The sequence below is a fragment of the Rhipicephalus sanguineus genome, chromosome 7 (genome assembly GCF_013339695.2).
Source record: "Rhipicephalus sanguineus isolate Rsan-2018 chromosome 7, BIME_Rsan_1.4, whole genome shotgun sequence".
NCBI lineage: Eukaryota > Metazoa > Arthropoda > Arachnida > Ixodida > Ixodidae > Rhipicephalus > Rhipicephalus sanguineus.
In genome coordinates this window covers 144387008-144498752 of record NC_051182.1, presented here as the reverse complement: position 1 = coordinate 144498752, position 111745 = coordinate 144387008, and the positions used below count along the sequence as shown (strand labels likewise).

The window sequence follows — 111745 nt, the reverse complement described above, 5'->3', positions numbered from 1 at the left end:
GTTTTATATTGTTCTGTCACAGTCATGATTGGTGTTCGTCTATTGTAAACCTTTTTTTATTCACATACACACATATATGTTTCGACTATAGCAACGGTTTTCTATGTACCGTGACAACGGACGGTGAGAGCCGACGACTAAGTTAGGTTCTAAGGTCCATAATGTGTACGTTGAAGTCGCCGACTAGTATAAAGGGTTTGTGCTTGTAGGTGTTTTTTATTGTTCTCTCACAATTATGATTGATATTCGTCTATTGTTAAACCTGATTTTTCGATTTTACACGGTGCTGTGCCGTGAGCACGGACAACGAACAACGGACAAGCCTCGACCCTAAGGTGCTTCGTCCCTACTCATTTAAGATCTGGATGGCCGACAACGCCGAGTGCAGCGACTGTGCCGTTGATGAAACTACTGAGCACCTTTGTGTTACTGCCCGACAGGCACGTAGCCAGGATTTTTTTTCGGGGGGGGCCCAAGGAGTAATTGTTCGAAAGACAGTCTTTCAATGGCAAAAACAAAAAAATGTTGCCTGGAAATATAGAGGGCTGGAAAAATTTCGGGGGGGGGGGGGGGGGCGGGCCCCCCGGGCCCCCCCTTGCCTACGTGCCTGCTGCCCGACATATATGCAAACGAGAGGCTTCACCTCAGCACTGCACTAAATCAACTGGACGGAAGCGCCTTCACTGTCGAGAAGATATTGGGACCATGGAGCTGCCCATCACAGTTCCGAAAGGCAACGAAAGCGCTGTTGCGTTCTCTCAATGATACCGGACTGATTCGCCGTTTGTGATGTCAAACGCGGAACTGTTACGTCGGCTGAAAGGGTGACTTTTCTCTCCTCCTCTCTATCTTTCCTTCCCCCTCCCCTCTTTCCCAGGGCAGGGTAGACTACCGGGCTCAGCCCTGGTTAACCTCCCCGCCTTTCTTTTATTCTTATTCTCTCTCTCTTTGATCGCGAACGAAATGAGATTTCCTTGATCGGTACTGTACATATGCTGCTGTGATTCGACGTAGTAATTAGGCAATTATAATCATAAAGATGAGGTTACCTTATTAACCAAACGAGTAAAATAACCGAGTCTTATGGAAGCCCATTATGCAAGTCTTATGTCATTAGGCGAATCTTACGGAAGCCCATCCTACGAATAGAAGTACACATTATCCGCTTCCAGATTTGCGAATGACGGTACGCTGCTGTTTTGTGGGACGCAGTGAAAACCAGATAATTTGACATGGAGAACCGATATTGAAATCTCGTGCAGGCTGAAGTTGTCACGCTTGTGGCCTGAATGTCCAAAGAGACGGAATGTCCAATAGTGGACATTCAGGCTCGTTGGGCATTCCGTCTCCTTGGGCCTTCAGCCTCGGTTGAACATTTCGTCTAGTTGGACATTCCGTCTCGTTGGACATTCAGTCTCGCCGGTCACGTGACCCATTGGACATTCCGTCTCGTTGGACAGTCCGTCTCATTGGATATTCAGGCTCTAAATCAAGCTGTCACGCTCTTAAAATACACTCCCATGGGTGACATGACTGCTGCAGCAGAAGAGGGAGGAATAAAAGCTAGGAACGTGCGTCGTGTAGCGGTAGAGAAGCTTATAGTTGTAGCAGTTGCGTTGTGTTTTGGCTACATTTGCTCTTATGGGGCAAAGGATGGCAGGCGAATATTTTGGGGTGCTGCCACCCCCACCGATCGCCTAGCGCCGCCCCAGACGCGTCCTAGGGCTGTTGTGCAGACACGGACATACAATGACAAACACAATGCGCTGTGCCTTTCTTTCGCGTGGTTCATATACCTGCGTGCACAGTGGGACAGATCACTCAAACCGCAGCCATAACGCGCAGCTCGTGCATACAAGAAAATTAAGTACTTTCTAGCGAACAGGCTTTCTCTTTTTTTTTTTTTTTGCGGGCACTGGTGCTCTTTTATTGGGATATTCATTTTGGCACGTAGTCGAAGGCGTCCACTTTCTCGCTGAGCGGCTTGGTGACAGTGATCTCGCCGGCGCCCTTGCGGGCGTCCAGGCCACCACCCAGGGTCGGGCAGGTGGCTCCACGGACGCACTTGTAGTGGCACTGATACAGGTCGCAGAGTCGCAGCGAACACCTGCAACAACATGAGGCAGTATTCGTCTAAGCATTAGAGTCTGTAGAACAGCAGTGTGTCTCTGTCCGCCCAATAACACGCCTCCTTCAAACAGCGAAACTGTTTAAGCTATCGGCGATTTGTGCTCCGTCGTGCAAAAAGGGGGGTATACGCCACCGGAATTGGGCAAGCCCCACTACCGAGTACAGCAGATGCGAGCGTTAAACGAAAACTCTGCTCGGCGAAGTGGAGCTCGTGAAACAGGTGAAAGAGAGAGAGAGAGAGAAAGAGAGAAAGAAAGAAAGATATAGAAAGAGAGAAATAGAAAATAGAGAGAGAAAGAAAATAAGAGAGAAAGCAGAGAGCAAGAAGCCGATAGAAAGAAAGAGAAAGAGAGAAATGGAGAAGAATAAAGGGAATGAAGGCATAAAATGTCTTCGCATAACGTGTCATGATGACGTCATCGCATGATATCGTCGCTTGGTCAAAGGTGGGCCGATCGCGGAGTCACTGCGGAATCATGTGAGATGCAGAAAGCGTACAACGCCTGCGATCTCGGAAGCAGTGCAAAACCACGTTAGGTGCAGAAAGCTTTCACGGGAAGGGGAGGATCAACACAATCGACTGAGAAGACAAAGAAGAAGAAGAAGATGGCTTTCGCCTTCGTTTCGGGGAATGCACAAGGGAACGCGTGACTTGCAAATTGGCCTAATTAACGGCGCTACGTACCTGTACGTGCAAGGGTGCGGATAGGGGTATCGGACCGGGTACTGGGGCTGCTGCTGCCACCCGGTACCAAGCGCAGGGTAGGTTCCGCGGGGTTCGGGCTCTTCGGCTACAACTGCCGCGCACAGCACGGCTGACACCAGGAAGAACACGCCGGCAGATGCCATCTTCACCTGGGGCACGAACAGTGTTCGGAAATGACGTACAGCACAGCATGAAACCGTAGCTGTCAATCTTATTCTGTGAGGCCTTTAGTTGACCTGCGTGGCTACTACTACTACTACTACGACTACTACCACTACGACGGCACAGCGTAGAATAAGACAGTTTCGCCGTAAAAAGCATTCTGATTCTAGCTTTTTACACATGACAGTTTTGCCGAAAGACGCAGGCCTACAGCTTGGATGATCATCAGATGTAATAGTAATTGATGGGGTTTAACGTCCCAAAACCACGATATGATTATGAGGGAAGCCGTAGTGGGGGGCTCCGGAAATCTCGACCACCTGGGGTTCTTTTAACGCGCACCTAAATCTAAATGCACCTAAATCTAAATACAGGAAGATGGCGAGGCGCGAAGTCTGCCCATACCTTCATTCAGTCCGGACGTGTTCCGTCATTGCTTAAAGAGCAGTGTTATGGCCGAAGTCACACCGCAGTCCGAAACAAGCTTCGCAATGGATGCAAGACTTACTTTGTACTGATCTGAGAATTCAACATTGATATCTTTGTTTATGCAACTGTTACAACTGCTGTTTTTTTCTATTCCCTGCTGTGCTAGGATTTCCTAGTTATTTAATTATCGGACCTTCAATTAGCCTTTGGCTACCGGTCCGACAAGCGTTTATCATCTGCATAAATAATATGGAATGAACATTTGATGTTGATGTCTAAAAAAGAAAAAAAGAATGAAAGTGAAGCGATGACACGATGACGTGCTTCTCAAAACGACCTGCCTTCGGTCCCCGGCTTCCCAGGAGTAACGGCACGTGGGACGTAGGCAGTTCATAGAATGCCTTTATTATCCCATTATCGTCAAAAACCTGCATGGCCATGATATAGCGCCTCCTCTATTTGAGGCGTTGGCCATAACTGTGCACAGTAAACAATGACGGTCAAGTCCGATGGAGTAGAGGTATTGCGCAGACTTGGCGCCCCCATCAGATGATTAGTGGGGGCGGCCGCCCCCTCCTGCCCCACCTGTGCGCACATAGGCGCGCGCAGCGTTCTCCATTAGGGATGGGGGGCGCAACTTTCACCACAGCCCCCCCCTCTCCTCCCCCCCTCCCCTCCTCCCTGCGCTGTTGGTCAAGTCCAAAAGTAAGCGAGCTCCGAAATGGAAATAAAAGTGAAACGATGACGTGCTTCTCGCAAAGTCCTGCCATTGGTCCCCCGGCTTTCCGGGCATAAAGGTGGGAGGTAAACAGTTTTCAACAGCGTAATGCGCGGCCTGTCAGAACACTATGATCATCATCGACGGGCATGTGCCACAGAATTTGGGCAAATCCCACTACTCACCGCTCCGGCGTGGCCTGCAGTAATCCTGATGGATGAGAGAACGAGTACAGTGGGAGAGAAAGAAAAAAGAAAGAAGGAAAGAAAAAAACGGAGAGACAGACAGAAAGAAGGATATAAAGAAAGAAGAAGTCCTTGCCAAAAAAATTCTTCACGAGGCGGGATTCGAACCCGCGTACCCTCATCATCATGTGATCGGTTGCGCTGACACGTTCCTCAGTTATCCGAATTCAAACTTTGTGACATGGACCCTGCATCACGTCGGCGCGCGCTCGTCTGTAAGAACTCACCGCTGTTCGAAGTCCGTGGATTCCTTGAAAGACAGTGCCCCGGTGTGAAAGGAGTGCCCGACCGGCAGCTGCCGGCGAGCGTTCTTATATAGGCGGTTTCCATCGCCTTATCGGACGGCAGCCCAGTGGATGGTTTGTCCACCAGACGACGCGCCATCCGCAAACCTGCTCTTCCGGGTTCCCCGGCCGCGACTCGGAACGAAGCAACTTGCTGCAGGTTGTCCGCGTCGTTGTGAAGTTTTTTTTGGGCACGTGGATGCCTGCGGTCAATGGCTGCTGCGTTATACAGCCTTTCGCGAGATACTGCGAAGACGAGAAAGAGTGGCGTTGGTTTGAGCGAGAGCCCGTCACAAGACCGGTATACGACCAAGCCCCCGATTTATGGGCATCGAGTTCGAATGCAGAGGCAGAGAACGCTGGTGCGGTCGTAAACGAATAAGCTGTTAGGCATTTATTCGCAAGAAAGAAAAAAAAATGAAAAGAGGGGGACTGCCCGGACATTAGAAAAATTTCCGCCACTAATTAAAATTGAGCTTTAGCTAGCAAGGTGCAAATGCTTGAAATGTATACGCGTGGACGTGGCGGGTTTGGCTGGTTTAGTTGGCTTGGTTGATTTGACATTACTAGCAATGCTAATTAAAAAACGAACTGACCACACAAAGAGGGAAACTAGCGTAGTGATACCTGGAAAATCAGCGCGAACACGGAGGAAACACAAGAAGGACACAGCTGAAATCGAGAATTGGACGAAATCTCGTCTGGTCGGGATGTAATGGCATTGTAGAAAGAAAAGACAGGACGCCGACCAAGAACGTGTCAAAAATATAATAAACTGACATTCAGGCTTCCACACGGAAGCCTTGTTCACACCTGAATGTCAGTTTATTATATTTTTGACACGTTCTTGGTCGGCGTCCTGTCTTTTCTTTCTACAATGCCAAGGTGTGGGAATTCAGGCGTCCGCGCCAGTGGCTCGACGCCATCTTCCCTTGGAGAATTCTCGTGTCCCTCTCCTCTCGACCGGACGGGCGGCAGCTAAATCGCCGTCACTTTGCTGCCACCCCGCCCTCAAAGGTTAAACACGGTGTCCCATTGGCCCAATTTTGGCGGGATTTGGGCCTTGCTCGCGCTCGCCTAGACGCGGGGGCGCGCGCCGAGGTTGGAGAGACCACTTGGGGACCTCGAAGGGTGCGTACGCGTTTTGGCCGCTCCGGCCGGCGGCGATCCTTTGTCCTTTGTTCTTCGCCGCCGGCCGGCGGTTACGTCGTTTTGTCGGGGCTCCGGCCTCGGCGGGCGCGCGCTACCCTCCGCGGTCTCGAAGTCCCGAGGCAGCGCCTCGCGATCGTGCACCTTATGTTCCTTTTAAGTGTTTCTTTGTCTGTTCTGTTTCTTCTGCTCTGGGGTGCGCGATCGCGGGAGCGCTGGCCGAAGGGTAGGTCGGCTCTCCAAACCTGGTTCTTTCATTGTTCGTTTTGTGGGTGTGCCATTCGCGGCCACATTTGGTAACAATTGTATTAGCTAATTGGTGACCTGTGTAATTATGTTACGTACGATTGGCTGTGTCGAATTATTGATCTCTTTGTAATCCCAGTAATAAATCGCTAATTTGGAGAGTGTCGCCTAGGGTCTCCCTCGCTGCGCGCGATGGCTCGCCGTCCCTTCGCGGTGACGGGCCGAGTTCTCGCGCGCAGCAGTTCGAACGGTACACGGGCGCGGGACGAACGAGGACGCGGCAACCTGCATGAAGCTCCCAGTGCTCGAACCCGCGGTGGTTCTTGACGACGACACCACAAAGGACACAGCTGTATAACAACTGAAGTTCATTGAAGCAAGACTGAACACACGAAAAACGAACACCATGCGTGCGCGGTAATTTTAGGTTACGTGAAAGACATTGCTAAGCGTGCGTACTTCGCAATCTAGCAAACAAACAGAAGGTTCGGATATGCAATCATCACCCATCATTTCGATGAAGAATGCTTCTGCGAGTTCCATGAGCCCTTTTATCCTTGCGCTTCAACTGACTGTGTTATTGAAGAAAGGGTTACACCCACATGACCTGCAATGAGATGTGACGTCGGCGTTCCCTTCAAGGTATTTTTGTGCTGGCGAAGTCGTTCATTAATGCATATACCTGATTGGCCTATGTACGCCCTTCCGCAGGAGAGGAGAATTCTATAGACAACCCCTCAGGGGCAGGAAACGACGGCATTGCGATGCTCTCCCGAGCAGCCTGCAACCGCTGTTCCTCTAGCCTTCTTCTGAATTACAGTACAAGCTGTTTCCTATACTCTTAGGTTTGAGGAAAAAAGAACGTCGACGTTGAAACTTTTTGCTATCTTCTTAAACCGATGGGACAGTCGATGTATACGTAAGGCACGGCGTCATATTTTTTTAGTCTTATTATCTATAGGTTGGCCTTTTTAACCGGACAAAATTTGCACTTCTTGAGAAGTCTCTCAGACGCCGAAACAAGCACGTGCGCTGGGTACCCAGCGTTTTTTAGCCGAACAACCTGCTGCTCAAAACTATCATGACATTTATGTATGCGAGACTTAAAAGTAGAAAAACCTTGTGCTGCACTTGAGAAGAAGGCTGGAGGAACATCGGTTGTAGGTTGCTCGGTGAAGCATCACCAGCAGTTGCACTAATGGACGACTTCGCCAGCCCAAGAATACCTTAACGGAACGCCAACGTCACATCTTTCAGCTCATTGCAGGTCATGTGGGTGTAACCCTTTCTTCAATAACACAGTCATTATATAATGTTGAATCACAGGAAAGATAAAAGAGCTGGTGCACTCGCGGAAGCGTCCTTCATCGAAATGATGGGTGACGATTGCGTATCTGAACCTTCTGTTTGCTTGCTATAGATTGCAAGGTCCGCACGCTTAGCAAAGTCTTTCACGTGACCTAAAATTACTGTGCACGCATGGTGTTGGTTTTTCATGCGTTCAGATTTGTTTAAATAAACTTCAGTTGCTATAGAGTATTATTGCGGGCTGATTGGTACATACTCAGCTTCTGAAAACAGTGCTACGACGGGACAAGAAGGAAGCGACAAGACCAAGCGCTGATTAAACAACATCTTTATTTCGCCGTAGCGGAACACATACCCTCGGAAAAACGAGAACAATTAAAATGACACGAAGACATGCAAGCACTCCTCTTACGGCACATATGCGCGAAGATTACTACGAGTTGTCACAATATTAATGAGAACTAACAGACAATAATGCCAAGGAAAGTATAGGGGATGTTTTTAGTAATAAATGTAAGGTAATTGTGAAGAAAGAAAAGTGGACGAAAAGATAGCTTGCCGCGGGCAGGGACCGAACCTGCGACCTTCGAATAACGCGCCCGATGCTCTACCAACTGAGCTACCGCGGCGGCCATCCCCCCGTCCACTTTATAGGGTATATGTGTGCATTTAAACGTGGGAGTGTCAGTCAGCGCCGCCAGTAGTCATGACGGCGAGTGTGGAACACTCTTTTTCTGCCTGTTTGGCGTCACGTAGCACGTGAACTTATTACGAGCTGGCAGCTGACCAATAATCCCTCGCATACTACCTGAAAGCATCAAGTCTGCCAGAACGAGACCCTCGCTATGAATGAAGGAAAGAAGTGTTAATTTCAAGGGCTCGTTTTCTTTGTTATACACAATATTAATGAGAACTAACAGACAGTAATGCCAAGGAAAGTATAGGGGATGTTTTTAGTAATAAATGTAAGGTAATACCTTAGTTCTCATTAATATTGTGTATAACAAAGAAAACGAGCCCTTGAAATTAACACGAGTTGTCAAGATATTCATGCTCTTTTTTTTTTCAGCAAGTCTACGGAAGCCATGCTTACGGATGAGTCATTGCGCGTGCCTGACGTTCTACTAGAAAATGCATTATTAATAGATATGACAGGAGCTAACGGTAACGTTGACAAAAATTGCTAACGCATTACCAACGAATGCAGAGTAGAGTAGTGTAGAGTAGTTCCTTGAAACTGTGGCACACAACCCACACTGGGGGATTGGCCAAGAACCGGGTATAGTTTTAAAAGACAATTCCTAATGTAGTCAGCGCTCGGTCTTTTCGCTTCTTTCTTGTCCCGAGCGCTGTTTTCAGAAGTTCAGTTGTTAGACAACTGATTTTCCAAGTGTGCATCGTTTCCAATTCACCCACCTCTCTACCTTACTAGCATAGGGGTGCGCACGGGGGGGGGGGGGGGGGGGAGGCAGTGGGGCCCCCTGACGCCTCCCCCTGATTATATAAAGGGGGGCTCCACCTTTAGGATTGGTACCCTACCCCTAATCATCTAAGGGAGTGGGGGGCAATTCTGCCCCATACGTTTAGCCCTCGGAACTTTGACGTCATTTTTAATTTTTAATGCGCAGGGTTATGACCAGTACGCATGTTATTTGAAGATAATGGCGACGAGGGGCCCCTGATGTCGCATTCAAAGAACTGTTCATTCTTCCCGCCTTTAGTCCGGAAAGCCGGGGACCAATCAAAGGCCTTCGTGAGAGGCACGTCATCGCTTCGTTTTTATTTATTTCTGCTGCTAGTCGGCTTAGGAAACTCGGCGACCGCACGAAGTTTGTCCGGGTCTGGAAGAATTCCATACTTTGAGACAACATGACCAAGTATAGTGAGTTGGCGAGCCCCGAAGCGGTACTTCTTCAGATTAAGCTGAAGGTTTGCCTTGGTAAGGCACTGAAGAATCGTGCGCAAACGGTCGACGTGTGTAGGAAAATCTGGGGAGAACACAACATCGTCGAGGTAACGTAAACATATCTGCCACTTTAGACCGCGTAAAATGCTGTCCATCATGCGCTCAAACGTTGCAGGCGCATTACACAGACCGAATGGCATTACTGTGAATTCGTACAGGCCGTCTGGGGTAACGAACGCTGTTTTAGGACGGTTACATTCTGCCATCGGGACCTGCCAATAACCTGAACGTAAGTCCAATGACGGAAAAGTATTCGGCGCCTTGTAGGCAATCGATGGCGTCATCGATGCGAGGAAGAGGGAGATCTTCCCGCGTAATTTTGTTGAGACGTCGGTAATCCACACAAAATCAAATCGAACCATCTTTTTTCCTCACGAGCACTAGAGGTGAAGACCAGGGACTAGAGGAAGGCTCGATGACACCGTGCTGAAGCATGTCATTCACTTGCTCCGCGATGATATTCCGTTCCGTTGGTGACCCCCCCCCCCCCCGAAACTTTTCAGTTTTGCAAGTGCATATACACGCACGCACGCATACACGCATGCATACAAGCGCACTCACGGACATACATATGGTTGAACCCCTCTACCCCCCTTCGAAAACATTTCTGGCTACGCTAATGCAGTGGATACCTTACAAATTAACTTACAAAAACCAAAGCCGCATGCACACCACATTTTCTTTTCCTTTTTTTTTTGCTCTTCACTCATATTTCCTCTGACGGCTCTCCACGGTCTCGCATTAGAGAACCGCGCACGCCATGTTTCTGCGGCGGCGAATGCGCGTGTCCCACTTCACGGCTTCTCAGTTGTTTCCGGGAGTTGGTTGAACTAGAGGACTACGTTGAACGCCGTAGTTACGAACAGTCAATGTTTCGCTTTAACATGAATAACGGTGCGTCTCTCATAATCATATCGTGGTTTTGGGACGTTAAACCCCAGATATTATTATAACATGAATAACGGTCTCAAACTGCTCCCGGGAGCGAAATTTAAGGCTAAATAGTGTTAATATAAGTGCCAGTTTAGAAAATAGGCATTTATAGGCATTTGTAAGCATTTAGGCAAAAATGCCAAAAATAGGCATTTATAGGCACAATAAAAACACTATAATAGCCCTTCCTAACCTCTAATTCATGCTCATATATCAAAGTGGCACGATCAGAGCGCAAGGAACAAAATAGGCATTTGCCTAAAATCCGGTCTCTACTGATGAGGCGGCAGAATGGCAAATGGCAGCGATGTACTGTGGCGGCGACTGAAAACGTCAGATGGAGTGAACACAACGGTAGTGCCAGAAAATTCAGCGCAGTGGACAGGAACTATGACGGCACTGAGAGGAGGAACGTCAGTGTCAGCGGCAACAACAAGTTTGCCGACATGGGGTCGTTCTCTGTCGGTAGATGGGGCCTCAGAAAACACAGAAAGTTCCACCTGTGCGCGAGCGCAGTCAATAACGGCGTGGTGGCGTGACAAAAATTCCCATCCGAGTATTACATCATGCGAACACGTGGCCAACACGAGAAACTCTACGTGGTACAAAACATCCCGAATGACGATTCTGGCCGTGCATGCTCCAACCGGTTGAATTTGTTGCGCACTCGCTGTACTGAGTGAAAACCCGGAAGGCGGCGTCGTTACCTTTCTTACAGAGCGACAAAGTTTTCGGCTCATCACAGATATGGCAGCACCAGTACCAACAAGCGCGAGAGTTCGGAAACCTTCAACGAACTTCCATAACCTTGGTGGGGGACAGGCGAGGACTTACAGTGTGACGACGACGCAGCTCGTGCCTCCGGAGCTGCGGCAGTCAGTTTTCCGTCTCCAGCTGGTTCGGTCGGCGACGCAGGGGTGGCGCCGCGGTGAGGGTGAGCGACGGGAAGCGAACGGTCGGTACTCGGAAGCACGTTGGCGATCGCGTTCGGCTGGCAGCGGGTCACGTTCAGCTGGTAGTCGATCACGTTGAGGTGGCGGTTCTCCTTGTGCGTCGTACGGGGCGCGGAAAGAGTAGTCGGGGTACCTCGGTGAAGCCGAGATCGCTGCGAAGCGCCGACGACAAAAGCGCGCGACATGGCCTGGATACCCGCAAGCGTAGCAAATGGGACGGCTGTCAGCTGTGCGTCAGGGGTTTCCGTAGCACTGCTGTGCAGGGGCGTAGCCAGAAATTTTTTTTTTTGGGGGGGGGGGGGTGTTCACCCATACTTTATGTATGTTCGTGCGTGCGTTTGTATGTGTGCGTGCCTATATACGCAAGCAAAACTGAAAAATTTCGGGGGGGGGGGGGGTTGAACCCCCCCCCCCCCTTGGCTACGCCCCTGCTGCTGTGTACTGGGCGTCGTTGGTACTCGCACAAGTTGAGGAGTCGACAAAGGTAGAGGTCGCGGTGGATTAGCAGTAACGGCAGCATAAGTCAGCGGCGCGGCGACAGGTGTTGGCTGGGAGGCGGATGGCAGTGCCTCGGAGACCTGCTCCTGTATCACCTGTCGGATGGCCGGCGCGAGACGCTCAGTAGTGTGTACCGTCGTCGGTAAATACGACAGGCACGACAGTTGTCGAGCCACTTCCTCGCGCACATATCGTTTGATTCCTGACAGCAGCGGGTTGTGCTCACCACCGAGAGTCAACGCCGCGAGAGTGTCGTCTGTAGCCGCTGGCCGCCGTGTCAAGAGCCGTTGTTTCCACAGTTCCTCGAAGCTCTGGCACAGAGTGGCGAGTTCAGACACGGTCCGCGGGTCCTTGGCCAGCAGCATCTGAAAGGCGTCGTCGTCTATCCCCTTCAAGATGTGTTTAATCTTGTCTCCTTCACTCATCGAAGGGTTAAGGCACTTGCACAAGTCGAGTACGTCTTCGATGTAACTTGTGAAGCCTTCTCCTTGCAACTGTGCACGCCCCCGTAGGCGCTGTTCAGCATGGAGCTTGCGTCCCTCGGGGCGACCGAACACATCGGCAATACGTTGCTTAAAATCACTCCAGGTGGTGAATTCTGCCTGGTGGTTGTTAAACCAGAGGCTTGCGACCTCTTTCAGGTAGAAGGAAACATATTGAAGCTTGGAAGGGTCGTCCCACTTGTTGCTTGCGCCCACCTTTTCAAATGTCGACAGCTAGTCTTTGACGTCTTGCTCATCGGTGCCGTTGAAGAAAGGTGGATCGCGCAGGCGTAGCGCAGTGAGCACGATGACCATCGGAGGTTGGGTCGTGCCTTGCTGGGCGGTTTCGTCGGCCATATCTGGGGGAACAGGTAGTCTCCTGTTTCGGAGTTCCAGGTTGAGTACCCCGCACCTCCACCACTCTGATACGGGTTTTATTGACACAAGTAGCACTTGAGCAGGATGCCTATGGACGCTGAAAGCGGGCGGCGACAACCAACACAAGAATCGCAGCGCTGGCGCCAACAGCTCGCGCTTGGCTCTTCCAGCTAAGGTAGTGTCCCACTGCGGCATGTTGTTCTTCTTCCTCCTTACACTGCATTCATTGTGGAGATCGTTCGCTGCGCACATCTACGGATGCTAGGGTGCCATACGTGGACGTCGGCGGGATTTTGTCTTGGGTGGTGGCGGGATGCAAACCCGTGTTGCATCGCGGTGGGAAGATCATGGTGTGGCCAGGGAGGGGAAGGGACGGGGGCAGGGGCCAAGTGCCGTTTTTGCACCTCCCGGCAGAGGCCCTTGCCGCCATACACTTCAATTAGTTCGACTAAGCATGAGTTGAATTTCGTTGCAGTACGTGTACATACAGGAAACGTATTGTTCTGTATTCGGCATGTAGCATGTCGTCGAATTCCGTTAATCAGGGCTCGCAGTACGATGGAATTCGACGCCGTCAGTAATATGTGCAACAAAGACACCAACAGTGAAGATCGTCCAATGTTTTGCTCTTCTCTGCCCTTTCTGCTTCCGTTCAATTTCTAACACTCGACATCGTGTCTGCACGTTTTATTTCGGCTAGTCTGCGTCTCGTATTCGCACTGTTTGTTGTAGTACGTCTTCGCATCAGCAAGCCCGGCTGACCGCCATATTTAAATTCTGACATTCACGTAGCGTCGAGGATCAGAAAAAAAATCCACGCATCTCCACGAAGTGAAGCTCTGGGTATTGTATGGGTGAGCAACCGTACGTTACCCGAGCGTTGTCCCATATAATGTAAATTGAGTGACATAAAGTGACACAAAGAGTCGACGACAAAGCTAGATCCTAAGGTCCATAATGTCACGTGGTCGTGACGTCGACGAAGACAGCAGTCGGCGTTTTCAAGATGAAACTGTTTATTTGGCCGAACTTGTGGCCGCGAAACGGAAAGTTAATTTACAGCAGTACACACGGTATGCACTGATATCGGCGAACAGAGCGTCAACCGTCGATCAACTGACAAGCGGTCAAGCGCGTCGGCTTTTATACAGGCGCTATCGAACTTTCCAGCAATATCGCTGATGTCGGCGTTATCTCTCGACAAAGCTGGAACACTCGCGTGCGGTGCGCAATCTTAACAAAACGATCTACTACAATCGCGAAGTTTCTCGAACGCTGCTTCGCGGACAGCGTCGAGCGTTGATAACCGTCCTTGCTGGTCAAACCCGAATACTACATCAAAAGTGATAATAAGAAACGCACGTGGCAATAATGTCTACGTTGAAGTCGCCGACTAGTATAAAAGGTTTGTGCTCAATTGTAGGTGCTTTATATTGTTCTGTCAAAATCATCATTGATGTTCGTCTATCGTAAACCTTTCTTCATCCACACACACACATATATGTTTCGACTATAGCAAAGGTTTTCTATATACCGTGACAGCGGACCGTGACAGCCGACGACTATATAAGCTATAGGTCCTAAGGTCCATAATGTGTACGTTGAAGTCGCCGACTAGTATAAAGAGTTTGTGCTTGTAGGTGTTTTTTATTGTTTCGTCACAATTATGATTGATATTAGTCCATTGTTAAAGCTGATGTTTCGATGTTACACGGTGCTGTGCCGTGAGCACGGACAACGAACAACGGACAAGCCTCGACCCTAAGGTGCTTCGTCCCCCCTCATCGAGTGCAGCGACTGCGCCGTTGATGAAACTACTGAGCACCTTTTGTGTTACTGCCCGACGTATACGCAAACGAGAGGCTTCACCTCAGCACTGCACTAAATCAACTGGACGGAAGCGCCTTCACTGTCGAGAAGATATTGGGACCATGGAGCTGCCCATCACAGTTCCGAAAGGCAACGAAAGCGCTGTTGCGTTCTCTCAATGATACCGGACTGATTCGTCGTTTGTGATGTCAAATGCGGAACTGTTACGTCAGCTGAAAGGGTGACTTTTCTCTCCTCCTCTCTATCTTTCCTTCCCCCTCCCCTCTTTCCCAGGGCAGGGTAGACTACCGGGCTCAGCCCTGGTTAACCTCCCCGCCTTTCTTTTATTCTTATTCTCTCTCTCTTTGATCGTGAACGAAATGAGATTTTCTTGATCGGTATACTGTACATATGCTGCTGTGATTCGAGGTAGTAATTAGGCAATTATAATCATAAAGATGAGGTTACCTTATTAACCAAACGAGGGAAATAACCGAGTCTTATGGAAGCCCATTATGCAAGTCTTATGTCATTATGCGAGTCTTATGGAAGCCCATCCTACGAATAAATGTACACGTTAACCGCTTCCAGATTTGCGAATGACGGTACGCTGCTGTTTTCTGGGAAGCAGTGAATACCAGATAATTCGTCATGGAGAACCGATATTGAAATCCCGTGCAGGCTAAAGTTGTCACGCTTGTGGCCGGAATGTCCAACGAGACGGAATGTCCAGCGAGACAGAATGTCTAATAGTGGACATTCTGTCTCGTTGGGCATTCAGCCTAGGTTGAACATTTCGTCTAGTTGGACATTCCGTCTCGGTCTGAAAATTAAAAGGAGTCGCCAGTCGGAGGAAACGGAATTGTACGTAATAGATTACATGTAACCCGGCAATGTAGCCACAATATTGTAGGCAGCGAGTTTGCATACTTTACTGCAGCAGCCTTCTGTTGAGCGCTCTATTCAAGCATTTATTTAGTGCCACCCTTTCCGTCAATGGGATCCAAACCCACAACTTTCAAATTACGCGTCTGATGCGCTAAAAATTGAGCTACGACGGAGGGCGCTCCCTCGTCCACACTGTTGGGTCTTTATGTGAGTTTGATCCCTCGGAGTGTTAGCCAGCGCAACTCGTAGCCGTATTTGTAATTGCGGGTTTGAATCCCACTGGCGGAATGGGTGCTGTTTCGTCCATTTTATTGCTTTCAATTTGGGTTATAATATCGTTACACGGGAGTTACAAACAGCAAATAATGTTCCTCTGCTTTCTTTGGCTTAATTGGCTGTTGTTTTTTTTTTTAACAAAGAAAGGAACCCATCGAACGATTCCCCTTATTTCGCACTTTCAAATCTCTTTTGGGCTTCGTTCCGGCAGATGCGATGCAGCATGTGAGGTATTGGTCAGCTGCCGCCTCTTGTATAGATCACGTGCCTCGTGACACCCTCTATGAAAACGTGTTCCATACACGGTTGGACATTCCGTCTCGGTTAGACATTCCGTCTTGTTGGACATTCAGTCTCCTTGGACATTCCGTCTCGTTGGACATTCCGTCTCGTTGGACATTCAGTCTCATTGGACATTCACTCTCGTTGGACATGCCGTCTCAGTTGGACAGTCCGTCTCGTTGGACATTCAGTCTCGTTAGACATGCCGTCTCAGTCGGACATTCCGTATCGTTGGACAGTCCGTCTCATTGGATATTCAGGCTCTAAATCAAGCTGTCACGCTCTTAAAATACACTCCCATGGGTGACATGACTGCTGCAGCAGGAGAGGGAGGAATGAAAGCTAGGAGGGTGCGTCATGCAGCGGTAGAGGAGTATATAGTCGTAGCAGTCGCGTTGTGTTTTGACTACGTACGTTTGCTCTTTTGGGGCAAAGGGGGGCAGGCGAACATTTTGGGGTGCTGCCACCCCCACCGATCCCCTAGCGCCGCCCCAGACGCGTCCTAGGGATGTAGTGTAGACACGGACGTACAATGACACACACAATTGCGCTGTACCTTTCTTTCGCCTGGTTCATACCTGCGTGCACAGTGGGACAGATCACTCAAACCGCAGCCGTAGTGCGCTGCTCGTGTATACAAGAAAATTGAGTACTTTCTAGCGAACAAGCTTTCTCTTTCTTTGAGGGCACTGGTGCTCTTTTATTGGGACGTTCCCTTTGGCTCGTAGTCGAAGGCGTCCACCTTCTCGCTGAGCGGCTTGGTGACGGTGATCTCGCCGGCGCCCTTGTGGCCGTCCTGGCCACTACCCAGGGTCGGGCAGTTGGCTCCACGGACGCACTTGTAGTGACACTGGTACACGTCGCAGTGTTGCAGCGTACACCTGCAACAACATGAGGCAGTATTCGTCTAAGCATTAGAGTCTGTAGAACAGCAGTGAGTCTCTGTCCGCCCAGTAACACGCCTCTTTTAAACAGCGAAACTGTTTACACGAATTGTGCTCCGTCGTGCAAAAACTCCACGGGTGGATATGCGCCGCACATATTGGGCAAGCCCCACTACCGAGTACGGCAGGTGCGAGCGTTAAAGGGACACTAAAGGCAAATATTAGGTCGGTGTTGATTGTTGAAATAGCGGTTCGGAAACCTCGTGGTGCTACTTTTGTGCCAAGGAAGCGCTTATTTTGAAATAAAATCACGTTTTAGTGGTCCGCATCCCGTTAGCGCACTTCAAATCACCCGCCTGAAAGCGGTATTTCGCACGTCACTGCTGCCGTGCCCAACGTTGCCCGCCTTTACTGCGAGGCGGCGTGCACTGGCGGCGTGAACCATTCGGGCATCCGGCAACATTACATGCATGCGGCATTTTGTCGAGCTTTCTGTCAGAGCGACTTTCACGAGCGCGCAAAACACACGCGGCAATACGCGATACCGAAACTGCCAGTGCTGAGACGCGACCGCGTGAGCGAAGCAGGGCGCCGGGCGAAGCGCAGCCACTGCGCTTCGCCCGGCGCCTAGAAATTAAGCTTAATGTATCTAGAATCACTGGAAAATTTCAGAGTACCGCAAAGGTAGGCTGCACGCGGGCAACATTGGGCGGCGGCGGCCATTTCCCTTCCCGACCGTCCGGCGCTTTGGTAGCGTGTATTGAGAAGTGACCGATCTTTTTCGCCTCGATGCCGTGTTACGCTCGGCGTAACTTCAATATGTGTGTGTGTGTGTTTCTTCAAAAGGATATCAGAAGTGATTTCGAGTAATCGACAGTCATAAATCGACTGCGCGGTAAGCGGTGTAGCTAATGAAACGTGCGACGAATGTTGCCATGTGCTCGCGAACTTCGTGGCTTCATCGGTCTCTTTTCGTTTCACGGCCGGATGTGTTCGCAAGGTCCAGAGCTGTATAGTTGCATTAGCGTAATGACCGTGCGAGATGCCATTTACTTCGACACTTGGTTAATGTTGACTGTTTGCGCTAGCTTTGCAGTCGGTGTTCAGGTTCACTTCATAGCGCATTCGAGAACATTATCGAACATCGCGAACATTCAGCATTGCGTCCTTCGACTGATCGCTTACGCATACCTTACTTGCGCACCATGCTTGCTGTTCAGCTGGGTGTTATCTGTAATAGAAGTGGTGTGTGTACGGTAAGTGGAAGTTGTGCGTGAAGTATTTGTCTCGGTTCGGAACGCCAGCAGCCGAACGCACGGGCGAATCGGCGTGCGGTAGGTAAAGTGCGTCTTATTTTGTGAATACGTTGTCATTTCCTAACAGATAGGTAGAAAATAGGCCATCGAAAATGATTGACGTCACTACTCAGTTGTTTCATTTCCTATTTTTTGTCTCCTAAATATTCCCGACGTTGCAGTGCATTTGCAAACATTTTGCTGTGTTCCGACAAAGTTCTTTTTTTTTTTTTTTTGCGTTGCCAGCGCGTAAACAGCTGGGTTCGGTTTCTGCGCCGCTTTTAATTTCAACTTTTCTTTTTTTTTTTCGTAATGCACTCTTGTTAAAACTTCCTTGGCGCAGTGCTTTATGGTATTTTGATCAGAAATAGCACATCAAGAAACTTTTTAACGCGCATGCTACTGCAACACAGTATGTATATAGATCTGGGCCTCGCATGAAATCGATTCCCTCAGTGCGTGGGAGGATGAGCCGATTTTTTTTTATTTTGCTGTGACCATTTCTCACCCACTAAACAGTATTGTAAGGGTACGCACGGCCCAGTGCAGCATTAGCAACATTTTTTAAAAATAAAATACGCTTAATGACATTGCCTTGTACCACGTTTATCAACAGAGTTCCACGCTTCAGTTTTGCGCATTGGCAAATGATCATGCGACAATTGCCTTCAAGGTATACAGTAAACAGTTATTATTTTAATAAGTCTTCCATTTCGCTCTCGTGCGCGACACGCTTATAACTCGAAATGCATGCACAACCTGTTCAACAGATCGTGATATAAACAGCCGAGCAAATAGAAAGGTATGTAGTATATGTAGTTTTCAATATCGCTGAACATATCGAACAGAAAAGGTGAAGTATTCTGTTGCATGAGAGCTTTTCCAGCAAAGTTTGTGCAGTTCACTACAGAAAGGAGTGTTCTCCGAGGGGGGCGAATTCATTCCGCGGCCAACTATGCAGCCGCGTACAACAACGCTCTTTGACGTTAATGTTTCCCACACGGAATACAAAAATATACGAAATTCCCGCAGTAGCTCACCAGCAACGTTCGGTTACTGGTCAGCTACTCTCTGGTATCTGCATGAGGCGTTTAAAAAAAGCGACGAAGTGCTTCTAGGGACCGTGGTACTGTTAATGTCCGGCCGCGCTCTGCATTCAACGCGCCTGCACCCAAAGCGCTTGGAAGGGATATGGCGGCGAGAGGTCACGTGATGCGAGTAAGCCAATCGCGTCGGCGACGGCGCGCGGAAAACAGATGCGATACTCTGAAGTTTTTTTCTAGTGACTCTAAATGTATCACACGATGAGCGCCACGAGCGGCACATTTTGGAAATGATCCCGATGACGTGAGAGAGTTCGATTACAATTAGTCACTCGTAATCAATCTAGCTGCAATAAAAGAAAGAACCTTCCGTGCATCAAGAGACGTAATAAAAGGCTGCTTGTTCGTTTCTGTTTCATTCATGGAAAAAAGAACCTCTGTGGTGTTGCCATTGGGAACGGCGCGCGTGGGTCAAAGGTTCCGTTTTCGCCGAACTGCGCTGCGCCCGGCGCCCTTCTTCGCTCACGCGGTCGTGTCTCAGTGGAAGTTTCGGTATCGCGTACTGCCGCGTGTGTTTTGCGCGCTCGTGAAAGTCGCTCTGACAGAAAGTTCGACAAAATGCCGCATGCATGTGATGTTGCCAGATGCCCGAATGGCGCACGCCGCGAGTGTACGCCGCCGCGCAGTAAAGGCGGGCAACGTTGGGCACGGTAGCAGTGACGTGAGAAACACCGCTTTCAGGCGGGTGATTTGAAGTGCGCTAACACGATGCGGACCAATAAAACGTGATTTTATTTCAAAATAAGTACTTCCTTGGCACAAAATTAGCACTACGAGGTTTCTGGACCGCTATTTCAACAATCAACGCCGACTTAATATTTGCCTTTAGTGTCCCTTTAAGCATAAGCAGCGAGAAAGGAGAAGCGCTATACGGTAATACAGTGCCGTAATTCCGTGCAGTATTTCCGTAACTTGCTAAAAGGCTAATCTCAAGACGTTGGTCCAAACGGTCACTGGTAGTACGTCGACTGCCGTGAAAAGTCCTATACATGTATTAAGGGGAAAGCGTTAGATGCCCGAATCAAACGCGAAAAGCGAGCGTCGTCGTCAACAAGAGTGCTGCAGAAAAACCATCATCGTGTGATGACATCACAGATCGCCAAAATACGTGACGTCACCATGACGTCATTATGTCTTCGCATGACGTGTCATGATAGCGTCATCGCATGATATGGTCGCTTGGTCAAAGGTGGGGCCGATCCCGGAGGCAGTGCGGAATCACGTAAGATGCGGAAAGCGTACAATGCCTGCGATCTCGGAAGCAGTGCAAAACCACGTTAGGTGCAGAAAGATTTCATGGGAAGGGGGATGATCAACACGATCGACTGAGAAGACAAAGAAGAAGATGGCTTTCGCCTTCGTTAGGGGAATGCACAAGGAAGCGTAACTTGACTTGCAAATCGGCCTAACAGCGTTACGTACCTGTACGTGCAAGGGTGCGGATAGGGATACGGGACCGGGTACTGGGGCTGCTGCTGCCGCCCGGTACCAAGCACAGGGTTGCTTCCGCTGGGTTCGGGCTCTTCGGCTACAACTGCCGCGCACAGCATGGCTGACACCAGGAAGAACACGCCTGCAGATGCCATCTTCACCTGCGGCACGAAGATGTGTTCGGAAATGACGTATAGCACAACCTGAAACCGTAGCTGTGTCGATCTTATTGGACAGATTTAGTTGAGCGTCCGCAGCAGCTCTGGGGACGCCCAACTAAATCTGTCAATTCTGTGAGGGCCTTTAGGCAAGTTCAACCTGCGTGTCGCAGCTTTTCGCCAGGATGAAGCAAAAAAGAAAAAAATGTTTTAGGGGAAAAAAGGAACAAAAGGAACTGCAGCCAGTTTCACGCCGTGAATACCTTCGGACAGCGAAGTTGTAAACACGCGTGTGCATGTGATCGATGATAATAATAATAATAATAATAATAATAATAATAATAATAATAATAATAATAATAATAATAATAATAATAATAATAATAATAATAATAATAATAATAATATTATTATTATTATTATTATTATTATTTATTTATTTATTTTGTAGTAAAAAATAATGTCCAGCGCTGCAGCCACATCGCCAGCCTTGCGCGAGGCACTAGCTGGAGCTGCCTAGCCCGTGGTTTGCTGCAACGCTGCCCGCGCCCGTCCAGTTCTTGCTGCTACAGTTACGACGCAACCACCGCTTGTAACCCAGTGTTTTCATCATAATTTATTTATTTGTTTATTCACTTCCCCCTTTGGCTACTTGACAATGCATGACCACTACTACTGCGATGACGACAGCACAGGGTTGACAGCTTCGCCGTGAAGAAACATTCTGATTCTTCTGGTTCCAGCTGTTTAAGCCCGACATAGTTTTGCCGAAAGGCGCGAGCCTACAAGCTTGAATGATCATCAGATGTAATAATAATTGACGGGGTTTAACGTCCCATAACAACGATATGATTATGAGGGATGCCATATAGTGGAGGGCCCCGGAGATCTCGACCACCTACGCGTTCTCTGGACCAGAATAAAGTTAATTCAACAACAACAACAACAACAACAACCTGGGGGTTCTTTAACGCGCGCATAAATTTAAGTACACGGGCCTCAAGCATTCTTGCCGACATCGAAAATGCGGCCGCCGCGATCGGGACTCGATCCCGCGACCTTCGGGTCAGAAGTATATAGAGCGCCATAATCACTAGACCACCGTGGCGGGTGATCATCAGATGTCGAAGAATCAAACGTCGCTGTAGCAAAACGTTTACACATGGGGACAGGACATTGTCGTCGTCGGGGCAGCAGTCGGAAGACAAGTCCCCCACGACGCTGCTGACATGGCGAAGGCAAACCCCGTTGTAGAAGCGAAGGCTCCAGCAACAGTCATATAAGCGTGGACACGGGAGTTGGGAGGGGAGATGGGAGACGCCAAGTCTGCCCATACCTTCATTCAATCGGACGTGTTCCGTCATTGCTTAAAGAGCAGTGTTATGGCCGAAGTCACACCGCAGTCAGAAACAAGCTTGGCAATGGATGCAAGACTTACTTTGTATTGATATGAGAATTCAACGTTGATATCTTTGTTTATGCGACTATTACGACTGCTGTTTTTTTTCTATTCCCTGTTGTGCTAGGATTTGTTAGGTATTTATTTATCGGACCTTCAACTAGCCTTTGGCTACCGGTCCGACAAGTGCTTGTTATCTGCGTAAATAATATGACATGAAAATTTGGTCTTGATGTCTAAAAAAAACATGGCAAGCTTCACCGCAGTCCCCCCCCCCCCCCCCTCCCTCCCCGGCGCCTTTGGTCCGCTATGGAAATGATAATGAAAGGATGACGTGCTCCTCGCCAAGACCTGTCATTGGTCCCCGGCTTTCCGGGGGTAAAGGTGGGAGTAAACAGTTTTTAACATCGAAACTGTTTAAGCTAGCCGTAATGCGCGGCCTATCTGAACACTATCACCATCATGAACGGGTACGTGTCACAGAATTTGGGCAAATCCCGCTACTCACCGCTCCGGCGTGGCCTGTAATAACCCTGATAAGTGAGAGAACGACTACACAGAGAGAGAGAGAGAGAGACAAAGAGGGGAAGGAAGAAAGAGACAGAGGGACAGACAGAAAGAAAGATATAAAGAAAGAGAAAAATTCTTGCCATAAAGAAGTTCTTCATGAGGCGGGATTCGAACCCGCCTACCCTCGATCCGAAGGCGAGCGTCCTAACAACTCGGCTATCCAGGCACGCTAGCAGAGCATATGGCATAGTACCGCGAGGAAACAGCGCGAAAACCGGGACTAAGTCGAAGGAACAAACAACACAAGCGCCTGTGTTGTTTGTTCCTTCGACTTAGTGCCGTTTTTCGCGCTGTGACCTCGCAGTATCACGTATCAACTGGCCCTTCAAGACACCCTTCTTCCTTGTATAGTATAGCGTTGCAAGGGGGTGGGAAAGGGAAGTGAACGTGAGGAGGAGAGATGTGATGGTGAGGAGGAGGGCGAGGAGGATGAAATCCCACTACTCACCACTGGTTCACCTCTGAGTAAAGGAATAGGACAGAGTTCGCGCAACCCCCCCCCCCCTTATCCTGTGCGCATGCACACGCCTGTTCTCATCATCATGTAATCGGGTGCTCAGTTAACCGAATTCAAACTTTGTGACATGGACCCTGCATCACGTCGGCGCGCGCTCGTCCGTAAGAACTCACCACTGTTCGAAGTCCGTGGATTCCTTGAAAGACAGTGTCCCGGTGTGAAAGGATTGTCCGATCGGCAGCTGACGGCGAGCGTTCTTATATACGCGGTTTCCGTCGCCTTATCGGACGGCAGCCCAGCGGATGGTTTGTCCACCAGACGACGCGCCATCCGCAAACCTGCTCTTCAAGGTTCCCCAGCCGCGACTCTGAACGAAGCAACTTGCTGCGGGTTGCCCGCGTCGTTGTGAAGTTTTCTTTGGGCACGTGGATGCCTGCGGTCAATGGCTGCTGCGTTATACCGCCTTTCGCGAGATACTGCGAAGACGAGAAAGAGTGTCGTTGGTTTGAGCGAGAGCTCGCCACAAGACCGGTATACGACCAAGCCCCCAGATTTATCTGCATCGAGTTCGAATGCAAATGCAGAGAACGCTGGTACGGTCGTAAACAAATAAGCCGCTATAGGCATTTATTCGCAAGAAAGAAAAAAAATGAAAAGAGAGGGACTGCCCGGGCATTAGAAAAATTTCCGCCACTAATTAAAATTGAGCTTTAGCTAGCAAGGTGCGAATGCTTGAAATATATACGCGTGGACGTGGCGGGTTTGGCTGGTTTAGTTGGCTTGGTTGATGTGACATTAATAGCAATGCTATAAATAAAAAAACGAACTAACCACACAAAGAGGGAAACTAGCGTATATACTTGGAAAATCAGCGCGAACACGACGGAAACACAAGAAGAGAAGGACACAGCTGTCTAACAACTGAAGTTCATTGAAGCATCACTGAACACACGAAAAACCAACACCGCGCGTGCGCAGTAATTTTAGATCAGATTGCTAAGCGTGCGTACTTCACAATCTAGCAAACAACCAGAAGGTTCAGATATGCAATCATCACCATCATTTCGATGAAGGACGCTTCCGCGAGTGCACCAGCTCTTCCGCGAGTGCACCAAGAATTGAGAGACAAAACGGCGTTGGTAAATGCATGTCAGAAAAGTCTCAGTCCTTTATGCATTCGCCTAGGACAACTCGAAGGCGACAGCGATCTTATTTTTCTGCTTAGTCGGTTGTATTGATTCTCTCTCGCTCTCTCTTTCTCTCCCCCCTCTTCCCGTGAAAGCTTTCTGCACCTAACGTTGTTTCGCTCTAGCTCCGGGATCGGAGGCGTTGCAACCTTTCTGCACTGGACGTGGTTTTGCAGCGCCTCCGGGATCGGCCCACCTTTCACTAAGCGACGATGTCATGTGATGGCCTTGATCGTATGACGTCACGTTATGACGCCATAGTGACGTGACAAATTTTGGCGGCCTGGGATGCCATGATCATAGAGTTTCCTACAATACTTAGTGGAGGGAACTCTGGCGCTAGTGTCTATGGGAGCTGCAACGCATGGCGCTTCAGCCAGCATAGGAATCATGGGTAGTACACGGATTTGTCTAATTTGGCTACACGTCGCCTGCCTCCGCTTTGTAGCAAGACGAAGTTCAGCAAAGGTAATCAGTTCCACTTCACCGCTTTAACCTTTTTAGGCTCACCAATTCACATCTGGTCACGAAGTTCACAACGATCTATTCTTTTATCCGAAAGAAAACCAAAACCCAGCAATAAACAAAGCCATAAGTGCGTTTGAAGCCCGCAAGTACGAAGACTAGGCAAATCCGTGTACTACCCATCGTTCCCATGGTGGCTGAACGATCGCAGCGCCAGAGTCCCCTCTAGTTAATTTTAGGAAACTCTAAGGCCATGATGACGACATCACATGATGATCATTTCTGCATCACTTCGTCTTGACGCGGAGGGTCACTTAGTTTTCGCGTTTGATGAGACACTCTAAGGCTTAGACTCCATGTTTTGGAGGACAACATACTATAGAGGCAGCATACGCAAGAGCGGTATGCTGCTTCTCATGAAGGTCACCAACCGAAGAAGAAGAAGAAGAAGAAACATTTATTTATGTCATGCCTTGGAGTGGTTAGGGTGGGTGGTGCCCCTCTTCCAGGGCCCCACTGGCTACAGCGGCTCGCCGGGCCTGGTCAAGGGTCGCCAGTTGGCTTCCCATTTCCAGTTCCGCGAGCCGCGCCTCCCACGACCAATTCAGGGAATCGTTACACAGAGGCAAGATGGCAGCCTCCGGACGTTGTGTACACTGATATGTTATGTGTTCCAATGTCGGTGTTGCACCGCACACGGACATTTGTTGCTGTATCTGTGAGGGTACATTCTGTGTAATCTGTGTAATATGTGTAAATGTGGGTACGTGTTTGTCTGGAGGCGACGCCAGTCCCGTGCTTGTCTCCTGTTTAGGTTAGGATGAGGTGGAGCTTTAGTTCGCCTACCTAGTCTTTGAAATTCGAGGATTTCTCTTGGCGCGCCAGGTGTCGAAGTGTCCTCCCGGGTGATGTGGTCCGCGGCTCGGCCTGTCATGCCTCGAGCCAAACGGTCCACCCGTTCGTTCCCCTCAACTCCTGAGTGCTCCGGGCATCAAGTCACACCATAATCCATTGTGAGAGTCGTCCCCAGTATGCGTAATACGCAGTCCAGTAAGACCCCGCCAAGGAAAAGACGGCAGGCGTCCTGAGAGTCCGTCAGAACAAATGCCGATTCGCCCCTGGCCTCCGCTGCGCGTATGGCCAAAGCTATGGCCGCGGCTTCGGCCGTTGCAATTGATCTCGTGCGAGTGGACACTGCAGTGGTTGTTCGCCCTTGGTTAGTCACAACTGCAGCGAAAGCAGGGACCATATTTGCGCTTCGATGGTAGGGACTCGCGTCTGTAAAGTACGTATTAGGATCGTCCCGCCGCTTTTGTAAGGTGACCGCCTGGGCGCGTCTCCGTGTAGCGTGATGGATTGGGTGCATGTGACGGGGGATCGGGGCCACATGGATCCTCTCTCGGAGTTCAGATGGCAGTAGCGTGGTTTCATCACCGCAGAACTGTGGCGAGAGTGGGTAGTGTAATTTATGTAAGACCGAACGGCCCTGAGGAGTCCTGTTAAGTCGTTCACGCTGAGCCATTAGCGTGGCCGCTGCATATTCCTCGTACGTATTTGCCATGCCCAATTCATGCAATCGGGCCGTGCTTGTGTTCTCAGGCAGGTCGAGTGCCGCTTTACAGGCGATCCTGATTAGTTTGTCTACTTGTTCGATTTCGTGACGCCGCGTAGTTTGGAAAGGCAGGGCATATGTAATGCGACTAATAACAAATGCGTATACTAATTGCATAGTGTCTGCTTCAGTCATACCCTCTCGGCTACGGGCAACTCTGCGAATAAGCCCCGTTACGCTCCGGACCGTGCGTCTGAGATTAGAGAGCGCTATGCTTACGCTGCCTGTTTCTTGTATGAGCATTCCAAGTACGCGCAGGTGGGATACCCGCTTGATCGGCTCTGCCTCCAAGGTGAGCTGCTGCTCAGGAGACCTGGTTGCGCGGGTATGCCTTGGTCTTATGTGGATGTACGCCGATTTGGCTGGAGCGCACTTCATGCCAGCACGGCTCATGTAAGTTTCAATGGTGTTGATGGCCCGTTGAAGTGTATCTTCTCGGTTGCCGTATGAGCCTTTGGATGCCCAGAGCGTAATATCATCCGCATAGATGGCGCAGCCAAGGTCTTGGTCTTTCTGCAAGTCTAGGGCCATTTTGCGTAGTCCGATGTTGAAGAGCATTGGTGACAATATAGATCCTTGAGGTGTGCCTTTATCCGGTAGGCGATACGGTGCAGAGCGTGCTGAGCCGAGTCCTATTTGCGCCGTGCGGTTGGTGAAAGACCCTCTCCCCACAACCAACGTCGCGTTATCCCTCTAGTATTGTCGTGTGGGAGATGTTATCAAATGCCTTTTGGACGTCGAGTGCAAGTACGATTCTATCCAAAGTGCCTGGTGGAGGGTCGAGAACCTCATCTCTCAGCAGAAGGAATACGTCCTGTGCAGAGATTCCCCTGCGGAAGCCGAACATATATAGTCAGGAAGACGGTTGTTTTCTTCTAAGTAAGCTTCAAGACGGGTTAGAATAACGCGCTCGAATAGCTTGCCCATGCACGACGTGAGCGATATGGGTCTCAGATGATTGAGCTCACGCGTCTTTCCTGGTTTTGGTATGAGCACAATATTCGCCGCCTTCCATTCAGATGGTAGTTTCCCACCAGCTTTCCATACCGTATCATTGAAAAAGTCGACTAACTGTTTCAGGGCTGCGTCACTGAGGTTGCGTAGCATAGCGTTCGTGACTTGGTCCGGTCCGGGTGTCGTGTTTCTCTTGAAAGTCTGGGCTGCTGCGTAGAGCTCGGAGAATGTGATCGGGGCATCCAAGCGCGAGTTCTCCTCTCCTTGATATTCTCTCGCAACGGGTGGGGTTGCCTGTTCCTCCCCGGTGTACATGTTTTTGATGTGTTCGATGAGTTCCTCCTCCGAGCCTTGGTATTCTCCGATAATTCGTCGCATGACATTTGCTGTCTCGGTGCGTGTGCTAGTTGGATCTAACATGCAGCGAAGAATGGCCCAAGTTTTCTTTGTACTTAGGTTTCCTCTGAGGGAGTCGCAGAAACTGCGCCAGTTCTGGTTATTTAGCTCTTTCGCATATGTGTTAGCCTTTTCTGCAAGCAGGGCTATTCGGTGTCTAAGTTTGCGATTGTGCCGCTGCCGTTTCCAGCGCTTGGTGAGGCTTCTGCGAGCTTCCCAGAGGTGAGAAAGATGACTGTCTATTGCCGGTGTTTTCGGTGTGGTCTGGATCTCCTTTGTGATGGCAGCGTAGATTTCCCGGAGGAACGTTATCCAACACTGTGCGGTGGCTGGTGGTGAGAAGGCACCTAGTTGTTGGCGCTCTCTGTACTTCTGCCAATCTGTGAGCCTGGCTACCCCTAGAGGTTGTCGAACCTTGGCAGTGTTTATAGAGATACATAAGAGGTATGATCACTGCCTAGTGTCTCTTCCAGGTTACACCAAGTTACACCCCTCTCATTGTTGACAAAAGTAAGGTCAGACGTGGTGTCCCGCGCAACGCTGTTTCCCATTCTAGTAGGGATGCCTGGCTGTGTGATCAGCAAGAGTTCGTGGGACTGAGTCGCGCTGAGTAGGTTAGACCCCTTGGTCCTGTCTCGTTTATATCCCCATTGAGAGTGCCAGGCGTTGAAGTCCCCGAGGAATATTAAACGATCTTTCGTTGTCATCAAGGTGGATATTTGACTTAGAATTGCAGAGAAGTCGGCCGTATGATCTCTAGGGGGGTTATATACATTAGTTATTAGGCATTTAGGGCGCCCCTTTTTGACTGGCCAGATTGTAACTATTTGATGGTGGATTTCTACCCCAGGTGCTTTGGTGACAGTGATAGCCAGGTCTTTGCGCGCCAATGTTGCGACTTCTGGGCAGTCCGGATCGCTGTAAAAGCGGTAACCCTGGATAGGCATTCGATATTTTCCCACCTCCTGAAGACAAATAAGGTCAGGCGGGACGAGCGCCGCCTTGATGTATTGTGTTAGTGCAGCATGTTTGTTGTGCAGTGATCGACAGTTCCACTGCCAAACTATGAGATTCTCTTGTCACCAACCGAAGCCACCATCTTGTGCGTGTAATAACAGTACTTTATTTAGAACAAAAAGATTAACGATTTGGATCAACTTTTCTTGGCAATGAAGCGAAGGCTACAGAGCCGTATCGCGCGTAGTTCGTCCCACAATTACGACTGCATTTTCCACGCGAGATACCGATAAGGCACGCGCGAAAGCTCCTCAGGAGGAAATAAAGTTGATTGTCTGTCCTTTATTTTCTACATGCAGCTCTTTGACACAGCATACACTAGTGAGATATTTGTAATTATTTCACGTTCTGCGTTGTCACCTGGCGTTTTTGCACGCGTGAGAAGGTCCCGCCTTTAACGTGTACGTCGAACGCTAAGCGGCGTCTGCGTTGGTATGCAACGCTGACTGCGCGCAGCCATCACTTTCCCCAGCGGTAGCGGACTACTTCGCGCTGAAGTATACATGCGAAGAGGCTCCGCCCCCGTAACTGTACCATCTTAGCGTGGAAAACTTCGTGCTTCTTAGCCAAGTAAAGTTGTCCGCGAGTACACATATCGAGGACTGTGTGCAGCCGTCCCAACATGACGATGTGTTTAGAAAAAGCTTATTTTATTTATTTCATCAGAGGACGCTACTACCAGTCGGGTACGGTACCGTAATCAAGGACAGTAACATATACAAAAGTCTGGACTGTAAAAGACCATACCAGTTGTGTGATCCCTGCGTTCTACGCACGACATCTTCCATACGCCATCTACGGACTCTTCATAAATGTGACAGCAACATTGCTTGATTTCGCTAATATGTTCTATCCAAATATAGTTAGGTTTAATTTTTGAATCAAGGTATTTCAGGAATGTTTAGCCGCTGCATATGACCTTTATCCGAGGCTTTATCATGTTCCAGACGGAAAGAAAGTGAAGTTATAGTTTGCTTATAAATTTCGAAAAGCTCCGCACGGAGAACACTACCTACAGCATTAAAAGAACTCGGAGACAGACGTTAGGAAGTTGAGCGGAAATATGTTTGCTCTATCGTTAGGCCGTTTTAGAATAGGGTACGCAAAGATATATCGTTCGTTGCGTACCCACGCTATTCCCGTCACTTACAGGAGCACGCGAGAGGATAGCGTACGACGCATGCGCAGTAGCGACAAATGCTAACGCAAAGCTTTGCGTACCCTATTGTGAAACTCCTGAATGGAGAGGCGCGCGTGCGTTCGAACGCCCGCGCGCCACCAATCCGGCCATTGCTCTATAAAGCGTTTCCGTGGTGCGGTAAAATGTAACTAATAATAAATTGTGAACAACTCATACTGAAACCTGCAAAAATTTACGCAACCTGTCTATCGCGTAATGTCCAACAAAAGCGGCAGCGAATTCCTCGAAGACGCCTTTCACTTTGGCTCTATAAACCGATCCATGTAAGAAGCGTCGACCGTCAGTCCTAATGAGTCACGTTATTGGTCACGTCACCTCATTAATGAGTCATTATGCGCGATGAAAACTGCGTAGGCGTAGTTGGCAACATCCCTAAGCAAAGAAAGAAAGAGAGAGAGAAGAATAGAGGGAAAGAGAGAGAGAGAGTGAAAGAAGAAATTGAGAGAGAAAGAAGGCAGAGGACGCACATGCCAATCTCCGCGTGCCCCCCGTTTTCCCAACAGGGGGAGTGCTCCTGAATTTTTTGTTCGCGAAGAACGCGCGGGCACAGGCCCACTAATTTTAGCGGCGCAGAAAAAAAAAAAGTCACAGTTTCGCCGCAACGGCGAAGCAATAACTGCGATAGCAATAAATTATAATGTAACGCAATGAACGGAAAGCAGCTCGAAATTGCCAGCGCGTCGCTCGAGCCCAAAGGACGCACGAAAAGAACGCACACAGGACGAGCGCGAACTAATGCGTCACAGCTCGACACTTGAAGCGCACTGCTCAAACATAAAGCAGGACGCACGAAACAAACCAACAGGTACACACAAGACGAGCGCGAACTAATTGTCACAGTTGTTACTTATTTCTGTTTGAACAGCGCTCTCCTTTCGCAAACGCGGCCGCTGCAGCGAGCGAAGCGAAGCACCCCACCGGCCGCCCCTTCTTTCCTTGAGATATAAGCGCGCGACGATCTTTAAAGCGCGCAACACGCGCGCACGTCGCGCCATCTATGTGGCCACTAAGAAAGCATGCTGAATTACATGGTGTATACAAATAGCTCGCCGTTAGCTGGCTGAGAGACGGTGCTGTCGTGGCCTAACGTCTAAAGCCTGTTTCACATGCAGCGATTTTGCTCCAAGAGCGGAGCGGCTGCCGTCGCGGAAGCCCAAAAACAGGTTTTAAGGGCGACCAAAGGACGCTGCGATCTTGTTCGCTACATTTGGAAAAATTCGCTCGCGGCAGCGCGTCTAGAGCGTCTGCCCAAGGTCAACCAATGGGGGAGCAGTGACGTGGGGGGCACGTGACTGTAGGGATGGAGACGAGAGCAGCCGCGCGCGCCGGGAGGAACTCGCTCCGACTCGGTTTCCTAGCAGACGACATTTGGTTTTTCAGGCACTGCGCCGTGCTCCCTATTGGGCTGCAGAAATTAGGTGCCTTTTTCCTTTCCTCTGAACCACTTAAGAAGAAGAAGACATTTGCTGTAACGAGCTGGCAGTGTAGAAAACGCCGTTCTTTTCCTTTTGTTGTTCTTTACTGCGCTTCCATCAAAGCAGACAAATCGTTTGCACGTGCCATTTTGTTCTTTTGTATTTTTATCTAATCGTGACACCAACATAGGTCCGGACAGGGGGAACCTACGACACTCCGCACTTGTTCGCAGCAGATGTTTCAGTTTTTTTTTTTTACTACTCTGGTGCAGCACGTTCGAATAGTTTACTGCTTTCTTTTTCTTTTTTTTTTAGTGGTCACGTACCCCGAAGACGACAAATGCCGCCGCCTCTTTACTGCAGAATGTCAATAGGCAAAAAAAAAAAAGAGAGAGAGAGACGAGCTCCTTCACAAACCCACAATGTCGTTGACTGGGCCGCTTGCATCCGGTTGCCGGCCCATACTGCGCACCAACGCCTTGCGGCATTCGAGAGCAAAAGCCACCGAAAGCCCTGTGAAAGCTTAAAACCCCAAAAACAAATTCTTTCTTTTGCTTTTCTATGGCCAAGTGTATGGGCGTGCAACATGACTTGCGTGGTAAAAAAAGAAAGCTGGAACAGAAATAAACGTGATTACTGAAGTCGTTTAATTGTACTCTGATACACTGCACATTTTCATCATTCAAGGTTTAGGCGCGTGAAAATCGATCACCGAAGTAGAAGGCTCGTGAAACTTGCAACCCAAGCGCACCAAAACAAGCGAGCCCGGAGAAAGGAAACCCGCGGATAACGGGCGCTTCCCACAACCATCACTGCGCATCGCAGAGGCGCGCGCCGCGCAAAAGCGGTGCATGTGAAACGAAGCCGCGTCCGAGCGTCCTGCTGCCGCTCGATCGCTGCGGGCCCCGCCGCTCGGTCGCTCGCATGTGAAACAGGCTTAACGCGGCGGGCTGCAAAGCGAGAGGTCGCCCGTTCGATTCCGCGCGTCGGAAAGAATTTCTTAATTATTTTTCTTTGTGGCCTTTCTATAGATATACATACTTATACATATACGGTGAATGACGGCGACGGGGACGGACATTTTCCAGCCGAGACTATCCATATAATTGCTATCGCAATAAAAAAACCCACTGGTGCACTGTGCCCAGCAACCATACCTGCTTGATGTTGTGGGACATCCCATGCACGTACGGTCGACGTCCCACAGCGCTCGTCTCCTGTCCTCTCCTCTGTCCGTGCTCCTTGCGCTACAATAAATTCTGTACAGGAAAAATTGTCTGGATTTCTCTGTTGTTTTTCGGTTTACCGCTCCCAGTACGTGTACTGTTGCTGACTAATCCAGTGAAATTATAGTTCAAGGTTAGCGCCCGTCCTATCTCCTTCGTGTGATCTGTTGTTCATTTTTTTTCTTTTAGCGCTGTGATGGAACAGAAAAAATTGGCCGCGTATCTGCGTGCTTCGCTGCAAATGTCGTGTAAAGACGATAGAAGAGGCGCTGTGTGAGATAAGGACGCCGTCTGGTAATACGTCGGGAAACATGAGTGCTGTGTTGCGTGCTGGTAGTCCCGGCGCAGCAGCAGGCGAAGACCGGCGGTGACCAACGCGACCGGCGGGGACGCCAGCCAGCCCGAAAACGCGGTTTGGCGCGAAGCGCTGAAGCAGAGAAACGTCCGCAGTCAACGAGTACTCTCCACACACTGTTTTATTTACACGTCGCCTGGGTAAAACAGGAACGCCAGAGCGGCGCCCACAACCGGCAGCCTGAAGGCCGCCCACAACGCTGCTTTTTCATTTTTTAAATATTTTTTTTCACCTTCTTGGCCTTCTCAAAACTAAAGTTTTTCAACACCAACCCATGGCATTCGTACAGTGCAATACAGAACCAAAACCGAAACACAACAATGAGCTCGTGCGAAGGGCACGGAGGAAGGCAAATTTCAGCGCAGTCGCATTTTCAGCTTTGTTGAAACAGCGCTCACTAGACGACGACGAAGTAAAAGAAGGCACACGACAGGCAGCGCCTGTCCTGTGCCTTCTTTTACTTCGTCGTCGTCTAGTGAGCGCTGTTTCAACAAAGATGAACGCATACCAACTCCCTCAAGCTTCCATTCTTATGCATTTTCAGCGCAGCTTAAGAAACTAGGGTCCTTAAAATTACGTATGTATGCATTTTCTATTAAAGGAACACGCCACCTAATACTTACCTAGTGATGTTGCACCTCAGATATGCATGATATTTACTTTTTGATCGACAATGTTCACAAGTATGAACAGCCGTACCAGTTCAAGACGGCTGGCCCTTGGGCAAGTGGTTCAACTTTGGCCGAGTGGCTGAATCGAGGGACGTGCCGACAAACAGAAAGACAGACAGACAGAAAGACAGACCAAAATTTCTGCGTTTAAGTTCCCCAAGAAAGACTATCGTCTTTAAAAACTGGCAGGGTTTCATATGCATTCGCCAAAGATGACTCGATTACAGAAGTCATCTTCTTTTTCTTCGCAGTCCATAGCATTGATCCCGCCCCGCCCACCTCCGAAAGCTTTCAACCCCTAACGTGGTTTCGCCTTGCCTCCGTGATCGGCCCACCTTTGACCAAGCGATTATGTCATGTAATGACGTCATCATGTGACGTCACGTAACATGACGGCTCGAATTTCGCCAGTCCGTGACGCCGTGGCGTCACGGATTGGCGCCAATCATCATCACGTGCTGACGTCCCCAAATGACGACGTCATATGGGGTGATGATGATGATGATGATGATGATGATGATTTTTTGCATCACTTGTGCTGACGCCGACGCCACGGGACGCTCACGCCGCCGACAGTCAATTTTCGCGTTTGGTGAGGGCCTTCGCCTTACAAAAGACGGTCGATGCCTCTTACAAATATGAATCGATTCACACATTACACATATCAATCAATTACACATATGAATCGAGCCGGTGTACTATAGAGCCACCAAAAGGTGGCTCTAGTACACCGGCTCGCTAGAAAAGTAGCGCCTGAACTCCAGGCAAGTGTGGTCAGAGAAGGTGTCGGGTGTGTTGAGCGTCACACGACCGGTTCGAAGCATGCCATGTCCACCCTCAAGGGTGTGATTAGCCAACTCAAAGCCAGTAGGCTGTCGATTCTGCAAGCTGACAAGCAAGGAAGCTTTGTCGTGTTACAGGAAGTTGATTTCCGGGAAAAAGCCACCAGCGCCATAGCGAATCATTTAAAAGAAGTGGACTTAGATGCAAAGAAGCAGAAGAAGCTAGCAGTAAAATTACTGGAAGAATGCAGTTCGATGGCACTCAAGAATCAAGTTGCGAAGGCGGAAGAGTCATATCTTGAAATCTTTTTCACTGCCGAGAATCACAAAGCAGATATACCCTTCAGGCCCATCGTTTCGGAGAGGGGGTCATGGCAGCATTGCGTGGCCAAGTACCTTCAGCGGCATCTTCTGTCTCTAACCTTTGAAGACTCCTTCCTCATCCGAAGCTCAGTGGAACTTGTGAACGCATTGACTCATGGAATGCAGAGTGCACGGTCTGACTTCTGAATAGACGTCACAGACTTATATTACAGCATTCCACATGGTGGCCTCTTTACCGCAGTCCGTGAACCGATTGAAGGCAATGGAGAGCAGCGCTTTCAGGACCAGACGGGCACTACTAATGATAGGTTTTTATCCCTCTTGGAATTTTACTTAACTTCGACATCTGTCGCCTATGATAACAAGTTTTACGTACAACGAGCAGGGAATCGCATCGGCTCTTCGATTGCTCCAGTACTAAGTGATGTGTTCCTGTCCCGCATTGGCAAACGCGTTTCCAGGCGGCTCTAGCTGTGACGCTCCCGTGATCAAGGTATAACGGTACGTGGACGATTATATAGTTTTTACGAGTTCGGCCATACAAGAGCTTAGCACAGTAGCACATGATCATGTTTTATCTGTTTTTCTTCAAGAAGCCGAAGGCCTCAAATTCACATCTGAACTTCCGCACGAAGGCGCATTAAAATTTTTGGACGTCGAAGTTTCGTTTACTCCTGAAGCGCACATATGCTGGGCGTACAATCCCCGAGGCAAGAAAGGCCTATTACCTTATGAAAGTGCTCATTCAAAGGCTATAAAACGAAGCATTGTAACCGCGTGCTTAAAAGCAGCTCTTTAAAAATCGTGCATTCATCATATGACAGCCAGCGTCTGAAGGGTATCCTGTGTTTGTAAGACCACCTTGAAACAGATGACACGCCCAAAGACGATGCCCAGAGAAAAAAGAAATGAAGCGAAGACACCAGTGCAAGTGGTCCCATACATTCATGCTATATAGCACAATCTAAAAAACATAGGATCCCGTCATGGAGTCCGTGTCGCAATGTCAGCGCCATGTAAACTTTCTGCTGTGTGCGCTATGATGAGCATAAAAAAAAAGAAGACGTGTGCCACAAAGCATGCAACCATTTTTACTTAGTGCGCGTCTGGAGTTGTGTACCTAATTCCACTGAGTTGTAGGAAATAATATAGACCAAACTGGGCAGTGTTTCAACGCAGGGCCAGCCAACACCGTCTCAATGTGAAACATGGTTTCGGCAGCCTGATGGCAGCGCATTGCAAGGTGTGTGTATGCTACCCCAAGTTCACAGAAGCGAAGTTTATAGGCAGAACTAGGAAAAAAAAAAAAACAGAGAGAAGCATAGGCATGCGCAGGGTTCTCCTTCAGGGGGGGCGAAGGTTCGTCGCAGCCCCCCCCCCCTCCCAGTTATGTCAATGTGTGGCGCTGACATTGCGCCCCCCTCCATATTATGTCAATGTGTGGGGCTGACTTCGCGCCACCCCCTCTTAGGTGAATAGGGGGGGCGCCCCACTCCCCCGTGGGCACGCCTATGGAGAGAAGTAACAGAGGCGTATTTCATAAGGCAAAAGGGCGACGTCTGCGTCAGCACGGCTTCACTATCCCTACAGGATAAAGAGATTAGTTTTCTCAGCAGCACGTTGCGGTTCCTCGGTTGTTAAGAAAAATGTGATTCGCGCGCACTCATCATGTGGTTCGGCTTGTGCTATAAAATCATCTTTCCGCTGTGGAATAAAATTAGTTGGAAGTTCTGCGCCGGTCCTGTTCCTTAGTGTTTAGTGTCCTCGTTCGATTTGCGCCAATAGTATCCTCAGTTATGACTCCTCTGACGTAGTCGGTCCGTCCAAATATGTAATTTGTCGAAGAAGAGTGAGCGATATCTAGCCGGCTTTGAAACGTAATGGTAAATTCCATATCCGCGTGCTGCACTATAATGTTTGACTCTCATATGTTCGCAGGAGCCTCGACTACTAATAGGGGATATTCATAATGTCAAGTGCTCTGGCAACACTGGGCGCGTCTGCCATTTTTTGTTGGGCGCCGTCGCGGAATCGTCTGCTAGCGTTTCCACAAGAAGAGGCTGAGCCGCAGTCGTTGGCGGAGCTTTCGCACCGAGAAAAAACGGCCCTTTCTTTCGTCATCCAGCGCCGAACGGTCAGTGAACCTCACTGTGCTGCCACAAATCGACGAGAACGCAATATCGGAGCTCTGCGCGCTTCAAAACTCATCCGGGCGGCAGCTGCACAAGGCGCATCGCTTCGCAAAGCCGAACTGCTTTCTCTAGCGGCGTGTGCTTCCGATCTGAGGTAAGCGTCTAAGAAAAGTGTTCATTGCAGAAGAGATGTGACTCTCAAACCTCTAAGGTAACCTTGCAGAGCAATACATCGCCATTGTATTTCCCACTGCGATTATAAACACGCGTCAGATATCGAAACCGCGTTGTTTCTGCGCGACCTGTGCAACGCTGTGCTGCATTCCTCGACTCATTTCTTTAGCCACAGGTATCTCTACACCCTTCGCAATAGCGTGTGTCGTAGTTTTTCAAAATGAAGAAGGCGTGGACATGTGCGTGAGCGGTGCACCGCAACCCCCCCCCCCTCGTTCGTTCGTTTGGACTGTGTACAAAGAGAGCGGCCCGACTAATGCTTTTTCAATGCACACTGGTTGTTTATAATGCCTTGTGGGCGTAATCTATTGGGCGGATTTAGTATTGTCGTTCCGGTTTTCATTGACATATCTTTTCAAAATATTGCACTCTTTGCTCTCGCATGCCACGGAGGCGTGCATTATCGCGCGTCGCGCACTATTACGAACAGCATATATACCAGTGCCCGCGATCAGCGGAAAGTAGGGGTGTGCGAATATTCGAAAGTTTCGAATATTCGTCGAATATTACATTCGAAATATTCGTATTCGATTCGAAAATCGTGTATTCGAAAAGTTTTGAATATTCGAAAAATCCGAATATGCGATTCGATTATCATGCATAAAATAACTCGTCTTCCACATTTCTGCTGCGTTATTCGTATAGCTAAAAACGTTGCCGAGAGGAGCGATACACATCGTAAGTTCACGGAGGCACGATATCTGCCTGCGACGAGCGCCCCAATACGTATGATTTATTGCTGGTGCATCTCCGACGTGCAGCGCTGTTGGCGATCATGTAACCATACATTTTGAATATTATGCGGCCGTAACCTGCCGCCCTACCACTCGTTCACTATGCGGGACCACTTCTGAAGAAAGACAGTGACCCATGTGACTGGTGGCGGACTGTAGGCACCTTCAGATACCCCAGTCTGGCAAAACTTTGCCCCATGTACCTCCCTATACCAGCCACTTCTGTTCCAAGCGAGCGTGCCTTTTCAGTGGCATGGGGGTTGACCCTGTTAGAAGGGAGCGCCTGCTGCCTAATCATGTGGAGCAACTCATATTTCTTCATGATAACATCTAGTCATTACTTTCATCGTGCCGTGATATTTGCTTGTGTTGTGATGTGCATTGCGCTAGCCTGGACATTGTGTTCTGGCGATAGCAGTGTATGTTGTGTTGCCAGTCAGGCTGTTAATGTTTTTTTTTTCAAATAGCTACATGTTAAATAAAATATTGCTACTGTGGAGGCATTTTTCCTTTGATATTCGATATTCGATTCGATATTCGAAGGTGGATATTCGTATTCGATTCGTATTCGAAAAATTTGATATTCGCACACCCCTAGCGGAAAGATGAGTACGATGATCTACCTAATCTACCTAGAGTTTCTGCATATGCTCCCTACTAGATCTACCTAGAGTTCTGTATGTGCTACATATACAGTAACTCTAGATCTACCGTAAAAACTCCGTAACTCGCTCCGTGTTCGCAACGCGCATGCAGTTGCCCATTGACGGCAACGGGCAACTTCAATGACGAAGCCGCCGTATGAACAAATGGGAAGATAGCCGTTAATGGGAAACTTCAAAAATTATTTTAGATGCGAAGCATCTCTTGCTCGGGGGTATGTCCCGCGGCCTTGGCGTCCGAACTCACACTACGCATGCGCAACTCTCTTCCTTCCCTCTCTCCAACAGCTGCGCGTTACTCTCTCCACTTCTCTCCCAGCACCTGCTTGCGCTTCTCCTGTGTTCTTGCTTCTGCTCTCGAGGCGCATGCGCTACTCTCCTCCTCTAGTCTCCTCTCCTTCAAGTGTGAATATAAAGCGGGTAGAACGCTGCGCGCGTTCAGCCCAGCGCTTGCTTCGGTTGATTCCTCTGAAATGCGGGCTCGACATGCCGAAATTCTCTCCTGCGCAACGCCGCGATGAGCGCCAGCGCATGCGCGTCCCCTCCCCCTCTCTCCTCTCCTACGCTGCCCCCCTCTCGCGCGCCTGACGACCGCGTTCCCCGCTCGCCCTGTGAGAATTAACGGCCAGGCTAGAGGGAAGACACGACGCGCGTAGTGTTCCTCTTTGCGTTCCGCGACGCGAGGTCGGTAGCATGCCCAACGAACGCCAACGGAACGCGATCGTGCAAGTGCTCCGGCTTCGCATCGCCTCATGGTCCCATTTAGCGGGAGATGGTGTAATTTTTTCTTTGGAGGGGCTCTCCACCGCTCGGAAAAAATTTTCTGATTGTGGCGAAAATGAGAAGATCGTTCGTCAGATCGGCGGCAACAAGCATGCTTTTGCCCCATAAAAATTATATTTTTAATTTGATGTTGAAAATTGTGAAAGAATGACCGCTAGCGTCACCCTACGGCGATGTGGTAAATCTACTGGTAGGACAAGAAATCCTCGCAGGTAGACTCATTTTGCTTAAAAACAAACATGTACAACTTGAAATTGTATTTTAAGCACTTGAGGCAGCTTTCGGTTGCGTCAGAGAGTAATTTTTTGCTTTTTTTTCTCACGCATCCGAAAAGGTGCTCGGTGGCGCTGCTAGCGGCGCCGTCTTCGATTTCGTCTGCTTCAACTCATGCGCTATGCCACGCGGCCCTCCGCGCAGGTGGTACTGTGCCGCTGTATTGTTCTTAGGATGTCTCACATGTGCTGCGCTTTGAAGGCGTGCATTTATCATCTCTTTTTTACTAATCAACTCGGCTTGGAATGCGGCAGCAGTGCTAAAATAAACGCAGAGACTGTGATTTTACAGCAAAACAAGTGTTCTGTAATCGCATAATAAGGCTTCATTTAAGCGCTACCGCGCTGAACACGACTGTTACATTCATTACGTTAGTGTTCAGCGAAAATAAAGTATGGTGGCTAGAGGGGGAAGTGTGACGGGCGCTGCATTCCCGCCGTGAGAGAGGGATGCGCGGAACGCAATGAAAGTTCTGGCCGCCGCAAGGGGCGCTGGTGTAGCAGTAGGTGCTCGCCGCGCGGCCGCGCTTGCTTTGGCTCGTTCGTTCTCTCTGTGCTGTGCCGTCACCTTGTTCGGATGCCTCGCCTTCGCTGTCGTCGTTTGTTTACCCGCCACTGTATCCACGTGTTCTGCGAACCATGCGGTCAAATCGCGCAAGTACATGCTTCGTCCCTGGCTGTAAAGGCGGGTACAGGTCGTGCTCGGAGAATCTTTCGGTCTTTAAAGCCCCGAGGGATCTCACGAGGGGAGAGCAATGAGCTGGAAATATTAAGCGGACTGACAAAGAGCTGACGAGGGACAGCGTTGTTTGCGAGCGGAACTACGACGTGAGTTTCATCGAAAGGACATACCAACACATTATAAACGGTGAGGTTGTTGACATACCCCGCGTTTGTCAGAAGACGCTGCGCCTACAGTGTTGCCGGACGCACCGAAGTACTTTACCAAAAAAAAAAAAAAAAAGCAGACAGGAGTGTCCAAAGGGAGCGCCAAAAACACTTGAAGTTGAAGAGGGTCAAGTAATTTGACCTCTTAACGTGATAGGGAAGTATGTGATAACAAATGTCTGACATAAGTATGGGATGACAAATGTGTAATAAATAAACATGTATACCATTTCCCTTGTGGGTATTTAGTATGCATCTAAAGCCGTAAGTTAACAGAAATCATTGGTCCTTGCATAGATGGAACTATCGCTAAAATAAAATAAAATGTTCAGTATCAGAGAGCCTTCAGCTGCAGCATTCCGATCTCCACTTCAATTTTCTCAAAGAAAAGGAGCCGGAAAATGTAAATGCTTTGAACTTTTCGCGCTCAAGAGAACCCCCTACAATGCAGAGGAAATGAAGAGGGGAGGGGGGGTGCGGACTAAAAGAGAAAAAAGAAACGCACTGCACTGCAGCCAATATACTCGAACGATTGTAAACAGTTTACTTTTCACCAAGAGGAAAAGAAAGCACTTTAAAATCAGCTGAGCTATGCAGCCGAGCAAGTGATTTAGTTCAACTGAAGCAGACTATAAATATGGTAAAAGCAGCGCAAAAGGAACACGATAATAAGAACGACACAGGACCAGCGCTGAACAATTCAGCGCCTGTTCTGTGTCGTTCTTCTTCTCGTGTTGCCGTCTTTTTACGCAGCTTTTACCATGAAAATCAACCAACTAGCCCAGTTTTTGCACACTGTTGCAGATTAAACATGTCAAAGCAAACCGATATTAAGAAACACTTAAATATGAAAACCTGGAGGCACGCCAGTTCCGTCCGATTCAAAAGCATTCTTGGTTTTCTTTTTTTCCCTTTTGCTTAACACCGCTAAGAACCTGCAACACATGCTTCTTAGCGAAACAAACACGTAGCGCCTTTAATAGCACGGGCGCGGGGTATAAGCTAATATTAGAAACAAGTGAAACTAACGTCTAGCGGCCATGCACAAAGCAGGCAAATGCCGCCGCAAGCACCTACGGCGCAGGTAGCGCCACCTGGTGTGACCGCCATCTTTCATTGGGAATTCGTACAGGCCTCCGCTCTTGCCCATCACTCTTCCCCCTCTAGCCACCATAAATAAAGTAATCATACAGAAATCACACGTGCTTTCGGTTTTAATTTTTACCGGCACTACAATTGTCATCGCGTCCACCAACCAGTGTTGTGGGCATGTTTCACGCCAGTGGAAGAAGACGGAACGCAGATCGAAAAATTCTGTTTTAAAAATTTCTACTCACTTTGCAGAGAAACCGCTGTAAGGTTGGACACTTGAGACGGTACGCTTCCTATTGCGGTAAAAAACAGAACAGCGATGACGGACGGTAGACAGTCCCTTTAAAACGAAAATTGTAATGATAACAGTTGCCATATAAAAAGAACTGTTTATTTGCTTTCGATTGAAGTATAAAGCTGATTTTTAATTGGAGCAGCACGTGGTGTAAATCGCGTCTCAATGTGGCCCAAAATCAAGATATTCACAAATTCGTGATTTTTTCTCATAAGATTTAAAAACTTCAGTCGTCTGAAAATATTTTTATAGAAAGATATACCTTCCATAGAGTAAGTATTGATTACTGGGATATTCATACATAGTGTAGTATTACGAGCAAAGAAATTCAAACATAGAACATTTTGACAAGTTATGTGGAGGCGTATATGGCAGAAAAATTGCAGTAATATAAATGAGACTCTAACATCTTACCCATACACTTTTTCTTCATATGTAAACCAAATTTGACATCGAAACAAGAAACGATACTCTCAGAGTGAATTTTTTTTAACAAACGTTGATCAGAAGACATTCTGAAAAATTTGGAAGGCTCCCAGGTGACCGAAAAATTTTTTCTCTCTGAAATATTCAACCAATTTACAGTTTTCAATGCAAGAAACTGGCACAATTTTTTTCGATCACATTTGAGATGGTCGCCAGAATGGCTGGGGCGTTTGGCATGGAAAGACCCCACTGTTTAGACTACTGGTATTTTCAAACCCAATTTCACATTTACTGGTGTTACAGTATAGCCTTGGGGCCCCTTTAGCCGTGACCACTGTGTTGCAGCTCATATTGAGTGTCACTGTACGTACGTACACAACACAATTGGTAACAAAACACAACTTTATTAACTACCGTGTGTAGACTTATTTCTAAGCTAGACACATTCACGCACGCTGCTCTTATGAAGCACAGAATGAAAAGTGGACAAACTGCTGGCTGAGATTGAACAGTGAAGACACCAGACACACTTACAATACTCCGCGAATCACTCGACACCTCCTAAGGCACATTACACAGGTTTAGAAGGATTAGCAAGTCCTTCAAGAGTAATTTATTTCACCCTGACGCCACTTTTGTAGACATCTCACAATTGCTAGAGCACATCTCAGCGAAAACACAGAGTGCAAAACGCACAGAGTCAGTCTTCGATATTGTACGGTAGGTTTGCCATATCTCCAAAAGCACATATTCACTAGTAAAATTGTAGCAGAAGAAAAAAAGAAAAAACTCGTTGCTCTACTAGAATGACAATGCAGTTGGGATGACATGTTTGCTAAGGCAGCTCAGTGCCATGATGGAATGTTTTTTGAACAGATGAAGTATGACCCGATGTTAGGTCTGTTCATTCTAATTGATGGTACCAGTTCTAGTGTAATTGAGATTTTTCGTATCATTTCTGTCTGCCCGATCCTTGGTCAATTTTCCTGAATGAATAGGTGCAAATAATCTTGGAGCATGATAATCATCATCAGTACTGTTGCTAATTTGCCAAGAAGCATATGTATAAGCATATAAGTATAGCGGTGCAAATGTCGAAGGCTACTAACCAAGATCATGCATGATATAATCTTCAATGTGTGAGGAGAGTATTTTTCTTGTAAGCTAGCTGCTCTGTCATTAAGGTGCTTGTAAGTGAGATGCACATGTAGAAATAGCAAAAAAAAAGAGACCTTGAAGTGTAGACACGACTGTTGAGATGATTGAAAGAAACAGCATTTAGGGCTGATATAATCTCATAATTATGATATTCGGAAATCGTATTCTCAAACGGCCACTTTCGGAGACATCACTTTTCAGTGCCCACCAATTTGTTAGGTTGACGAAAGGTGGGCAAGCAGTAATTCCAATCACTGGACCAGCGAAATTATGCTTCCTGCAATGTAACACTGTCGCTGAAAGTGATCGTCTCGCCACACGACCCCTTCACTTGTACAGTAGTCGGACGAATGCGCTGGTTATGCTGCCACTACAATCGGCCATTCGCGAGTGGCAGCTAATAAGTAGAATCTTATGAAATGAGCCCTTATATCAAACTATCTTCGCGAAGTCTTACATTACTCGGAAGTGAATTAAGGCGATGTGAACCTTCTTCAGGTTTAAGCACAAACAAAATAAAACTACGTGCCATTTTTGACACGATGACCTTTCTCTTTCATCACAACACTGAGGTCTAAACACTGTGCTTAGGCTATCACATATATAAAGTGTTTTAAAACATCTTGTTAACATTGACAAAGCAAATGCGCATGAAAAGGTATAAATGCCCTGAATGTCCTAACATGACAGAGGAACACGAACAAGTCAAAGCCAACGTTTTAACAACTAGACTTGTATTTCCAAAACAATGTTTTGGCATTTCGATGAAATCAAGTCCCCTCGTCGAAATGCCGACTCTAAGGACGGCCTTCGTTTGACTGCAGTTTATCGGTGCTTCAGTCAAACTTCAACACGCACCATTTTCAATAGCACTTTACGATACAGGATATATTAGGATAAGATCTGTAATTTAAAAAAACAATGGTGCCCCAGTTTTTCCAATGGCAAGCATTGGCGAGTGTTAACGCTGTTCTCTGTCGAGGCATGACGCATTCGAGGTCTTTGGTAGATTTTTGCGGCTGGGATGCAGTGGTTACACCGAGCATATCTCGGTCAAGTTGCACGAAGTCGCGTGCATCTTGTATTGGTCCACAAAGGTCATGAGGGGGCAGTGCACGTCGGGGCAGCCGGGAACTGTCACCGGTTGCTCGTTGAGAAATGTCACGACCTTGTGCTGGTCCGCAGTGCACTTGTAGAGGACGAATGCGACGTTGCCGTTGAACGGGCAGAGGAGGCTCGACCGCCACGCCCGGTTCGCCTGCGTACACAGTCCGTCGGCGTTGAGCGGATCCACATCGCGGTGGAGCCCGAGACGAGCGACCACTTTCTTGAAGCCGCCCGCGTGAGAGAAGTAGAGGACCTTGTTCGGGTGGCTTGGATCTTTGGCCATAACCCTGCGGAACGAAGAAAAGTGAGGCGGTGTAAAAACAATGCAAGGCCGCCAACGATCATTACGAAAAGTGCAATTTCAATTGACGGATAACTTGAAATACATGGCTTGTCCCAACTAAGCTGAATGTATTTAAGTAGGGAAAAACTGACACAAAGGGTTACTGACATCAATTTTCAAAGCCGAGTTTACTCCACCAACAAATCTCCTGTATACAGACACGGCTCTGAGCAAGTGTGAAGCTTACTAAATTACATTTCATTTTGATTTTATAGTAAATTTTCTCATAGTGCACCTATTGATAACCAGCACTATCGCGTCGTCAGGCTACAGTACCAAATCTTGTGACTTCATGCGCCAGTATGGCTAGTCGAAATGACGTCAGGCCCCAAACAAGTACACAGCGGCCGCTGTTGCATCACCAACACAGCCACAGAGTGGAGCAGCCGTGGGAATGTCATGATATATTGCGCGAGCACAGACGAGACGCTCATACCGCGTCATCATATCAGGGTACAGTAAGAACAGAAACTAGCTTTTAAAAACATGTTGTAATTAATTTTTCAGGGCCCACTCACACTTATCAGCCCATTTTCTAGGCTCTCGAGGGCTTGGCCTCTCATCTGATGGAAAAAAAAAGAAAAGAAAAAAAAAAACTGCGATGGACAATTTTTGTTTCAGTACCCCTTTTAAATGTTTCAAATGTAAAAACCATCCAACAGTTATTCCAAACAAATTTTATGTTGCTGCGAATTTCTTGAAGAGTTGAGTTTTTTTGTTTTTTCGGGGGCACATTCCTCCATGACACCTCATCCACCCACCCCCCCATGGGGTGGGGGGATGGGGAGAGGTGTTATGGCATTGCCTCTCACCTCAACATGTCTTTGAAACTCCATCTAAATTTTCTCAGTATTCGTGCCCATTGTAGATTATGTGCAAGACAGAGCGTGCTGACAGCCTTTGCACTGAGCTGCTATGACTGCAGTGCCAAGATTGACCACGAATGCATTACAGACATGTTATCTCTCAATGAAAATGAAGATATTCCTGAAACTGCTGCTTGTACTAGACGAGTGAAAGAAGGGAAAAAGAAATGCAAGGCCTATGCAGAAAACGCAACACAGTCGCAGCAAAAGCTGGACGAGCCGCCTTTCTGGAGCCCTTTGTACACTCTCTTGGGGCGACTACTGCAACTCCAGTTGCAAAGTACCTACTACACTATAAATCATAATTCTGCGAATTAGGGGAGTAGTCACTATGTCATTATTTATCATTCAGTGGAGAAGCCAGGTACCCGCTACACATCTGTAAGGCATTATGTGCACTTTGTTGATGCTGCGTGTGGCTGATGACGATGAATTATGGCTGAGCTCTGTGTAGTGGGTGGGAAGCTTTAAACCACCCACTCGTTATGCAGTTTGCATTGTGTGGCGCCTGGTTGTTATTTTACTTTTCTAATGAGGCTATGTTACATTAATGCGATTCCTTGCCTAACATGATGCCTGTATAGGGTCTTTTTACAAAGAAGTTTCAAGCACCAGCGTGGCTGTGCAGCTGAATACTTGACTTCCCCGCAGAGGGCCTGCGTTCAAATCCCGTTCTACCCTAGATATTTTTTTCTCATTGCACGCAATAGTGGTTACGGCAACTACACCACCAAACTCGGCTGTTGTTGTGATCTCATAACAGCTTTCGCTGTAAAAAAGAGAACTCACTCGAGTCGGTCCACAAGCTCCTGAATGATTGGGCACGCCTGGGCATAGTTGCGCTCGAGGCCATACCCGTCCTCGTAGTAGTCGTCCAGGTCATCCTTGAACTCAACGGCCTTGAGGTCGTCCTCGGTGAAGACGGAGCACCACGGGGACTGGTCGTAGATTGCATACTCAAACATGCATGCACGCAGCAGCATCTTGAGGTCGCCTGCACAATGACGTTTATTTTTTTTCAATCAGAAAACAGTATAGACTAACCCTGCGTGAAGGAAGTATGTGTTGTATAAATTGACGGTCGGTTAGAACAGCACCAAAAGTTATCGCGAGAAGAACAACTTGCTCTAAACAGTTATATAAAAATGACATGGAAAAGTTATTAGCAGTACTATTAGAGCTTAAAATATAACGGAGCAAAACAAAAAAAGTTTCCCCGAGAAGAAAAGAATGGTACAAGTGTCTCTAAGCAAATATTTAGGCTTTATTCTATCTTCAAACACCCCCATCAATCCATAATGTTATGCTTAAACAACAGATCACCCGAATACTTTAAAAGGCATACTGTTTTCAGAGGATAGTAAAATCCACAGACTTTCAAATTGTTTCAGGAGTGCTGGTATTGCAATATATGTACCGACATGAACAAAAAAAAAAGCATGAAGATCCAACATAATGCTAGAATTTAAGTTACGACGATCTCTTTTGAGTGAACGAAATAGTTGTACAGTGAACTCCCGTTAAGACGAACTCGGTTAAGGCGAATTCTCGCTTATACCGAACAACACGGGACCATTTGTTTGGTTTCCCATAGACTCAATGCAAAAAAAAAATTCGCTTAAGACGAACCGCCCAACTGTACTCTTCTGTTAAGACGAACTTTCGCGATGATCGACAACGCTAGCGATTCTGCGAAACGAGCACTGCAGTCTTGGTGGGGCATTCAGGCGAGCGAGAAAAAGCAAAAAAGATGAAAAAAAGCACTTCCTGGAGCAAAGACGCGAAGCAAATCGCGACGCGGAGGGCGCGAGATAAACGAAGAAGACCGGTCAGCGGATAAAGCCAGAATACCCTCTCACCCCCAGCCTGTGGGTGGGGGAGGTGTGAGCTTTATCAGCAAAGAAAGCAATAAAAAAGAGTGCGGGATTTACAACTTGGACCCCCAAGCCATTGCGTCCTTTTGCATTGCGTCCTTCTGTGAGCCAGCAAAACAGGCTCACAGAAGAAAACGAACTGCCAGGACAATAAATTTTACATTCTTTGAAGGAAAATTGTGCTTGTCTCTTAATTTTTTTTTCTAATCGTCAACATAGGAGCGTGTTACAGTTTTATCATTAAAATGTGGTAGCAAATATCTTCACGAGCATTTTTATTTTTGAACATGCGAAATTGGGTGCTCGTAAGATTCGTGTATATACTCTGCTTGAAGGCATAGTCTTTATCTAGATGAGCCAAATAAATGCTTTTTCTTGTCTTTTTGCCCCTCATAGTAAGTCTACTCCATTCAGTGTTTTCAAGTAACATATTTGGATGCACTTGGCATGTTAGCATGTCTTTTTGGGGGCACTTCTGATAAGCCGAACTCCTGATAAGACGAACAGATGACCGCGGTCCCTTCGAGTTCGTCTTAACGGGAGTCTACTGTATAGGTGGATAACATTAGCCCGGCCTTGTCACATATAGGTTTTAGCTGTCTTGTGTCAAGAGAGTGGAGGCAATGACCTCTATAGCTACAACAGTGACAAAGCTCTTTAATAACAAGTCACACACGACGTGTTAAATACCTTTGATGTATGCTATATTCGTTATAAGCACATACACTTGTTAAGTACTAGTAGTGGCAAAAGATTCTGTGCTTAGGTCTCTATAGCCAGTGATTTGTCTTATCCAAGTTTCTTACATCAAGGTTTGACTATTAAGTTCATCTTTGGGGAATGGCTGAGGAACTGTGTTAGAGTAACACAACGTAACGTTTTCGCTGGGCGCACCTTTGGTAACGTTGAAGCCCAGCCGCCAGGTAAGCCTGTCCATCAGTCTCGACATGTAAGGCCCCTTTTCAAAGGCCTCGACGGCAGCTGGGGTGTCCTCCTTTTTCTGAAAGCAGGAGGAGAGCGAAAGAGAGAGAGAGAAAAAACATTAGGAGCCTTCCCCTATTGGGAAAATGGGAGCAAGCAAAGCTTCCCATGCGTGTGCCCGACCTACCTACTTTCTTTCTTTCTTTCTACAGCATTATGCGATGCTCCCTCCTAACCATTTCCTTTCTCCATGCTGGCATTTGGACCTTCGCCCACATGCTTAGCAGCGTAACACTTCTGTTGCTACGGGCAACAATGACGGTCATGCATGAAACAATAAAATGTAACAATGAAAGGCAACAATTGGCCCGGATGGCGATTGACCCGGATAAAAGAGCGGATTTCCACATCAAAAATGGCCGATCGCCGATGAGCCCACGATCGCGAGAGCATGAGTTATTGGAAAACGAAGCATGCAAGTATGCATGTGACCGGCACATCTTTGAGGCGTGATCTTGAGTACACCCGCATTTCTGTACACCGGCCAGCACCGGGTTTCTCGCGAACCAACTTGCCTCGTCTGTAACTCATAGAAGTTTCGCTTAAAAAGAAAGCATTTTTAAATCCAACTACCATATAAAGCACTATTGTCACCACACTGCAATAATTTAGCTCCACCTAAGTTTTATTTTATGCCTAAGCATTAGAAACCTTATTAGGATAAAAAAAATTATGGGAAAAGTGCACACGAGTAGTTTTTCCATGAGCGCAGGGCCACCTAACGTAAAAAGCAAGTGAGAAAATAAAAAGATATAAAAGTAAAAACAAAAAAAAATTAAAAATTGAGAATTAAAAAGAACAAAACAAATTCCGCATTATGCTTGGCATGCACTCTTAGTTATCACACTTGAGATAAATGAAATCTAATTCTTTAAGAAAATGAGGAGGTTGTACACAAACCTAAACATTGATTGGGGGGTACACTCTACGTTTTCGCGAAAGCACACCTTCAAACGAAACTCTTGTAAGGAATAAAAACCAGCTGGAGTGAGCGAGCAAACGTGAGCGTGGTCCGGCAGAGCTTAGAAAATTCTACTCCGAACAATGACTGTGCTGTGATTGAAACTGGGTAACTATTAAAGCTTGTCCACCTCGGCACGCATTTAAAACACGGTAGAGTGGTGGTTATTGTATGGTGCTTTTGCAAGCAATGCTGGCAAGGTTATCTCCCATGTTGCTTTACGAGGCACTGGTGACATTCCGCAGTTGCGTTGTTGCTTGGTGTGTGGTGATCCACGCATTAAAATTTACATGAATTCTTGGGCGACATTCACAAACGACATTTTGAGTTGGATAAAAAGCGCTACACTGAATTTGCCTCCACTGTTGTGTATTTTTGTACGTCACTGTCATCAGTTATCATACTTGTACGTCCTTTAGTAGCAGCAGTAACGTTGATCCGAATGACGGAAGAGAACGTTAAAGGTATCGCTATGAAATTGCGACGGCTCACGTTGACCATCTGGCACAACTTAGCCAAAAGCTAGCAGTTGTTCCGTGCACGAATACAACCGATGAGCGAAGCTCCTTAGAAATGGAACGCAAACGACTATGCACCTGATCTCGCTGCTGGCTTTCATGAAGGCGGTAGGGTGGGGAGTGTGTGGGGAGAGCGTCTGCTGCGTTCGGTGGTAGGAACGACTGAGCAAGTGTGTGCGGCGCGCAGCGCAGGGAGAGGGGCGTGAGCGGTGATGCAGTGGGGACCTTTGACAGCGGCGACAGAACACCGCGTGCAGCATTCTATTGTCTTTTTGCGCCGGCGCCGGCTGGGGAGACCATCTGCTACTACCTTCAACAAAGCGCCCATAGTGCACTAGAATGATGGTTGTCATTTCAAAATCCATGATAAAGGTGGTGAAAGTGAAGACGACTGTTATAACCAGTTGTGCACAGAGCTTATTTCTTTTATCCTCGAATTTCTGGTGCGCTAGAACCAAACCGCTCAAGGCCTAAACATTTCCTCTTAAATCACCAGCCACTGCAACCTAAAGCGATGCTTAAGAGAAGGGAGCTTCGACGGCGTGGAGGGGTGCGGGACTGAGGAGCTTCACTCCTAATAAAACAATACCACCTGCTCACCTTGATGAGCTTGTCACACTCCTTGTGGAACTGCAGAAGGTCATCTTGCGGACTGAGAAAGTTTCTCTCGACCTCGAAGTACTCTGCAATCAAAATGATGCAAACAAACATTTAGATGGCAGGGTATGCATTTAATTACGAACACCCGTTTCACGGTCCAGACACAACTGCACGAAATTGCCACAAACTGACACTTTTCGAATTTGTCATGATGCAATCGCAACCAATCAACATAGCATCCTTTTCTTTATTGAAGGGATACATTGGCAGAGATTGTCACTATTCTTCGATAACGTGAGACTATTTCACAACCAACCAGTCCTATCATGCCCCTCAAGCAAATCCTCACTGTCGCCAAAGAACACAGGGCAAGCTGCAAAGGTTACTTATCAAAATAAAAACGTCTCGAAAAGAGCATGAGCTCACTCCCACTGCGGAATACCTTTGCTACATCAGTTCTCAGGTTTTCCTTTTCATTACAATTCACCCTTGATATCTTTACTGTCCTTTACAACCGTAAAATAAGTCTGCTTGTTGCTACAGTTTACAACACCAGATGTTATTTTCTCTATCCTTCGTGATAGCCTGTTATTGTAGTTAACCTCTCTTGAACATGCGAAACTTTTATTCCAATAAAAATATAAAACTGAAGAGGTAGTGTTTAGCGAATAATGATGTGCCTTTGCGTTCTACCTCTATTCTATCTCCATTCCAGCATTTATTTTATTTCTTTACAGCTACATTGTATATATATACAATTGGGTTAATGCTTAAAATGCAATGTCTAGGGATGCGCGATTAGTAAATTTGAGGTTTGAAGTGAACTCAAAGCGAATAGTGATTTGGACGACTAATTTCAAGTGTAATAGTTCGAATAGTACATAATCGCATGTTATAAAGAAAAATGAACATTTCTGTCATGACCCAACTTACTTGCACAATATTTATAGGAATTAGAACTAGGCCTGCGCGAATGTCACTTTCTTGGTTCTAACAAGAAGCAACCTTGAATAGTAGTAACGCGCAAGTTATAACCTGTAAAATATGTTACGTTTGTCCTGCTTCGCGCATATAAGCCCGTATAACACACTTTTAAACTTAAAAAAAATTAATCGAGGGGCAGGTAATATGTACATCTTGAAGTGCGACTTCACAGATTTCCCCTGGATAGGTGGTGTCACAGCACTGCAGCCCCAAGCTACGGTTAAAGGACCTTTTCAGGGGGGTTACATGCGGTAAAATATACGTTAATGGTTCGATTCACATACTCCGAAATTTCAAAAATATTAAATTCGACGTGAATTCGATACTGTAATATTTGTCTGAATATTTGAAATGCTCGAATATTTGCCCATGCCTAGTATAGATGCACGTAAAATATTTACCTTGCCTGGAGAGGAGGGACTCGAGGAACGCCTCGGCAGTTTCCTGCGTGCGGACCCGGCTCGTAAAGCCCACCACATAGTCACGTGCGCTGAAGTTGCTGAAGAGTCGTGGGAACCGAGTCGCAAAGCGCTTTGCTGCAAACAGAGACATACAAAATGTTCACTGCAGAAGGTTCACAGTGATCTAAACAACGTTGAGAATTACACGGACTACTTCAAAGGGGACATGGCTTTTAGGACCAACATTCTTGCTTCTTGATGACTGTTGATGCAAATTGGCACTAACGTTGAATACCTTCTCAGTACTTCCATAAAAAACAACAAAGACGTTGAGATACGATCTAGAGAATATTATACTGCGCAAAATTTTCCCCCTCTGAACCTCGTGGGAAGCCTAGAGAGCTTACAAAATTCACTGGAAGGTTAATTGACTATTGAGCGTATAGACAGACAGTATACACTGAAGGTTGCAACATTAGTGGAACTTTTTTTGCAATACTCTTGATCTCACACACTCTAAAAGGGCTTTCTTTTGTAGAAAAATCGAACGTACCACAGTGGCTCATCCACAAGCAATATGAAATGCTTCGTGAACACATTTAGGACATGCGAAATATAACTACACAGACTGCGATTCTGTGGGACTATGCTGCAAAAAGTAAGCGTTCATTTAGAGGAATAAATGACAAACTTCCATTAGAACTTAGTGCAGAAAGGACATTGTTTTTAATGAAATAGTAAATGTGTCAGCAATCCTTCGCATCTGCTGCGCGAACTGCTGGAGACTGACAGTGGTAAAGTAGTTCCGTTCACTGTCATCTGTGATGTCATCAGTGGCATCTTGCCTTCCAGATTTCGAATACACTTAAACCTCAATATAACGAACACGGATATAACGAATTATCGGTTATAACAAAGTGATGAATAAGCCTTGGTAATAGACACAGTGGTTCGAGAATATGCTTATAACGAATTTTCGGATAGAGCGAAGTTATTTTCATGTGAAATGTGACTTTGCTACAATGAGGTTTAAGTGTACAAACTCAACATCCTGACTAAAAAGATGCAACTGATATGAAGGCGCCACCAAGAACCCTTGAAGTCTAGGGTATCGTTAAACTGGGGGTTGAACGTCATGCTAACAGGTCGCAGATTTTTGTGGACTTCATACCAACTACGGCTCCTCGTGAAGTTCTAGTAATACACTCAAACCTTGATATAACAAACACAGATATAATGAAGTATCGATTATAACGAAGTAAATGAAAAATAGTCTTATCATAGATACAGTGTTATGAACGCATGTTTATAATGAAACTTTGGATAATACGAAGTTATATTGGTGTCGGATGTGACTTTGTTATAATGAGGTTATAGTGTAGTGCTACGTCAATACTATCAAATTGAAAGGACCGTTTACCTTGGTCAGCTGAGACTTCCCTGCCCGAATCAGTCACGTGGTTGTCGTCGCTGGGCTTGAACTTCAGTGTCCAATTGGAGAGTGCCTGTATGTCTTCCTTGCACAAGTGAACTGGACAATAAGAAAATTCCAGGAATGAAACGATGTTCGCCCTTCGCCCTTCGTTATTCAAATTTATTTCAGTTGCAGACTATTCACGGTTACACCCCAAGAAAAAAACGTAGGCCCCACCCAGAGAACCATGGGGCACTTGCCCTTCACTTGTGAAAGACAGTTGCGCTAGCTGGTTTCCGCTCGAGCCGTAAGTACTTTTTCTCGGCTAATGTAAATACTACGCTTATTAATAGTTAAAGGTTTGTCGTTACTACCTAAAACATTACGTTTGGCTGAGCAGTGATGTCAGAATCCCTGCCGAAATTTACTAGGACTTTCAAGTTTTTTACCTAAAACCAGCAACACAAACGCGTCTCTGTGGCAAAGTCAACTATCTGAAACATTTGAGAAGTACATGACCTCATGAAAATTATGAAGCGCTAATTGACGGAGCATTTATGCGAATTCCCTGTGGGAGAGACAGCAATGGCTGTGGGCGGAGCTGACATTTTTTCTTAAAAGAACACTTCATCCCATTGAAGACACCATGCAACTGGGTGTGCCGAAGAATTACCTCAAAATCTCAACTCTAAGCTTCACCAATCGTCCACCTGTCTTGGCACGATACGTTCGCACTTCAACGTTGAGTGTATGCCACTGAGATTCATCATTAATTTCTACAACGTCATTTCTTTGCTAGGACATGCACAACTGAGCTGTCGTAATAGGCAAGATGCATTAAAGGGGCCCTGCAACATTTTTGAGCATGGTTAGAAAACACTGTCGATCGATAGTCGAGGCTCCTGAGGACATGCAAGCCAAAGATTATAGCGCAGCATGCGGCCGAGAATTCACAATTAATTCTCAAAGCCAGCTAGAAATCGCTCGCTCTTCTCTTTACAAATAATGCTATATACCTAAATTACTGTGTCATATACCCAAAGTACACGGCCACTCGGTGACTTGAGCATCTTGAGCTGCATAGTTAATGTGGCTGCCAAGGGATGCCGACACGTGCCCACGCGCGCTCTCACGATCACACTGCTAGTAAGCCGCGCGCTCAGAGAAAAAAAAGTACAGAAAGTGCTCAAGAACATGACATACACTGACGAAGAGATGCATTCTCTTGCCCCCTTCTCATCCTCCTCCCTGCGTAGCTTTCAGCACGCTTGCTGGTACAAAAGGAGAGAGAAAGTGCTTGAAGCGTGCAACAAATCCCTGTAACTCCACGCGTACTAGGCAAAGTCGATTTGTGAGGCGATAAACTCCTTTAATGAAGCCGTTCAACAATTACTTGAAAAGTGTTGCAGGGCCCCTTTAAGGATGCGTCACACCAGGCTTGTGTAAATCATGGTTAACACCGCAAAGGACATGAAATGTATGAACGTAACTGTGACTGGACGCCACGAAAGTAATCCAACTCACTCAATTTTCTATCATTATTCAGCGTATAACTTGTCTAAATCGCCAGCCTGTTGCCCGCAGGTGGAGTAAACGAATATATTCCTAGGTGACAGGTCTGAGGTAAGTCTAAATAAAGAAAGATTCAGGGTTATAAGCATAGAGTTTCCTACAATACTTACTAGAGGGAACTTTGGCGCTAGTGTCTATGGGAGCTGCAACGCATGACGCTTCAGCCAGCATGGGAATGATGGGTAGTACACAAATTTGTCTAAACTTCGTTCTTTCGGCTCCGTTTGGCTCCGTGTCGGCTGCATCCCCTTTGTCGCAAAACGAAGTTCAGCAAAAGTCAGCCGTTCCACTTCACCACTTGAACTTTTTTAGACTCACCAAATCAAAGCTGGTCACGAAGTTCACAACGGTCTATTCTTTTATCGGAAACGAATGCCAAAAATTGGGGGACCCTTAAGCTTCGCCTTTAAGAGTTGAACGCGATAGCGAAATCCGGCCCCTAGTGCGCACTTCAACCATTAAGTGCATACTTATTAATGTGTATTGTTACACACACACACGCACGCACGCGCGCGAATTTTACAGGCTTTCGATCTAAAGCAAGAGTCGCATGGCCTCCTAGATATACGCCGCGCGCCGGCCCTCTCGAATGCCATGAAAAGTCGAGATATTTCTCACAATGCCTCACAGATGGCAGCACATTATCTAGCGTTTGCTGCATTGGCTTGATATGTTTTCCTCTAGATGGACATAGTTGTCCATTTTTAGAGCTGTTTGAAAGTTGTGTGTGTTTTTAGCGGCGATGGCTGCACTATCCCGGCGTTTTTCGACGTAGTTTGATGGCCTCGCGAATGCGCCTACCGTATGGGCTCGTTTTCGTCGTGACACCTGCCGAACAAAATGCGTCGAGACTCCTTTCACTACATGACATTTATGTAGTGTTTTTGTCCGAAGCAGCTGCAAGCAACATCGTGGCTTTGTGGTAAGACACCTGCTTGCCACGCGAACGGCCCGGGTTCGATCCTCATTGGGACCGAAGATTTTATCGTTTATTTTATTTGCTACTTTCTCGATTTTTCGCTCACGGATGATTTTTCGCTCACAACCAACGGTGCCGATGCCGACAGCGGAATTTCTGCGACACGAGCTCTTTAACGCTACCGCGTTAAAACACAGCAATAAACAAAGCCACAAGTACGTTTGAAGCCGCAAGCACGAAGACTAGGCAAATTTGTGTACTACCCATCATTCCCATGGTAGCTGAATGATCGCAGCGCCAGAGTCCCCTCTAGTTAATTTTAGGCAACTCTATGGTTATAAGGAGGGAATGTTGTTTGGTGTTGTAAATAGACTGCCCTGTAAAACAAAATAAATGGGTCTCTTGGTGAAGCAGTAAAATACAAACATCCTGTCATGACTACAACACGAACCCGAGCTTTGAAACCAAACAACCTAAAATGACAACCTAAAAGAAAGACAGACACATGTGAGAGACAGGACAGGCGCTACTAACGCCTGTCCTGTCTCTCACATGTGTCTGTCTTTCTTTAGCGCTAAACCACGATGTTAAGTACTCACCAACTCGCCCAACAACAAGTTCTTATTAACCTAAAATGAAGTCACATTTCAGTCTCCGGCTAGGCCACATCCTTCTGAGTGTTACCTATAAACGCAATCAAATTACAAGAGACAGAGTATCTGCCACGGTGGTCTTGTCTTAATGGTCCTTGGCCACTCACCAGTAAGGTCGCGGGATCAAATCATGGCCACAGCGGCCAAATTTTGATGGAGGCAAAGTGCTTTGATATAGGTGCATGTTAAAGAACCCCAGGTGGCTGAAATTACCACAGGCCTCCACTATGGCGTCTCTCATAATCATATTGTGGTTTCGGGGCACAAAACCCCAACAATATAATTATTATTAATAAAAGAGACTGAGAAAAATTGAGTGGAAACAAGATAAGCTTAATGAGTACTGCAGTGCACTTAGTTGGGCCAGTTGGTTGTGCATGTCGATGAAGTGGATGCGCTTGAAAGACGAGGACGAAGAAGAGACGGGACACACAGTGCGCAAAACTTGTTTATTGGAAAAAGGGGGTAGCGTCACTTATATACACTTAAGCACGTGACACAGGGCCTGCGCGTTACACGTTACTGAGCACTCAAAAATGCTATCTCTTTCTTCGATAATGTCAATGAAGCTATACTGACACACGATTCTGCGCATTCTAAAATATATTTTGCTTCAACAACGAGCCTCGCCGATTGATTACGGTTGCGAGATAGGACTGTGCACTGCTCAAATTTCGGGGTGCAGGAGCACTTTTGGCAGTGAGTTGCGAGATGACCGTTGTTACCGTTCCTGACATTATTGCTGTGTTCTCTTAGACGTTCGTTTAGGCAGCGCCCAGTTTGTCCTATATATACCTTTCCACATGAAAGTGGAATGTTGTACACAACACCCTTCTGGCACTGAACGAATTTAACCCTGTGTTTAACGTCGCAGATGAGAGGCGCACTGGAACAGGGCTCTGTCAATCTGCACAGTCTTGATAATTTCTGCGGAGCGGAAAATGCTACCTCAACACCCGCCTTCTGAGCAGCTTTCTTGAGATTGTGTCATATGCGATGAATGTATGGGATGACCGCTACTTTTTTGTTCCTGTTAGACTTACCACTATTCTGTTCACGACCAGATTGCTTAACTAATCTTTTCACTAGCACTTCGGATACCGACACTAACACGTGGTCAGGGTAGCTTGACGCCTTTAGACGATTTACTTGTTCTAACAAAGATTGCTGCACACGATGAGGGCATGATTTCTTAAGTGCATTATTTAGACACATGTTGGCGATGCTTCGTTTCACGAGTTTAGAATGAGCCGATCCATAGGGTAAAATTGGTTTGTTACTTCTTGGCTGATAACCCCAGCATGCATGGTTACTGCGAAAGGTGATATGCAGGTCTAAAAACTTAATGGACCCGTTTAACGGAAGTTCATTCGTCACTTGTAAAGGCGCTAACGTCTGCCTAAAGGCGGTCAATGTTCCTTCTACATCAAAGTGAGCCCCAGTAGAGCTCTTGTCAAAAATTACTAAAAAATCATCTACAAACCTAAAGATTTTACATACATTGGAATGTGCGAACTTATTGTTCAGATGCTCGTCTATCTGACCTAAGAATAGTTCACTTAAAACGGGTGATGCGCACTGTGTGTCCCGTCTCTTCTTCGTCCTCGTCTTTCAAGCGCATCCACTTCATCGAGTACTGCAGTAATACGTGTATGTCACATTAAGCTCACCCTTGCTGGCACTTGCCGAATCCAAGATGGCGCGCTGCAGTCGAGGCATGGCCTCCACCATCTTTATGATGTCGTCTCGGTCGGGGTAGCGTGTGGTGTGGCGGTTGTAAAGGAACAGCCCTTCCACTGTGCACCCTGTTTACAAAAGGACGGCGGAAATATATCGCACTTGTGACAGAGGATCGACAGGACAAATTCTCAATATGGCTAGCTTTGTTGGCATGTTTAGGCAAACAAACAACACATTCCAAAAAAAGTAGGTTCTTTTTTTGCTCAAGGAAATGGAAGTGCTTGTCACCATCTTCTGTAACCCTTGTTCTTCATGCTATAACCCTCAAGCATAATCGAAAGAAAATGAAAGTAAAAAAAGAATGCAAGGCCTGCACAAAACATGCAGCACAGTCAGAGGGAAAGCTGAAGGGGTGGCCTTTCTAGATCCCGTTGCAAACTCCCCTGGGGCGACTACTGTAAGTACAGTTGCAAGATATTCACTATGCCATAAATCACACCGTATGTACTCGAATCTAGGCCGCCCTCAACTGTAGGCCGACCCCTGAAATTCACAAGGCCAGAAAAAAAAAAACTTAATCATTGTACTCGAATCTAGGCCGACCCCCCCCCCCCTTTCGCACATCGTTTTTTTCGAAAAAAACATCGGCTTAGATTCGAGTAAATACGTTAACTTTGCAAAGTTGCAAAGTACGTAGGGAAGTACCAACTATGCCATTAAACATCATTCTGCCGAGAAGCGAGGTACCCGCTACACTTCTGCAAGGCGTTACGTGCACCTTGTTGGTGCTGTGGCTGATGACAATTAAGAATTATGGCTGCGCCTTTTGTAATAGGCGGCAAGCTTTAAGCCATCCACTCGTTATGCAGTTTGCATTGCATGACACCTGGTTGTTATTTTACTCTTCTACCACGCTATATTACAGTCGCTAACATTATTCCTTGCCCGACATGACACCTGTATAGGATCTTCTTGCGAAGGAGTTTCAATCACAAGTGTAGCTATGTGGTAGAATACTCTACTGCCACACAGAGTGCCTGGGTTCAAATCCTGCTCGAACCCTGTTCTTTTTCTCATTATGCGTGATACCTGTTATGGACAGTGGCAGTGGCGGCAGACAACTACGCGACCAGAACCAGCTGTTGTGATTTCATAACAGCTTTCGCTGTAAAACTGCATTTCTAGACTTTGCTCATTTTGTCACGGTTATTTGTCACACATATCCCACCTGGCACGACGTATTCGCCCTGTTTGTCCAGCTCGAACATCTTGACCAGCACCCGGTAGTCGGTCTTGGTGCCGTACAGGCGGTAGGCGTTCTGGTTACCATGGTAACACGTCTCCTCGCGATTGTCGGGGTAGCAGACCAATGGGTTCCGGTGAAGCAGCAGGTACAGGACGACCGCGATGAGCACTACGATTGCCACGAGCTGAAAGTAGTCGAATAAACAAAATGCCGAGAAGTTCCAAGTCACTTTCATGAAGCCGTAAGTTAAGTCAAGCACCGACTTAAAAGGGTCGACTTAAACGTCAAGCCTTTCTGGCTTGGAGAGAAAACACATCCTGCGGATATCATAAACTGCTATGAACACCTCAACCAAATCTTGCAGTCGTGTGCGTCAAGGAGAGTTTACCAGCAAGCGCAGCGCGAATTTTGCCATTTTCTCAGGTGCCCTCCTTTCATGCAGACGCACATCCTCACTAGCTTCGAAGCTGCCAGCGCCCGCTGTTTGACGTCGAACAGCAGGTAGCAATATATTGGCCAATAGCCGACATAAATCAAGTGCGGCGTTTGCATTGGACGTGCTTGTTGTTATGAGGTGCTGCCATGTGCTGGTGCTGCTAACACAGTCTGCTAAAATTACACAGTGAACCACACTTACACAGTGAACCACCACCTTCCCTAATGAACTAAGGGGGGCGCCAAGTCAGCCCCACATCTTTACACAGTCGGACGTTTGCCGTCACTGTTTAATGAGCAGGTTTACGAAAGTGCTGGTTTTCGACGAGAGTGGCAGCAGAGGACTCCTGATGTTGCACACCAAGAATGGTTACTTAGAAGCTCCACCCTTGGAAAGCAGGGAAACAAAAGCAGGCCGTTGTGAGCTGCACGTCATTGCTTCATTTCACTTTTTTTTCACGCATTGCAGACATTGTTTTCTTTCAGACATGTGCAATGGAGGGGGGTGGGGAAGTCTGCAGGGAAAGTTTGCTTTCCCCCCCTCAACAGAGAACCCTGCGCATGCCTACGGTCGCAGCAAATGAGAAAGCCTAGCAGATGCCCTGACCTAAGTTCACATCTATGTCTATAAAACATCTGTCTGCCGGAAAGCACCAACATTATTAACGTGAAGGATTGTATGTGAACCAAACTGACATTTCAGAAGTTCTTTTTGGGTCGGCATCAGAAATAGCAATTCTCCAAGCTAAAACATGGGACAGAAAAAACAAAAACAAACTCTAATGATGTAGATGACATACGAACGATCACATGATTCACTAATATGTGAATTGCTATTGAAAATAGTGTATATAAAGTACGCATGTAACCTGTTATGTGTGATCGCATAATGCTAATGCTGGCTAATGTTGACGAAACGATGCCTGCAGTCTTGGCTATCCACTCATATAAATGCTTCGCATGCTACCAGGATCGTAGCCCAGACTTTTTTCGTGAGGTTTTAAGCCACTTTTTATGTATGTTCATGCGTGTGTATGTATCTATACGCACGTAAAATTTTATAATTTGGGTAGGCATAGCCAGGGCATTCATGTTGAATGCCCCAGCTATGCCAATGTGCACTACGACACTTCACATTAGAGAAGTTCACAAATGAACTTTAGAAGGCATGAATATTTAAATACATCTGTATACAATCACCACCTTTGTAGCGGCATGGTATGTAGGCGGCTGTGTCACAGCTTGGATTTATTACTTTTCGCCGAGAAGGAAGTTTCCAATCTTGCTAGTGTAAGGTGGTGTTACATACCGGTGTCAACACGTTTGTTTCTTATGATTTTTTACTTACAGAAAGCTTGTCCGACTTAATTAATTCGTGCGGGTGCGTAGCACCTAGCCATCTACTGTCTCCCATTTGGCTCATCCTGAAATGAAGCTCCTGCTGTGGGCATCGTGCCCATCAGCTGTCATTGCTCAACTCATTTCAGAAAGCATGCTTAAAGGATTAAACTATGACGACGCATCAGCACAAGTGTGTCTAGTGAACGGCTGTTTTCGTTGTCTGTAGCAATGGTTACATGCACAATGGTGCCACTGCTTCCCAAACATACCAAGCAGCTATCCATCCTTGGTGACAACATTAAATAACTGCATATGTTGTACAGTCTAGCAACAGCATTGTACAATGCATAAATTTCTTGTATATGATTTGCTGTACAGTAAACTGTTTTGTATCTGGTTGGTGAGAAACAATGTTTTCTTTTCTTTTTTTTTTGGCGAAAGCTAGTAGTTCGATTCGATTGGATTAGCACTTGGTTCTCATTATTCGTATTCCCAGGTGCCGACACGATTCGCTTCTCAAAAATAACCCGTACTTGGGTTTGTAAGCGATAAGATAGGGACAAGAACAACTTCAGGTAAATATTCTACCGCGTCCTGTCCAATTCACTGGGCAGGACAAGTCTACTTTTTTCTTTTTTTTTTTTTTTTTTTACGCATGATGCGTATCGCACAGTAGTGACAGCTTTAGTTTACGACCGGGGCAGCTGCAGGCACCAGCCATGGCATCGCATCAACTTGACGTCAACTAACGATACTATCATTACTATTCTTTAGAAAAGAAGTGCTAGCGTCACAGGCGTCACCACTAACCGGCCAGGAAGCGTACGGCAAATCCGATTCGTGAGCGCGACGACCGTCAGCTTGGATTCGCGGCCCGTTGGCAGTTGGGTGACCACCGGCGTTTCTGGCGGTGCCGCTGTTGCCTTTCGACGTCATCTGACCTTTTTTTCTCGATCACAATTTCGGTTACTCGATATACGACAGGCAGGTGACAAAGATCGCAAATATGCACGGGCCGCGCAGCCACCCGCGGTGCGCGCGGCCGCCCGTGAAAGATTGACAGTTTTGACATGTTTTGGCCGACATGTTGACTGGTCCTGGCTTGGCTTTGGCATGTTCTCTGGCTTGGCTCGGTTTTTTGTAGCCGCTTGGGGGCCTAACTACAACGATCGACCTAGCTAACCTAGCCGAAGCTGGTGCTTCGTTCGGTACTATTCAGGGGGCGCTACTTGCCGAGCGGCTGGTCGCGGTGGTCACCGTGGTAACGGTCACGGTGGTAGAATTAATTAATGAGTGGTTTATTTATCACGGTGGTGACAGTTGACTTGTATGACATGGTTAAGCCTCGTTAACTTTCTTAAAGTGCAATGGAAACCACAAGACACTTAGTAAAAAGAGCGATGGCTGCGCGCAGCGAAAGTTACCCATGCATGCTGTCACAATTAAAAAAAAAAAATGGAATGTGGCGTCGCTTGCGTACTTCGCTGCGACTGGACAGGCATCATAGCTAAATGAGAGGAATTTGTTTCGGTTCCTAAACGGGCATTTGAAAGGTGCCGCTTTGAAGCGCTAGCTGAAGGAGAATCGGCACCGAATTTCGAACGTCGACACGAAAGATCGAAGCGAGAACAAGCTAAAACCCATTTCCGGATATGGTTTAGTTTGGTTTAGTTAATGAAGCTTAGAATAACAGAGAGCTGATCTAGCTGGTAAAGAGACAGGGTGTGCAAACACGGACTTCTCTCTTGTGTCCGTGTTTGCACGCCCTATCTCTTTAACACGAATGGTTTAGGTTTAGTTGGCTTCGCTCCGACGACTTCGCTGTATGTGCAATTGGTATGTGTCTTGTCGGGGCCGAATTGCGCAAGGTTTAATTGGCATCGCGTGCAAAAGAACACAAACCAGTTTCCGGCGGGTTAGAGGATATGAACAAAATAGCATGCGCGGGTTGTTGACGTGGTAACTGCGACAAATCATCGTGTATACTCACGCCGTCGAATTCGTTTCGGATGGTGTACTTGATTCGGTAGTAGAGGGCCGCGATTTTGTTGGGGTTCGCGAGGCGATGATCCGCGTAGATGATCATGGCAGGCAGCTGACTGAGTAGTGAGCAGTATATGTTCAATTTGGTAGTTCGTGCTGCTACTGCTGCTGCTGATGATGCTCCTGGGATGACGTCACAATTCTGCGTGTTCACTTGGCCAGCTGTGGTTACCCGTCCCCCGGAAGTAGCTGCCTAGCTCGGTGCTCTTTGAAACCGAAACTGCGACTGGGCGCTCTAAAAACGTCTCTAAATAAATAACCGTCCCGCACTCGCGCAAACTAGGTTTGCAGCCGTGATAAGTGGGTCATAAGCTATCTATTGCAACAACAACAACAACAAAAAAAAAAACAAGGTGCGAAATTTTTGTGTCAGTGCTCCTTTAAATTTTTGATGTGCTACCAACTTTGTTGTTGTTGTCCTCCGACCATGGCTCATACCCAATACAGGGGATTGGCCGAGTAGTGGGTGGATCTTTCCATTGGATTCTACATGAAAACATTACTATATGTCATAGTTAAATATATATATTGATTTGGATTGACAATTATCAGTAACTAACGATGCGCTCATTTCTATGTTAGACATGACCAGATGAATCCAACAGACAATTATGCCAGGGAAAGCATAGGAGACATGAATTGTTTTTAACTGTAGTGTAATTATGTCGTAAATACAAACGAATTAGAGAGGACCAAAAAAAACACCTTTTAGGGATGCATCGGACCCGTATTCGAAGGCTGTGGGTTCGAATCCCACCGACGGTAAGAGTGATTTTTCGTCCACTTTAAAATTCATATCGATTTACGACATAATTATTACACTTAACTGAAAAGCGACAACCAATATCCCCTCTGCTTTCCCTGGCCTAATTGTCTGTTATATTCATTCAATTGAAATAATGAAATAAGCAGGCAGAACTTAGCAAGATATACTTTTAATCTCAATGATAAATTCCTCAGTGCAGGCCCGTAGCCAGGTGGGGGGGGGGGGGGGGGGGCTAGGGGCCCCTGCTCCCCCCCGAAATTTTGGTGAAGTAGGTGTTTTTACTAAAAATAAATAATAAAAAATGGATGTTTCTCTCAAATAGAAGGTTTTCTGTAAGTGCCCCCCCCCCCGAAAAATATTCCTGGCTACGGGCCTGCCTCAGTCGCAAAGAAACATCCATGTGGCTGTATCCCAGAGTATATGAACCCAAACGAAATAATAACTGGTTCGGTTTATTCGAGGCCCAGCTTTCGAACAGGCGGTACTCGTATTCTTTTTCTCGGAATCGTGAAACGGCGACACGACTACAAAAAAAAAAAAAAAAAAACCCACACGTACTTAAACGAGATAGGCACAGTGACACGAACAAAAGACTCATCCTATAGAGACCTACCATATTAACAAAAACGGTGCGAAATGCATTAGCCAGCCCTCTATATCTCCCTGGGTGATAAAGAAATTGAATTCCTGAATATCGCGCACGGGCGGTAAACAGGTTGTGGTACCTCTCGTGTTTTTTTCTTTTGCTCATAACCAATTTCCCCAGCTTATGTGGGTAAACGTTCACGTTTGTATGGTATGCAAAGACCCTCTTGGCCAATCCTCCAGCGTGGGTGCGTGCCACGGATACAAGGTTCTACTCTACCCTTGGGAGTCAGCCAGCGGCGTACCAACTTGTTCGCGAGAGGGGGGCAAGCCTTCCCCCACTCCATCGGTCGTGTGTCGTCACTGTCGTATATATATATATATATATATATATATATATATATATATATATATATATATATATATATATATATATATATATGGACTGATAGGGATAACTTCTTCATTCGCACTCAGTTTCATGTGATTTTTGATATACAGAGGGAGAATTTGCTTAGCTGTGTTTAATAACACTACAAAAGAAAGAAGTACTCAGTTCTACGTAGCATACTCTGGGACAACCATCCATATGCGTATTATGCATGTAATAGTATTACAAGCAACACTTTTTGTACACTAAACACACAACCTTATGCATGAATACAATTATTTCGATGGCGGCCTTCCCAGTAGTATAGATTTGTATCATTCAATAAAATTTCGTTAATGTCTAAAAGCTGCTCACTAGTAATCGCGTTTTCATGCAGGTAGCAATGAGTGCACCTTTTCTTTTTGTTAATTAGTACCACATTTTCTTGCACGTATTCAGGTTTGTGTATATTATATTAATCCTTCTTTCCACCTAGTCGAAATAGTGTTTTTCGTGCGTTTTATTGTTATTACTGGGTCATTCCATGCCAACTGTCCCAGTTTGGGCGCTCTGCAAAAATCGATTTCTCTGAAAAAATCTGAGAAAATTACAGACACCTAGACATTAGTTCCACAGTATTTTCCCAAAATATCTTGAGCGGCAAAAATTTTTCGGGCACGTGAGCGCCATTTGAACTTCTCGATAGGTGGAAAACCAGGTACGAAAAAAAAAATTCGCTATAAATGGACCGTTTCACGCATTCATTCGAAACTCGCTTTTTTGTGTTTTTAGAGCATCGCGCTTTTGTTATAGGACAGTTGCTTAGAGTAGTTTTGTATTTTTCACTCCTTGGCGCGTAGGTAAAATTGAGTAAGTTGCTGCGTTTTCGCGAATTTTTTTACAAAAGAAGATTGTAGACCAAATACATCAATTATTTTTATAGGACTCTCCATAAAACGTACTATCTCCTAAAATTCTTGTTTTGCCTGTGTGCGGCACACAGGTTCTAAAATAAAATCCTGAACTTGGAAAAAACGCTACATTGGCCTATGTTCAGACGTCTGTAGCACACTAAGGTGGTCCAAGAAAAAATAAGCAGAAAAGCGCATACGATTGAGAATCATAACACCTTTGTCCATAAAAAGTTTAATCGAAGTAGTTTTTGTTTTAGCCAAGAAAAATTTTTTTGAAGTTTAGTCCCACCATTGCATTATTTTGCTATGGGGGCAGTGCAAACCGACTGAATTTACTGCATAAAAGAGGTAAGGTATTTGTAGCACATACTTTTCTGCTCCTTTTGTTAGTACTTTATAATGTATATTACATATCAAGGAGATGATAAACAGAGGTAAAAAGATAATAATATTGGCTTAGATGCCGGAATTCCCCAATAATGAATCGCGTTACTTATTTTACGCACACCGTAGGCGGCGGCGGTGGCGCCGGACAGTTACGCCACAGAAATAGGCTGTTGTTATCTTATAACAGCTGTAAAACAATGCATGTTACCAGACAGACAAATTCTACTTTAACCAAAACCTGCTGCCTGCAACCATAAGGATGTGAAAAATCACAGCATATCCACGGAGTGAATGATGATGAGTGGGCGAAGCTGCGGAGGTTCATCGGTAAACCGTGAATCTTCCGTGAATTCTGCCCAGTACATCATCACCGACGTGAGATCGGGCGCGTTTATACTAAAGGTTCGATGAGTTATGACGACTTGCAGCGCACTTTAATTTTACATGTACGCTGTGAATTTTCATTGTTTAGAAAACCATTGCTTAGAAAACATCTGACGTCTTTCGTTAAGCAGCTGGCGTCTTTTCGTTTTGCTTTAGAAACATCTGGCGTTCTTTCGTTTTGCTTTTACAAAACATCTGGCGTCTTTTGTTGGTTTATTTCATCAATCAACGGCGTTTTGAACAAAATTTTTATTGTTTAATCACGCACAGGAGAAATCTCACCAGGCACTACCTTGGAGGTAAAGAATGGCTGCTAATGGGAATGAGAGACAGAAGAAGTCGGCTTTTAGCTAACGCTGCGAATTTTTTATTGTTCAACAACGCACAGGAAAAATCTCCCACCGGCACCACCTTGCAGGTCAAAGCGTAAGACTGGTTACATACTACGCTACGAGGGACGAACGGGTGCCGCTATAAGGAGCTTCGCCCCTAAAAATTGCTTGGCATATCCCTTCCGTAGTGTCACGGACGACGGACGGAATGCGTGAATAGGCGGCGCGTTGTCACATCATGTGCCGTTCGTTGCGGAATACTCTGATGAACTCCGTTTGGATCCGCTATAAATGACCACACTCACGCCTCCTTTCTCCGGTTTACATGAACTTTGAGACTTATTTTGACGCCAATTGATTCTCAGAGCCGCATGCAATAAGTAACGCGATTCATTATTGGGGAATTTCGGCATCTCTGCCAATGGTGTTGTTATATTTTTACCTCTGTTTATCATCTCCTTGATATGTAATATACATTATAAAGTACTAACAAAAGGAGCTGAAAACGATGTGCTGCGAATACACTACCTGTTTTTTTATGCAGTAAATTCAGTCGGTTTGCACTGCCCCCATAGCAAAATAATGCGATGGTGGGACTAAACTTCAAAAAAAGTTTTCTTCGCTAAAACAAAAACTACTTCGATTAAACTTTTTGTGGACAAAGGTGTTATGATTCTCAATCGTATGCGCGTTTCTGCTTATTTTTTCTTGGACCACCTTAGGGTGCTACAGACGTCTGAACATAGGCCAATGTAGCCTTTTTTCCAAGTTCAGGATTTTATTTTAGAACATGTGCGCCGCACAGAGGCAAAACAAGAATTTTCGGAGATAATACGTTTTATGGAGAGTTCTATAAAAATAATTGAGGTATTTGGTCTGCAATCATATTCTGTGAAAAAATTCTTGAAAACGCAGCAATTTACTCATATCTACCTACGCGCCAAGGTGTGAAAAATATAAAGCTACTCTAAGCAACCGTCCTATAATGAAAGCGCAATGCTCTAAAAACACAAAAAAGCAAGTTTCGAATGAATGCGTGAAACGGTCCATTTATAGCGAATTTTTCTGTCGTACCTTGTTTCCCACCATATTGGGAGGTTCAAATGGCGCTCACATGCCCGAAAAATTTTTTCCGCTCAAAACATTTTGGGAAAATACTGTTGAACTAATGTCTATATGTGTGTAATTTTCTCAGATGTTTTCAGAGAAATTGATTTTTGTCGAGCGCCCCGACTGGGACAGTTGGCGTGGAATGACCCTACTATTATGACATTACTATTATATTACTATTGTTGTTAACTTGTCAACCACAAGTTTCCTTTCAAAAAGTAAGTATTTGTGGTATTAGACGCGTAGTACATTTTTTATGTACTCATCGCATTTGTATTTGCAACATTGCTTGAAGGACCTTCCGGCCTCTGCAAGTGTACGCCTATGCTAACGGTGTTAGCATTAATTTTCGTCGAAAAAAAATGTGGGCGGTTACAACGTTAAACTACCCCGCATTGTTTCCTTCCGCATTCGTCATTGGCTGTTTGACTGGTCGAAATTTTCTGGGTCATGCACACAACACCTAACGCGATGCAACAAATGACGTGGAAATGATCAATCGCGTAGTGTCCGCTTATGCACGACTACGTAAAAATTAAGAGAACACACTATTTTCGGCCATTGGTTCTTCGCCATTAGTGAAAAAAAATTTTGGTGTGCCATAAAATCGCCTGCTCGTTCCGCGACGTCACAAATCTGTGATATCGCGCGGCGTTAAAATTACGCATGCACACTGAAAAGCCCATTACTATGCTGAACAATACCTAAACTTTTTCGGAATAGCAGGCAAGTGTCTTATTCTGAACGTAATTCAAGAAGGCTACCCGCCGATCACACAGGCAGAGGCTAATTATAGCATCTGGCGAGTTGGATTCATATGAGTATATAAAATATTTTCATTTGTATAACGATGTTGAGCTGTCTGTGCCCGTATACAACTCTGTGAACTCATCCTTGTTGAGAGAGAGGGAGAGAGAGAAATTAACATCGCGCGTTCGACTGCTGACCCGAAGGTCGCGGGATCGAATCCCGGCCGCGGCAGCTGCAATTTCGATGGAGGCGAAAATGTCTGGTGCACGTTAAAGAACCCCAGGTGGTCGAAATTTCCGGAGTCCTCCACTATGGCGTCTCTCGTAATCATATCGTGGTTTTAATTGGGACGTTAAACCCCAGATATTATTATTATTATTAGAAATTAACGTCGCTACTCGTGTGTGCTTCTCTGCCGTGCGAGTTGTATATTGCGCTGTACAAGTCAATTAAATATGAATCAAGACCAACTAGACCGCCTGTCAATTCACTCTCCTTAGTCGAGAAAACCATGGACCTTGACCATCTCCCTGGTCTAGTAGAACAAGTTGAGGGGCAATCTTGAAAGCTGGGCTTCCCAATGTGCTCGAGTCCACTGCCTTATTCGTCGCCTTGTTGCAGGCCACCGCAATCGCTGCAAGCTACCACATTGTCACGTGGTTATGACGGTGAAGAAGGTTGCAGCAAGACTGGGAAACACGGAACTCTTTAGGTCGGCGAACTTGTTCCCGGAAAATGAACTCAAAATACAAGCGAAACTCGCCGCGCACTGATAGCGTCGAGAAGAGTGATCGGCCGTCGAGTAACCTGATCATCGCTGGAACGCGCCGTCTTTTATACGTATCATCAAACCTTCCATCGTTATCGCTGGTGCTCGCGCAAGCTCTCGATTAAACTTGACTCTTCGCGTTCTGCGCGTAATATTAACGGAATGATCTCAAATGACCGCGAAGCTTACCGAACATTGCGGCGCGGTCTACGCTGAGCGTTGCTAACAGTTCTTGCGGGTGAAAGCCGACTACATCAAAATGAAACAAGAAACACGATAAGCAAGACGAAGCAGGTTAATCAGAGACTAAAGCAGAAACCTTCTTCAGCTCTCCCGGTTCGGCCCAACTAAAACACTTCTGCACTCTCGTCGACCCACAGCAGCTTGGATATAGAGCAACGGTGATGCTATTCCCTTCCGATGAAAGAAAATGAATTTCCTGAATCAGGAGGAGCGTTTCATCGGTCTATATAGCTTTTGCTGATTCCCGCCTGTATTTGCGTCGTCGACGATGTAAATTTCAGGCCAGGCAGAGCAGAATAAATGCATGTGCAGAGCGTTATAGCGTTATAGCGTTATAGAGTCCCTGCTCAGCGGTAGCCGTCTTTGGAATGGTGGAACGCATGCAAGGCGCGAAAGCGTCGCATAGACGGCCTGCACCGCAGAGAGCCTGCAGTGCGTGGTCTCGAGTCACGGAGGACAGTTTTCACAGCAGAAGCGTAGGACAAGTTTTAGTATAGAATGACATGATTGCCGCGTTGAAGGAAAACTTCGCCACAGTTGTTCGTTTCCCAGTGTGCAGCCGACAGCGACCACTGTCGAAAGGGGGGCGGGGGCAGGTGCAAGTTTCGTACGGGGACGAAAACGGCGTGATGAATGAAGCGAACACGACACAATCAAATTTGTGTTTCTACACGCCTCTTCGTATCCATTTTCTCATAGGCCGCTGGAACACCCATCCATTTCGCCGCAAAACCTTGAAAACGGTCACATCTCGAATGTGATTCCGTCTTCACGTTCCAAGTCGACAGAACGCTGGCAAAGTCTCCGTATATGTGGCACAAATGAATTAGTGCATGTGTAATTAGTTAACATGAACTTATTAACCCCCCTCCCAACTCGAAATTTTTGCAATTTTGTATGTGCGTAGTTAGGCACACATATACGCGCACACACGAGCATACATAAAGGGGGATCGGACCCCCCACCCCCACAATTTCTGGCTACGACCCTGGTTTCTAGTGTCTGCTAGAAGAATAAAGAAAGTTGTACTCGAATTTCACGCGATGGTTGGTAAAATCTGTGTCGCACGGGTGCCGAAGAGTAGTTGGGGGCACATGGGTGTGTATATGTATGGTTCTACAATTACCAGATACGTAGGCTATGCGTCTGTGTGTGCATGCACGCGTGCGTTTGTGTGTCTTTATATTAACAGATTAAAAAAAAATCAATGGCACGTAGACTTATTTTCGTAAAAAAACCTAAATGGTACTACTTCCAATGATCCCATGTTTTATTACGGAATCTATATAGAGTCCATATGCCTTCATATATTTGTCACAGATTTCGGTAAGAATTCCATATGTTTTGGTAAGAATATTACGTAAACATATAGAATTATTGGAACGGCATACGGGCAGCTTCAGTATAGGGCACTGCTACAAACGTCTTCCGACGCTAAAGGCTGCCGCAAGCGGGTTAACTGGACCCATGGGAGGCGTTGTACATGACAGAGCAATAAGAGTACCTTTAGCTTAATTAGCAAACCAAGGATATATTGAAATTTATACACTTTGATGATTTGGTAGCGCAACACTAAAGAGACGAAGAAAGAACATAAAAGGACAAGCGTAAGCGTATGTTCTTTCTTCGCTACCAAATCATCGGAATGCAGACATACCGACTCGCCCAAATGTCTACGCTTCCGCATTAAGACACTGCAGCCTCGGTGACGCTTGCTTGGCTATTTCCGGAGCGAGCGTCACCGAGGCTGTACAAGTTCCTCGTTACGATTTCGCGCTGGGCTGTTTACGTAAGCCACTATCCGCGGCATACGCGTGGGTGGTGCGTTGCTAAAGACGCGACGCCTCGTAGCACATGCGCGAACAGTTGCGGGCGACGATCCGTGATCTCCTCCGAGCTTGCTTGCGCGCATGCGCGTACGCCAACGCCCCCACAAGGTCACCGAAGGCGCGTGCGCGTCTCGGTTGTATATTCTGCAGCTGCTGTGACGAAATTGCTTCTCTAGACGATGCCTCTCGAGAACGAACACACGCTAAACAAAAGAAAAAAGGCGGGCCACGCGTAATAAGTGTATACGCACGGAGGGGCCATGTATGCATTATTCATCGGTCACGTGACATTCGTTTCGCGTACAAAGAAGCGCAACAGCCGCTATGAGCTTGCGCCAAGCGACAGCTGAAGATCTCGGAAGAAATGTGTTGTTCCGTATTTAGAAGAGAAAAGAGCCCGCTCAAGGCCATTAGATGACGTCGAAATATATAGTAGGGTTTAAGCCGATGTGCACCTTTATAAGGCGAGTTTATGTGGTCTGTGGATTAGGCTACTCTTGGGAGACTGTACAAATTAATAAGTTAGCCGGTTTGACCAATCGATTGAGCGACGCTAGCCCTCCAATCGCTAATGGCAGCTGAAACTTCTGGAAACAGCTAGTGTGTTATTTTGCCTTTAGAAGAGAAAATGACTTGGACAAAAAGAGCCCTCACAGGGCCATTAGATGACGTTGTCATATACACAGAGTGTTTGAGCTTATGCGTCTCTTTATAAACAGTGTATCTGTATACATCCTATGGATCATATATAGACTACGCTTGACATGAATTGCATATTAATGTTAGCCGGTTCACTGTCGATTTAGCCATGCTTGCCGTCCAATTTTTAATGGCAACTGAAAAGCGCTGCTTCCGCAGCAGAGTCATTATTTTAAGATGACTTTGAAGCAAGCTACTGTCGTGAGCCTCAGTTAAAAGTATACCTTTCTTGATGCAATGTGGGCCTCATCAGCTTACGTAGTCTATAAGTTCAAGCCTTTATTCACCACTTCAGAGAGTCATAGGGTTGCCACCTGCCCGGTTTTGGACCGGCCGGGCCGGTTTTTTAGACAAGGGACCGGTCGCCGGTCCGCACCTAAGACCGGGCGTCATTGGCCGGTTTTTTGCTCATCGTATCCCGGGGTTCTTTTTTTTTTTGTTTTTTTACTCTTCTCCGTGTTGACCGCACGTGTTGACTGAGGAATTCCACCTGCGCGGTCGGGGACTGACCGGCGGTCAGTCCCCGACCGCGTTGTTCAACAACTACGACGGTAAATATTTATCGTCACTCACCAAAACTCTTACGCTGTTAGTCAAGCACTTTCTGGGATCCCTTCAAGTCTAGCGATCATTGGAATAGAGCATATTATTGCACGTGTATGGTACATGAATATCCGACATTTTTGTGGCATAGGTACATTTTAACATTCCTTTGTGTCTATAATGCCACTGGCCTGTTGGATTCAGACGCAAAGAAGAGCTTTTTTTTATGGACGAAGCATTGTGGTTCCTTTTCAGTGCAGCACATTCAGACTAATAAGCGAAGCGTCATTCCAATCACGGGTACTTTTATGTCAGCAATTAGGCTAGTTGGTTAGCTGAGTGTGCTGCTTTTGTTTGTGCATTGGGTTTATTTGGCTCAATGAAAGCAATGTTACATTAAATAGCACTGCATGCCGAAGAATTGACATAGCGTCTATTGTTCAGCATTATTTTAATCTCCCGTTAACTCCCCCCCCCCCCCCCGAATAAGGGCCGGTTTTTTTTTCGGTAAAAGGTGGCAACCCTAGAGAGTCAGCGTGATGCCGATCACGAAAGCGAAAGCCTAACTTAGGTGTCGCTTATATACTCCGCCATTGTTTCACACCTTCGATAAATTGGGGACACGCTTTCGGAGACAGCCGGTTGCGAGTTCGACTCCTGTTCGAACAGCACACGTGTTCAAGAAAAAGCTCGGGAGACCCGGTTCCGCAGTCTTCGCTACAAAAGAATAGGTTAATATTTTTTGCCTAGACTTTCATGGTCACAGGTTGCAGGCACGTCTTCCGCTTACCTTCCGAGCACTAGCGTAGGAAGTAGTTGGGGAGGGGGGAGGATTCAAACCCCTCCCGAAATTTTTCAATTTTGCATGTGTATGTATACACGCACACATACGAACACACGCACGCAATAACATACAGAAAGTATGGTAGAAACCCTTCCTATCCCACTATCTTTTCACCCCTTAATCTCCTCCCAGCGAAGGACAGCAAACCGAAGGCGCGTCTGGTCTTCCTTCCGGCCTTTCCTTCATCCTCCTCCTCCCCCCCCCCCTCAAAAAAAAAAAATTCTGCTACGCTTCCGAGTGTCCTTTTCACACGAGGACGCGCCATGTATTACATAGGATATAGTCAAAAGATGACATGCAATGCCATCCTGGCCAAAACACGCTGGCTGTAGTCGTAGATGCCACTTACTGCGTGTAAAGAAGACAAAATACGTCGGAGCACTCAATCCTGCGCGAAGTATTCAGATTTTATAGTCACAGGCGTACGCAGGGTTCCCCATTAAGGAAGGGGGAGGGGTGAAGCGGACGAAATTTGAATGCAGCGCCCTGCATCTTCCCATTCCCCACACATTGAGGCCCTTACGATCAGTGTGCAGTGCAGAGACGAGGCATTAAGGGGGGAGGGGGAGGGGGCTTCGGACCTATCGTGAAGCAAAGGTCCGACGTACCACTCGCAACGCACACAGCCGTAACCGCCCCTGTGACGTCACGAACGAAGGTTTCAAGAGAGAACCTGTTCCCAGTTGGAGCAGTGAGCGTCTTCGAGGAACCACTCTAGGAACCGGTGGTAGGTGAACCTCCTCCCGGAGGCCGCGTCCTCGTGCAGCTTCGAGCAGAGCTTGCAGGCGGCGTTCTCGTACTTCAACTCGGTGTGCTCCTTCCAGAGGAAGTACGAGCCGTACCACTCGGGCCTTCGGGCCACCTGGTCCAAGTACTCGCCCAGTCTCTCGGGTGACTCGAACTCCAGGGCGTCCACGTACGAGCCGGGAGGCGCTAGGGTCGAGTAGTTGGCGCCTCCCATCACCACGGGCACGATGTCGAACAGCAGGGGCCGGTAGAACTTCTCCGTGACGTAGTCGCGGCACAGGGAGTTCTCGAAGGACAGATAAAAGCTGTAGTTCCGGGCCGCCTCCCGGAGGCAGGCGTCCGACGCCTTGGGCTGGCACACCAGGTCGCCGCACTTGCCGAACACGTCCACTCCGATGACCTTGCGGAGCCGTTCGACGTACGTCTCTCGCCTGCTGTCCGTGTTGCAGTGGGACACCATCCAGGCGGCTATGGCCTTCCGGCTCTTCCTCGATGTCCTCTCGAGGTCACCTCCGGAGGTCTCGGAGTCTTCGCCGGAGGATCGCTTAACGTACCGAAGCTTCTTCCTCTTCTGCCTGGCTCTGAACGTGTATCCGTACCGCGTCGTGATGTCCGAGTCGGTTCTGTACGTCATGGTGACGTTGAACAGTCCGTCTAGCTTTCGGAGCACGTGCACCGGGGTCGCGGTCGGGGGCTCGAGGCTGAAGAATATCCAGCTCTGGTCCGGGGACCGACGCGGGGGCATGTCGTCCAGTCGAATGTCCTTGCCGTGGAAGAGCAGGGCGCGGCTAGAACCGAGGTAGCCCCGTTGGCGTGTGAAGAGGCACGCGTGAGGGCAGGTCCCGTCGACCGCGTCCTCCTTGAAGTAAGGGTAGTCCTCCTTGCCGCACCAGGTGGTCCAGAGGAGCACGACTAGAGGTCTGTTAGTGGTAACCGCGCGGTGAGTGACGTAGACCGTGCAAAGCGCGAGAGTGACCAGGCAGGCCTTCAGAAGGGCGAATTTCCTTAGCGCCATGATTAGAGGGTAATCGACTCATTTACAACTGTCGATACATACCGATCGTCATTTTCTTCTGATGTCGCGTCTTGTGACCATCCGACGGTGATCGAATCCTGTGGTACGACGCAAAGCTATCAGGCACATTGTGGTGTGTGTACGATTGTCCACCTTAATAATTCGTGTTGCTGCAATCCGGGAGACAGTTTAACGAGGAAACCACTGACTTGAAACATGCGGGCTTTGCTGCGGGCGTGCGCATGTAATACCATCCTTCATCACTGTAAAAGTGTGGACGTTATTGTAAGCACCGTTATCGGAGAACAACCACATTTCTTGCATCTTCAAGCATGGCGTTCACTTTTTGTGTGTGTCTCAAATAGCCTGATCCTGGTAAGTCCTCTGGTCAGTGAAGCGAGAGCTCGATCCAGAATCAGGACTCACGTCAGCTCTAGAACAGAATCAACACTCACGTTGAAGTATCACAAACCTTTGACCCGCGTGCACGTGACTCGCAGAAGGAATCTATATATACTCCTGTCTTTCGGATGCACCCACTATGCGGAACACCACAAAACTGTTGACACGGGTCAGTTTTCCGTAAGCAGGAATCGATGCATCTCGGTTTGCGGTCAAGAACTGTATCACCCGCTCTAGAGGCGTACTCACAGGAGGATGCTGGAAACACGCTCTTTCGATGTGCCACTACACGTCGCAGTCTTTTGCAGCTCGAAGTCTGAGGCGCACACGCGGACGTTGCACGCTTAACGATGGCGGCGAGATATGATTTCCGAACGAGAGCCGGAAACGCTGCTCGATAGCAAGCCCGTTCGCGCGGCGCCAGAAATATGGACCGGACGCGGGACGCCCTCCGACGTAACGTCTCTAATGAACCCCGCACGGCGATTCTGTGTGTCGGCATCTTGTCTATTTGAAGCCGGATTTTTGTCTCGAAAATTTACACCGGCGGTGACTTGAATTGAGGTTCAATTCAATTCAAATTTGTTTTGAAGGCAACATCTTCCTGGGCCCATTTCACCCACTTCATACAACGACGTGTGACAGCGGCGTAGTCGGAAAATTTTATCGGTGAGGGGGGGGGGGGGTGTCTCCGACCATACCCTCCACTGTAATGCCTGAATGGCGCTGTGGGTACGAGAGTGAAATAAAAAAAATAAATGTATATTCGCGCGTGTATTTCTACGTGTGCATGTATATATACATATGCAAAATTAACAAAAATTGGGGGAGGGTATGCACACCTCCCCCCTCCCGCGGCTACGCCATGGTGGTGACGATTTTTGCCACGAGGGTGATTTCTCAGCGACGTCAACTATGCAGGATGCCCCAGCTATCTCCAGCAAGAGTTTAAGCAATATGTCAATGCACTCAATGACGACGCGACCAAATGCACATTGCTGACTATTGCCTGGAGTAGGTCACACTATATTTTGTGTTCTGATCACTTGTTTAATTAGGCCACTTTGAGGTCTGCGCCTGAATAGCTAGGAATCACGTCACCTTAACAGAAACGTCGCGTGTGACGTCACTGGTAGATCGGCACTTCGCTGCCGACTCTGGTTCTCGCATAGCGAGACTGGCCTCCCCAGTGACACGGGCCAACCGCTGACGCTGGCAAACTAGCGATGCGTATGCAACGCCAGGCAGAACCTTGACTTACATTTAAGTTGCTTATTCATTTATTATTGGAATGGCTGATATCCCGTTATGCGAACTCTTAATCATATTGTATAGTTTCGGGATGTAAAACCCCGAAAACTTATTATGATGAACTCTGCGGGAGCAGCGAAAATACCGTGCACATTCTCTGCGAGTGCACCCGCTTTAACTCCGAAACATCAGCCCTCTCAGCACCACGAGCCCAGCTAGACAACCGTCCCCCACTGACAGGGTACAAAATCCCAGGGGCACTGGCCTAACCGGTATTCAACGCGAGCCGTTATATGAGGGCGTTGCTGCGGACTCTTCGAGAAATTGGACTGAACAACAACAAACTTTGACTGTTCGCAGACAATGCTGGTGTACAGTACTTGATCGGGTGCTGCTGTCGTAACTTGTAGTGTCGTCACAGACTCTTCTCTCTCATTCTCTTTTAAACCTCCTTTCCCCTTCCCAAGTACAGGGTTGCCGACCGGTGATTTTGTCTGGTTAACCTGCTCGTCTTTCCTTTACCTTTCTATTTCTGTCTCTCTGTGCGGCGGTCGTATGACGTCATTCGTAACGTTTCTTCTGAAGTCACGAGGCCCCGTATTGTTAAGGTGCAAACTCGCATACTTGAAGCGCTGCTTTACGTCTGCTAGTGGTGGCTAATGCTGCATAGTGTTTGGCAATGTCGGATAATGTTAGCTGCGCGCTGTTATAGCAGCGGCATTGTCTTCATTCGATCGCGATCCAATGATTCGTTTCACTTAGTCCACCCGCGGTAAGCATACAGAACTCAACCGCCACGGTGGTCTAGTGGTTAAGGAGTTCGACTGCTGACCCGAAGGTCGCGGGATCGAACCCCGGCCGCGGCGGCCGCATTTTCGACGGGGGCGAAAATACTTGAGGCCCGTGTGCTTAGATTTAGTTAAGGAACCCATCATCACGTGATGACATCACAGTATGACGTGTTCATGGCATCACAGATCACAAAGATTTGTGGCGTCACCATGGACGTCACATGATGACGTCATCACGTGACATCTTCGCTTGGTCAAAGGAGGTGGGCCGATCACGGAGGCTGTGTAAGATCAGGTTAGGTGCAGAAAGCTTGCAATGCCTGCGACCCCGGAGGCAGTGCAAAACCACGTTAGGCGCAGACAGCTATCGGAGGGGGGCGGGGGAGGATCAATACATCGACTGAGAAGGGAAAAAGGGACCCTGTGAGCGTTTCTTTTTTTTTGCGTCAGTGGGCGTCGGAAGATGTATTGTCGCCGCAAGTCACATCCGGAAGAAAAGAACGACAGCTTGTCGATATCCACTTTCTTACAACGCGCGAGTGGACCGGCATCGCGTGCAAGGCTGTCACCCATACCCGTGAGTGATGGGAACGAGCTTTGTTCAAAAGACACTCTATACAACCGCATCCCGAGATACATGTGTTGCGTTACAGACTGAGAATGTTGGCTGCCGGAGTGAAGGTCGCAGTTCGATCATTTAGGCTTCGGCCGTTCGCGCTTGCGAAATCTGTGACGTCATTGTGACATATGCGTGATGGATTTGAATGTCTACGCTTCTAGTATCTGAGTCGTTGCGGCTCACAGTGACAGAAGTTACTTTCCGTCACTGGTTGCATTAGAATACCGCGTCTAGTAACATATTTAACGATAAAGAAAAGTAGACATGATGAGTGGATTCAGCACGATAGAACGAAGACAAAGGTAAAGAAGGGACACGAACCCCAGCGCTGTTCTCACAACTAACTTTATTAGCGCAGAAACACATATATTAACGCACAACCTATAACCACGTGAACACACGCCGATGACGTCAAACTGAGAATAAATGCAAAATAGTAAAGGTGGACTAACCATGAAATAAACTGCATCGGGTGACAAAACTATTCAAGAAGGAAATTTCTCTGTCATGCAGGGATGTAGAAGCAGTTTGTTTTTGCAGGGCTATGATGCATTTTGTTCATGGTTAGTCCACCTTTAATCTTTTGCATGCTTTTGCAGCCAGGGGGTGGCACACGTGCTTGGTGGGCCATCCCCTGGCTACGCCACTGACGTACAGTGCCTGGTTTTGGCTAACTGTAGGCGAAATTTATGATAACGCTGACTAATGTTGGCTATCATATAAGAATGTGATACAATAATACGTGTGTAATACTTGTACACTACACCTCTGCTTCATTTCACCATTGTCTTCGCACGGTACGACAATTCGACGCAAGTTTTTGTTGTCGGATTTATCGAATTTGCAAAAGAATAAGATTACCAATACGAGCCCAAGATGCGTTTTTTTTCTTCAGCCTGACTGAGTGCATTGCATTACAGTTGCTGCGGCGCGCTGCGTGATGACCATTTGATTGCCTTATTTCTTTTTTTTTAAGTGAGAAGTATTACATGACAAGGGGGTTTTAGGAAGGAATTTTTCGGGTTTACCTAGAAAAACATGATTTTCATTGTTCAAATTGGGGAAAGAAAGCCCTGGCGAATAAAAGTAGGACGTGAAGATTATAGTAGAGCATTAAGACGACATGAAAACAAGAACATAAATTAATTCTGAAGGAAAACCCAGCACCTCCACCAAATATGCTACGGGAAATCCACAGACTCGAAGGAATAGGAACAGATGTATTTACCAGTGGTTAAGCGAGCAGCGCTGCAGATAGGAACAACTCGCGCCAGTCTATCATGTTGTCGTCCTTTTTTTTTGTCTTGTTGACCGCGATGCCGCTAGTACGTAGCAATATCTATGCAGTGACCACACGCGTGCGCAGAGCTGCCCTAGCTACCGACGCCCCTATCCTCGTTTATTCGCTCAATTTCCATTTGGCTGAGTGCTATCGACGGAGCGCTTACACACGCGTTCCATGCTGCCGTTTTTATAGTGTAGGCTTCAACGAGCTTCCTTTTCGACTGCTTGCTCGACCTGTGCGCGATTTCAGTTTTTTCAAACACAGGACTGCATGGTCACCTGTTGCAGCGTGTCGCCATATGCCCCGGGGATTGTAGGAGGCCACAATCCGCCTCTTTCATCTTCCTGTGCTGCCCTCTGCCGTTTTTATAGGGGTTTGGTAGGGGCCGGGACAACCCCTACTGCCAGAAGCAAAGCCTCCGAGATGAAAAGACGTTTTGTGACATTTCCGCTAGGGGAGAGCGCATGCGCCGGAGCGTCGTGAAAAATGGCGGATTGTATCGGTGCTCCCGCTGCCTCTCGTTGTCTGTCCAACGTAAAGTGCTCCGCAGGACAGTTGGATCTTGTACACGACGTTCTTCGCGCATTAAACGAATCTTTTTGCGTGTCTGGTCGAGCACAACAAATCCTCGTTTATGTCGTGGTCGCCGTTTACTTTTTCTACAAATACTGCGCCCTAAAATAAACGCTTGCACTAGCGCAGAGAGGAAATATATCATGCACGTGTATGAGGGCGAGTCTGTACTCACCACGGCAAGGCGGACCCATTTCCAGTTCATCGTCAAGCCACGAACAGGAAGCGTGCGCGATGTTCCGAGTCTCCGGTGGCTCTGCTGGCCGATATGTCTCCTTGGAGAACAATGAAAGCATTACGCGTAAGTCGTTTGCCAAATGTTCGCTCTGCGCATACGCTTCGATACGATAAAAAAAAAAGGAGAGGAAGGAAAACCACGAGGTGATAAGGCTGACAATGACACGCAATGATAAAGATAAATGTCTGTACACACTTTGAATGAATGGAATCTCGAGTCAGTAAACTCAATTCCTGTGCCTTGGTTGCTGTAAAGTTGCCACACAACCAAGGAGGAAGCTGGTAACATTACGCGTACCAGGCGGTAATAGATGGCGACAGAGATGGCTAAGGTGGTAAAACGTGGTAACTAATTGGCCACAGTTGTACAAGGCGACACTAGGTGGTAACCTTGGTTGCATCGCGACATGTTACTACTTTACGGCCTACATTGTACCAGATGATTGGGTTAAATTATTGAATTGACTGATTGGACGTGCAAATGTATGGGCTCTCAAGTCACCCAACTGAGCTCTTGGGGTCTGAAATACAAACAGGCATTTTACAGGCTACGTTTGGCACCTCTCATCACCGAGAAGTCACCTTTTATATCTAGACACATGTGCCTTGGTTGTCGGAAGGTTTGTAACCTTACAACCAAGACACAAGGTGGTAACCAAAGTGATAACACGCGGTAACATGTGGTAAAAAGTGATACCCAAGTGGTAAGAGTTGCACAAGGTGATAACAGGTGACCGTAAAGTGACGAACACTACTACCAAGACTGCAAGGTGTACCAATGTTGTAAGGCTGTGGTAACCTTACAACATTGGCACCCTCCTACAATCATGCTGGTGGTACGTACCACATTACCACTATACCACCAAGGTACTTATTACCACTACCCACAGATGGTAAGGTTACCTTACAACCATGTTACCACCTGATATCACCTTAATTGTGCCACTTTGCGCAACTGCTACGACTTGGTTACCGTTTGTCACCGCATGCTATAAAGTGCTAACCATATCAACGAACCTCGGATGGTCGAAATTTCTGGATGCCTCCACCACGGCGTTCCTCATAGTCATACAGTGGTTTTGGCACGTGAAAATCCGGAGATTATTGTTACTGGTAACTAACTGTACCAGGTGAATAGAAAGAAAGAAAGAAAGAAAGAAAGAAAGAAAGAAAGAAAGAAAGAAAGAAAGAAAGAAAGAAAGAAAGAAAGAAAGAAAGAAAGAAAGAAAGAAAGAAAGAAAAAAGGAAAGAATACTTGTGTTATCGAATACATAAAGAATAGCCGGAGGCCACAGTGAAGAGATGGAAGACATTGGTACACGATAAAGTGCAGCGCCTGGAAATGCCAGTTGGGACGTCAACGCATGTAGCTACTGCATATAATTAGAGAACGCGTTTCTTGAAGCTAATTGTATTCAGCACAGTACTTCCGTTACATGAGCGAGACTTCGTTAATGTAATTAAGGCCCGTACCGTGATGCGAATAACCGCATAATTAATTATTAGAGAAAGAGGGAGAAAGATTTATCGTTAGCCGTAATCATACAAAAGTGAGCGACAACGAAGCATTTGTAGCGAACGCTTCACAACCAAAAGTATATCGGCATGAAACGAAACGCGTTGTATTCTTTCGACCCTGCTATAAAAGCCCGATACTTCGACATACAGTGAAACCTCGGTGATACAATCACAGCTCATACGAATTTCGGGGTGATACGAATTTTTCTTTGGCCCCGGCCAAGGCCCATTGGCCAGCAGTGTAATGGAGTATGGTTCTTGCGAACCAATGTTTACCCCGCGACGTTTGATACGAATGCACCCTTCCGCCCATGTACGAAGAGGTGCTGTGTCCGCGCTGTCGCTGAAGACGCTGTCACGTATCTCGGGAGCGCTTGCAATGTCGGAATGGAGTTGGGAGAGAGAGAGGAGAGACTCGGGAGAGACCGTGGTGGCACTGCAAACAAAACTTTATCTACCACACCACGGCACACAAAAATGAACACTCAAAATTTACAACAAAAAGTACCATTAGGAAATGCGACGCTATTGCGCAATCACTAACAGACAATTGCAAAACCTTCGAGTCATGCCTATTTCCTATCACCTCGATAGTCTGGCCACTATGGCATCTCAGTCACTCGCGATACTAATGGAGCGTTCTTACAGTTCGCGGTGTCCGCTGACTCGGTTGATGGTCCAAAGTCGACGTTCGGCCCCGTCGTCGCAGCTCCTCTCGACGTCTCCGGGCCGTCGCCGTCGATCAGACGCCTCGCTGATCGTCCTCCTCGCCGATGCTTCCTTCCTTTCGGAGAACACCGGTCTCTCCCAGTTAGGCCTAACTGCCGGCCTCTCTTCAGTGCCACTGGCTCTAACTGTCGACGTGGCTCCGTGATTGTCGGTGGGTCGCCGTCGTCTTGCCGAGCTGTGGTAGTGCCGCAGGTGCCATGAGAACTGCGTGATGAGGCTGCCGCAATCCCGGGACGCCTCGCTCGGTAGACCCCGAGGTCGACGGCCACCCTCCCGGGGCATGCACAACGCTGCCTCCAGAACTCAGCCCTGCTGTTCCCGTCGCGGACGCGACGCTGGCCTGCACCACCTTGCTCCTCGATGACTCCACCGAACAATGCCTGCTCGTTCCTCTGGGGTTCCGCACCTCAGTTCGGGTCGCGTGGCACGCGCCTTTCGCCGGCCAATGGCTTGCGTCGACGTGGCGGGGGGTGCACACCATCGGGTACTTTTCCATTCCCCGCACACCATCGACGCATTGCGCTGTCCGGCACGCGCCCCGTGTCCCTTTACTCATGACATTGGGCCCCCTTTTAAGAGTTTTTTCTTAAAAAACTGCTTCTGTGCTCCTCCTTATGGTTATGGCCCTCTGCTCCTCCGTTGGTCTTGTAACCTATCACTTGTTCCCTCTTGTCTTGGGTTCACATTTAGTTTCACTGACACTGCACCAAGCACTGCACTCGACCATTCACAATGTCCACGAGTTCATAGTCCTTACACTATACTGCTACGCTCACAGAAATAACTACGCACAAAACTCTTAACAAATCTGCACAAATACAGTGTCTACCGAGATCTATTCCAATAACGACATCCATTAATATACTCAAACCCTTTTTCAATTCACAAAAATAGTTTTACCACAATAGCAGCTGCTCGTTTGATGCCCCATGCTTAAGCCTGTGCTTCTTCACATTGCGCATCTTTTTCAACTTCTTCCTGCGCCTACTCATGACATGTCTCCTCGAACGCTCACTACATCTGACGACTCTAACCCGACGCCTCTTCTTCAGTTTCTCCTTACGTCTATTCGCTGCCCAATGTCTCGGACGCTCACTTAAGCTGATGCCTCTGTTTCTTTTCACCCGACGCATCTTCGACCTAACTTCCTCAGGCAGCGTCCTTCCGTTATGCCTGGCTCTCACTACTAGCCTCAACCTCTTTGCATACCACTTCTTACAGCCTACTCTGCGCGTTTTGGGGGCATTCTTTTTGGTCCGCTTTACGCGTCTGCCCTTGACAAGTTCAGCCACCTTTATGGCGTCCTGATAATTACGACCAGGTTTCTTTGATTTCAGAGCTGTCTTCACTTTCTTTAACTTTACGCTTGTACTACCGTGCGTCTGAGGCTTTCCATTCATCCTACTCCTCTCTGATGTTATCCGCGAACGCTGAGTGCTTATTCTTTCAACAGGCATGTCGCTCAGCGAAACGCTGTCTTCGGTTTCAATATTGCCTGGATGCATCGCGTTCTTTTCTTCTTTGCCCACATCAGGCACACTGGCATGGGACTCACTAGTCGTTGATTTACTCCCCCCATATGCAACATTTGGGCCCTTTTTCTTCAGCTCATTCTTGAAAGGACTGTTCTTATTTGCCCACGTAGCGTGCTCCCTATGGCTGTTTCCTCCGTTACTCGTCACGGGACGCCTCTTTGACCTAACTTTCTCTGACTGCGTCCTACATTTATGCTCGACCCTGGTTTCTTGCACGACCCTCTCTGCATCCAAATAAATACAACCTACTTGACGCGTTTTCGCAGCGTTCTTTCTCCTTCGTCTTACGCGTCTACTGTTCACAGCTCGGGCATCTTTTCTTGCGTCCCGATGCTTGAAACCACTTTTCGCTATCTCTGGAGCTGCCTGCGTTTCCTTAACTTTTGCGCGTTTAGCACTGTGCTTCTGAGCCATTGCGTTCATCTTACTCTTTATTGTCACATCTCGCGAACGCTGACTACTTCTTTCTTCAACATACATGCTCATCAGTGGGGAGCTATCCTTTGGCTGTTTGTTGTCTGGGGGTGTCGCATTCTCTACCTCCGTCCCCTCTTCAACAGCACTGGCATGCAGTTCACTAACCGTTGCTATCCTGTCACTCTGTGCAACCCTTGATTCCTCTTTGTTCTGCCCACTCCTACAAAGACTGCTTGCATCTGCACCACTAGCAGGCTCACTGGCCCTTTGCTCAGCGGAAACAAAACTCTGAAAATCAGGCGCATTGACTTCTCCCAATGAAATCTCTATGGGCCTTCTCTCATTCTGTCCAATGTATCCTGTGGCTTGTGCCAGTCGCAGTTTGCGCTCTAGTTCCTCCTTTTCCCGAGCATACGCTTCTAGCGCAATGGCGCGTTTTGCCTCGCGTTCGGCGCGACTTGCCTCGAGATCGGCGCGACTTGCCTCGCGATCGGCGCGTCTCGCCTCGCGTTCGGCGCGTCTCGCCTCGAGATCGGCGCGTCTTGCCTCAAGTTCGGCTTTGCCCTCCTCTATCTTACTCTCCCACTCTTCTTCAATGAACCTGAGACGCTGCTCTCCATTGAGCTTTCTCTCCCGAATGACTCTCACTATCTTGTCCCAATCCATATCCATCCTTGCAACCCCCGACGCTACGTGACTGGGCCCAACGCTGGAAAAATCCTGGCACAGGCTCGCCACTTATTATGTCACGTATCTCGGGAGCGCTTGCAATGTCGGAATGGAGTTGGGAGAGAGAGAGGAGAGACTCGGGAGAGACCGTGGTGGCACTGCAAACAAAACTTTATCTACCACACCACGGCACACAAAAATGAACACTCAAAATTTACAACAAAAAGTACCATTAGGAAATGCGACGCTATTGCGCAATCACTAACAGACAATTGCAAAACCTTCGAGTCATGCCTATTTCCTATCACCTCGATAGTCTGGCCACTATGGCATCTCAGTCACTCGCGATACTAATGGAGCGTTCTTACAGTTCGCGGTGTCCGCTGACTCGGTTGATGGTCCAAAGTCGACGTTCGGCCCCGTCGTCGCAGCTCCTCTCGACGTCTCCGGGCCGTCGCCGTCGATCAGACGCCTCGCTGATCGTCCTCCTCGCCGATGCTTCCTTCCTTTCGGAGAACACCGGTCTCTCCCAGTTAGGCCTAACTGCCGGCCTCTCTTCAGTGCCACTGGCTCTAACTGTCGACGTGGCTCCGTGATTGTCGGTGGGTCGCCGTCGTCTTGCCGAGCTGTGGTAGTGCCGCAGGTGCCATGAGAACTGCGTGATGAGGCTGCCGCAATCCCGGGACGCCTCGCTCGGTAGACCCCGAGGTCGACGGCCACCCTCCCGGGGCATGCACAACGCTGCCTCCAGAACTCAGCCCTGCTGTTCCCGTCGCGGACGCGACGCTGGCCTGCACCACCTTGCTCCTCGATGACTCCACCGAACAATGCCTGCTCGTTCCTCTGGGGTTCCGCACCTCAGTTCGGGTCGCGTGGCACGCGCCTTTCGCCGGCCAATTGCTTGCGTCGACGTGGCGGGGGGTGCACACCATCGGGTACTTTTCCATTCCCCGCACACCATCGACGCATTGCGCTGTCCGGCACGCGCCCCGTGTCCCTTTACTCATGACAGACGCACCAAGCACGTGCGAGCGCGGGAACGCAAGCGCGGGCACCGCGAAATCGTGAGAATCCCGTTGTAAGAAAAATACTTCTCTTGCGGTCAGAATAAACCTTCAGAGACGCGTCACGGCCTCCGAGATTGTGTGCGCCAATCTTTGAGGCTCTAATGTGCCTCCGTGTGCGTTCGCGTTTACATTACAGAGGGCATTGGCGCCCTCCATTATTTATCTAACGCATCGACGCGGGCTCCTGTCGTTGTACTATGTGAACACGTGCCTGCCTCGTGCACCAGAAATCCTGTGAAAGGAGGACTAGGACCGAAAGAAGGCGAGGCCGGTCTCGGCGAAGGAGTCGGGCCTCACAACGTCAACATGCGCGATTGTTGAGATCGCACTTTTGCAGGCACGGCCGTAAATCTCCCAACACCGCCGCGATCACAAAAGCATAACATAGGACCATGGTTCTGAAATTTTGTGGCCCTGATTTATCCCGTCAAAGCACTTTTTCCGTCACTCTCGCAGCATTACTCCTGTGTCATGCGAAAAAGCACGCTAGAATTCGGACGGGGCTACTGCTGTCGCGGGTCACAACGCACCTGGTTCATTAATAAAAGACGCGCTTACGGGCCTCATATTTACGAGTACCTGAAAACTTAACTGACAATCATACAGAGTTTTTCCTGACGTTGCTGTGGCCCTGAAAAACAATAAATGAAAATGTACGCCAGCTTTTTTTTTTGTCGCATGATAATTTTTCATGCTTTCTGGTTATACGAATTTTGGATGATACGAATATTTTTGGTTGTCCCGTAAGATTCGTATCACCGAGGTTTCACTGTGTATGCTATCAATGCGCGAAAAAAGTGAGAACAAAATCGATATGCGAGGATATGGCTTTATCTGCATGTCGACCTGTCTAATATCGCTCGTTATGTTTCTCACTTTGACATTTCCGGACGAGCGCAGGGGCCCGCGGCGTTTAGAAAGCGACGGTACGCCAGCTTATCTCTTTATTTGTTTTTCGTGTGTTTGTACGTGAATGTATTCAGGAACTTGGAGGGTATTTCCTCAAGCACACAATGCTTTTTATCTCAAGCCCAATCTGTCGGCGATAAGTAGTAGCGTGATAAAACATACACCTTGTAGACAAATAAAAAAAATAAAAGCTGTCATACGTCCATGCTTTTAGCTCCCCGCGCGTTAAATCAGACTTCCGGGGTGCATAAAAAAATGGTGCAACAAATACGACACGTTGCGCATTGCAATGTCAGCGACTCCTGAGTAACATACTGCGCAGAATTAAACGAATTAGGTCGGTCAGTGTTGATAACACAACACAGCTAGAGAATTTCTTTTCCCCCACATATGTTCTAGAAGCGCTGTCTGCTTTTGTACCACTTTAGAGAGAAGGGGTGCTACTCTAGACACAGTCAAATTCCGCCATGTTGTCGAATTCCGCCATTGGTCAACTTTGATTGGCCCAGAGGGCTGCTACGGCCTCTCTGATTGGCTTAAAATGCCGCCATCACAAATTCTGACAATATGGCGGAATTCGACAGTGTCCAGAATAGCGCCCAAGAATTGTGCCCGAGATCTGCGGCTTAAATGAATCGCTGTTTTGGTCAGCATGTCTCGCGGACAAAAACGCAGTGCGAGACACTGTCAGTTGGAACAGAAGAGCATTACGAAGCGAATTTTACGCAATATACCCATCAAAGCAGCCGCATGAATGCAATTTTTGTATCAAAGGTCGTGATTTGTGCGCTGGTTGGCGTCGATTTTTCGATTGTAATTTTCGTCACTATCAGTTACGAGTCCCAAAGCTAACGACTACATGCCGTTTATTCTAACGCATTTATTTCTACTCGACTCCGAAATATCTGGCCCTATAAGAAATTTGAACTTTAATATCCGGTAACCTTTTTTTTTAATACGTTCCACATAATTAAGATAGCCGGTACGTGCTGCAAATTGTAAAAATCAAACGCTATTTCTTTGCATCCTGCACTTTCATTGTTATGTTTTATGTTCCTCGTAACGCGTTATCTATGTATGAAGTAATACCTCTGTATATTCAGTGAATAATAAACTTCTCATTACAACCCTATATTTCCGAGGTTCCATCGTTACACGCCTCTTCGTACTCTTATTTGTTGCAATAACACTGACTGACGAATTGTCTAATCGATTGATTGATTGATTGATTGTTTGATTGATTGATTGATTACACATCCCCTAACCTACCAGTTTAGCACAGGGATGGGAAAGCAAAGTAAAAAAATAATACGGACAGTGAATACGCTGTTAAATTAAATAATCTGCAATTGCGAAACGCGGTTTCATTTCAATAACCTAAAAGTATAAACAGCACACGGCTGCTTTTACTGGGTATATGTGTTTGATGAAATGTTTTACGTGCCGAATTCCCACAGTAATAATGGAGGAATTGTTCTACAGGTTAATCATCGACATATTTTGCTCTGCTGCTGCATTACAGAAACGTCGCGCATGTCGTGCTACAAAAAATAACAAATAAATAAAATAATAAGGTTTGTATAACAGTTCCGTGTTTTACAATTTTGCACGCTTCCTGGTCGAACGATCACTGCACTTCGCGCATGGATGAAGAAAAAAAAAACCAAAAAAGAGAAAAAAAAACATGAAACGTGATCGATCTTGCTCTTACCTTTGGAGTCGTTGTGTCCGTTGGCTGTCACAAAGGCTGTTCCGTTGTCATCACGCTATCCGGCTTGTTGCCAACTCGCCAACTTCCGACACGGGTCCGGCTTCCGAAAAAACGACGGACACCCAATGTAACTATAACACAGGGCAGCCTACACCTACAACAGCCTCTGCGCACGGAAAAACCTTTACTCGATCAACGCACGCCCCTTTGACAGTCGAGCCGTTTTTTGCCGGACCCTTTCAATCGACGGCGCACGGAATGCCTCCACTCACACGATCTTTGTTTCTCGCTGGTCGAAGGTTCGATTGGGCATGCGCGCCGCGCACGCGAGCCGTCGTTAGCGCGATGCGCGCGTCGTCTGCTGCTGAAAACTTCGGAGAGACCCCCTCCACAACTTGCTTCGCTTGAGACGTGACGTTTTGTGCGTCACCACGAAACCAGTCCTCGCGCGGCCGTGGTAGTGGTGTGCCCGCCTAAACAGGCTCGCGCACAGCGTGAAAGCGAACGCCCTTTAGGCTTGGAACTTAAGAAACCGAAGCACCAAAATTACGTCACATTTGGTGACTCACAATTAGGGTTTAACAAATTGTCGCCCCATCTATCGGGAACTAAAACGACTAAATTATTGCAATAAAATGTATCAATTTTGATATGCTGCTTATCACCTGGCTCATAGATGTTAGGATGACTGGTAACGTGTCAAACAACTGAGGCTCTAAAGAGGTGATCTTATTGCTTGAAGTCGTACCCGGTCGTTTAGTCAGCAAGCTTTGGCGTCGCCCACCGGTCCCGAGACGACGTATCGTCCCACGCGATTGAATGACAACTTGCCGCGGCGGCACCGAAATGATTTCATCCGGTCTTACGCGCCTCGCTGTTCGCGCCATATTTTGTGTATCTCGAAAGTGGATACAGTTCCGGGTTTCGCATTCGCGCCGCGGTAAGCAGACGGCACGCATACGAGAAGGACGCGACCCACCACATTCGGGGCGTCTATTCATCTCTTTTTTTTTTCCGCGAGGCATGACGTCACCCCTTTACGCGCGCTCCTTTCTCATTCCCCTCGTGACGTCAGCGTGGGACTCGGGGAGGGAGTGGGGAGATGTGCCTGATGTGCCTCTGGAGAACACAACATGATTCGTATGTTCTCAATGTGCATCGTCTCGTTAACTAGCTTCCGCAGCGACGTCGCCGCAGTCGCGTGTAGGTCTGCCCGTAATAGGCCCAGCAACGGCGGTAGCTTAGTTTGAATCGCATTTTTAACGGCGCCGCTGTTTAAACTTGGAGTACGGCCGGCGTTGCAGAAAACTCGGCGGGTATGCGCCAGAGAAAGCGGGCATGTGCCAAGGAGCTCCTAGCATAGTATAGTCATGCGTAGTATAGTATAGAACTGGGGTGGGAAGGGGAACGAGGGAGAGGAGGAAGGAAAGGAGGAGGGGAGAGGGTAGAGCATGGCATAGCCTTGTGTAGTTTAGCTTACACGCCACAGACGGCGGGTATGTGCCAAATAGCTATTAGCATAGCATAGCAATGCATATATTATAGTATAGCAAGAGGGTGGGAAAGGGAAGTGAGGGTTGGGAGGACTGATGTAAGGGTGAGGAAGAGGAAAAGGGGGAGGTGAGAGGGTAAACCATAGCATAGCCATGTACAGTATGGTATGGCAAGGGTGGGAAAGAGAAGTGAGGGTTAGGAGAAGGGAAAGAAAGAGAGAGGCTTATATAGAAAGAGATAAAGATAGAAAGCAGAAGAAAAACACAGCATATCCACGGAGTGAATGATGATGAGTGGGCGAAGCTTCATCGGTAAACCGCGAACCTTCCGTGAATTCTGCCCAGTACATCATCACCGACGTGAGATCGGGCGCGTTTATACTAAAGGGTCGATGAGTTATGACGACTTGCAGCTCACTTTAATTTTACATGTACGCTGTGAATTTTCATTGTTTAGAAAACCATTGCTTTAGAAAACATCTGGCGCCTTTCGTTAAGCAGCTGGCGTCTTTTCGTTTTGCTTTAGAAACATCTAACGTTCTTTCGTTTTGCTTTTACAAAACATCTGGCGTCTTTCGTTGGTTTATTTCATCAATCAACGGCGTTTTGAACAAAAATTTTATTGTTTAATCACGCACAGGAGAAATCTCACCAGGCACTACCTTGGAGGTAAACAATGGCTGCTAATGGGAATGAGAGACAGAAGAAGTCGGCTTTTAGCTAACACTTACACTTCTACTTCTACTAACGTTTCCTACTGGAACATGCCAATGGCTGCTAATGGGGAATGAGAGACAGAAGAATTCGGCTTTTAGTTAACGCGCACGCTGCGAATTTTTTATTGTTCAACAACGCACAGGAAAAATCTCCCACCGGCACCACCTTGGAGGTCAAAGCGTAAGACTGGTTACGCACTACGACTACTACGACTACGACTACGAGGGACGAACGGGTGCCGGCTTAAGGAGCTTCGCCCCTAAAAAGACGAAAATGCAGAATGAGATAAAGAAAGAAAGAACTCAATCTTCGTTTAACCAGGCGGTGGCGCTTGCTTTCCAGCTGCGCTGTTTACTAAGATTTCACAGGCGTAGAACTGGCTTTAATTTTTTTCTCGTTTATTTCATATACATTAAAGAACTCCGTTAAAGAACAGAAGTTTTAAGTAAGCGTTCTCGGCATTCCGTTACCGCTTACGATATCTTGGATTTTTAAAGGAGGGATTTGCGCAAAGACTGGGCCTAATAGCAGAGTCGTTGTGGAGGGCCCGTAGCATTGCTTGCAAGTGTCTGTGTGTCGCGCTGACATATGTGAGTAGCAGTGGTAGCAGCAGTTGGAAGCTGGTGCGTCTTCTGACGAAATAAACCTATTTCTAAACACGCATATTCTATTCCCAAACTGCGGCCGAGAGCCTTCCTCTTCTGCGAAATAAAGGTTCAATTCATTCTTTCATATTGCAGGGTGCATCTAGTGTTTCTATCAATGAAAAATTTTATTCTCCAAAAAAGTTTCCATGGCCTTCAGGATTAAAAGCTGCCTTAGGCGGCTCGACTGGATCCCTGGAGGCCCTCACATTGTCAGCACGCGATAATCACACCACGAATACGCATACCAGATTATAACATACGTGAATAAAAGTGTAAGCGTTTCAGTAGGGATCACATGAAGTAATAATATAGCATACAGAGATTTACGGTAGTATTCACGTCACAGCATGACATACAGCATGAAAAACTTCACGATATAAATAAAAACATGATTTTAAATCATTCGCCATGTTTAGAACACATATGTGCAAGGGTACGTTGAGTGTGCGAAAAACCGGAACACATGCTTGCAGCCGTCCAATAGTAGAGCACAGATTGCTCCAAATCGTTGGCGTTTTTTGAGCGATGCTTCTCATGAGTTACAAAATAAATTCGGTGGCCGCGTCAGTGTTTTAAGCGAACAGCCCGGCGCCGGCGAGCGTATAGAAATGCGGCCCCCGAAGGTGCGTCGCTCAGATGCGTATTTGCATGCGTCGTTTTCCAACAATCGGTGCTCTCTCGATCGTGGGCTTGTCGGTGATCAGCTGTTTCTGACACGGCAGTCTGATCTTTTGTTGATGTCAATTGTGATTTCACATTGCCACATTTCATAGTTGCCGGGATACGAACGCATGTCCGCCGTTGTTGCCTATAGGCGCAGCAGTTGAAGTGTCGAAGCACGCAGATTAAGGTCCAATTTCTGGCATGGAGGAAAGAAACAATTAGGAGGTGGCAATGCCCAATGCGATAGAAATAAAATAAATAACGAAAAATATACTCGCGGACAACTTTTCTTGACAATGAAGGGAAGGCTACGGGGCCGGAGCTTCAGCACATGTAGTCCTACGCGAAGCAGTCCAGTTTGGCTCGCGTCTCGTACCGCTGCAGGAAGTGATGGCTGCGCGCAATGAGCGTCGCATACCGACGCCAACGCCACTTGGTGTTTGAGGTGCGCGTAAAAAGCCGGGACTTTCTGACGCGTGCACAAACGCAAAGTGACAACGTATAAAGCGAAACAAATTCAAATATCTCTCTGGTGTGCCTTGTCTCAAAGACCTACATGTAGAAGATAAAGGAGTAGTTTTTGTATGTCACGTAGAAAATACGGACGCAATTGTGGGGCTACATTCATCAACGGTGAGATACGCGCGATTTGGCTCTGTAGCCTTCGCTTGTTTGCTAAGTTGTCCGCGAGCACAATACGTCAGGCACGCGCACGCCAAGCCTAGCTTGACCCCAATTTGCCGGCAGGGTAGGGGCTCCTGAAATTTAAAGGGGCACTGACACAAAATTTCGCGGCCGAGATAGCCTGCTGGATCGATTCCCGTGTACGTGCGTGTACCATCTGCAAAATATCGGCAGCGAATAAAGCTTGGAAGGTATTTTATATGAATTTTGAAGTTCGCGAGCGCGATCCAGCATTATAGGCCGCACCTAGTGCATTGACACCCTCGGAGGTGACCCGAGGTGACCCCCCTACTTCCCCTACGTAACCGTTGCAGTCGGTACAAGCAACGATGACGTCGTAGCCGCCATTTCTGTTTTGACGCGCTTCCCGACGAATCGCTCCTCGCCAGCGGGTCAAACATGAAGTGATTCGCCACGTCGAAAATTCCTTCGATCCCCGCCGCTAGAAAATCGTCGCCATCAGACGACGATGAGCCCGACGACGACAGACCGCGCGGAAATGCGTCGCTGTTCTGTGTGCTCACTTGACCGAGCGTTTCACTCGCTAGGTGGTGATAGTTGCACCGGTTGCACCCGGCGGCTTGCCGTTTTTGAAGCTCTGTCAAACCGAAACTGAGGCTGCGTCGGTAATGAGGAGCTTGTAATTAATTATCTGTCGCGCGCTGCAGCAAACGATGTGCCGTGTTATGACTAACAGGCCCCCAGCAACACATTGCAGCAAAAAAACGCGGGGCGAAAATTTTTGTGTCAGGACTCCTTTAACAGCGGAGCAGCTTAAGCCGGCCGTAATCCGTCCAACGCGAACAAAAAACCTCGGATGTGTATACGCCACAGGAAATGGGCAAGCCCCATTACCGAGTATACAGCAGGTGCGAGCTTTAAACGAAAACGAACACGTGAAAGAGATAGAGAAAAGAGATATAAAGAAAGAGAAAAGTAGAGAGAGAGAACGAAATAGTGGAAGAGAGAAAGAAACTAATAGAAAGAAAGAGAGAGGGGAAAATAGAGGGAAATAAAGGGAATAAAGACATACAAAGATATAGAAGGACAGAGAAACACACTAACAGAGAGAGAAACAGACAGAAAGAAACGGACGCAAAAAAGAGATAGATACAGAGAGCAAGACAGAATGAGAAAGAGAAACGAAGAAAAGAGAGAAATAAACAGGAAGCGATAGAGAGAGAAAGAAGGACAACAAAGAGCGAGAAAGAGATAGGTGAAACAGAGAGAAAGAGAAGGAAAGAGGAGAAGAAAGAGAAAAAGGACGGCCACCCAGCTCTGCTCATCCTTCAGGTTTGGCACCGTTAGTGGAAAGCGGCCATAATTTCTATCTCTCCCTCTCTGTCCTTTATTTGGAAATACGTGAAAGCGCTTCGTTAAAGAACAAAAGTTTCGATCGACATCCTTGGAGGCGCCACCTGCTCGCCTGTCTCGAATTTTTTAAAGGGGTACTGACACGAAAATTTTCAGTTCTCGTTTTCTTGCGTCAAATGAAAGGCCAAGCCCTCGAGAGCCTAGAAAAGGTAGGGCTAAGCGCGAGGGCGCCTTGAAAAAGCAATTGCAGTACGTTTTAAAAAGCTAGTTTCGGTTCCTACTGTGCCCTGACGTCACAACACGGTACGAGCTTCTCGTCACGTGCTCACACAATATTTAGTGACGTTTCCACGGCCGCTCCGCGCTGTGGCTTTGTCGGTGACGCACAAGCGGCCATTTTGAATGTTTTGGTGACGCAAAAGCGGCCATGTTGGAAGTTCTGGTACCTGACGTCATCACAACTAGCCAGACTGCTGCGGGAAGTCACCAGAATTAGTGCTGTAGCCTGATGTCAAGCTAGCGTCGATTTCAGTAGGCGCGCCATGTAAAATTTGACTTTAATATCAAAATAAAATATCTTATCAGCATTTGCTGGTCCTCACACTTGCTCAGAGCCGTCTCTGCATGCAGGAGATTGCATGGGAGGGATAGGAGAGTCACAGAGGTGGGCACGGAACATGGCTTGCAAATGCCGTGGGGCACGCTGCGTATACGTGAATACAACTGTAGTCTGGCATCTCTAATCGCAGAGAAATATACTTACGTTCACGAAGTCATGTATATTATGTGAAAAGTCCATGTATGTAGTGCTTAGACATTTGTATATGTTACTGTCCTTGATTACGACACTGTACCCAATTGTTAGTAGCGTCCTATGATGAAATAAACTTTTTCTAAACACACGTAGAGAGTGGACACTGCGGCCGAGCTGGATGGATGGATGCTATGAGTGTCCCCTTCATAACGGGCCGGTAACATGTGTGCCACTAGGCTCAAAAAAAAAAAAAACCTTTTTTTTTGTTTAAGTTGGCCTAATGCCTTGTCCTGCCTTGTCTACTTCGAATCAATCTACCCTATAGGGGAAAAAAAACGTACATTCACAGCCCAGTTCTGTGCCCCTTACGGCAGAATGTCCTGATTTCTCCGACTATTTATTTTTGACATTTCTCTCTAGTTTTCTGCCACCAATACTTTAACAGTATCTTTTCCATTGTTGTTCCTAAAACTCAAGGCTTCATGTAGGCTCGTGGCAAACGTACACCTGGGTGGATATCTCCACATTCAACCAGAACATGATCCGTCGTTTCCTTATCTTCCCCGCAGCATGTGCATTGTTCTTTCTATTTTCTGAATCTCGCTTTATAACTACGCGTTTTAAGGTAACCCGACCTCGCTTTAAACAGTAAAGCGCTTCCCCTACTCCAATGCTGTCAGCGCCACGATCGGCTGGTCAGACCGATTAATGTCTTCCGAGATTTGGGACGATAATCGCCATTAAGAAATGAAAAACTCGCAGGGTCCCCTATGCGCACACCTAAGACGACTGGAAAGCGCAAGCCATCTTCGTTTTCTCAGTCGATGTATTGTTACCGCACCGCCACCCCTCGAAAGCTCTCTGCGCTTAATGTGGTTTTGCACTGCCTCCAGGATCGCAGGCACCTCAACTGGTTTTGCACTGCCTCCGTGATCGGCCCACCGTTGACCAAGCTAAGATGCATGTGATGACGTCATCACGTGACGTCACTATGACGCCATGATGACGTCACAAATTTAGGCGATCTTTGACGTTATGCTGACGTCATAACGTGATGATGATTTTTTGCATCACTCGTGTGGACGCCCACGGGAGGCGCCGACGCGGGACGCCGGTCAGTTTTCGCGTTTGATGAGAGAGCGAGGGAGAACAAACTTTATTTAAAATAGAGAGATTCCGGGGACCGATGTTGGTGGGAAGTAATTCGGCACAGGTAGGCGTCTTCTTTTCGCGTTCGATGAGACATCTAAGGCTTTGGCCTTAATAAAACAAGAAATATTTTCTGCTGCTCCGAACGCGAGCGTCTTCACCACTAGGTTACACACCCATGCTTGATGAGTGTGGCGAACACGTGTATGTCTAAACAATACGAAGGCGTGGTACCTTCGGTGCAACAGAAAAGCAGAAAGAAAACACTGTCTATGCATGAAACGCCTGCAGACCAGGACACGTATAGCGGACATGGTGGATTGCACACAGCAGTTAAATTTTTCCCTCCCTAAAATTTAATACCACTCGAATTTCGGTGTTCCTCCTGAGGCGGCTGTTAGCGGTGCTGACTAGCAAGTGGAAGTGCGCGTTAGCAACGCCACCTGGTGGGTGTTCAGACCACGCCCGTAGCCAGCCCCCACGAAATATTGGTGAAGTATGTGTTTTTACCACAAATAAATAACAAAAATGGGTGTTTTTCTCAAAAAGTCAAGGTTCTCAGCAAGCCTACCCCCCGAAAAAAATTCCTGGCTACGGGCCTGGTTCAGACCCTTGCTTGCTTGGCCGCGATACGGTTCGAGTGGCCATTCATGGCGAAAGTGTATACGTCTAGGTTCCCATAGCAGAGCGTGTAGAATTAGGAATCATTGTCTTCTCTGTGTGATAGCTAGCTCTACTTGTATCACAGAAGTGTAGCCAGAGTCTTTTATCGGGGGGGGGGGGGGGGGGGAGGGGTTCAACCAACCCTGTATGTATGTTCGTCTATCTATCTATCTATCTATCTATCTATCTATCTATCTATCTATCTATCTATCTATCTATCTATCTATCTATCTATCTATCTATCTATCTATCTATCTATCTATCTATCTACTATCTATCTATCTATCTACTATCTATCTATCTATCTATCTATCTATCTATCTATCTATCTCAGTCTGGGAAAAGGTGCTCCCCGTCCCAATTTTTGCTTGCCCCCCCCCCCCCCCCCCGCTTCCCCAAGTGCAAATATACAATACATAAATAGTCAACATACAATATATAACTTCCCGCCTCCCTGCCCTCTGGAAGGAACTTTCTCGTCATGAGTGCCTCCCCCGCCCCCCCTTAGGTAAAGAAAATAAAAAACCTTGGCGCCGCCCCTGTCGCGATATTCTTCACGAACAATATCCTTTCGTCGCGCCAGACGTTTCCTAGGCGGCGATGGACATTCCGAATGCCGTATCGACACTCGAGCTGTACGCTACCTCTACCTCGGTGTCGTAGTTACATGTGCGTAAAAGCTACAGACATTGCTTTGCATGCTCACCGGTTTTTTCCGGGCATCTCTTAGTGGCTATATATTATAGCTAGGGCTCCACGTTTTCGGGGTTTATTTTTCTTGAATTTCGGATAGTTTTTTTCGGAGTTTATATTTTGGGAGGACCTTCGGCGTTTATCGGAGTTTATTTCACGTAAATCTTCAATTCTCCGAAATTCGATGTTTAATATTGCATTATAAGTTGTTGCAATGTGTTCTTATTAATTTTATTTCCAATGAAAATGCGTTGCATTTTTGCTTATAATCCTGTTTTCCCATCCTTTCATTTTTCTCACTTCCTGTTCATTTACCCTGTTAATAAGGCTGTTGATGTGCGCTGCTGTAAACTCGGCAAAGTACACTTTTCGAGGGAGCAGGATCTAGTCAAGCGGCTTCTCAGCTTTTCCTCCCAGCCTCCCTCGTCTTCTTGATGAAAAATGAAGGACCTGTTATTATTAATATTCTCAATACTCCGAAATAGATGAAGAGATATCTGAACACGATAACATGCGAACACACTAAGTGTATTTTAGATGTCTGGAAGGTTTGAACGAACGAACATGCACACCAGGGGCGTAGCCAAGGGGGGGGGGGGGGTGTTCAACCCCCCCCCCCCGAAAATTTTCAGTTTTGCTTGCGTGTATATACACGCACACATACAAACGCACGCACGAACATACATAAAGTATGGTTGAACCCCCCCCCCCCCCCCCCGAAAAAAATTTCTGGCTACGCCCCTGATGCACACATACACGTACAAGCACAAATCCTTGAACACAAAGCACCTGCGTTTGTTCATATTACAACCTTAAAGCTTGTTGTAATAGACGCAAGCATATTTTACGAGGTTGCTGCCTCTGACGGAAGTGCGCTCCTTTCGATTGATTATCCTCAGCTTTGAAAACGCCCTTTGAACGTTGGCATTGCCCTCTTAAAATCGGAGTTTGTCGGATAAATCCGAATTGTCCTAAATTTTACCGGCGAGTGCTTATCGGATTTTTTCGAATTTATCCGAAAACACGGAGCCCTAATTATAGGCAATACAAAACATCTCATTTTAAGGCGAGTGCCTTAGATGCCTCAATAAACGAGAAAACTTACCGTCGGCGGCGTTGGCGTCAACGCGACTGAGGCAAAACATCATCGCGCGATGGCGTCATCATGATGTCCGGTAACGTGACTTCACATGATGACGTCGTAACATGGCATAGTCGCTTGTTCAGAGGTGGGCCGATCTTGGAGTCAGTGCAAAACCACGTTAGGTGCAGAAAGCTTTCGGAGTGGTGGGGGAGGGAGGGGCGCAATACATCGACTGGCAAGAAGAAGAAGATGGCTTTCGCCTTCGAGTCGTCTCAGGCGAATGCATAGGGGACCCTGTGAACTTTTTTTTTTTTACCGAAGCATGGGGAGTATACATAAGGCCATTAAATATGAGGAACAAGTAAGCAAAGTGGCCGGTGCTGCTGAATGGCGAAACATGTGTGAACTTACAAGAGAGAATACTGAAGCATAAGCGTTAAGAAGTATGTTTATTGACACGACGCACGTGTCATATCTTCTTCAGCTGCCACCACGACGGATTAGTATAGGAAGACTTGTTGGGGTTTTACGTCTCAAAACCACGATATGGTTATGAGCGACGCCGTAGCGTAGGGTTCCGGAAATTTCGACCATTTATGATATGGTGTTGGCTAACGCGCACCTGAATCCAAGTACAGGGGACCCTAGCATTTTCGCCTCCATGGAAAATGTGGCCGACACGGCCGGAATTCGATCCCGCGACCTGCAGGTCAGCATTCGAGCACCATAACCACAACAGGCCACCGTGGTGGGTCACACGGCGAATTAAACAAGACACCATTGTCGAAAAGTTGGTTCCCACGACTTCTGAGCCCGTCCCTTCGAAGTGCATGCTATCACAAAGAGGTCGCGGGGTCGAATCCCGGCCGCGGCGGCCGCATATCGATGGAGGCAAAAAGCTACAGAGTCCCGTGTGCTCAGATTTACGGGCACGTTAAAAAAAATCGTCAGGTGGTCGAAATTTGCGGAGCCCTCCATTATACGGCGTCTCTCGTAATCATATCGTGGTTTTGGTACGTGAAACCCCAACAACTAACTTCATTTAACTTCATTTTGCAGTGTACCGTTGAATATAATCACTTTTCTAAACGCACTACCATGTTTGGCAAGTCGTTCGAATTACAAATAAGCGGTCCTCAGGAAGAACGAACAGATCCATACGGAAGTGGCCGGCCTCATATTGTGGTCTTACTAATCTGATCACATATTGCCTCACCAAGTCCTGGGAACTGGCTCGAAGTCCGGTGTAACAGCTTTTCTTTTTTTCCGAGTCACCCCGTATGTATATGTTCGCCCACGCTGGCCCAGTGTTTGCGCAACGGCGATGAGAGAGAAGGAGAATGAGAAAAAGATGTGTCGCGAATATTGAGTGGCTCGTGCACGGAGAGCCGCGTTGGAGCAGCGCCAAATGCGTCCTCTTGCGTGGCCGTGCGAGCCACCGTGGTCGTGTCATGGTTCGGTTCCGGCTCGGCGAGAGATCCACATTTGTCGCTTTCGCTTATTCGCTATACTCATCCGTGAAAAAAAGCTAAGTAGTCATACATCCGGTTTGCATGATGATGATGAGGTTGTATGTTGCCAGCTGATCTAGCCTTGCGAGATTTGCACTCAATTGCCCCGCCCGGTTTTCTCTTTTCAGATTATGCTTGAGTAACGTCCTTTTCTTTTGTAAAGCGAAGCGCAGGCAGGCTACCAAGAAGGCGCGCGCAGCTCGACGCAACAGCGCACAGGCCGGTGGCCGATGAGCTATGCCGAATGCGGTGTTGTGCCGGGCCCCCATACCATCATACCACACCTCAACACGAGTGTCATTCATCACCAGTCACGTGCGAGGTCTGTGACATTTAAAAACTTCAAAAAGTAGCCGCGACACCTCCTTCCTGAATGTCCAGTGACCACGCGGAAACATCATTTACACTGTTGTGTGGTGAGCCTATAAACAACGAAGTGCTTCAATGAAACATTGACGATCTTTCTCAAGTTCACCGTAGTTAAGTAAATAATGTTCGATGTCACGACAGGCCTTGCAAGTCGGGCACAATGACGTCGCGGAAAGTCTGATCTTGTGGAGACACGCTGGTGTACGCGCTGACTCCGTGCGAATGCGATGTAGCGGAGAGACATCTGCCCTGGTTAGGCCTTTTGTTGTACACGGCTGGTGATGTGTCAACCATACAGAATGAAAATGCCTGGTGACGGCTTCTCTTAAGAGACTGCGATGTGCTGGTAGGGATGATGTTGCCATAGGCGGAGTTAGCCTGGCAGACCTGGCCGGCAATTGCTTCGCCTGAGGGACTCTTTCCATGCATTACGGCTCACCATACATCGCTTAAGCCTGTCTCTCGTAGAAAACGTAAACGTGTAGATAGCCACTTCCTTGCGAATCAACCCCGCACCTGCCGGAAACACAATGTCTTCGCAGCGTCCGTGGGCAAACCCTCTTTTCCTCATACTGGCCATTAGTATCTCCCATTCAGAGCAAAAACGCTTACACGAGCAGATGCAGTGATGTATACCTGCAGCTTCATTGCATTCAGTGCACAGCGGGGAAGGAGCCCCCCCCCCCCCCCCCACTTTAAATAACCATGCAGGAGTGTAGGCCGACCGTTTTCTTATTCTGTCACAGCAGGGTTGACTCGGCGCGACTAAGTCCTTTCGTGACACGCCTTCTTCGTTGGCCTCAGTTTGCATAGCACGAAGCTATGTAGGCACTTTTACGTAAGACACATGGGCGCCGCCACCTTAGGCTGTTAAACGAATGTGTTCTTATTTCTTTATATGGCGACGTGAATTTATAAGGTCATGAAACGTGGAATGCACCAACCCGAACGTCTTCACGCGCACGCGTCTTCTGTAGCTCCGTTCGTCTATTTGTTCAAGATGTATAACTCCCAATATGGCGGCACCGAAACCCACCCGTAAAATAGTCTATATAGCAAGAAGCCTATAGCTTGGGCTTGTTGGTACATAACGTGAGTGGAATAGGGCACACTTCGACGCTTAGCGCTTGTGCCGTGTTGCTTACTCGGTCCCCGCCTAAATGTGCACTATTCCACTCACTCATAGCATGGCCTCCGAGATTAGCCGGCGGCAGCGCCGCCGGCTAATCTCGGAGGCCATGCTCATACATAGCAAGACGGAAAAAGCGCTTGCTCCTCGACTTAGAACGCTCCTGCGCATGCGTCAACTACGCCATTTTAACACGGAAACATAGGAGACAACTGAAGCAGAAATGAAAAAAAAAAAGATAGTATGGAAACCAACGGACTTCGAAGTGATACAAAACGTGCGCTTTGCAGCATTCTCGAAAAAAGGCCACATCCTTATCTGTACCTAGGCGCTTGTCCTGTGACATTCTTCTTTAATTGCGTTCCTGTTTACTCGTTGGTGCATTCCACCCATCACCTGTGGAAGCGCTCACGGAATGAAACGTGACGTCAAGGATTTAAGTACACAACAAGTGACGTGCGCAATCGATCAAGATAGGCGCTAACGGTCCCTGCGAGTCTGGCCAATACTAGGTGGAGTTGGCTCTGTATGTAAGTGTTCAGTACTCACGAATTGAAATGCAACATCGTTCCTTTTTTTGTCTTTCTTTCTTTTTTTTTTAGTATAACGACTGCTATACGAGCAGTTGCTCGCGATAACCGCATCATCTCGCTGCAAACCTGGCCGTTTAAACGCAATGTTGGCTCTGACAACATTATAGCCAATTCAGGTAGCTCAAAACAGAGGCGTAGCCAGAAATTTTTTCGGGGTGGGGGGGGTTCAACCATCCGTTTTGTATGTTCGTGTGTGCGTTTGTATGCGTGTGTATGCGTTTGTATATGTGTGTGTGTGTGGGGGGGGGGGTTCAACCCCCCAGCCCCCCTGGCTACGCCTCCGGCTCAAAAAACAGTTTTTCTAATAATCTGCTTTACCCGACGTACTGAGTCTACATCATTTGCTTATCCTCTATTAAATATTTTAACGCTGCATTCTCACTTTGGTTTTTCGCATTGCAGTTCTTACGTACAAATTTCTAAGAAATGTTATGCACAGTCCGTCAGTTCAGTTTCATCAACACGTAACGCAGCATCCAACAGGCTCCTCTCTGTTATAACGTTGTTAACAGTTTCACGTGCACGCAAAAATTGTGGAGCATTTTTCTCATAAACACTGCAGCCAGTTCTTGTGATACACATCCTAAAGAAATAACTTCATCATCTCCCCCATTCAGTATTTTCCAAACTCACTGCTCCAGTACTTCCGGCGCAAATCCTAAATTCTCAAAACTTAGTTTCCTTCCGTGTATTGTGTACCGTTATACCCGCCACGGTGGCCTAGTGGTTATGGTGCTCGACTGCTGACCCGCAGGTCACGGGATCGAATCCCTGCCGCGACGGTCGCATGTTCGATGCAGGCGAAAATGCTTGAGGCCCGTGTACTTAAATTTAGGTGCACGTTAAAGAACCCCAAGTGGTCGAAATTACCGGAGTCCTCCACTACGGCGTCTCTCATAAACATATCTTGGTTTCAGGACGTTAAACCCCAACAACTATTATTATTGCGCACCTTTCTGCCTTTTTTCTATTTTTTGTAATATTTTCTTTTACGTTTAGCATAGTTCAGTTTCCTTTTACGTACAACGTTTTGTTTTGTTTTGTATACACCTTTGTATAAGATCTTTTCACACGGATGTAATTAACACTGTCTGTCGTGGGAACCCCTTCCACAACTCACCTTGAGTTCTGCGGTCCCAACTGCATAAATACGACGCACTGCACTCTATTTCGTTATGAATAATGAACTGATAAAAAAGTCATAAACTGATAACAGGAGTACGCACAAAAAGGGGGGTCAGAGGGGGCGGTCGCCCCCCCCCCCTCCACCCCCTTTATCATCTAAAAGGGGGGGGGGGCGAAAATTCTGCCCCATACGTTCACTCAGTCGGACCTTTGTCGTATACCAATGCGCAGGGTTATGGCCACGCATGTATCCTCTTTTTTTTTGACAATAATGTCGACCAGGAACCCCGATGTTGCGTTCAAAGAACTGCCCGCTTCCCACGTTTACCCCCGGAAAGCCGGGTACCGATGGCAGGCCTTTGCGAGGAGCGCGTCATCGCTTCCTTTTCATTTTTGAATCCATTACGGAGCTCGTTTTCTTTCGGACTATAGTCGGATACAAACAACTTCAGGAGATCGAAGAGGCCCCACCCAGGCGACCGAAGCGCGGCAGCCGATCGCCTCCGCGACTGAAGATATAGCCCCGCTCATGCACTTGGCAATGTTCTCCGAAATGGGGTGTGTGTGTGTGGGGGGGGGGTGTCACCGGCCATGTGGCTCATGACGTCAGTCTGGTGTGTGCGCCCTTTGGTGCAGGCTTGAGTGCATCCGCCTTTGGGAGGCGGGGAAACCACGGACTTCTAAAGTTTTATCCGACTATAGTCCAAAGGGAAGGGGGGGGGGGAGAGGAGGCTGAGACTTGGCACCCCTAATGGAGTACCATGCGTGCGCCTATAGCTGTGATGTAGGTGTTCAAGTCGAAATTACGCCGACATAACACGAACTGTATAGACGCTAGAAACCGAAATACGAGCATTACTCAGCCCTAAATTTTCGCGCTTCAAACTGTGAATATTGCACGTTCCAATAATACGCCGATGGGCCACGAACTCATAGTGGCGGAATGGAAAGTACGTGCATTACTTAGCCCTAAACCGCCACGGCGGTCTACAGTGGTTGTGGTGCATCTACTGCTGACCCGAACGTCGCGGTATCGAATCCCGGCCGCGGCGGCCTGCACTTCGATGTAGGCGAAATGATAGAGGCCAGTGTATAATTAGATGCAGGAGCACGTAAGAATCCCAGGTGGTCGAAATTTCCGGAGCCCTACGCAGCCACTACGCAGCTGCCTGAACGAGAAATGGAGCCACAAGCCATTGCTTCCACACGACCACCAGCAGCAGGCACCTCGACTACCACCTTGGTTGAGGACATGGACCTCGCCGGACCTTCGACAAGCAAGGCCCAGGGCAACATGCCAACGGCAAGTCAACCCGAAGCCTTTGAGAGAACGACATCAGAGGACGACGGGCACACCGTTCTCACCTTACGACAGAAAAAACAGCAAGCAAGAGCAAAGAAACAGGGGCAGAAGAGACCCGAAGAAGAGAAGACAAAAGAAGCTCAACCAAGACCACGACGAAGAAAGGGGGTCAAGCTCCCGCCGCTTCCAAAGGACGACTTTAAGATTGTAATTAGGCCTCACCAGGGCCTACCACTACGCTCAATCACTACCCCGGAGATGGCAGCGGCAGTCACCGCAGCTTGCCAACACACCGTAACAGGTGAGCACTTTCTGTTACGCATAAAACCGGGATCGAACATAGCCATCATTTCCACCTCGCAGCAAGAAGTGGCGGAGCGGCTTCGTCGCATAACCGCGCTCACAATAAACGGTCGCACACATGCCGTAAACGTGTATGCGGCGACTGGTGAAGAAGCCCTCATGGGAGTGATACATGGCATATCATCCCGCACCCCAGCTGAAACGCTAATGGCCAACTTGCGAGTGCGAACGCAAGGTGTGGAAATAATACAAGCACGCATGATGGGAGAAACGAAGAGTGCAAAGATCACCTTCTGTGGCCCGACTCTCCCGCGCTTTGTGTATTACTGCGGAGGTGAACTGGCCTGCCACCCGTATAGAGCAACAGTGCAAGTGTGCAAGACCTGCTGCAGCAAGGGCCATCGTACAGATGTGTGTCCTCAACCGGACGCTCGCGTCTGCCGCATATGCGGAACGAGAGACCCGACCGACGGACATGCGTGTGTGCCCTCGTGCGGAGGAGAACACGTCACAGGTGACCGCAGCTGTACACAGCGACTGAAGCAGCCGAGAGCGCCCGCCAGGCAACCGCGAAAGCGCCCGCCTAGCCCTAAGCGTAAGGAATTACGCTGGTTTTGATCAGATGAAGAGGAATCGGAGCTCAGCGACGACGGAAAGCCGCGATCGGCGAGCCGACACAGTACACCTACACGCCACGATCGAAACGCAGCCCGAGCCTGCTCCAAGTCTCCACCACCACGCAGACGAAGATCGAGGTCAAAATCCAAGAAGAGAACAACAAACAGTCCGAGACGAAAAGCAGAGGAATCGCAGACTCCCATTACAGCCACCACGGAACCTGTGGGACAGCAGAAGCAAGCTCCACCTGCAATTGTGCCGGTAAGATGGGTTGACGTCGCATCTCACACGACCACCCCAATAATACAACACGAGGAATATCAAAGAATAATCGCAGAAAACAAGCAACTTAAATCCAGTCTTGCCGCACTACAGGCAGAGGTAGCAGCACTCAAACAACTTTTGGCTAGTAGGACGATCAGCCAGAACACACAAAGCCAACAAACACAAATACAAACAGGTGCAACAGAACCAGCTCCCCCCAAAGCGCAAAATGTGGAGGGACAGCTACACAGCATAGGAACCCAACTCCAACTTTTGTTTGCGGAGCTGGGAAATCTTAAGAGATACGTCGACGACTCCATCAAAGGGGTCAAAAAATCAAGAAAACGGGGAAGCTCAAGCCCTGGAGGCCGCAGTCCTAAGGTATTGGCAACGACTGACACGGATACATTTGAGAGCCCCTATGATGGCTAGACACATCACACGTCGCCAAGAGAATCTCGAGTTATGGCAGTGGAACTGCCGTTCCCTGCGCAACAAAGAATCTGCGCTAGCACAATTTGTGCAAGCCGCCGCAATTGCGCCAGATCTCATATGTTTGCAAGAAGCAGGCACACCAAAACGCTCAGTATTGGGATACACACTTCACACAAACACCAACACGGGGACGGCTATTTTGGTTCAGAAGGATCTCGATGTAAGCGTAGAAACTGTACCAGGAATTGTCATAGCACACCAAATAGCAACAGTATGGCCTGTTAAGCGAGGTCGCCCGAAGAACATCGTCGCGAATGTCTACAGTTCTCCTCGAGAACGCAAGGCGGACTTTACACCCATTATCTCACACGCTATGAACAGCGCGACACGAGGTGACAGAGTAATACTGCTAGGGGATTTCAACGCCTGGCATACAGAGTGGGGCTACAAAAGGGATTCGGCAAAAGGAACCAGCTTACTGAAGGCAACACAGGCTCATGATCTCATTCTCGTCACGCAACCAGACTGGGAAACAGCGTGGCTAGAGGCACGGCTCCTGACCTATGTTTCGTAAGTGATGAACGAGGCGTCACTTGGACTAACCTAGACGAGACACTCAGGAGCGACCATTACATCCTCAACATCTCTATACAAACGGCAAAAATAAGGCAGCCGACCGGTACAGCACGCCTCACGGATTGGAGGAAATTCAGGGAATGCCAGACTGATGTTCAGGACCTCAACACAATAAAAGACTGGACGACGTATTTACGGGAGGCGGCGGACCAAGCCACTAAACGAATTCAAACAACGCCGAAAAACCCAGCCATCGACAACCATCTTCTTCACTTATGGGAGGCAAGACGCAGCCTCACCAAAAGATGGAAGAAGCAGCGCCACAACCGAAAGCTCAGAGAGCGCATAGCGCAACTCACGGAGGCAGCCAATGCGTATTCCCAAGAGCTGTGCACTGCTAACTGGAGGAGCTTGTGCGACTCTCTTCGGGGAAATCTAAGCACGAAGAAAACTTGGGCACTCCTTCGTAATATGCTTACTCCTGCTAACACACGAAGAGAAACCACGCTCGCCCTCCGCCGTATACTTAATCACTACACAGGACCTTCTTCGCGAGCTCCAAGAGACGTACCTGGGAGAAAGGCCAACACGGACAACCATGACAATCTATATGGGTCCGGCAAACCCTGCCCTTGATGAGCCGATATCACTTGCAGAAGTGTACACTGCAGCGCAATCGTTTAAGAAGAACACTGCACCCGGACCGGATCGTATCACGAACGCAATGATTAGAAACTTAGCTAGCGAAACCCTAGAGCAGCTAACAAAGTTCATCAATGACACGATTTGGAAGACAGGAGGATCTATACCACCTGAATGGAAGGAGGCAGAAATAATCCTAATACCCAAGCCAGGAAAACCAAAATCGCTCCAGAATCTCCGACCAATATCGTTAACCTCTTGCCTGGGTAAACTTTTCGAGAAGGTCATCCATGCACGACTTGGGAGGTACCTAGAGGACAACAATCTCCTACCAAATTCCATGTTTGGCTTCCGACAGGGGATTTCTACGCAGGACGTCTTCCTACTCCTCCGGGACGAAGTTTTAAACCCACCACCTGGAAGCATGAACAGAATCCTGCTTGCATTGGACCTGCGGAAAGCCTTCGACAATATATCTCATGACACTATATTGACCGGCCTACAAGAGATAGGCTGTGGGGAGAGAACCTACAGCTACGTGCAAAGCTTTCTAAACAACAGAACGGCGTCCATAGGCCTGGACCATCTAAGAGGCGACAGGGCTCGCATAGCGAATAAGGGCACTCCACAGGGCTCCATACTGTCCCCCCTACTATTCAACATAGGGATGCGGAAATTGGCTCTAATGTTGGAGGAAGACACAGAACTTGGATTAGCCATCTACGCCAACGACATCACCCTTTGGGCGACGAAAGGATCCTATGGAGACCGACAAGAAACACTACAAAGAGCAGTCGACACAATTGACGAATACGCCAAGAGGGCAGGCATGACATGCGTTCCGGAAAAATCTGAATTCATACAAATCAGGCCCAAAAACACCCGCCGCACGCGCTCCCCAACTTTCGACCTGGAGCTGAACGGAAACCAGATAAAACAAGTGTCGGAGCTCAGGGTGCTGGGAATGCTGATAGAGGAGACGGGCAGCGTGTCGTCAACGATAAAAAAACTTAAACGCACAACCAGGAGCGTAGCGAGACTCATAAGGAGAGTAACCTGCAGTAATGAGAGCATGACGGAAGGAGACACCAGGAGGCTGGTACATGCCTTCATCATTAGCCGCATTACATATGCTCTCCCGTACCAACTCACACGCAGATGGGAAGCAGAGCAGGTCAACATACTCATACGCATTGCCTACAAAGCCGCATTGGGCCTCCCAGACTGCACTGACACAGAGCGCTTGGAAAGCTTGGGAAATTATAATACATACGACGAACACGCTGCAGCCGTATTGATCGCGCAGAGAGAAAGACTCAACTCGACGATGCAAGGCAGAGCATTGCTAAAGAGGCTTCACTACCCCTTGGCACCACAGTTCTGCGGTGAGGAGACACGTCAAATACCCAGAGAAGTTAGGGAACACATACACGTCGCCCCGATCCCGAAAAACATGCACCCGACGGTTAATGCCGGCCGCAGACGAGCAAGAGCGGTGGCGCTCGAACGGTTACGAAACCCAGACACCTATTATACAGATTCCAGCCCATACCCAACGAGGCAAAAAGCATTTGCAGCGATCGTCACCAATGGAAACCAAGCGATCACGTCGGCGACAATACGCACGAAGAGCATCGCCGTAGCAGAAGCGGCGGCCATAGCACTAGCCATCCGGGCAGCAGAAGGCAACGGACAATCTGCGCACGTTATCACAGATTCACAAGAGGCTTGTCGACTGTTTCTCAGAGGCGTCCTTCCCCAGAGCGTCCTACGCATACTAGGATCCAACCTCCAAGAAGACCACGGCATCACATGGTGCCCCGCTCACGAAGGTGTAGGTGGAAACGAACGGGCGGACCGCTTGGCTCGAGCATTAACTTTCCGAGCCGCGGACATGCCGACCCGGGCGGATTACTTCATACTTACGCTGCCGCGGGATATCCTCGAGAGCCAAAGACGGGCGCGGCAGACAATGGCGCCACCCCACCCTAAACTCACAAGCTGGCAATCCAGGGACTGGAGACGCCTACAGACAAACACATATCCGAACATACACACACTCAGTAAAATGCGGCCGTCCCAATACGCTGACCGCTGCCCTTGGTGTGGCGACACACCAACACTCATTCACATCACTTGGAATTGCCGACAAAGACCAGCAGAGGGCAACTCGCCACTCATCACACGCAACGAATTCGATAGGTCGTGGGAGGTGCGACTCACCCGGCAGGACTTGGGAAGCCAGCAGGCAACCTTGGACCAGGCCAAGCGAGCCGCTCGGGCCAGCGGGGCCCTGGAATAGGGGCTCCAACCACGGGAACCTTAGTTTGCCATTTGAATAAAATGTTTATTCCTCCTCCTCCATAATGACATCGTGATTTCGGGACGTATGAAACCCCGAACAATTATTTTTAAAAACTACGTAGCCCTAAGTTCGCGCGCGCGCACGCACGCACGCACGCACGCACGCACGCACGCACGCACGCACACACACACACACACACACACACACACACACACACACACACACACACACACACACACACACACACACACACACACACACACACACACACACACACACACACACAAACACACACACACACACACACACACACACACACACACACACACACACACACACACACACACACACACACACACACACACGCAAGCGCGCATAAACTCGAGCGATGTTGTTTACTATAGCCTACCACATTAGGCGACGTGTTGCTGGCGGCAGTCATATCGCATTCGCGAGATTGTCCACCAGCTTTGCCAGTGACGTCCTGCCTGTCACAATTAAGGGCGGCGTCTGTCACGCTGGCCAAGCTCAGTCCCTGACAGCTGAATCTGACCTTCCACTGACGTGCCAAGTTCAATCCCTACGCGATTCCGTGTGGTGACCTACTTATGCAGCAGAGTCGTCAGGTGGCATGGCGATCGGAAGCATTATAAGAACGGACCGCCGGTAATCCCATACCGATTCAAGCTGGGTGGTTGTTCTCTCCGTCCAGCGTTGCTCATTCGAAACTTCTGTTGGGAATCCTTTCCCAGAATTGACCTGACCTGGGTTTGTTGCAGCGAAGTATTCGAAACCGGCATCCTTTTGCCGTGCCAGACGAGATAGCGCAATATATCCTGAACTGATGCAATAAGAAGGTGAGTTTTCGAGCAATATCCTCAATATACTAAGGAAAAAAAGGACGCTACATTTAGTGGCATGTCGCTGGAGTTCACGTATCGACAAAAACCCGCCCCGGTGGTTTGGAGGTTATGGTGCTCGACTTTTGACCCGAAGGTCACGGGATCGAATCCCGGCCGCCGCGGCCGCATTTAGTGGAGACAAAGTGCTACAAACCCGGGTGATTAGACGTAGGTGCACGTTAAAGAACCCCAGGTGGTCGAAAAAAAAAAAAAAAAACCACGCACCAGTATGGCTGGTTTATGATGATAGTCACACATAGGCGTATCTACCGGGGGGGGGCAAGGGGGGCGCCAGCCCCCCCCCCCCGCCACTGAGAAATGTTGGGGGGGCAGAGCCCCCCCCCCCCCCACTTACCACAGTGGCTATTGTCGGCTGCAGACTGGGAAACTAACAAGTCAGGCAAAGCTTTACTTGAACGCAGCAATAACGTAATTTTGTAATAAAATGTGT

General features: G+C 47.7%; 3 protein-coding genes across 6 annotated transcripts; all 3 read right to left on the bottom strand.

Annotated features, from left to right (window-relative positions):
- Positions 1-1910: 1910 nt before the first annotated feature.
- LOC119400927 (uncharacterized) lies at positions 1911-23345 on the bottom strand. Its single transcript, XM_037667814.2, has 3 exons — positions 23313-23345; positions 2816-2985; positions 1911-2107 (listed from the first exon to the last, which is right to left on the bottom strand). The coding sequence occupies exons 2-3, from the start codon at positions 2977-2979 to the stop codon at positions 1939-1941; spliced, it is 333 nt and encodes a 110-aa protein (XP_037523742.1). The 5' UTR covers positions 2980-2985; positions 23313-23345; the 3' UTR covers positions 1911-1938.
- Positions 23346-42650: 19305 nt separating this feature from the next.
- LOC119400147 (multiple inositol polyphosphate phosphatase 1) lies at positions 42651-89774 on the bottom strand. Of its 4 annotated transcripts, none has more exons than XM_037667129.2 (10): positions 89359-89774; positions 80742-80841; positions 59522-59723; positions 58284-58418; positions 53476-53586; positions 52056-52190; positions 50671-50753; positions 48505-48610; positions 46526-46730; positions 42651-44814 (listed from the first exon to the last, which is right to left on the bottom strand). In XM_037667129.2, the coding sequence occupies exons 2-10, from the start codon at positions 80769-80771 to the stop codon at positions 44454-44456; spliced, it is 1368 nt and encodes a 455-aa protein (XP_037523057.1). In that variant the 5' UTR covers positions 80772-80841; positions 89359-89774; the 3' UTR covers positions 42651-44453. The 4 variants fall into 4 exon arrangements, with proteins under 4 accessions (XP_037523057.1, XP_049273941.1, XP_037523056.1 ...); XM_049417984.1 differs by having other exon boundaries at positions 80742-80838; XM_037667128.2 differs by lacking the exons at positions 80742-80841; positions 89359-89774 and adding an exon at positions 63306-63433.
- Positions 74496-75835, bottom strand: LOC119400148 (alpha-(1,3)-fucosyltransferase C). The gene has a single exon (XM_037667130.2). The coding sequence runs from the start codon at positions 75643-75645 to the stop codon at positions 74545-74547; it is 1101 nt and encodes a 366-aa protein (XP_037523058.1). The 5' UTR covers positions 75646-75835; the 3' UTR covers positions 74496-74544.
- Positions 89775-111745: the final 21971 nt, after the last annotated feature.

What these genes read in the sequence shown, in the direction of transcription:
- LOC119400927 (XM_037667814.2), bottom strand. Translation starts at nt 2,979, where the DNA reads ATGGCATCTGCCGGCGTGTTCTTCCTGGTGTCAGCCGTGCTGTGCGCG. An exon ending in CCGCACCCTTGCACGTACAG is followed by an intron (nt 2,108 to 2,815) that starts GTACGTAGCGCC and finishes ATGTTGTTGCAG; the next exon opens with GTGTTCGCTGCGACTCTGCG.
- LOC119400147 (XM_037667127.2), bottom strand. Translation starts at nt 62,251, where the DNA reads ATGACGTCGAAAGGCAACAGCGGCACCGCCAGAAACGCCGGTGGTCAC. An exon ending in GGGCGAATACGTCGTGCCAG is followed by an intron (nt 58,419 to 59,521) that starts GTGGGATATGTG and finishes TTTTGTAAACAG; the next exon opens with GGTGCACAGTGGAAGGGCTG. An exon ending in GAGCTTGTGGACCGACTCGA is followed by an intron (nt 44,815 to 46,525) that starts GTGAGTTCTCTT and finishes TTCGTTCCGCAG; the next exon opens with GGTTATGGCCAAAGATCCAA.
- LOC119400148 (XM_037667130.2), bottom strand. Translation starts at nt 75,645, where the DNA reads ATGGCGCTAAGGAAATTCGCCCTTCTGAAGGCCTGCCTGGTCACTCTC.